The 128,465-nt window shown below is 44.9% G+C and overlaps 1 protein-coding gene across 1 annotated transcript; it reads left to right on the forward strand.

Moving 5' to 3' along the window:
* Nucleotides 1-633: 633 nt before the first annotated feature.
* Commd1 (copper metabolism domain containing 1) lies at nucleotides 634-69,100 on the forward strand. The gene is made up of 3 exons (XM_004660098.3): nucleotides 634-810; nucleotides 48,682-48,963; nucleotides 68,798-69,100. The coding sequence occupies exons 1-3, from the start codon at nucleotides 634-636 to the stop codon at nucleotides 68,903-68,905; spliced, it is 567 nt and encodes a 188-aa protein (XP_004660155.2). The 3' UTR covers nucleotides 68,906-69,100.
* The last annotated feature ends 59,365 nt before the right edge of the window (nucleotides 69,101-128,465 follow it).

A 128,465-nucleotide genomic window follows, 5' to 3' on the forward strand; every position in this document is an offset into this window, starting at 1 on the left:
GCCACCTTGTACGTCTGGTTTATGCGGGTCCTGGGGAATAGAATTTGGGTCCTTTGGTGTTGCAGGCAAGCGCCTTAACCGGTGTGTGCGTCGGGGCCTCTCGTTCCTACAGATGAATAGTAAATGCTTCAGCCACTTTTGGTGCCTAGTTTACATGGGAGGTTTGGGATGGAACCTCGGGCCACCAAGGCATTGCAAGCAAGGGACTTTATAACTGCAAAGCCATCTCCCCAGCCCCCCTGACGTCTATATATTAAAATATCTTGGGCTGGGGAGATGGCTGAGCGGTTAAGCGAAGCGCAAGGACTCAGGTTTGATCCCGCAGGACCCAGGTAAGCCAGATGCACGTGCATGGTGGCACATGCATCTGGGGTACGTTTGCAATGGGCTAGAGACGCTGGTGTGCCCATTCTCCCTCTCCTCTCTCAAATAAATAAATAAAGAAGTTCGTAAACATCTGCATTATATATTTTTGTTCAGGACTAGCCAGCACAAAGCTGAGCAAAACCGGGAGCGCTGGACACTGGGAACAGGGGTTCAGGCTCCTCCCCCTGAACCTTCCCGATAGGCGTTCGCCCGAGCTCTTCAGGCTCCTCGGGGCCACCGTCGCCGGGCGCGCGCGCAGGCGCAGCCATGGCGGCCGAGCTGGAGGGCGGCAAGGCGCTGGGCGGGCTGCTGAGCGGCCTGGCGCAGGACGCCTTCCACGGGCACGCGGGCATCACGGAGGAGCTGCTGCGCGTCCAGCTCTACCCCGACGTGCCCGCCGACGAGTTCCGCCCGTTCCTGGAGAAGATGAGGGCGATTCTTAAGGTACTTCCGCCCGCCCGCAGCCCCGCCGGTCCCCCAGCATCCGGGGCGGGGCGCGCGGCCTCCAGCTGCTCCGGGAAGGGACGGGTAGTTGGCAGCTTTTTCCATCCGCTGTCTGCGCCCCTGGAAGTCAGGCTGTGAACCTCTGGGCTGTCTCGCGAGAACACACGAGAGCGGGCCGGCCTGATCGGCTTGGCCGTTGAGGACCCAGGTTCGAGTCCCCTGGACCCGCGGTGCACAAGGTGGCGCACGCATCTGCAGTTCCTTTGCAGCAGCTGGAGGCCCTGCCGCGCCCGTTCTCTCTCTCTCTCAAATAAATAAATAAGTAAGTAAATAAGACAGAAACATAAAAAGTGAAGTTTTCTTTTTTATAAAAATTATTTATTTATTGGAGAGAAAGAAAGAGGCAATAGAGGGAGAGAGAGAATGGGCATGTCAGGACCTCCAGCATCTGGCCTACGTGGGTTCTGGGAAATCAAACCTAGATCCTTTGGCTTTGCAGGCAAAAGCCTTCACCACTAAGCCATCTCTCGAGCCCTAATTTTTGTTTTTGTTTTTGTTTTTGTTTTCGAGGTAAGGTCTCACTCTGGCCCAGGCTGACCTGGAATTCACTATGTCCTCTCAGGGTGGCCTCAAACTCCTCCTACCTTTGTTTCCCAGGGGCTGGGATTAAAGGCATGCGCTGCCACGCCCCGCTCCTAGTTTTGTTTTTTTGAGATAAGGCCCCATGTAGCCCATGCTGGCCCCAAATTCATTATTTTGCTGGGGATTATCTTGAATTCCTGATCCTTCTGCCACCACCTCCGAAGTGCTGGGACAAGTGCATGTGCCACCATGTTAGGCTACTATACATTTTTTAATATGCGTTATTGATTTAGTGTATTAAAAGTAATGTCACTGCATGTTTAGATCTCTATACAATGTATTAAGTGTATCAACTATACATTCTTATGTACTTGTAATATGTTTTATTTATTTATTGGAGAGAGAGAGAATTGGCATGGCAGGGTCTCCAGCTACTGCAAATGAACTCCAGATGCATGTGCCCCTTTGTGCATCTTGCTTATATGTGGGTCCTGGAGAGTCGAACTGGGATCCTTTGGCTTTGCAAGCAAACGCCTTAACTGCTAAGTCATCTCTCCAGCCCCATTCTTAGGTATTTTTTAAAAACTATATTTATTTATTTGACAGTGGCAGAGAGACAGAGAGAAAGGGGGAGGGAAAGAATGGGCATGCCAGGTCCTCCAGCCACTGCAAACAAACTCCAGACACATGTGCCACCTTGTGCATCTGGCTTAGGTGGGTCCTGGGGAATTGAATCTGGGTCTTTTGGCTTTGCAGGCAAGCACCTTAACCTTAAGCCATCCCTCCAGCCCTCATATGTATATTTTTAATTTTTTGTTTATTTATTTGTAAGCAGAGAGAGGCAAATACAAGAGGGAGTGGAGAATGGGCATGCCAGAACTGTAGACGCACGTGCCACTTTATGCATCTGGCTTTATGTGGGTACTAGGGAGTTGAATGTGGGCTGTCAGACTTTGTAAGCAAGAGCTTTTAACTGCTGAGCTATCTCCTCAGCCTCAGTTTTGTACATACACACACACACACACACACACACACATATTTATTTTTTAATTTTTCTTTTTTAACAAGGTCTTTAAAACTTGATGTGCATTTTACATTTAAAACACCAATTGGAATAGCCACGTCTCAGATGTTCAGTAGTTAACTTGTCGCTAATGACCACTAACCATATTCATTAAGTGCTGTCGACCCAGAATTAGTCATAGGAATGCATCTAGTACCAAAGTGCATGGAGAAAGATTGTAAAAATGTTTTCTTGTTGTTGTTGTTGTTGTTGTTGACATTCTCTGTGTTAGGAACTATATTGTACATTTCCGTGTTACTGCATTTGTTTCTTAGAAAATCATGGCCACTTGTCTTGAAGAGTAGATTTTAGAGAGTCTAAACAGCCTAAATGATAACTATTTAAAGTCACTGTTGAAATTTCATCTGTATTTGTTATTCTTTACCACTTGTTTACGCCCTTAAAACACAATTCTGCGTATGTTTTGTCCTTTGGTGTTGAAAATTGACCCTGGGCCTTCCATGTGCACCAGATCATTAAGCAGTGCGTGCAGCCTCCTGTGTTTATGGGACACTTTTGCTTGCAACATTCAAATACAAGAACAAAAAATGTACCTACTTTGCCAAAAGCGAATGGGTCATCTCATGGCAATATAGGGTACTGAATATCTCACTAGGTTGTGGTGGTAGACTACAATGGCACGTGTTTGTTACCCCAGCAGTAAGATCCCAGTTCAAGGCCAGCACGGGCTGCATGACAAGACACTATCCCAAAACACCAAGGGCCAAAGGATGTAGCAAATGCTGTGCTTGCCTGGCACATGCAAGGCTTTGGGCTTGAGCCCCAGCACCACCAAAATAAAGTCCATACAGTCTCAGATGTAATTGTAGACACGTAAGTAATATGAGTTGATATCATATGTTCTAATTGAATGCCTTCTATTCTTTCACATCTTTTTTTTTTTCAAAATATTTCATTCATTTATTTCATAGAGAAAGAGACTGATAGTGAAAGAGAGAAAGGGCACACCAGGGTCTCTAGTCACTACAAACTCACTCCAGATGAATGTGCCACCTTGTGCATCTGGCTTATGTGGGTTCTGGGGAATTGAACCTGAGTCCTTAAGGCTTCTCAAACAAGCGCCTTAACCACTAAGCCATCTCTCCAGCCCTTATTCTTTTTTGGGGAGTGGGAGAAGGAGAGAGGCAGAGAGAGAATAGGAGTGCCCTGGCCTTTAGCAGCTGAGAAACAACTCCAGATGCACGCGCCCCCTTGTGGTGCATGTGTGACATTGCATGCTGACATCACTGCATTTGGCTATGTGGGACCTGGAGATTTGAACATGAGTTCAATCAACCCTAATGATTTTTAAGCATTCCTATAGTCTAAGATATCTTAACTGAGCCATAATACAAAAAAAAAAAAAAAAAAATCCCTCCCCCAAAACCCATAATGGCACAGAACAAACACACAGTAAAAGATGATATTGGACATAGCAGAGAATTATTCAACAAATACAAGATTTAAACAGGGTAAACATCAAACTTGTAGCTCCAAGTCCAACAACTCTAGCTAGTGATAAGTCTCCAAGTCCAATCAGTATTTCTAACGAGCAACATGTCTCTGGAGTTCCAATTCTGCCTCTCCAGCTAGACTATTCACAGTCCTGGAAAACTTCATCTGCGGTCCGCAGCTCTCCTTAGCAGCCATCATGTGGTCCTGGCATCTCCACTGGGTCTCCACTGCAATCCACAGTCCATCCTCATGGCTCCATCATGTCTCTATGCAGGCATCCAGCAAACCTGCTTCACTTTGCCCATGGCCATTTCAAAAAAATAAGACCATGTTGCAAAGTCAATGACCCTCACTATTTTTGCATTTCTTACACTCCACAATACCAGGTGGGGTGCCAATTTGTTAATGGGGGGGGGTAAGGCAGACTTTGAAGAACAGGACACTCCTTCAGCATTCAGATCCCTTCCAAAGAGTCTGCATTCCTCCTCTTGTCCCAGTGCAGGTCAACTGGCCCAATCTTAATGGTTGTAATCTCTCATACAGTTGTAGCTGAATGATCAGCAGGTTTGGCTCCAAAATTTCATTTTTTCTGTGCTGTATTCTCTGCTCACACCTGTCCATTTCTACCCTGCACAAGTTCTCAAAACATGGGCATAACAGCAAGCCTCTCACACAAACTGCTTTTAGCCCAGTCCAGGCAAAGCTCTTTCTCACCCTCAAGAGCCAAACTTTAGTTATTATGATATTCAACTTTTCCAACTCTGACCAAAGTAGTCCATCAAGCTGTACTTACAGTACTGCAAGGCATCTCTTAGGCCAAGGTTTCAAATACTTCCACTCAAAAATCAGCTCCAAAAGGCCAAAGCCACGCAGTCAGGTGTCCAGCAGCAATGACATCACTCCTCAGGACTACTTACTGTCCTAGTCCAGTTCGCATTGCTGGCAGAGAACACCGACCAAGAGCCGCTGTGAGGAAAAAGGTTTATTTTGGGTTACAGACTTGAGGGGAAGCTCCATGATGGCAGGGGAAACGATGGCATGAGCAGAGGGTGGACATCATCAGGTGGACAACAGCCACAGGAGAGTGTGCCAAACACTGGCTAGGGAGAACTGGCTGTAACAGCCATAAGCCGCCCCCAACAACACACCGCCTCCAGGGGGCGCTAATTCCCAAATCTCCATCAGCTGGGGACCCAGCATTCAGAACACCTGAGTCTATGGGGGACGCCTGACTCAAACCCCACAGAAGTTAAAGGTGCTTACTTTGCAAGCCTGCTGGCCTCACTTTGATCTCCAAAAACCCATGTACAGCTGGACACAGGTGGTGTGTCTGTAATCTTAGCACACTGTAATGGTTGGCAGAGACCTTGTCTCAAGGACCTCCACACAGTTCCCATACACACACACATACGCGCGCACACACAAGACCATTGATGTTTCTGTATTCATGTGTGTAATTTATGTCTGAAAATTCTGCTCAGATTCAAAAAGATATAAATTTATACTAGTAGGCTAGAGAGATGGCCCAGTGGTTATAGGCATTTGCTTGCAAAGACTGAAGGCCTGGGTTCTGTTCCCCAGGACCCACGTACAGCCAGACGCACAGTCGTGCTTGTGTGTGGAGTTCATTTGCAGCGACTCTAGGCTTTGCTGTATCCATTCTCAGTCTCTGTCTCTTTGCTTGTAAATAGTTGGGTAAAATTATTACAAAAATTTATAGTAATAAACATTAGCATATATAGATATAAAATTTCATGTAATTCTGAAAATCATGAAAAGCATTATTAATATGTGAAAGCAAATTTAAGCTTTATGGAAAATAACTTGCCAGTAACATGATCTAAGAGATTGTAATAGTAAAGTACTGTACAAAATACCTGAATGCCTGATACTGTTTCTCCTATTAAAGCTATGAAATTTTGATTGAAAAGTTAATTGTGTTGCCATGACTTTCCTTGATAATCATTCTTTAATTTTATTTTTACTTTTGTTTATTTATTTATATTTATTTAATTTATTTGTTTTGTTTTGTTTTTTTGAGGTATAGTTTCACTCTACCCCAGGCTGATCAGAATCTGTAGTCTCAGGATGGCACTCACGGCGATCCTCCTGCCTCTGCCTCCCGGCTATGCACGCCTTATCCCAGCACTCGCCTGGGCTAGAGCAAGACCCTACCTTGAGGGGAAAAAAAAGGCATGCACCACCACGTCTAGCTTAATTCATTCATTTTTTAGAGAGAGAAAGGCAAATAGAGAATGGGCTAGCCGTTCCAGACATATGCACCACCTTGCATCTGGTTTACGTGGGTCCTGGGGAAGCGAACCTGCATCTTTAGGCTTTGCAGGCAAGCACCTTAACTGCTCAGCCATCTCTCCAGCCCCCAAGCATGCTTTTAATAAGAGAGGGCCTCGATGTGGGGAAGTTGGGTTTCCATTCGTGCCTATTGCCAAGTCTGCAAGTCCAGTCTTACTGGGGAACAGCCTGGCAGCTCTCTCCATTCTGAAACCCGCGGGCGGCTCTGGTTTCGCTGGCGTCACTAGTTTCAACTCACTTCCGGCGTGACCCCGATGCTCGCGCGGCTCTCGTCCCCCGCCGTGCTCGTGTGCGCCGCAGGTCTTTCCGGCCCTCCTTTAGCTCTCTCTCTCTTCTTTGCTTTCTCCCGGCTCTCCCGTTCTCTTTGCTGTGAACCCCGCCTGTGCTTGCTGCTCTCCCAGGGTCTTTTGGCCTCTTTTGCCAACGCCTTCCATAGTTGTTTGGTAAGCGCTCCTCCTGTGGAGCCCCTGCCTCTCAGGCCAGTGACTCCTTGCTGACCTGTTTGTCCTCCGGGGTGGCCATGCATTTTTTGTGGCTATTTCTCGGGAAGCATCATCTTGTTGGCACTATTTTGCACCTACCCCAAGATGGCATGGGGATCCCTTACTCGTCCCCCAACCCTAGGACTTGGGATTGAACGTCAGGCTTGGTACGTTTGCTTTACCACTGAGCCGCATCCCTAGTCCTCTCTAGTTTTTTGATTTTTAAATTTATTTTTATTTATCAGAGAGACAGACAGAGAGAGAGAGAATTGGTGTACCAGGGCCTGTAGCTACCACAAATAAACTCCAGACGCATGCGCCACCTTGTGCATCTGGTTTACAGGGGATCTAGAGAATCGAACCTGGGTCCTAAGGCTTCATGGGCATGGCACCTTAACTGTTAAGCCATCTCTCCAGCCCCTACTTTTTAATTTTTACTTAGTTTTTCATTTGAGGTAGGGTCTTACTCTGCTCCAGGCTGACTTGGAATTCACTATGTAATCTCAGGGTGGTTTCAAACTCATGGTGATCCTCTGACCTCTGTCTCCCAAGTGCTGGGATTAAAGGCATGCACCACCATGCCCGGTTTACTTTTTTATTCTTGAGACAAGGTCTCACCAAGTTGCCCAGCCTCCACAACAATGATTACAAGCTTGTGCCAACAAATTTATAAAAAGTCATCGAAGAATAGTGATAATAGCTTCTGTACTTAGATTTATATTATGCAGAACATTGATGCCTCATTCTTATGAAAAAGCCAGTTTTTTTAAAACATTGAACATAGTTTTCTCTTTTCAAGACGTTTTGCATTTTTTGTATAAAGTTGTATTTTCTGGATAGCATAATACATTGAGTATAAAAATGGACACAAAACATGTGCATTAATTAATTTGAGGCTGGATTTTACTTTTCAGCCCAGACTGGTGTGAAATCCATGATGTAGGGCGGGCAGTTCTCAAACTCGTTGTGATCATCCTGCTGCTGCCACCCAGGTGCCTTGCTTACACACTTTCAACATAATGCCCGGCTCAAAATGTGATTTTAAAATGCTGCCTAGGAATATAGACTCACTTTTAACTATCAGGTGTAGTTCTGTTTTATTACTGTAGATGGCAGTACAACATGCTTGCTGATGTACTGATAAAATGCTAGAAGCAACAGTGTTCTGTGTTTTTCTGGAATGTTCTGACTTGAAAAATTAAGAGCAGGCTACTCAACAATGAGAATTCTTATACACAAAGAAGTCTAAACATTTGGTGTGACATTTTGCAGTTAGAAACAACCCTTTTCTAGACATTTTAAAACATTCTGTAAACATTCTTTTGTTGCAAAAACAGGACCATTGCAAGTCTGAGCTTCCCTTGGGCCACACATTGAGCCCCAGGCCAGCCTGGGCTAGCGAGACCCTGTCACGAATAAAGAAGTAGCTTTCATATAACTGAGGTTGCTCGTTTCTTTGAGCATTTCTGACAATTTAAATAAGCATGAGCTACATCCCTAATCCCTGTAAACTCTGAAGGATTAGCAGTTGTTTGATGCTACTTTTAAAAACAATTGTATATTTATTTATTTGAGAAAGAGGCAGGAGGGAGGTGGGGAGAAAATGGGCACTCCAGGTCCTCCAGCTGCTGCAAATGAACTCCAGACGCATGTGCCACCTTGTGCATCTGGCTTATGTGGGTCCTGGGGAATTGAACCTGGGTCCTTTGGCTTTACAGGCAAGCACCTTAACAGCTGAGCCATCTCTCTAGCCCACAACTTAATTTTTTATAAGCATACAAAAAGTTCTTCTGTTTAAATTTTTTTCTTTTTATTTATTTATGAGAGAGAGAGAATGAATGAATGGGCGCACCAGGGCCTCTAGCCACTATATGCAGACTCCAGATGCATGCACCCCCTTGTGTGTTGGGCTTACATGGGTTCTAGGAAACCGAACCCAGGTTGTTAGGCTTTGTGGGCGAGCGCCTTAACCACAGAGCCATCTCTCAGTCCAGGAGTGCTCTTTACGTCGGGTTAGTGACTCTTATCAAAATGCTGGGGACCAGGAGAGTTTCAGAGTTTGGCTTTTTTTTTTTTAATATGTGTACCTGTTAATACTTTTTAATTTAATTTATTTGCAAGCAAAGAGAAAGAGATAAGAAAGAGGCAGACAGAGAGAGAATGGGCACGCCAGGGCCTCTAGCCACTGCAGACGAAGTCCAGATGCATCTGGCTTACATGGGTCCTGGAGAATTGAACCTGGGTCCTTTGGCTTCACAGACAAACACCTTAACCACTAAGCCATTTCTCCAGTCCATACCTGTTATGGTTTAGATCTTACCTGTCCCTCAAAAGCCATGTGCTAGAAGCTTGGTCCCCAGCCTAATGGGACTATGGATGTGATGGAGACTGCCATGTGGGTCTAGCTGGAAGAAGTGGGTGTCCAGGTTTCTATTTTGTCCTCACCCCTTGGTGCGCTCTCATTTTCCCTCCACACCTACTAGCTGTTAGGAGGTGAGCAGCCTTGCCCTGCCACATTCTTTCTGCCTCAGTCACCTTGTTGCTGAGACAAAATATCTGGCAAAAATTTCTTTAAGGGAAGAGGGTTTATTTCAGCTTCATTCCAGGTTACAGCCTTTTGCAGTCAGGTTTCCATTGCTGGAAAACAACACCTGAACAAGTGCAGCTTGTGGGAAAAAAGTTTATTTTGGCTTACAGACTCAAGAGGAAGCTCCATGCTGGCAGGGGAAAACAATAGTATGAGCAGAGGGTGGACATCTCCCCCTTAGCCAACATCAGGTGGACCACAACAGCAGGAGAGTGTGCCAAACACTGGCAAGGGTACACTGGCTATAGCACCCATAAGCCCCCCCCCCCAAACAATACACTTCCTCCAGGAGCGCTAATTCCCAAATCTCCATTCGCTGGGAACTTAGCATTTAGAACACCTGAGTTTATTGGGGACACCTGAATCAAACCACCACATTCTGCCCCTTGCCCCCATAAACTGATAACCATATATGATATAAAATAAAATACATTCAGTCCAACTTTAAGAGTCCTATAGTTTTATCAAGCCCAATGATGTTCAAACATCCCCATAATCCAAGATCTTTCAACTGAGCCATAATACCAAAAACAAAAACAAAAAAAAAACCAAAACCCATAATGGCACAGAAGAAAGTCACACTGCAAAAGATGACATTGGGCATAGCAAAGAAATATTTAACCAATACAAGATTAAAAACAGGGCAAACATCAAACTCTGTAGCTCCAAGTTTAACAACTCTATAGTCAGTGACAAATTTCCAAGCACAATAATTCTAACCAGTAAGAAGTCTCTGGAATTCCAATTCTGCCCCTCTAGCTAGGCTACTCACAGTGCTGGAAAGCTTCATCTGGGGCCAGCAGCTTTCCTTAGCAGTGGTCTTTTGGTCCCGGCATCTCCACTGGGTCGTCTCCACTGCAACTCATGGTCCATGCTCACAGCTTCATCAGGTCTCCATGCAGGCATCCAGCAAACTTGCTTCACACTGCCCATGTCTGTTTCTAAAACACAAGACTGTGGTGTAAATTCAGTGACCCTCTCTTTCCTGCATTTCTTATACTCCACAATACCAGGTAGGGTGCCAGTTTGTTAATCCAGGGGGGAATAAAGCAGACAACACGAGACTCCTGAGCACTCAGGCCCCTTCAAAAGAATCTACATTCTTCCTATTGTCCCAGTGCAGGCTAGATAGCCCAATCTCAACGGTTGTGATCTCTCATACAGTTGCAGCTGAATGGGCAGCAGTTTGGGCCCAAAGATTTAGTTTTTTCTGTGCCATATCCCTCTGCTCATACCAGTTCATTTCTATGCAAAGCAGCCCTGCACAAGTTCTCAGGACACAGGCATAACAGCAAGCCTCTCACACACAAGCTGCTTCTAGCCCAGTGCAGATGAAGTTCTTTCTCACCTGCATAAGCCAAACCTCACAGTCCTTAGTTCTTATTGCATTCAGGTTTTCAGCTCTGACCAGAATAGTCCATCAAGCTGTACTTACAGCACTGCAAGGCGTCTCTTAGGCCAAGATTTCAAATCCTTCCAGCATTCTTCTCAGAAATTGCTCCAAAAAGCCAAAAGCCACACAGTCTGGTGTCAGCAATGATACCACTCCTCAATACCAACTTCACTGCTGCATTCAGATTCGCATTGCTGGCAGAAAACACTGACCAAGAGCAGCTTGTGGGCAAAAGGGTTTATTTTGGCCTAAAGACTTGAGGGGAAGCTCCATGGTGGTAGAGGAAAATGAGGGCATGAGCAGAGGGTGGACATCAACAGCAGGAGAGTGTGCCAAACACTGGCAAGTGGACACTGGCTGTAACACCCATAAGCCCACCACCAACAATACACTCCCTCCAGGAGGCGTCAAGTCCCAAATCTCCATCAGCTGGCAGCCTAGCATTCAGAACACCAGAGTTCATGGGGGACACTTGAGTCAAAGCCCCACAGCTGGGAACCTAGCATTCAGAACACCTGAGTTCATGGGGGACACCTGAGTCAAAGCACCACAGCTGGGAACCTAGCATTCAGAACACCTGAGTTCATGGGGGACACCTGAGTCAAAGCACCACAGCTGGGAACCTAGCATTCAGAACACCTGAGTTCATGGGGGACACCTGAATCAAAGCACCACAGCTGGGAACCTAGCATTCAGAACACCTGAGTTCATGGGGGACACCTGAGTCAAAGCACCACAGCTGGGAACCTAGCATTCAGAACACCTGAGATCATGGGGGACACCTGAGTCAAAGCACCACAGCTGGGAACCTAGCATTCAGAACGCCTGAGTTCATGGGGGACACCTGAGTCAAAGCACCACAGCTGGGAACCTAGCATTCAGAACGCCTGAGTTCATGGGGGACACCTGAGTCAAAGCACCACAGCTGGGAACCTAGCATTCAGAACACCTGAGTTCATGGGGGACACCTGAGTCAAAGCACCACAGCTGGGAACCTAGCATTCAGAACGCCTGAGTTCATGGGGGACACCTGAGTCAAAGCACCACAGCTGGGAACCTAGCATTCAGAACGCCTGAGTTCATGGGGGACACCTGAATCAAAGCACCACAGCTGGGAACCTAGCATTCAGAACGCCTGAGTTCATGGGGGACACCTGAGTCAAAGCACCACAGCTGGGAACCTAGCATTCAGAACGCCTGAGTTCATGGGGGACACCTGAGTCAAAGCACCACAGCTGGGAACCTAGCATTCAGAACACCTGAGTTCATGGGGGACACCTGAGTCAAAGCACCACAGCTGGGAACCTAGCATTCAGAACACCTAAGTTCACACATACACACACACACACACACACACACACAGAGAGAGAGAGAGAGAGAGAGAGAGAGAGAGAGAGATAATGTGTGTATATAATATTTATTTGGAAGGATAGAGACAGGATGAGGAATGCTCCAGGGCCTCCTGCCATTGCAAACCAACTCCAGAAACTTGCGTAGTTTTGTGCATCTGGCTTTATGTGTGTGCTTGGGAATTGAGCCCAGGCTTGGCAGGATCTGCCAGGAAGTGCCCTTGGCCACAGAGCCATCTCCCCAGGCCATGTCTCTCCCTCTTCATACAGAACCCCAGCCTATGAAATGGTTCTACCCACAATTAAGGGGGGGTCTTCCCACTTTAATTCATTTAAAATAATCTCACACAGACTGCACACAGTGGCTAATCTAATCTATGTGATACCTCACATGTATCTAGATCCTGTCAAGTTCACAGTTGACATCACACTCCCAGAAATAATGTTCTATTTACCATAGCTCAGAAACAGTGGAGCCTAGAAACTGGAATGAAATCTTTGTGAGCCAAAATAAGAGGTAGGGTCTCAGTCTAGCCCAGGCTGCCTTTAGCACCAGCAGATGTAGGTGAGAGTGACGTAAACTTCTTGATTCTCCTGCCTCCACCTCCCCGACACTGGGTGGATTACAGACACGCAGTAACATCCCTGGCTCTCTTTTACTTGTTCTTTTTCTTTCTTTCTTTTTTTTTTTTTTTTTTGGTGTTTTGAGGTAGGGTCTCACTGTGGTCCAGGCTGACCTGGAATTCACTATGTAGTCTCAGGGTAGCCTCGAACTCATGGTGATCCTCCTACCTCTGCCTCCCAAGTGCTGGAATTAAAGGTGTGCGCCACCACACCCGGCTCTCTTTTACTTTTTAAGGTGATTTTCTTTGATATTTTGTCACAAGGTAGGAGAGTTGACTGTCTAAACACAGACTTTCATTTATGTTTCATATATATATTTAAATTCTGTCTAAAGGTAATTTTATAAAATATATTTGTTTATTTTACTTTTTGTTGTTGTTGTTTGTTTTTTCAAGGTAGGGTCTCGCTGTATCCCAGGCTGACCTGGAATGCACTATGTAGTCTCAGGCCGGCCTCAAACTCATGGCGATCCTCCTACCTCTGCCTCCCGAGTGCTAGGATTAAAGGCGTGTGCCGCTATTCCCGGCTTTATAAATATTTTTATTGTACATTTTTTGTTTGTTTGTTTGTTTTGTTTTTTGAGGTAGGGTCTCACTCTGGCCCAGGCTGACCTGGAATTCACTATGTAGTCTCAGGGTGGCCTCGAACTCATGGCAATCCTACTACCTCTCTCTGCCTCCCTTCCGAGTGCTGGGATTAAAGGTGTGCACCACCACCCCTGGCTTTTGTTGTTTTTGAGTTATGCCTTGAGTTTGAAGTCCTCCCTCAGCCTCCTGGTGAGCGCTGGAATTAGCAGATGTAAGCCACCATGCTCTGCCCTGAGCCTCGTTTTGACTGACTTGCCACATGAAGTCAGGGAGGGAACCTTCCACTTGTGATGTGACTGTACCCAAAATGCTATGCATTTGGGGCATTTTGGATTATAGATTTTCACATTAGAATGTTCAGACTAAACAAAGTTAACTTTTTTTTTTTTTTTTGGTTTTTCGAGGTAGGGTCTCACTCTGGCCCAGGCTGACCTGGAATTCACTGTGTAGTCTCAGGGTAGCCTCGAACTCATGGTGATCCTCCTACCTCTGCCTCCCGAGTGCTGGGATTAAAGGCGTGCACCACCATGCCTGGCTAAAGTTAACTTTTTAAAAAATATATTTTATTTATTTATTTGAGGGAGAGAAACAGAGGGAGAGAGAGAGAGAATGGGCATGCCAGGGCATCCAGCCACTGCAAATGAACTCCAGATGCATGCGCCCCCTTGTGCATCTGGTTTATGTGAGTCCTGGAGAATCGAACCGGAATCCTTTGGCTTTACAGACAAATGCCTTAACTGCTAAGCCATCTCTTCAGCCCACAAAGTTGACTTTTAACGTCTTTATATGCTCATATTGGATTATCCTTTTTGTTTGGTTTTGTTTTAAGAAAGGGTCCCACATAGCCCAGGCTATAGGCTTGCAACAGTGAGCCAAGCATGACTGAACTTCTGATCCTCTGGCCTTTACCTCAGTGCTAGAACTGGAGGCATGCATCACTATGCCTGGTTTATGTGGTGCGGGGGTTAAACCAGGGCCTTGTGCATGCTAGTCACCACTCTACCAATTTACTGGCAGTTCCCATCCCAAAAGATACTATGCAGGCTATTATTCCTTATCACACTGTAAAATAGTCACATAGCTCTCTTTTTCATTTTTCTATAGAACATGAACAGAGAACCTATCATTTATGAAATTTTAAATTTCCCTTATATTTATCCAGAGTGTATTTTTGCTTTTTTGTTTTCATTTCATTTATTATTATTATTTTATTTATTTATTTATTTGTTTGTTTTTTGGTTTTTTGAGGTAGGGTCTCACTCTAGCCGAGGCTAACCTGGAATTCACTATGTAGTCTCAGGCTGGCCTCGAACTCACGGTGGTCCTCCTACCTCTGCCTCCCAAGTGCTGGGATAAAAGGTGTGCCACACCACACACAGTAAGAAATGTTTTTCATAAATTGTTTAAAATAGTCATTAGGCCAGGCATTGTGGTGCATGCCTTTAATTCCACCACCTGAGAGGCTGAGGTAGGAGGATTGGTCATGAGTTTGAGGCCAGCCTGGGCTACAGTGTGAGTTCCAGGTTAGCCTGGGCTAAAGTAAGACCCTACCTTGCAAAACCAAAACAAAACAAAAAATATAATCGTTGTTGCAGTTACTTCCTTGTTGCGCGGACAAAACACCCAACTAGAAGCAGCGTGTGGGAGGAGGCGGCTTATCTGGCTCGGGGATTCTAGAGGAAGCCTCCTGTGGCAGGGGCGGCGTGGTGCTGGCCGGAAGCCGGCTCCGTCTGCTCCACAACAGCAGAGGGAGCCCCGAGAATGAAGCGACTGGCCCTGGAAGGGGGCTGGACCACAAAACCGTAAAACGCGCATCCCCAGTGACAGGCGCCTCCAGCAAGGCCCGCCCCCAAGGCTCTACCAGCTACACACGACTTGAGGCTGCGGGCCGCTTTACATTCAGACCACCACAGCAACTCACATCTAATGAACATTCGTTCCGAACTTGCTGCGGGCCGTGGAAATGCCACTGAGTCAAATAGACTGCCTCCCTGCCTCCTGAATGGGTCACTCAAGGAAGGGCCTAGGAGTAGCCTGTCAGTGCAGTGGTCAGTTATTCTTTCTGGATCCTTTTCTGTCCACTTGAAGAATAGAATGGACAGACAGTGAAGGGTGAACAAGTGGGAATTTACTTATATCGAAATATGACAACAGGGCTGGAGAGATGGCTTAGTGGTTAAGGCGCTTGCCTGCAAAGCCAGAGGACCCAGGTTCGATTCTCCAGGACCCATGTAAGCCAGATGCAGAAGGTGGCTAATGCATCTAGAGTTTGTTTGCAGTGGCTAAAGACCCTGGCATGCTCATTATCTCTCTCTTTCTCTTCCTGCTTGGAAATAAATTTAATTTAATTAAAAACAAAGAAATATGACCACAACCTGAATCAAACCTAGAATCCTGATGGCTATGACTCCACCAACCAGGAGGGCAGGGGTAGTTACAGGTAACTGTTGGCAGCAGTGGGCTTGCCAATTGAGAGCATAAAAGTGTAACTGCTACAACTCACGGTGCCCGGGGTTGCAGACCAAGGGGACAAGAAAGTGTCCTAGCTCTGAGTTCTCGCCGCGCTCCAGGATATCAGTGGAGGCTCTGTAGAGGAACTGGGTCCACAGGAACAATGGCAGGTGGTCCCACAGGATCAGGAGCAAGGGGCTGCCAAGGCAGCAGGTCCCGTTGGGTGTCTCCAAGGCAGGAGAGAGTCCAGACGTCATGGGCACAGGTGCTAACTAGAACCGAGAGCAGCTCTGGCCCTGAGTGGCAGGAGCAGGACGACTCCTGAGTTCAGCTAGCTCTGGGGCTTGGAGGCGGGAGCCGACGTAGGACCTGCCCCAGTGCAAGCAGGCCGGGGACTTTGGGTCCAGCAGCCCTTGGGGGTCGACCCAAGTGGCTAGCCCTCCCCCAGGCAGGTCTTCGTCCTTCAAGTCCTGTCTCTCGAGTCAGATGCATCTGTACAGTAAGGAGGTGACTGCAGGAGTTTGTATTGACACAGGCAAGCCCCGGTGGGTGCGTGCAAGTCAGGCAAAATCAGGGGGACCAGCCTCAAGACCCAGTGAGCCCTGCGCGAGCTTTCGGGAGCTCCTCCAGGCTGTGCTCCGTGGTCAGCACCGCTCCCAGCGGCATGGCTGAGGGTAGGAGCGGCGGCTCACCTCTGGCATGCCAACCACGTCAGGAGAGGGGTCTTGTGCTCCCACACTCTGCTGCCAGCCAGCAGTCGGGAAGTGGCACTCAGGTGTCAAAATGGGCACATGCAGACAGCCGTGCAGTTTGGGGTGTGCCCCCAACGTTTAATGTGTTTGCTCACAGCTGGCGGCATGTGTGTGAGTGTGTGTGTGTGTGTGTGTGTGTGTGTGTGTGTGTGTGTGTGTGCTTCCTTTCTCAACAGTGAGTGAGAACATGCACGTAAAGCAGTGAGGGGAGAACACATACCCTCTCTTCATACCCCTCTTCCCTCTACCTCCAACAACCTTTTCTTTGGTTTGTTTGTTTGGTTTTTTGTTTTATTTTGTTTGTTTTTGAGGTATGGTTTTACTCTAGTCTAGGCTGACAGGCTGACCTGGGATTCACTATGGAGTCTCAGGGTGGCCTCTAACTCATGGCGATCCTGCCACCTCTGCCTCCCGAGTGCTGGGATTAAAGGCCTGTGCCACCACACCCTGCTTCTAATAACCTTTTTAGATTATTTAAAATCAATGACAAACTTTTTTTTTTTAATTTTTATTTATTTATTTATTAGAGAGAGACAGACAGAAAGAGGCAGAGAGAAAGAGAGAGAATGGGCGCGCCAGGGCCTCCAGCCACTGCAAACGAACTCCAGACGCGTGCGCCCCCTTGTGCATCTGGCTAACGTGGGTCCTGGGGAATAGAGCCTCGAACCGGGGTCCTTAGGCTTCACAGGCCAAGCGCTTAACCGCTAAGCCATCTCTCCAGCCCCTTTTTTTTTAATGACAGCAGAGTCTTATGCTAGCTCAAGTTGACCTGGAACTTACCTGGTAGCCCAGACTGGCCTTGAACTCAGCCTCCGGAGTGCTGGGATGTGAGCACAATGCTCCACGTTGACAGGTTTTTTCTGCACGTGCGCACGTGCATGCATGCGTGCCTGTGCGGTGCCCCGTGGGCTGGCCCGTGGTGGATCACTGGGTGTCCCACTTTCTACCCGTCCTTGTTTGCGCTGGAGTCTTACTGACCCTGGAGCTGTGTTCTTGCCGGCCGTGGCAGTTCCTGGGCCTTTGCTGCACTGTGGGACTGGAGTTGTAGATGCGTGGGGCCATCCCCAGCTGGTGATGCGGTTCCGGGCATGAACTCAGGCCTCTTCAGGCCTCTTCCGGCCTTCTCGCTAGCGCAGGAATGCTCTTGACTGCTCAGCCCAGTGACAGACTGATCTGAGATCATCTTCCTTCATCGGTGTCTTTGACTGCCTTGTAAAAGAGATAGTAGATTTTATAATCAGAGTGATAATATGTTTAGTCAACATTTTAGTTTTATATTCATTTGATATTGAGAACACAATCTCACTTTTGCCACCCAGGTTTCCTTGTTTAAGGAGCACACAGTTCCCTTGTATGCACTTATGACGTGGCTTAATTTTTTTATTGAGAATTCTACATTCTGTGTCCTGCTCCCCCACACTTATATAGCACATTTACTTTTCCTTAGATTCTTCGTAATTATCTATTCCTAAAGTCAGTAGGTCATTATGACTTTTTTTTGTTTTTTGAGGTAGGGTCTCACATTAGCCCAGGCTGACCTGGAATTTCCTATGTAGTCTCAGGGTGGCCTTGAACTCACTGAAATCTTCCTACCTCTGCCTCCCAAGTGCTGGGATTAAAGGCATGCGCCACCATGCCTGGCTGACCTTTCTGTCTTTAGGTTCCTCTGCAGAGGACACTTTTTGTTTATTTTTATTTATTTATTTGACAGAGAAAGAGAGAGAGAATGGGCACTCCAGGGCTTCCAGCCACTGCAGACGAACTCCAGACATGCGCATCCCCTTGTGCATCTGGCTAATGTGGGTCTTGGAGAACCAAACCTGGGTCCTTTGGCTTTGCAGGCAAACGCCTTAACTACTAAGCCATCCCTGTAGCCCAGAGGACACTTTTAAACCTTGCTGTGGATGTGGCACACACACACACGTTGCACATGTGCAGCTTAATGAAGCTTCACAAACCAAGTGTGGACACTGACCATCACCCAGGACAAGAAAGCAGACCCACCACAGTGAGAACCTTCCTGACGGTTTTCCTGGTACTTGTGTCCCCCACCCCCACCTAACTAGTTTCTAACTTAAACACCTTATTTTCATTTGTCTATCAACTTCATCTTACTGTGATCACTCTACTTTTGTGTGATTTTCTTCACTCAGTATTATGTTTATGAGATCAGTATTATTATACATGTTTATAAGGTGAATATTATATATAATTAAAGATAATTATCATTGCTATGGAGCTAAGGTCCGCAAATTACAGCCAAAGGTTTTATTTTTGTCTATCCAGTGTGCTAAGAATTGCTCTTCTCTGTTTTTTTTTTTTCTGTTTTTAAAAAAAATTTATTTATTATTTTACAAAGAGGGAGAGAGAATGGACGTGCCAGGGCTTCCAGCTACTGCAAACAAACTCCAGATGCATGCACCCCCTTTTTATTATTATTATTTTTTGTTTATTTTTATTTATTTATTTGAGAGTGACAGACAGAGAGAAAGAGGCAGAGAGAGAGAATGGGTATGCCAGGACTTCCAGCCACTGCAAACAAACTCCATATGCATGTGTCCCCTTGTGCATCTGGCTAACGTGGGTCCTGGGGAATCGAACTTGGGTCCTTTGGCACCACTAAGCCATCTCTCCAGCCCTCTCTTCTCTGTTTTTAAGTTAAAAAGGAAATATTTTGTGTCACATTAAAATAATGTGAATTTTAAAAATTATTTATTTATTTATTTGAGAGACAGAAAGAATATGGATGTGCCCGGCCCTTCAGCTACTGCAAATCAACTCCAGATGTATGCATCATCTTGTGCATCTGGCTTTACATGGATACTGGGGAATTGAACCTGGGTCCTTAGGCTTCACAAGCAAACGCCTTAACTACTAAGCAATCTCCCCAGCCCAAAATAATGTGAATTTTATCCCAGCATTCAGGACTCAGAGCTAGGAGGATTGGAATGAGTTTGAGGTCACTGTGAGACTACATAGTGAATTCCAGGTCAGCCTGGACTAGAGTGAGAACCTACCTCATAAAACCAAAACAAATAAATTAATTTTAAAAATTTGAAATTAGAATGTCAGTGTCTTTAACAAAGTGTATATTTTTGCCCTCCAGGGGCAGAATGAACACACAGAGACTGGATACATGGCAAAGCTTAAAATACTCATTGTATGGCCCTTTAATAAAAAAAATGTTTTTCCAAGGCCTGCAGAGCATATTAATGTTTGAACATAATACCCCAATGTGCTTTTCCTTTATTCTGTTCATAGGTGTTTGGAAAAGTTCATGTTTTGCCTAGTACTATTAGAAGACTCCCCTTTTTGAGGAAGGAATTTGTGGTCCCAGGCTGACCTTCAACTAGCCTCAAACTCATGGGGTCAGCATCAGCCTCCTCAGGGCAGGGTTATAGCCATGTGCCACATGTGTGCCGTGGGACTACTTTTTATCCTAACAGTGTAGTCATTGCTTTCTCATTGTATCTCTTGTATTGAATAAAGAACCATTTTTGTTCTGCTCACAGGTTGATTTTAAATTTTTTTCTCCAGTTTAACTTGGCTATATTTTATTATTACAAACAGACCTGCACTTGGAGCTCTATTTCTTTTGGATCCTTTTATGACTGAGAAATATTTTTCTTAGAAACTGCATAACAGATAACTGAATGAGTTTATATGTTTCCCCAGTTGGTTTTATTATTTTTTTTGTAGTTGCTAATGTGTTTTTGTATTTCGTGATGCTAGGGGTCAAACACCAGCGCCTTGTGCATGCTGGGCAAACACTCTACTATGGAGCCCTGTCCAGGCTCTTTGTCCAGGCTTTATACTTTTACCATTCCTATAAAATATTTACATATTTTTGTGCTTTCAAAAAAAGTTTAAAGCCAGGCGTGGTGGCTCACGCTTTTAATCCCAGCACTCTGAAAGGCTGAAGCAGGAAGAGCGCATTGAGTTTAAAGCCGGCCTGAGCACAGAATGAATTCCACTCAGTCTGGGCCAGAGTGAGACCTGTCTTGAAGAACAACAACAAAAAATTCAAAAAAAAATTTTTGTTTGTTCGTTTTTTGGTTTTTCAAGGTAGGGTCTCACTCTAGCCCAGGCTGACCTGGAATTAACTCTGTAGTCTCAGGGTGGCCTTGAACTCACGGTGATCCTCGTACCTCTGCCTCCCGAGTGCTAGGATTAAAGGCTTGCACCACCATGCCCAGCTCAAATTTATATTTTATAAAATATTTTATTTAAATACTTTTGCAAGCAGAGACAGAAAGAATGGTGCACCAGAATTTTTGCTACTGCAAACAAACTCCAGATTCACTACTTTGTGCATGTGGCTGTATATGGGTACTGGGGAATTGGACCTGCCTGTCAGACTCTGCAAGGAGTGCCTTTAATCACTGAGCCATCTCTTCAGCTCTGGTTTTTAGTTTAAATATATGCATGTAGCTAGTGGTGTGTGTGTGTGTGTACCTCTACCCCCTTTATCAAATATTTCATAGTTTCTCTAGTAGTTTTTTGTTGTTGTAGTTGTTTTGAGACGTGGTTTCACTATGTAGGCTAAAATTGTTATCCTCCTTCCTCAGCCTTCTGAATGCTGGGATTATAGGCATAGGCCACCAGGCTCATCTCGTCTTCTAATAGTTCTTTAATGATCCTATTAACTAATAGAGCTAGTGTAATTTTTTGTCTTTTCTGTTATTCTCATTTTTCTTTATTAAATATTTTATATTCCCATAGACTCAGTATTTCTTTTCCTATTGCAAACCCGTGCGCTTTAGCTGATAGTAGGGCCGTGATAAGAGATGATCTCTAGGCAACTTTATTTATTGGCATAGTGATATGTATATATATTTAAGACAGGGTTTCGTGTAGCCCAAGCTGGACGTAAACTCACTGTGTAGCCAAGTGTGAAATAGAACGTCTCATCCCCGTACCTCTTCCCAGGCACCGGGGCTGCAGGCGCGCACCGCCAGGCTCAGTTTCAGCGGGGCTGGGGATGGAACCCAGGCCCTCGTGCATTGTAGGAGGCACTCTGCCGCCTAAGCTACGTGCTCAGCCCCAGAACAGTGATTGTTTTGTACACATAAATACTAACTTATGCACTGGAGTTGGATGCTACACAAATCAAGTACTTTCAAGAGAAGGCTCAGGCTGTCAACAAGACTGTGTAAATAATCTCAAAAATGAAGAAGGAAGGAAAGAATATTTTTTCTTTCTTTGTAATTATTTTTGGAGCATTTCCCATACTTAAATTTCTAAGCTGTTCGAAATGTTTTTTTTTAGAGCTAAACTTTTAGTGTACGTGCCTGCAGTATCATAAGACTTGGGGGTGGAGACAGTAGGATCCAGGAGTTGAAGGTCATCCTTGGCTTCATGGTGAGTTTGAAGTCAGCTTAGGATGCATGAGGCTCTGTCTTAAAAAAGAACAGCAACAAAAACCACCCTAGAGCTGAGCATGTCTGTAATCGCAGCCCTGGAGGATCAGGAGATTAGAGTTACCTTCCTCTGCATAGCTGCTTCAGGGCCAGTCTGAACTACATGAGACCCTGTCTCAAATAAATAAATAAACAACAAACAACAAAACAAATCTCAGAACTATCTGCTGCCCGTGAGGAGGAAAAGAACAAGAGGATAAACATCTGTTTGGAGGACAAAGATGAAGAATCAAATTCTGGGCTGGAGAGATGGCTCAGCTTAGGTTAGGTTTGCACTTGCTTGCAAAGCCTGATGGCTCTGGTTTGATTCCTCAGTACCCTGTAAAGCCACATGCCACAAAGTGGCACATGTATCTCTAGTTTGTTGGCATCAAGAGGTCCTGGTGTGCCCGTTCTCTATCTCTCCTGTCTCACCCTCTGTTTTTCTGTCTGTGCTTACAAATAAATAAATATTAAAAAAGAATCAAATTCATGGAATTACCATTGACTTTGTTTTGCATGATTTCTAGTTGAGCATGTGAATTACTTTCAGCATGACGAAAATTGTAGATCATTTTGTAATAATAATTACATGTTGAATAATAACATGTAATTTAATATAATCCTAAAATACAATATTCTGTAATTAGACTTGAGTAATGTGAAAGGCAGCAAATTGCCTTTAAGATATCTAGCCTCAAGGGATTTGCTGCAGCAGATATTAAGCTGATCTTTGAGATACTGAGGATATTAAGATTAGAAAGCTGGTTTGATTAGGGGACTGGAACACTGAAGGTCCCACTTATCTAATACCTGTCAACATTGTTTCCGTCATTAAATTCTAAGTTGTTTTAGTACTTTATTAGGGTAGGCATAGTTACAAATTCTCTTGTGTCTTCAGCTGGCAAACTGAATGATGGATGTTGCAGAACTAGAGTATTCTTTGAATCAAGTGATTACAAACAAGGACGGAGTATCGCAGTCTGTATACATTACGCTATGGGCAATGTATTGTGCTAAATGTGTCAGACCTCTGTCACTGGGACGAATTGTCTAAGAGAAACAATGTCAGAGCTCGTGGATCCAGTGCATGGCCCCTGGCTGCACCGCTTTCAGGAGAGTCGAGGCAGACATCGTGGTGATGGGATCCGCTCATCTCATGGTACACGGGAGGCAGAGTAGAAAGGGTTAGGGACAAGGTACACCCTTCAGAGATGTGACGTGGTCCAACTGACCTCCTTCCTCCAACTCTGCTCCGCCTCTTAAATAGCCCAGTTAGTTATGAACTCATTAATGGTTTTTTTGCTGAGATTAGTCCTTCTGATCTTAATACTGCCACCAGGTGGGAACCAAGCTTTCAACAAATGGGCCTTTGGGGGACACTTCATACCTGAACTGTAACAGTAAGTGTGAGAGTATATAAAGAATAAGACAGGGCTGGAGAGATGGCTTAGCAGTTAAGGCATTTGCCTACAAAGCCAAAGGATCCTAGTTTGATTCCCCAGGACCTACATAAGCCAGATGCACAAGGGGGCGCATGCATCTGGATTTCATTTGCAGTGGCTGGAGGCCCTGGTGCACCCTCTCTTAAAAAAGAATAAAAAAGCCAGGTGTGGTGGCACATGCATTTAATCCCAGCACTCGGGAGGCAGAGGTAGGAGCATTGCTGTGAGTTCGAGGCCACCCTGAGACTCCATAGTGAATTCCAGGTCAGCCTGGGCTGGAGTAAGACCCTACCTTGAAAAAACCAAAAAAAAAAAAAAAAAAGAGTAAGACACTGTGTCTTTTACAAAGACTTACAGTTTGCTATGGGAGATGAGCATGTAGTTTACTGATAAGAATTAAGACTCACTGGGCATGGTGGCGCATGCCTTTAATCCCAGCACTCAGGAGGCAGAGGTAGGAGGACTGCCGTGAGTTTGAGGCCCCCCTGAGACTACGTAGTGAATTCCAGGTCAGCCTGGACTAGAATGAGACCCTACCTTAAAAAAAAAAAAAAATCCTAATAAGTTGAGTTCCTTCCAGCTACTAGATTCCACTAACATTTAAGTCGGGCCTAGAAGATAAGGCCTTTTTTTTTCTTTTTAATTTTTTTTATTAACAACTTCCATGATTATAAAAAAATACCCCATGGTAATACCCTCCCTCCCCCCACTTTCCCCTTTGAAACTCCATTCTCCATCATACCCCTTCCCCATCCCAATCAGTCTCTCTTTTACTTTTGATGTCATGATCTTTTCTTCCTCTTATGATGGTTTTATGCAGGTGGTGTCAGGCACAGTGAGGCCATGGATATCCAGGCCATTTTGTGTCTGGAGGGAGCATGTTGTATGAAGTCCTGCCCTTCCTTTGGCTCTTACATATTTTCTGCCACTTCTTCCGCATTAGACCCTGAGCCTTGGAAGCTGTGATTAAGATATTGCAGTACTGAGCACTGTGGTCATTTCTTTCCATCACCATATCTGAGTTGTCCCAAGGTCACTGCCATCTGAAAAGAGAAGATTCTCTACCAAAAGTGAGAGTAGCATTAATATAAGGGTGTGAACATTAACAGAAGTGCTTACTGGGCAGTTTGATACGCATAGTATAAACATTTAGCCAGACAGCAGCAGACGTTATACCCCTAGGGCTCATGACTACCCCTGTTTTAAGTTTTCAGTATCAGGGATGTATTCCCTCTCATGGAGTGGGCCTCCAATCCAATTAGAGGGCAGTTGGTTTCCCCCATAACAGACATGTCACTATTGTACCCATTGACTCATTTGGTCAAATATAAGGCTTGCAATGTACACTGTTGAGTATCTTCACTGGTGATTTCTCTCTCTCCCATTGAACTGCATGCAGAATGGCTTCTTCAAGCTTTCTGTCAGCTGGTCTACATGGAGGAGGTTATCAGAACAGATCCAGCAGGATTTCTCAGTGGCCTTGCAGCCCAAGTATATGATGGAGTCTTCAGCAATAGGGTCTTACCAGAAGATAAGGTCTTGACACACAGAATAAGAAGTTCTTTCTTAACAGCATTAAGATAACTAACTATGGAAATATTGTATGAGTCCAGGGTTACCAACAACATATTGAAACATGTGAGATGCCAGTTTATAACTGAGACCTGATTATTGAGGTTGTTCTACTAATAGATTTGGACTTTATTTTATTTATTCATTTGTTTTTTTAAAAATTTTTTATTTATTTGAGAGTGACAGACACAGAGAGAAAGACAGATAGAGGGAGAGAGAGAGAGAATGGGCGCGCCAGGGCCTCCAGCCTCTGCAAACGAACTCTAGACGGGTGCGCCCCCTTGTGCATCTGGCTAATGTAGGACCTGGGGAACTGAGCCTCGAACCGGGGTCCTTAGGCTTCACAGGCAAGTGCTTAACCTCTAAGCCATCTCTCCAGCCCCTTCATTTGGTTTTTTGAGGTAGGGTCTCACTCTAGCTTGGGCTGACCTGGAATTCAATATGTAGTCTCAGGGTGGCCTTGAACTCACAGGGATCCTACCTCTGCCTCCCGAGTGCTGGGATTGAAGGCGTGCGCCACCACGCCCGGCTTGGCGGGTGTGTTTTAAGTCGGCTTAAGGGTTGATCTCTCAGCAGCATCTGGGTTTCTGCCTTGATACGTTTTGAGCATCCTCAGTGTCTGGCATGAGTTATTTTGAATGTGTTTCCCAAACCCCGTAGCTCCACAGTATTTAGACCACATTGATCTATTTACCCTTTCCACCGAGCGGTGAGGTTTAGTTTCTGGCATGCCTAGCCAGTGCATAAGATGTCTCTCTCAGGAGGACGGTGATGAGATGCAGCTACATTCCAGCTTGGCCTCTTTGGTCTCCACCGTTTCTCTGCCTGCAAAGGTTGACTTCTGCTCTGTCGTCTCCCTCGAACCTCCAGGATGTGTCATGTCTGCTTAGGTGAAGAGACCAGACTCCAGATCGCTTCACTGGCTCCCAGTCTCCCCCTTTCTTGTACCTCTCTGCCGTCCCTTCCTCCTTTCCCCCACTCTTTCATTTTCTTTGGTTTTTAAACTCAGAGGAAATCTTGAAATCACGATCATAGTTGTGATTGCAGCTTACACTGTAATGACCTTTTTGTTTATCAGAGTTGCTTAGAGGTATCAAAATTAGAATTTTACCTGAAATTTACTTCCTAAAGATATATTATCTTTTACATTTTTCCTTATCTTGCTATGAATTTATATCTTTTGATAGCAAGTTTACTTAAAAATTAATAGGCCTGACTCTGTTAAGTCACAGGCCTGGTGGGTCAGGGATGAGATCAGTTCTGATCTAGGTGAGCCGCAGCAGTCGCGGGGATGAGATCAGTCCTGATCTAGGTGAGCCGCAGCAGTGGCCTTTAGTTCCACTGGGGCTGGGACTGGGGCTGAGGCTGCTCATGCTGGCAAGCACTGATATCTTTATTGCCTTCCTGGTTTTTCCTTCCCTAGCTTGTCACACAGTGGGAAGCACACAGAAGTGACTTTTCAGATTGGCTCCTGTCACTTAAGGTACCTTTGTGGCTTTTTATGACCTGAATAGCCCATTGGTTTATAGCACCAGATAATACTCCATTTCCTGAGGGCTAAGGGTATAGCGCGGTAGTAAAGTGCTTGGACCTGATCCGCAGTACTGCAGATAACAAGAGAACACATTCTGTTGACTGGAAGTACAGTAGTTTATCCATTCATCTTACTAAAGGACATCTTAGGCTCCTCCCAAATTTTGGCAACTGTGAATAAAGTTACTGTAAACATTCGTGTGCACGTTTCTGTGTAGACACAAGTCTCCACTCATTGTGTGAGTGCCAAGGAAAGCACTGGATGGAACATGTGCTAAGAATGTTCAGATTTGGCCGGGCATGGTGGCGCACGCCTTTAATCCCAGCACTCGGGAGGCAGAGGCAAGAGGACCGCCACAAGCCCGAGGCCACCCTCTAGTGAATTCCAGGTCAGCTTGAGCTAGAGTGAAAAAAAAGAGCGTTTAGATTTTTAAGAAACTACCAATCTTCAAGGTGGTTGTACCCACTCTAGCATCCCTATCCACAATGAATGAGTTACTGTTCTCCACATCCTCCTCAGCATTTGGTCTACCTTTGCCCTGAAATTTGGCCACTCTTAGAATGTGAATTGGTGTTAATTTTTGGTTTGGTTACTTTTCTTTTTCTTTTTAAATTTTTTTTCTTGTTTTCCTTGTTTTTCGGGGCAGGGTTTTGCTCTAGCTCAGGCTGACGTGGAATTCACTATGTAGTCTCAGGGTGGCCTCGAATCACTGCGATCCTCCTACCTCTGCTTCTCAAGTGCTGGGATTAAAGGCGTGCGCCGCCACACCTGGCTTGTTTTTCTTAAAGTCCTAGAGAGTACTTGATTGTGTGCAACTATTATGTTTTTTGTTTGTTTGTTTGTTTGAGGTAGGGTCTTACTCTAACTCAGGATGACCTGGAACTCATTATGTAGTCCCAGGGTGGTCTTGAACTCAGGGTGCTCCTCCTACCTCTGCTGGGATTAAAGGTGTGCGCCACCACACCCGGTTTATTGTATTTTAATATGTGTTAATGACATAATTATTTTTATTATTTATAAGTTACTATTTGATTTTAATTTTTAAAACATTATTCCTATTTTTTTATTAACAACTTACATGATTATAAACAATACACCATGGTAGTGCCCCCCCCCCCCACGTTCCCCTTTGCCACTCCACTCTCCATCATACCCCTCCCCCTTTCCATCAGTCTCTCTCTTATTTTGATGTCATGATCTTTTCCTCCTCTTATGATGGTCTTGTGTAGGTAATGTCAGGCACTGCGAGGTCATGGATGTCCAGGCCATTTTATGTCTGGGGGGAGCATGTTGTAAGGAGTCCTGCCCTTCCTTTGGCTCTTACATTCTTTCTGCCACCTCTTCCGCAATGAACCCTGAGCCTTGGAAGGTGTGATAGAGATATTGCAGTGCTGAGCACTCCTCTGTCACTTCTTCCCAGCACCATGATGCCTTCTGAGTCATCCCAAGGTCACTGCCATCAGAAAAGAGAAAGTTCTCTACCAAAAGTGAGAGTAGCATTAATATATAGGTATAAACATTAAGAGAAGTGCTTACTGGGCAGTTTGGTAAGCAGAGTATATACATTTAGCCAGACAGCAGCAGACGTTACACCCCTAGGGCTCATGACTACCTCTGTTTTAAGTTTTCAGTATCAGGGATGTATTCCCTCCCATGGAGTGGGCTACCAGTCCAATTAGAGGGCAGCTTGGTTTCTAGCATGACAGATGTGCCACGATTGCACCCATTGGCTCATTTGGCCTGTCTGGCAAAACTTAAGACTTGCAGTGTCCACTGTTGAGTATCTTCACTGGTGATTTCTCTCCCATTGAACTCATGCAGAATGGCTTCTTCCAGCTTTCTATCAGCTGGTCTACATGGAGGAGGTTATCAGCTCAGTTCTAGCAGGATTTTTCAGTGGTCTTACAGCCCAAGTATGTGGAGTCTTCAGCAATAGGGTCTTACCGTCTATTTCTGGTGGGAAACCAAGGGCCTTGGCAATGGCATGTAATGTTTTGGGGGCATCAGGGACCTCCCTGGCCAACAACTCACTGGAAGTTATCCCATCCTCGGCACTGAAAATTTTCTAGCAACAATCTATGGCTCCTGAGTGTTCCATTGTCCAAAAAAGTAGGTTTCCATGTGATTTATTTATATCCTCATAGATTTTGATTAGCCCTCCCTCTACCTTTCCTTTATTCAATCTCTTCCCCTGACCTCACTTGGGCCTTTTTACCCCCATTAATCTATTCTTCTACTTACATATATACAATACCATCCTATTAAGTATCCCCCTCTCTTCCTTTCTATTCACTCTATATCTCTTTTCTAGCTTACTGGTCTTTGCTCTTGAGTTTTCTTCCAACTCACACAGAAGTCCAATCATCTGTAGCTAGGATCCACATATGAGAGAGAACATGTGACGTTTGGCTTTCTGGGCCTGGGTTACCTCACTTAGTATAATCCTTTCCAGATCCATACATTTTCCTGCAAATTTCATAACTTCATTTTTCTTTACCACTGAGTAAAACTCCATCATATTAGTGTGCCATATCTTCATTATCTACTCATCAGTTGAGGGACATCTAGGCTGGTTCCATTTCCCAGCTGTTGTGAATTGAGTATCAGTAAACATGGTTGAGCATGTATCTCTAAGGTAATGAGATGAGTCCTTAGGATATATGCCTAGGAGTGCTATAGCTGGGTCATATGATATCTATTTTTAGCAGTCTTAGGAACCTTCACACTGATTTCCACAATGGCTGGGCCAGTTTGCATTCCCACCAGCAGTGTAGAGGGTTCCTCTTTTCCCACATCCTCGCCAGCATTTATGGTCATTTGTTTTCATGATGGTAGCCAATCTGACAGGAGTGAGATGGAATCTCAACGTAGTTTTAATCTGCAGTTCCCTGATGTCTAGGGATGTAGAATATTTTTTAAATGCTTACATGCCATCTGTATTTTTAAATTTATGTATTATATATGTATTTGAGAGATAGATACATATAGAGAATGGGCATGCCAGGACCTTCAGCCACTGCAAATGAACTCCAGACACATGCGCCACTTTGTGCATCGGGCTTTACCTGGTGCTGGGGAATTGAACTTGGGTCCTTTGACTTTCTAGGCAAACGCCTTAACCGCTAAGCTGGACACAGACAATAGTTCTTTAGAGTAGGATCTAATTGCAAGTGCTGAATAGTTTTGTATGCATGTGTTAACTGTTTATGTAGCTTTAAAGTGTATCTATACTATGGCTGTGACAATGATCACAAATGATATGTGCATATAGACAGGAACTAGAGGGGCACACATTTATTTTCATCAGAGTCATCACATTTGTGGTAAAGAACACCTGCATAGGTCTTAGGATCTGCTTGGAATATTATTATTATTATTATTTTTTGTTTTGGTTTTTTGAGGTAGGGTCTCACTCTGGCCCAGACTGACCTGGAATTCACTATGTAATCTCAAGGTGGCCTGGAACTCATAGTAATTCTCCTACCTATGACTCCCAAGTGCTGGGATTAAAGGCATGTGACACCACGCCTGGCTAAAAAAATTTATTTATGCATGTATTTATTTGAGAGAGGGAAGGGGGAAGGGAAAAAGAGAGGGAGTATGGGCCAGGTCCTTTTGCCACTGCAAACATACTCCAGACTTAATGCCATTTGGTATATCTGGCTTTATGTGGGTACCAGAGAATCAAATCTGGGTGAGCAGACTTTGCAAGCGAACACCTTTAACTATTGAACCGTCCCTCCCCCACTTGTTTTGAAGCAGGGTCTCACTCTAGCCTCAGGTGACTTGGAACGTATTCTGTAGCCTAGACTTGAACTCACAGTGATCCTCCTACCTTAACCTCCCAGCGCTAGAATTAAACACATGAGCCACCATGCCCAACTTCTTTTTTAGACAATTTGAAACCATATCTTTTAGCCAGAGGTGACGGCACACACCTGCCATCCCAGCACTTAGGAGGCTGAGGCAGAAGGATCTCAAGTTTGAGGCCAGTCTGGACTATAAAGCAAGATCATGTCTCAAAATAAATAGATAAGTAAGTGAAATAAAAATAAATATTTTACATGTTATATCAGCAGTGTAGTCATGTCACAATAGAAATATATCCCAGATTCAGAATTTAAAAATAAAGCTTTTGGTTTTTAAGAACTGCACTGCAGGAAGAAAGGAGGGGGAGTCCTCAGTTAGAGGAGGATTGCCACTCCCTTTCTGCAGTATAGCAGATAGGTTAAGTGTTTCTAAAGCCATGAGGTGTGGCGCAGACCTGTAATCCAGCTGTAACCTCAGCATGTGGGGGGCAGAGGCAGCAAGATCGGTAGTTCAAGGCTTTCCTTAGCTAGCTGTGCTACCTGAGACCCTGCCTGCAAACAAAGTTTTGTTCCCCCCCACTTCTTTTTTTCTTTATTTTTTTCCTGAAATGGGTGGGATCTGTCTGTGAGCTCTGCTAGAACTGATTCTTACCCAGGGATTGGCAACGAATCAACCATTCCTAGGCAGCTGGGCAACCACAAAGCTGGCGGGGAGAGGAATGCATGCGACAAGCTTTATTGAATGGGAATCGGAATTCCAGCAAAGACTGAAATAGTGAGCTGAACTTCAAGCAGAAAAGTACCCCTCAGGGTGGGGGTCCCAAAATCCAGAAAAGGTAATGGAGGGCTGAATTTGGAGGAGTGCTTAAATATTTTGGGGGTGTGTCTACCTGTAATTTGGAGGTGTCCTAAACTGATTATGTGTCTGAGAATTCTAAAGCAGTAACCCAAAATCCTTTGTGTTGGGGGAACAGGGAACAGGTCAGGCAGGCTGATTGTAGTAGCAGCCATTCAGAAAGTTTTCCCTCCTTCGTCCTTCTTCCTCCCTCCTCCCTCTCTCCTGCCTGCTTTCTTTGATAATGTCAACTTTAATCTGCCAAACATAGAAGTGAATTTGTGAAGCATATGTTGCCTGGGTGATGTACAGTATCCAGAACTTTGTTGAAATGATCAATGGTTGGGGCTAAAAGTGGACACTAGTCCTGGCCAGATATGTGGGAATGGACAGTTTATGTCTCCTTTTATTTATTTTAATTTTTAAATTTATTTTATATATTTGCCAGCAGAGCAAGACAGAGACAGAGCGACGATGGGCACCAGGGCCTCTAGCTGCTCCAAAGGAACACCAGATACATGTACCACTCACTTTGTGCATCTGGCTTTACGTGGGTACTGGGGAATCAAACTCAGGTCCTTAGGTTTTGCAGGCAAGACCCTTAAACGCCGAGCCATCTCTCCAACCCTCTTTTTTTTTTTTTTTTTTTTTTTTTGAGGTAGCATCTCACTCTAGCCCAGGCTGTCCTGGAACTCACTATGTAGTCTCAGGGTGGCCTTGAACTCATGGCAATCCACCTACCTTTGCCTCCCAAGTGCTGGGATTAAAGGCATGTGCCACCATGTCTGTCTCCCTCCTTTTATTTATTTATTTATTTTTGGTTTTTCAAGGTAGGGTCTCACTCTGACTCAGGCTGACCTGGAATTCACTATGTATTCTCAGGGTGGCCTTGAACTCACGGCGATCCTCCTACCTCTGCCTCCCGAGTGCTGGGATTAAAGGCGTGCGCCACCATGCCTGGCATCCCTCCTTTTATTTTTGAGGCAGGGTCTCAAGGTGGCTGTGAACTCATGGTGATCCTCCATCAGTCCCCTGAGTGCTGGGATTAAGGTGGGCGGCCACCACACAGCTTTCTTTTGCTCAGGAGACCTTTTGTGTGGGTAGTTCAGGGGCAGGGTGGGTTGTCTCATCAGCAAGGAGTGTTCTGTGACTGTGGAGTAGGACCTTTTGTGTCTCAGCTCGAGGACAGGACACTCAGCTCTGGAGAAGGGGGAAAGGTGGAGTCAGCAATCTTACACCAGCCAGCTCCAACAAGAATTTGTTAGGAATTGATGGTCAATCTCTGGTTGTCAAGTTGACAGAATTTAAAATCACCGTGGAAACACAGAGTCTGGGCATGTCTAGGAGAGGTGTTTGAGATGACGTTAATTGCAGTGGAAGGACCCCCTAGGTTTGGAAAGCGCCACCCCGTGGCGGGCCCTAGAGTCTGCCAGAAGGGAAAGAAGCTAGGCGGCAGCGCCTGCCTCCGCCTCCTCTCCTGCGAGGCCCTGCCGCCCCTGCCGCAGCGCGCTGAGACCTTGCACGTACCAGACCGCTCTTTCCTGCGGGCGCCTCTTGCCAGGTATTTGATCACAGCAATGTGAAGCTGACGGGTACAGGCGTACTCACAGCAGACATCTGAGGAGGAACACTGTGTGTCCCAGCAAATCGTTACAGATTCATTATTTTCTTTTCCTCTAAATGCTGAAATATTGCCTCATTGTTAAGGGCTTTGTTCCTTCACCTCTTTCTTCCTCCTTCCTTGCCTCCCTCCCTCCTGTCCTCCTTCATTCTCTCTCTCTCTCTCTCTCTGCTTCTCATATAGCCCTTGCTGGCCTTGATCTTGACTATGTGATTGAGGATTTTATACTCTAAACGCATGGTCCTCTTGCCTCTGCCTCCCGAATACTGGAATTACAGGTTTGTGTCACCATGCCTGTTCTATGGACCTAAATTTCTCTATGTAAATTAGGATTGCAGGTGTGTGCTACCATGCCTGTCCTAATTTCTTTATGTAAATGAGAGCACCTCGAAGATCCACAGAATCAGTCCCTCAAGTTAATATTATTGTCTTCTTTTTCTTTGAGACAGAGAGGGAGAAGGAGAAAGAATGGGTGTGTCAGGAGCTGTAGCCACCGCAAACAAACTCTGCAGATGCCTGTGTCACCTTGTGCATCTGGCTTATGTGTGGGACCTGAAGAATCGAACCTGGGTTCTTAGGCTTCATAGGCAGACACCTTAACCACTAGCCACCTCTCCAGCCCAATTTAATATTTTTGGAGGAAAAAAAAATTTAGGTAATATTGAATACTGTATTCTTTTCTTGGAGATGGACTTTGACACATTAAAGGCTTGAATAAACTTCTCAGTGAAGAAACCTGTGTACTTTTCTTTGACTCAGAATTTCTCAGTTCTTTTCTATCTATAACCCCTTTCCCCCAGTACCACCCATAACAGTTTTGAAATGGGTCTCCTGGAGAACAGTAGAGCCTTATCTCAGGTGTCAGGTGCCCTAAACTCAGGAACTAGGCTAGGGAGCCAGGCTCTGAATGGTCACCAAAGAGCCACTGAATCAGTGGCTTTATCCAGCTTCTTTGTTTCACAAATTCAGGAATGAATGTCATAGACAAGAAGGTTAAGTTTTAAAAGAGAAACTTTATTACAGAGAGAAAGCAAGTTTAGAGAAAAAAAGGCCTCGTGTAGAAGGAAGCAAACTTATTATATAGAAAACAACAGAGAAGAGTTCTCATATGGGGAAATTCTTTGTGAGAGGCGACTCAAAGGGAGGTTGCCCAGTGAAAGAAGGAAAAGTAAAGCTATCTGCCACAGACTAGGGTACGGGATACTGAGTTGCCAGTGAGTTTCTTTGTCTAGAGGCTTATGAAGGCTTTCTGGCTAGAGAAATGACATGGAGAAGCGAAGTTTTGGCCCAGTCATCACCAGTCTTCAGGAAGTGTCCATGTGTTTCCTTTCCACTTAGGGAGCTGGTTGTGGTCTTTCTTGTCTTGGTGACCGGACCAGTGTGGGGTTGAGCGCCCATTTCCAAGCCTTGCGATGAAGAACGGAACAGAATGATGAAAAATAAGGGGGGCAGGCTTCACGGGGGCCCAGCTGGAGTCTGTCAAGACTGGGCTTATTGTTTTTTTCAGAGCTCTGCCCTTCCCTTATCTCGTCAGCATGGCTCTCTCAGACCCACTGAAAGCCCTCTTGTTCTTTTGGCCCTCCCAGTGTTCTGACTTTGTCTTAACTCTAACATTTACTGTAACTATTACATTCCCAAGAAAAGGACAAAAGCCCAAACTGCTCATTTTCCAGGTCCTTCTCCAACTACCTAACAAGTCTCTTCTTAGTCTGCATTAGGTTTTAAGGAACAAGTGGTCTGCACTAGTTATTTATTACTTATTCATTTATTTACAAGGAAAGACAGAGAGCGAAAGCGAGAGAGAGGGAGAGAGGAAGTAAGAGAGAGGGAGAGTACGGGCACTCCAGGGTCTCTAGCCACTGCAAACGGACTCCAGATGCATGCACCACTTTGTGCACCTGGCTTCCTTGGGTACTTGGGAATCGAACCCCGATTATTGGGCTTTGCAAGCAAGCACCTTTAACTGCTGAGCCATCTCCCCAGCCCAAGGTCTGTACTAGTTCGAACTGTATGCCAGACACTATTTAATACTTTATATATGTTAATTTATTTATTATTTTTGGTAAGTGTATTAGTAACTTGTTGCTGTGATAAATACCTATAAAAAAGCAACTTAAGGAAGGAAAGGCTTATTTTGGCTTCCAGTTGAAGGGCACAGTCTATAATGGTGGTGAAGCGGCCAAAGAGCCTGAGGCACTGGTTGTGTCTGCAGACTGGAAGGGACAAGAGTGGAGAGAGAGGGGAGAGGGGTGGGGGGTGGGCAGAGATGATAGAGACTGGTGCTCAACTTCCTTTCTCCTTTTATTTATTTTTATTTTTTGATTTTTGAGGTAGAGTCTTGCTCGAGCCCAGAATGACCTGGAATTAGTCTCACGGTGGCCTTGAACTCACAGTGACCCTCCTATCTCTGCCTCCCGTGTGGTGGGATTAAAGCCACCACACCCACTCGCTTTCTCCTTTTATATTCGGTTTGAGACCCCAGCCATTGTCCACTGTATAGTTTCTCTCAGGTGGTAGGTTTTTTGCCTCAGTTGAACTAGTATAGAAACTCCCTCAGAGAAGACCTGCCCAGAGACTTATCTCCAAGGTGTTTCTAGATCCAATAAAGTTGACAGTTGAGATTAACTATCACAGAGGGTTTGTTTTGGCTTACAGTTTGAGGGTTCGGCCCATTATGTCGGGGAAAGGGGCAGAGAGATGGGTGCTACTCAGCTTGCTTTCTCCTATTTATGTGGTCCCGAGCCGCAGTCAGAGAATGCTTCCACCGCGTTTAGGGTGGATGGTTCCACCTCATTTAACCCATGCAGAAACTCCCTCTTAAATATGCCTAAGGGCCTGTTCTGGGTCCTGTCAGGTTGACAATACTAACATCACATTGAGCCTCCCATCTATCCTTTCCCTTCCCCCAAGTCTGTCAGTGCACAGACTGTGAGCCATGGAAGAAGAGGCAGCGTGGAGTAAGCTGGAGCTCAGAATGGAGATGCTGCAGGATTAGAATCCAAACTGGGCCTCTTAACAGCAAGTGATTGTGAGCAGCAAGTCACATGATTTTTCTCTATGCTTTAAATTTCTAAAAATAGAAACTTCTTTAGTTATAATACTTAGATATATAACTAAAGCAGAGATGATATAACTCTCACCCCAGTTTAAAAAGGTTACTATTTATTTTTGTATTTTTCTTTCTTTTTCTTTTTCTTTTTTGAGGTTGGGTCTCAATCTAGCCCAATCTGACCTGGAATATATATAGTCGTCTCAGGCTAACCCTGAACTCAGCGATCTCCTACCTCTGCCTCTTGAGTATTGGGATTAAAGGCGTGCACCACTACACCCTGCGATATTTCACTTTTAGTGGTCATTTAAAAAAACTTTTTATTGGCAACTTTCATAAACATAGACAATTTTACCATGATCATAGTCCCCTCCCTTTTCCCCCTCCCAAATCCCCCCTCTACTGAATCCCTTGTTTCCAATTAGTCTCTCTTCTCTTTTTCTTCTTTTTTCAAAAACATTTATTATTTGTTTATTTATTTATTTATGATAGAGGAAGAAGAAGAGGCAGATAGAGAGAATGGGCATGCCAGGGCCTCCAGCAACTGCAGACATTCTCCAGATACATATGCCATCTTGTGCATCTGGCTTACATAGGTCCTGGGGAATCAAACCGGGGTCCTTTGGCTTTGCAGGTAAGTGCCATAACTGCTAAGCCATCTCTCCAGCCCTCTTTTCTCTTAATGTCATCACTTTTTTTCCTCCTATCATGCAGGTCTTGTGTAGGTATTGTTAGCCACTAGTGGCTATTTCTAAGTCACATGACCACCAAGCGATTATATAAGTAACAAAATTGATTTCCCCCCCCCCCTTTGGTTTTTTTTTTTTTTTTGGTTTTTTGAGGTAGGGTCTCATTCTAGCCCAAGCTGACCTGGAATTCACTATGTAGTCTCAGGGTGGCCTTGAACTCACGGCGATCCTCCTCCCTCTACCTCCCGAGTGCTGGGATTAAAGGCGTGCGCCACCACACCCGGCTGCTTTGTTTGTTTTTCGAGACAGGGTCTCATGGAGCACCAGGCTGGCCTACAACTTCATTTGTAGCTGAGGTTGACCTTGAGTTTCTGATCCTCCTGTTTCTGCCATTTAAGTGCTAGGATTATCAGTTTGTGACACCACACCTGTTTGTTTTCTGTTCTGTTTTCTCTTTCCTTCTAAATGAGTTCTGGGGATGGAACTCAGGGCTGCGCATGCTAGGCACACACTGTGCCACTGAGCCGCTCTCCAGTCCTCGAGTAACCATATTCAAACAGCTATTTATGCCGTTCTATGAGAGAGAGAGGGAGGGAGAGAATTGGCACGCCAGGGCCTCCAGCCACTGCAGATGAACTCCAGACACATGCGCCACCTTGTACATCTGGCTTACGTGGGTACAGGGGGAATCGAACCTGGGTTCTTTGTGAGCAAGCGCCTTAACCACTAAGCCATCTCTCCAGCCCTCAAGTAACAAAATTTATAATAGTTGTGTAATTAGAATTCCTCTAATCATACCTAGTGTCATTTATTGCTGGTTTGGCCAAACCAGGATCTGCATAAAGACAACACATTGCGTTTGTTCGTTGTATCTGGAAGGAAATTTACAAGTAAAAATGAGTTTGAAAATGTAGAAAAGGCTAGAGAGATGGCTCAGTAGTTCAAAGTGCTTGCTTGCAATGTTCAGTTCTCCAGTACTTACATAAAGGCAGATGTACAAATGGTCAGTGTGTCTGGAGTTTATTTGCAGTGGCAAAAAACTCTTATACACCCATATTCACTGCCTCTCTCTCTCTCTCAAGTAAATTAAAATGATTATAAGAAAGTATAAAAAATATGAAAACCTTGGATGTGGGCTGGAGCGATGGCTTAGCGGTTAAGGTACTTAAAGCCTGAGGAGCCAGGTTTGATTTCCCAGGGCCCACATAAGCCAAATACACATGATGGTGCATGTGTCTGGGATTTGTTTGCAGTGGCTAGAGGCCCTGGAACACCCATTCTCTCTCTCTCTCTCTCTCTCTCTCTCTCTCTCTCATAAATAATAAATAAATAAAGTAGCTTAAAAATAACTCAGGTGATTGATCTGAACATTATTATCCACGAGTGTTAGAGACCAGTACTATAGCATTTGACTTTTGCAAAAAGACAAGACTATTGGCAGTCAGCCGGCAGGGAGGTCAGGGGTAGAGGCTTAAATCTGCCTTCCCGGTTTGTTGATAGGGCAGGATTTATAGGATTAGAGAAGGGGAAAGCTGCTTTGTTGGGTGGATAATCAGATGTTCCGTTTTGAAGAGAAATTCTGTGTGGGGAATTTGGGGCTTGTGACATCACTGACCAGATGACATTCTTGAAAACCTGGTTCAAAACCTTCAGCAGCATTTAGTGAAAGGCTGGAAGACAACTTAGGTTAAGAAATTTGTGTTCCTAAATGTCCATGTCCTTCCTGACAGACCCCCAGGGAAGGAGTCGTTCTCAGAGAGGTGACTTTGAAAAGCGGCTTATGTTTGTGTTCAGCAAAGAATGGTGCGCTTTTCGTGCAGTGATAGGTAGAGGAAAATGATTTTGTGTTCCCCGAGGCAGCAGCTTACAGGAAGGCAGCACGTAGGAAGACCTGCTGCTCCTGGACTTGTCATTAGTGGTCAGCCTTTGCTCCTCCTCGTAGAAAGGTGGAGCAGGACAGCTTTCATATTTGTGAGTTTGTACTTTCATCTTAAACAAATACAGGTAGAGAACTTTCTACTCAGCTAAATAATCCTTATGCTAAAAAGACAACTTGGGGTGACATGCTCCCCACATTTTAGCATCTACAAACTAGTGAGGCTGAGTGCATCTCACATTTCTCTCCTGTTTGCTGTAAATTAAAAAAACAAATAACGCCCCCAAACCAAGAACCAGGTTAATTACTTGGAAGAGAGTATTAATATTAGAAGTGTGAAGTCTGAGATCAGCACAGGGAAAGAAAACCAGATCAGACGAGGACACAGCAGCACCCGGAGCACCCTGTGAGATTGTCAACCCAGTGTCTACTCCAGAGGGCAGCCAGCTGAGACTTCCAGGTGTTGGCTTTAAAGATTATTTATATGTCACATATTTATGTGTCACAGTTATTCCTGGGTTCAATTCGGCCTAATCATTTACATAGTGCCTTAAGAATGGTAACCGGCCCCACAGACCCTTTTTTTTTTTTTTTGGTTTTGGTTTTTCGAGGTACGGTCTCGCTCTAGCCCAGGCTGACCTGGAATTCACTGCGTAGTCTCAGGGTGGCCTTGAACTCACGGTGATCTCCTACCTCTGCCTCCCAAGTGCTGGGATCAATCAAAGGCATGCGCCACCATTCCTGGCTCCCACATAGACCTTTTAAAGTTTGCTTTGTTGAAATATACGAACAATCTCAGACCAGACTTTAAATTTTTTTTTTGTTTATTTATTTATTTGAGAGAGACAGAGAGAAGGAGGCAGAGAGAGAGAGAGAGAGAATGGGCGCTCCAGAGCTTCTAGCCTCTATAAACGAACTCCAGATGCTTGTGCCCCCTTGTGCATCTGGCTAACGTGGGTCCTGGGGAATTGAGCCTCGAACTGGGGTCCTTAAGCTTCACAGGCAAGCGCTTAACTGCTAAGCCATCTCTCCAGTCTGAGATCAGACTTTTTAAAACTGAGCATCATTACCTTCATTGTACTTTTTTTGGGGGGCGGGGGCTGTTTTTGAGGTAGGGTCTCACACTAGCCCAGGCCAACCTGGAACTCATTCTGTGATTTAGGCTGGCCTTGAACTCACACCATCTACCTACCTCTGCTTTCCAAGTGCTGGTATTAAAGGGGTGTGCCACCATACCTGGCTTCATTGGGCTGTGTGTGTGTGTGTGTGTGTGTGTTTGATGTTGAGTGTCTTCCTCTATCATTTCCCACCTTATTTTCTTGAGACAAGGTCTCCTGCTGAACACTGGGCTCACTGATTTGACTAGACAAGCTAGCCAGCAAGCCTTAGGAATTTCCCTGTCCCCACCTTCCTGGTACTGGGATCACAGGTGTGTGTTCGGTACCCTGCTGCTGCTGCTGCTGCTTCTCCTTTCTTCTTCTTCTTCTCTTCCTTCCTCTTCCTCCTCCTCCCCCCCCCCTTCTTCGTGTGTGTACTGGGGATCTAAATTCATGTCCAAACTCCATGTCTCTATCAGATTGGACTTTCATAGTTTCTTGAGGCTAGGAAGCTAAGCCTGACCGACTTCATCTGTAATGCAGTAGATGTGGTTGAATCCTGTTTTCTTGCTGCAGGCTCTAGGCGTATAAGAAGATGACCTTGTCGACTTACCTAGGTGGCTGGAAATCCCGTGAAACTGGTTTTCCTAAGAGAGCTTCATGAGCATTGGCTCTGTTTGGTCATCCTTCTGTTCCTTAAGACCTCTGCTCATGCCTGATTCTGTGCATTTTTCTCAAATGTCACATTCTAGTAAGACTTTCAGAATTTTGGAGGGTTCCTCTCAGAAAAACTTGTTTCAGTTTTATTTACAAAGATGTAGATTACTGTTATGTGTGGTAGATAAGTTAGTTTAAGAGAAGGTTGACCAGAAAATAGATTTTAAAAGCTAGAAATATTCCAAACAACAATAAGAACAACAGAAGCCAAGAAAGTTAGGGTTTTTCATTGGTTCATTTAGGCCACATTCTTGTTCTAGTTGATCTTGGGGTATCAGTTTTCTGGACCTACTAGCGTCACTGCTCGTGTTCTGAAAATCCTACTCACTTCAGAACAGCGATTCCAAAGTTCTTCAAGAAAGGCCATTAAAAACCAGTGTGCCCCACAGCGCCTGTCATAGGCCTCCAAGACTAGAGACCTTTCCTTAGGTCTAAAACAAGTGCCTCAAGTCGAAGGTTTCTGCTTATTAGCTCGCTCCAAGAGCTTGAGCTGAGACGTCAAGTACGGTGCTGGGCTGCAGTGGTAAGAGAACACCCTGGTCTTCTTCCTGACCTTAATGGGAAGGCTTCAAGCTTTCCCCCACTTGGTGTGACACTGGCTTTACGTCTGTTGTATGTAGTCCTTTCAGCATTGAGATACGAAGCCTCCATTCCCAGTCTCTCCAGTGTTTTAGTCATGAAGGCATGCTGTCTTTTGTTGAAGGCTTTTTCTCTATGTATTGAAACGTTCATATGATTGTTTACCTTAAGTCTGTTTAAGTGATGTATTACAATTATCAGTTCCCATATATTGAACCATCCCTGCTTCCCTGACTTGATCAAGGCAGACGATACTTTTACAGTGTCCCCGGATTTGATTTGCAAGAATGTTATTGAGAATTTTTATCTGAGTTCATCTGGGATATTGGTGTATAATTTTCTTGTGTCTCTGTCTGGCTTTGGTATTTCATTGGTGTCTGTTGTAACATCTCTTTTTCACCTCTAATCTTATTGATTGGAATCCTCTTTTTCTGATCACTTTGGCCACGAATTTTACAATCTTGTTTATTTGTTTCAAAGAGCCTGGTTTTTATTTTCATCAGTTTTTAAATTATTTTCTTCATTTGCACTTAATTGATTTTTCCCCCTAATCTTGATTACTTCTTTTGATCTGGTATTTCGGGGTTTGTATTGTTACTGCTTTTCCAAAGTCTTCAGACTGTAACTTACTTGTGATCTCACTGTTTTTGTAACGTAGGCATTTCGTCCCATTAACTTCCCTGTGAGGACTGCCTTTATTCTGTCCCATATGCTGGATTTTCATTATCATTCAATTCTAGGAATTTTTTATTTTCTTCTTCTTCAGTGACCCATTTATTGTTCAGTAGATGTGTTGTTCAGTCTTTCAGAGTTGATGTATTTTCTCTTGTTTCTCTTTTTTATTTCTTTTTCTTTTTCTTTATTTTTTTGGTTTTTCAAGGTAGGGTTTCTCTCTAGCCCAGGCTGACCTGGAATTAACTCTGTCATCTCAGGGTGGCCTTGAACTCATGGCGATCCTCCTACCTGTGCCTCCGGAGTGCTGGGATTAAAGGCGTGCGCTACCACGCCCGGCTTTCTTGTTTATCTTGTTGATACCTAGCTTAATGGCATTGTGGTCAGATATAACACTAGCAGTTTTCCTCAGTTTGTGTAGACTTGTTTTATGTCATAATATATGATCTGTTTTAGAGAAGGTTCTATGAGCTGCTGAGAAGAATGTGTATTCTTTGGAGTCTTGTGTTGTTCCCTTGATGAGTTTAAAGTGACTTTTGATGGCTTTGGTTTGAAGTCTGTTTTGTCAGATATTTGTACGGCCACACATGCTTGTTTCCTATTTCCACTGGAATATATTTTTCCATCCTTATACCTTAAGTTGCTATCTATCTTTAATGATAAGGTGGGTTTCTTGAAGACAGCAAATGGATGGATCCAGTTTTTCATAATTTAAAAAATATTTTATTCATTTGAGAGAAAGAATGAATGAATATGGGCACACCATTGCTTCCTGCCTCTGCAAATAAATTTCAGACTCATGCACCATTTTATGCATCTGTCTTTACATGGGTACTGGGGTATGGAACCTGAGCCTGAAGGCTTTATAAGCAAGTGCCTTTAACTGCTGAGCCATCTCTCCAGCCCTTGGATCCAGTTTTGTGATCCAGCCTATTAACCTGTGTCTTTTGATTGGAAAATTGAGCTCCCTAATGTTCAGTTATAACTTAGAGGTGTGAATTAATCTCTGTCAAAATGAAGATTTTATAGAGCTTTGTGTTGTCTTGATCTTCAACTTTTCTGGTTTTGGTTATTGTTTTTTCTCTCCTAAAGCCTCTTAAGTATGTTTATTCTTCTCTTCAGTGAGAAATATTCCACTAGTATTCTTTATTTTTATTTTTATTTATTTGGGAGCAACAGAGAGAGAGAGAGAGAGAGAGAGAGAGAGAGAGAGAGGCAGAGAGCCAGAGAGAATGGGCGCGCCAGGGCCTCCAGCCACTGCAAACGAACTCCAGATGCGTGCGCCCCCTTGTGCATCTGGATAACATGAGTCCTGGGGAATTGAGCCTTGAACCGGGGTCCTTAGGCTTCACAGGCAAGTGCTTAACCGCTAAGCCATCTCTCCAGCCCTCCACTAGTATTCTTTACAGGGCTGGCTTAGTGTTCATGTAGTCATAAAGCTGACTTTTATCATGGAAAGTTTTTTCTTTCACCTTGTATTATGAGGGGTAGTAATTTGGATTGGCAGCTGTGGTCTTTCACATTTTGAAATACTCCATTCCAAGACCTTTGGCTTTTAGAGTTTCCATTGAAAAAGTGGATGTAATTTTGATAAGCTTACCTTTGGAAGTGATGAGCTGTTTTGCTCTTACAGCTTTTAGAATTCTGTCTTTGTGTTCTCTGTGTTTGGTGTTTGAAATACATATTTTTTTGGCTTTTCGAGGTAGGGTTATAATGTGACATGGGGAATATCTTCACCAGTCCTGTCATATATACCTGGGTTGGCCTCTCCTGTAAGATTCAGAATTTTTTCTTTTGTAATTTTATTGTATTCCCCACCCACTGTGATAAATTTTCTTCAAAACTATTTGAGAAAATATGGACTCTTTCCTTCCTTAGATTGCACTGGGCCAAGTATTTTGTTCCATCAATGAAGAAGTAACCCATACAGATGAATGTCTGGTTGCTGTTGTAGGCTACCGAAAGGTCATGCTTTGAACGGTTTTTGTGTGTCGTGGGAACCATTCAGATGTTTATTTACTTATTTATTTATTTATTTTCCCTGTGGTAGAGTCTTGCTCTAGCCCAGGCTGACCTGGAATTCACTATATAGTCTCAGGCTGCCCTTGAACTCATGATGATCCTCCTACCTTTGCCTCTCGAATGCTGGAATTCAAGGGTGTAACACCACACCTAACTGATTTTTTAAAATTAAGTATAAATTGATGTCTTTGAACTCAAACCAAAGTAAATTCCTCATTTAATTTCTTTTTTTTTCCTTTTTTTTGTTTTTGAGATAGGGCCTCACTAGCCCAGGCTAACCTAGAACTCACTTTGTAGTCTCAGGCTGGCCTCTAGCTCATAGTGATCCTCATACCTCTGTCTTTTGAGTGCCCAGCCTCATTTAATTTCTAATTGTGTTACCTTTGGATCAGTTGACCTTATTTCAAGATACTGATTAGACCCAACCAGAATAACACCACAGGTTCACTTACATGCTGTGTGCAAGTATGTGTGTGCATGTGTGTGTTGTATGTGTGTGCGTGTGCGTGTGTACATACTCGTGTGTGTCTGTTTTTTTTTTGTGTGTGTGTGTGTGACAGTGTCTCATGTAGTCCAAGCTGTCCTCAAACTTACCAGGTAGCTGAGGAAGACCTTAAAGTCCTGATCCTCCCAAGCTGGCCCTGCGCCACCATGAACTGTCACTGTCTTCATCCAGTCCTCATTGCTGTACCCTCTGATGGTTTTCCACTTTCCCACAGCGACTTACTGTTCTCAGTTTCAGCTTCAAAAAGAACATTCGGCTCTGCCTCCTGATGACCCGGTTACCTAGCTTTTGTGGCTCCTTATTACCTGCGTACAACAAATCTCAAGTTGGGTTTTGGCTCACTGTCATTTGACTCCACTCTCCCTTCTCAATTTTCCCTCAGGTTTCCTGTTTACTGTTAAACCAAACTAGCTGGCCCTTAAATTCTGATAGCACATTCTTTGCTAAAACAGCCAAACCTTAAAAAAAAGCTGATGGTGACAATCTTCATTTTATTGTTCAGTGCTTTAGACTCTCTGAAGTTTATAAATGAAGTGTTTTATAGCTAATCCCTAGGTAGTGGCATTTTTGTTCCATTGTTGGAAGAATATACTGGTTTAAATTGTTTTATTGATAATAATGCAGAGTCTGTTTTTGTAATCAGAGAAACTCAGGCAATCAGATTATTTTGGTTCTCTGAACTTTTTAGAAAATCAGTTGTCTTCTCCATGCTTCAGTTTCTATTTCTATAAATTGAGAATAAAAAGAACTAATAGGGCTGGAGAAATGGCTTCACAGATAAGGCACTTGCCTGCAAAGCCTAAGGACTCACGTTCAACTCTCCAGGTCCTACGAAAGCCAGATGCACAGTGATGCAACGCGCAAGGCTGCACATGTGCACAAGGGCTCGTAAGTCTCGAGTTCAACTGCAGTGGCTGGAGGCCAGGTGTGTCAATTCTCTCTCTCTCACTCTCCCATAAAAAGTAAACAAGAAAAGGCAGTCTCTTGGGCTTGCCTCAAAAGAAAAAAGACTAATAGTACTTTTGTCTATCATATTATTTTCGAAAATAGGTTATGGGTCTTAACTGAAGTAACAGATGTGAAAATTCTCTGCAAGATGAAAGAGTACTTTGCAGGGCCAGAGAGATGGCTCAGTGGCTAAAGGCAGTTGCTTGCGAAGTTTGAAGGCCTGGGTTCAGTTCCCCAGTACCCAGGTAAAAGTCCGACGCACAAAGTGGCGCATGTGTCTGGAGGTCATTTGAATTGACACTAGGCCTGGTGCACCCATTCTCATTCTCTCTCTCTACTTGCAAATAAATAAATACTGTTGTTGTTTTTTTTTTTAATGTATTTTTTAATTTATTTATTTATTTATTTGAGAGCAGCAGACACAGAGAGAAAGACAGAGGGAGAGAGAGGGAATGGGCGCGCCAGGGCTTCCAGCCTCTGCAAACAAACTCCAGATGCGTGCGCCCCTTTGTGCATCTGGCTAACGTGGGACCTGGGGAACCGAGCCTCGAACCGGGGTCCTTAGGCTTCACAGGCAAGCGCTTAACCACTAAGCCATCTCTCTAGCCCAATACTGTTGTTTTAAGAGTACTGTGCAAGCTTACGACATTTATTATACTCGAGCATGTATTTAGTTCCTGTGCTTTGTTTATCTGTTTAAAGTGCGGGGGCATGCGTGTGTCGTGGCCTGCGTGTGGCGGTCGGAGGACAGCATCCAGGTGTGCTCCTCTTCCACCTTCTCTGAGACGGGGGCTCTTTCTGTCGTTGCAAAGGCCAGTCTAGCTTCGGATTCTCCTGGCTCTACCTCCCATTGTCGTAGGGACATTGGGATCACAGATACATGCACCGTTTTGCCTCTGGCTTTACATGGATGCTAGGGAATCAATCTCAGGATGGCACACTTTGCAGGAAAGCAACATTAACTGCTAAGCCTTCTCCTCAGCTCCCAGTTACTGTATTTTCTTGAATGCTGGAATGAACAATCCAGTTGCAATGGAAATTGAGTTTTGAAAATGCAAGGAAAAGTGTAATGAAGTGTTTGTCAGAGAAGTGATTGAGCTGCTTGACTGAAGATAGACTGCAAAGCTAAAGGAATGTGTTCATTTAACAAAACTTATTTATTGTTTTTAATAAACAAGACATGATACAATTGTGTGTCAAACCAGGCCTATCAATAAGGCACTGTGAAATTATGTAAGAGTTCATCAGAGAGCAAATATATTTTCATTTCATTATTTAAAAATTTTATTTCATATTTCCGCTATAAAACTGGCAAAATACATACACACATACATACATACATACATACACACACACACACACACACACACACACACACACACATATTTTATGTTGGGGTGTGTGTGTGTGTGTGGTGAGAGAGAGACACTCTTATTGCTGCAAACAAACACCAGACTCATGCACCACTTTGCATCTGGCTTTACTTGGGTGTTGGGGAATTGAACCATGGCCTGCAGGCTTTGCAAGTAAGCGCCTTTAGCCTCTGAGCTATCACGCCAGCCCTAAGCTGGTTATTTATAAGTCAGATCCTAAGGGTTGGAGGTGCCTCAGTGGGCAAAGGGCTTACTGCACAAGTGTAAGGTCCTGAGTTCAATTCCCATTAATCTTGTTTATCTTTTCAAACAACCAACTCTTTGTTTCATTGATTCTTTGTATTTTTTTTCTCTTTCACTAATTTCTGCCTTGATCTTTATTATTTCTTTCTATCTACTGATTTTTGGTTTGGTTTGTTCTTTTTTGCCTAAGGCCTTAAGATATAACATTAACTTATTTATTTATGACCTAATTTTTTTCTTTCTTCTTCTTCTTCCTCTTTTTTTTTTTTTTTTTTTTTTGTTTTTCGAGGTAGGGTCTCACTCTGGCCCAGGCTGACCTGGAATTCACTTTGTAGTCTCAGTGTGGCCTTGAACTCATGGCAGTCCTCCTACCTCTGCCTCCCGAGTGCTGCAATTAAAGGCATGTGCCACCACACCCAGCTCTAATTTCTTAATATAGGCACTGAAAGATATGAATTTTCCTGTGGGAAGATTTTGGTAGGCTATGTTTTCATTATCATTTAATTCTAGAATTTTTTTGATTTTCTTCTTGATTTCTTCAATGTCCTATTCTTTATTCAGTGGCATATTGTTTAATGTCCATACGTTTGTGTGTGTTCTACAGTCTTTCTTGTTGTTGATTTGTAGTTTTACCCCGTTGTGATCAGATAGAGTACAAGGAATTATTTCAGTCTTGCTATATTTGTTAAGACATACTTGTTCCTATAATTCTTAAGATTTGCTTTGTATCCTAATATATGTTATATTTTAGAGAAGGTTCCATGTGCTGCTGAAAAGAATATTTGTTCTGCAGCATTTGCAGCTCGGTAGATGTCTGTTAGGTCCATTGGTTCTATGATATAATTTAATCCAGGTGCTTTTCTCTTTAGTCCTTGGTGAGAGTAGGGTATTGAAGTCATCCACTACTATTGCGTCTGGGGTTATCTCTGACATCTACATCCAGTAGTGTTGGTTTAATTAAATTGGGTGTCCCCATGCTTGATGTGTATATATTTAGAATTATAATGTCCTCTTGTCGGGTTATTCCTTTAATCAATATAAAGTGACCTTCTTTATCTTTTCTGGTGTTGGTTTGAAGTCTGTCCTGTCAGATGTTAGAAGAGCAATCCCTGCTTGTTTCCTAGGCCCATTTGTTTGAAACACCATTTTTCATCCTAAGATGGTACCTGTCTTTTAATGGAGAGTTGAGTTTCTTGGAGGCAAAAACAGAAGGGTCCTGCCTTTTAGTCTAGTCTGTCAATCTGTGTCTTTTGGTTGGGGCATTGAGGCTGTTGATGTTAAGAGTTACTAGTGAAAGGTGTGTATTTATTCCTGTCGATCTTGATTTTGTAGTGGTTGCTGTTTTTCTATCCCCTCCTGCATGAACCATTGTTCAGCCACGGTCTCCTCTTTCCTGTGTGCGCTCTTCCTTCTCTTCAGTCCCAGGGATCCCTCAGGTGTTTTCTGTACAGCTGTGTGGTCATGCATGCCTTTAGCCTGCTTTTGTTATGTAAAGTTCTTCCCCTTCCAGTTCTGATGTTTTTGTTGGATATAGTACTGTGGGCTGGCCATTACGGTCTTTTTACAGTTGGTGTTGAGTGTCTGTTGTTCTCCTCTTGGGCTTGCCTTTATAGGTAACCAGGTGCTTCTCTCTTACTGCTTTCAATTTTCAAATTTCTGGGGGGCCTCTGTGTTGAGTACTTTAATTATAATATGGTTAGGAGAGGTTCTTTTCTGGTCTTGTCTGTTTGGTGTTCTAAAAGCCTCGTCTGCCTGTATTGGCATCTCATTCCTTATTTGGGGGAGCTTTTCTTCTATGATTTTATTGACAATACTTAATATGCCCTTAGACTGAAATTCTTCTCTTTCTATATCCTGATTTTATTTTCCTTTTTGCTGTTTTTTTGAGGTAGGGTCTCACTCTAGCCTAGGCTGACCTAGAACTCACTCTGTAGACCCAGGCTGACTTCATACTCAGAGTCCTCCTCCCTCTGCCTCCTGAGTGCTGGGATTAAAGGAGTGTGCCACCACACCTGGCCTGACTTCTTAAGTGTTGCTCCCACTAGCATGCCCACAAGCTTCAGGGTTCTCCTGACCCTGCCTCTGTCGCTGTGCTTGTATTGGGGTCACAGACGTTGTGTTGCTTCTGTCCAGCTGTACATGGCCGCTGGGGATTCAGAGTCTGGTCATCAGGTCGTACAGCAAGCACTTTTAACCACTGAGCCATTTCCCCCACCCCAGCTTTATTGGATTTTTGTTATCTTTATAGTCTATTGCGTCTGCTGACATGGATTTCAACCAGCTGGAGGCATTCTTGACTGCTCAAACTAAAAAGCAAGGTGGGATCACATCTGAACAAGCTGCTGTCATTTCCAAGTTTTGGAAGAGCCACAAGACCAAAATTCGTGAGAGCCTCATGAACCAGAGCCGTTGGGACAAGGGACTTCGGGGCTTGAGTTGGAGAATTGATGGCAAGTCGCAATCAAGACACTCTGCTCAAATACACACCCCTGTTGCCATAGTGGAGCTGGAATTTGGGGAAAATGGGCAGGTGAGTTTACCTTCAGTCAGTTTTCCTTTGTGAACTGTGTTTTCAGTTACATTCCAGTCCATACATTCTGATTGCTCTGAGCAGTCTGTGCAGAGATAGTAAGAGCTATAAAGAAAGTACCTAGAATCCTTGGTAGAAATAGAACCGTCTGACCATTTGATATTAGAGCCATCTGACATTTTGATATTAGAACCATCTGACATTTTGATATTCCCAATTATGGACTGTCTTAAAAATCAGCCACAGGATTGGTCAGTAAGGTGATTTCATGTTCTCACAATCTCAAAGGCAATGACACTGATATTGAATAAAGGACAAAAATTCAGGTTAATGGGCTGGAGAAGATGGCTTAGTGGTTAAGGTGTTTGCCTGCAAAGCCAAAGGACCCTGGTTCAATTCCCCAGGACCCACGTAAGCCAGATCCATAAGGAGGCACATGCATCTACAGTTCGTTTGCAGTGGCTGGAGGCCCTGGCACAGCCTCTCTTTCTCTCTCTCTCAAATAAGTAAATAAATAAATAAATAAAAACATAGTTTACAAAATCAGGTTAGCAACACAGAACAAAACTATCTTGTTATTATAATTATCTGTATAGTCAGTCAGGTATGGAAAGCAGTGTATCTTAATTCACATTCATGTATTATTTCTAAAGACCCAGGACCTTGATCTCAAGTAGGTCTCAGTTTTATCTAGCTGATGCTACTTGTCTGTGCTGTTTCCAGTCATTGTAAGAGGTTTTGGAACAGGTCATGTTAGTGTGTCCGTATGGTTTTTCTGGAAGCCATCCAGTTTGTGTTGTAGTGCTTACCATACTGGACTTTTAATGACCTGGTTATGTGTCTTGAGTAGGAGAGAGGGCAAAGAATCTGGTAATTAGAAAGAGAATACCAGGATCATGAAGTTGGCTAATCATCTTTTCAGGTAAGTAATCACATAAGTGCCTCTGTTACATGCTTTAATAGAAATTTGTTTCTTTTCTTCTTAACCAGTATTTTTTAGCTGACAGATTTACTCACATATTCTCTTCTTTAGTTTCTTTTCAGTGTAATTCCATACTGACTTTTGGTTAAAAGACCATTTATTAAGAATTCTTTTTAAATATAAATCTGGGGAGTCCTTTACTTGGTCAATGTTAAATAGTGCTAATGGCAGTAAAAGGCCTTTGGCTTTTCTGATCCCAGAGTCAATTCTATTAGGCAGTATGCCATCTAGCACATTATGTTTACATGCCCATGTGTGTTATGTTTTTCCTAAACTAAACAACTGATAAAATTGAAAGGTACAGTAACTACTTGTGGATATTTAAGCTTCACTGGCATTGGTATAGGCTGTCCACTTTTATCCTGACAGTAGTGATTATAGTTATTTTAATAGTACCAGGACATGCTTACACTTTGCACAGATATTGAAATCTTTGTTTGCCCAAGTTCCTCAGATAAAATTGAGTACTATTTGCAAATAAATTAAATATATATAAATATTTTTAAAAATATTTTTTGGTTTGTTTTATCTTTATTTATTTATTTGAAAGTGAGAGCGGGAGAGAGAAAGAGAGGAAGAGAGAAAGAATGGAAAAAAAAAAAAAAAAGGATGGGCACGCCAGGGCTTCCAGCCACTGCAAACCAACTCCAGATGCGTGTGCCCCCTTGTGCATCTGGCTAACATGGGTCCTGGGAAATTGAGCCTTGAACCAGGGTCCGTAGGCTTCACAGGCAAGTGCTTAACTGCTAAGCCATCTCTCCAGCCCAATTAAATATATTTTTTAAGGGGCTGGGGAAATGGCTTAGCGGTTAAGGCATTTGCCTGCAAAGCCTAACGACCCAGGTTCCATTCCCCAGGACCCACTTAAGCCAGCTGCACAAGGGAGCACATGCGTCTGGAGTTTGTTTGCAGTGGCAATGTATTAGGGAGTAATGACAAAATAAAGTCTGTACGTGTTGAATACAGATGTAATTCTTCTCTCAATATGTTTTTTCTTGGTGTAAATTTGAATATATACCTATTACAGATTGGTCATACTCCCATCAGGTTATGCTCTTCTATTGCCTTTTCCCCGCTCCCAGTCCACTGGGGGCCCTCTTCCGTGGGGTAATCAGAATTATGGCACACTGGTCAGTCTCTGGGGCGGGGGCAGTGCCTCGGAGCACGGCTTCCCACCCTGTGACTCTGACATTCCTCCTGCCCCTCTTCTGCACTGTAATTTGCTTCAGACATAGCTAAATGAAGTGAGAACCAAAATGCTGAGCACCAGTCTGACTTCTGAAAACCACTGGCATCAACCTTTAGGAAGCTTTTCACCGTTTCCTGTGCTGGGAAAAGGGGATTATATAATACGGTCATCAAAACAACTGATAGAAACCAGTTGAATGTTCCCCATCTGAAATCTGTGCTCACAAAATTGTTTCAGAGTGTTTTGGATTTGCGGATGCTTGCATAGACTGCCTTTAGAACATTCTTAATATGAAAATCTAGAACTCAAAATGCTTTGAAATACAAAACTTATTGAGCGTCATGCCAGTTTTCTGTTAGTGTTCAAAAACTCTTAGATTTTGGAATATTGTGTTGTTTTGGACTTTCAGATTAAGGTTGCTCCTTAGCAATAAAAAGTAAAGAACTTTTGATACACAAAACCAAATGGTTGAATCTGAAATTGCCTTCTGTGTTAAATAAGGAAAACAAAATGGTTGAATCTGAAATAATATATGCTTCTGTTCACATAGAATTCCAGAAAATGCAAACAATATATGGTAATAGATGCAAGTCAGTGCTTTAGGTATAAAGGTAGAGAGAAGAGATAAATAAGATTACTGAAGGATGCTGACAAAATCTAAAGGACAACAAAATACTTATTAATTATGGTGATAAGTTTGTAGGTGTATACATATACCAAAACTTTTGTCTGGGTGTGATGACTTACTCGTGTGATTCCAGCACTTGGGGGCTAAGAGGCATGAAGAGCCATGTGCCTCCACAACCAGCCTTTTTTTTTTTTTTTTTTTTTAATCGCTGATGTTATTACCTCTTACAGACTAAATTCTGATATAACAAAATATCCCTATAATTTGGGGTTGGGATTTTAAGGAGACCTAAAAAAGAAGATGGATTTTTATCTTTAAAAAAAACTATTTTATTTATTTATTTATTTATTTTAGCCGGGGGAGGGGAGAAAGAGGCAGAGAGAGAGGGAGAGAGTGGGTGTGCTAGGGTCTCCAGCCACTGCAAAGGAACTCCAGACACATGCGCCCCCTTGTGCATCTGACTAATGTGGGTTCTGAATCGAACCTGGATCCTTTGGCTTTGCAGGCAAACGCCTTAACTGCTAAGCCATCCCTCCAGCCCATACTTTCTAAATCTTTTAAGTTCAGAATTTGAAATTCAAATAGTTATAACTAAGTTTGAGAATTGTAGAAATTTGCCTAGATTCTAACATGCTTTATGTTGTATAATCCTTGTTTATCCCTGTTTGTATAATCATTGTTTAACCCTAAAACCCTAAATAATGATTTAGGACTCACTCATAATATTATATATTTTACTTTTTTCTTACTCTTCTCCAGAAATTTTTTTAATTTATGGCATTTTAAAATGCAATTTGTTTCCATTCCCCTCCTCTTTCTCCCCATTCCCCCTTACAGTTTTCTTCTTGCTGTTTAAATGTCACAAGTATCTTTTGCCCATTCCTCCCTTTCTTCCAGCTCATCTCTTTATATATTCATGTTTGGTTACAGCTCTGTCTTTATAGGCTTTGTCCACATTTGCCGTGTGTGTGTGTGTGTGTGTGTGTGTGTGTGTGTGTACGCACGCGCACATGTGCATAGTCATAGATATTACAAGCTCAAACCTGCATATCAGAGAGCATACAGTTTTGGTCTGAGTTTGAGTCACTTCACTTATTATGATTCTTTCCAGATCATGCATTTTTTTGAAGATTTCATTTTTCCATATTGCTGAGTCAAATTCTATTGTGTATGAAATGTATCATTTTCATTATCCATTCATCTATCACTGGGCATCTAGGCTGTTTCCAATTCTTAGCTACTGTAAACCGAGCTTCAGTAAACGTGCATGTACAAGTATCTCTGTGGTAGCGTAGAGTCCTTAGGGTGTACGCCCCGGAGGGGTATGACTGGGTCATGCGGGAGGTCTATTTCTAAATTTTGAGAAACCTCATACTGATTTTCATGATGGCTACACGCTTTTGCATTGCCATAAACAGTGACTGAGAGTTCCCTTTCCCTGCATCCTCCCAACATTTATTGTGTTTTATTTTAAAATAATCTTATTAATTATGTACTGCATGCAAAAAGAGAGAGAGAGAAAGAATGGGGACACCAGGACATCCTGCCACCACAAACAAACCCCAGATGCATGTGCAGCTTTTGCATATCTCAGTTTACATGGGTACTGGGCAATCAAACCTGGGCCATCGGGTTTTGCAAGCAAGTGTCTTTAGCCATTGAGCCTTTTTGTCAGCCCCTGTTATCTGTTTTCTTACTAGCCATTCTGGCTGGGGTAAGATGGTATCTCAATGTTGATTTGATTGTCATTTCCCTGATGGCTGGGGAGGTTGAACATTTTCTTAAATGGTCAGTTGTGTTTCTTTTGTGAACTGTTTGTTCAGATCATTAGCTCATTTGCTGATTGACAAATTAATTTTTTGGGTGTTTAACGTTTTCACCTTTTTGTAGGCTGTAGTTATTAGCTTCCTGTCTGAAATATAGGTGACAAAGATTTTTCTCCCATTTTGTAGACTGACTGTTCACTTTGGTGATAGTTTCTTTTGCTGTGCAGAAACATTTTAATTTCATGTAGTCCTATTTGTTGATTCTTAGGGCCAACTTCTACGTTATTAAGAGTCCTATTCAGAAAGTTCTTGCCTATGCCCATATTCTTAAACCTATTTCCTCCCCCCCTTTCTTTTCCCCTCTAGGACTTTCTTTGTTTCTGGTTTAAGATTGGGGTTCTTGATCCAGTTTGACTTGACATTCGCACAGGAAGAGAAGTATGGATCTAATGTCGTTCTTCTGCAGGTGTTTATCCAGTTTTGCCAGCACCATTGTTGATTAAGCTGTCTTTTTCCCACTGAATATTTTTGGCCTCCTTGTCACGGATTAGGTGGCTTTACTTCTCGATCTTCTTTCCTGTTCAGTGGGTCTGTAGGTCAGTACCATGCAGCCTTTATTACTGTTGCCCTGTGGTATAATTTGAGATCAGTTATGATCCCTCCTGCTGTGTTCTTTTCCTTAGCGCTGCTTTTGTTGTTCGTGGTTTTTTGTGGTTCCATACAAATTCCTGGATTATTTTAAGTTCTGTGAGGAGCATCATTGGAATTTTGATGGGAATTGTGTTGAATCTGTAGATTATTTTGGGCAGGATGGTCATTTTCACCATGTTTATTTAGGAGTGGCTCTTATTTTGGATAGATTTCTAGCTTGCTTGTTTGTGGTACTGGATGGAACCCAGAACTGTACTATTGAGCTACATCCGCAGCCCCTCATTAATGGACTTTTAAGTCTCCTGCAATTACAGTTAGTTTCATTTGGGCTTCTTGAGTAAAAGCCACACTGTAGCTTCTTCCCTGATCGCCACATGTGCACCAGGGCGTGTGTGTAATCTAACTCACACACACACGAACGTGCACACTCAAAAATATAATTCTCGGGCTGGAGAGATGGCTTAGAGGCTAAGCGCTTGCCTGTGAAGCCTAAGGACCTCAGTTTCGAGGCTCAGTTTCCCAGGACCCACGTGAGCCAGATGCACAAGGGGGCGCATGCATCTAGAGTGGAGGCCCTGAAGCACCTATTCTCTCTCTCTTCTTTCTGCCCCTTTCTCTCTCTGTCTGTCGCTGTCAAATAAATTAATTAAAATAAACCAAAATTCTCAGTATCTTGTATAGTGTTTTACATTTGTTTTTGTTTTTGAGGTATGGTCTTGCTCTAGCCTAGGCTGACATTGGATTTACAGCACCTCTCCTGCCTCTGCCTCCTGAGTGCTGGATTAAAGGTGTGCACCACTACTTCCTGCTCTTGTATAACTTTAGTTTACTTTTTGGTGAGATTTTTCAAGGTAGGGTCTCGCTGTAGCCTAGGCTTACCTAGAATTCACTATGCAGTCTTAGGCTGGCCTCAAGCTCACAGCAGTCCTCTTACCTTGGCCTTCTGGGTGCTGGGATTAAAGGCCTGCGCCACCACTCCTTCCTGCTCTTGTGTAATTTTAATGTCCTTCTCACCCCTTTAGAAAGGGGAGGGTTCCTTGGTTGAGGATACCTACCTCAACTCCTGAATGCACCTGGGAATTAAATTGTTAGTCATTAAATGAGAGGAACATAAATGTAGGCTGAAAATGACAGTGTGATTTAAAAGGTTTAATCTTAGCACTTGAAAGCTGAGGTAAGAGGATTTCTGTGAGTCTGAGACCAGCCTGAACTAAAGAGTGAGTTCCTGGTTAGCTTGCACTAGAGTAGTTTCAAAACAGAAAAAAAAAAAAAGGAAGCGATTCCTTGATAATCAAGATGTTTAGGGTAGGATAATAGAAACAGAATATGGAACTCTGAGATACTGCAATAGTTTAAAAGCAAAGAAGCCGGACGTGGTGGCACATGCCTTTAATCCCAGCATTTGGGAGGTAGGAGGATTGCCATGAGTTTGAGGCCACCCTGAAAATAGAGTGAATTCCAGGTCAGCCTGGGCTAGAGTGAGGCACTCTACCTCGAAAAACTGAAAAAAAAAAAAAAGAAAAAAAAAGAAGACCAGCTAATGAGCAAGGACATGGGCATTTATTTCTTAATACATATGCACATACATACCACCTTTTAATTATTAGGATTTGTGCAATAAAAATGGAATGATGCTCACTTTCCCAGTGGATGAGAGAAAAAGATATTCTTAACTTTTAATGATTGGCATTGCAGTTTTGAAGCAAATGAGCTGAGTGAGTCTTAAGGTTTGGGGTATGAGAAAAAGTGGGAAGGGCCAACTCCTTTCTCTCAGTTGTCCAAGTGCGCTCTCTGAGTTACTACAGAGTCGTCTGACCGCAGCAGCTGGGTTTCAAGAATGACTGAAGTGGTTGGACTGGTCATAATGTATTTCAGCAGGACATCTGAGAACATACTGGATCAAATTCCAGAAACAGTGAGTGTGCTCATAGAGCTCACACCGACAACACCCCTTTACTCCACAGGGCTGGCTTGCATATAAATGTTATGGTTGGCTATAATTCCTAGGTTAATTTAAGTTTCTTTCCATGTTGTATATGTGAGTACACGTGTTGGGGGCAGGACAGCCAGAGGACAGTCTTAGGTGTTACCCTCAGGAACACGGTGCATTTTTAAAAAGTTTTGTTGAGTGAGGGTCCCACTCTAGCCCGGGCTGACTTGGAACTCTTGGAGCTCCTCCTTCCTCAGCATCCCTAGTAATGGAATTACAGGCATGAGCCGCCATGCCCAGCTCATCCACCTTCTTAGGAGGTCATAAGGTCTCAGAGAAGGTGGCCTAGAGCTCACAGGTAGGCCACGCTGGCTAACCAGTGAGCTCCAGCAGCCCTTCTGCCTCCTCCTGTCCAGCACTGGGATTACGGGTGCCCTCTGCCATGCCCAGCATTTTCATGTGGGCATGAGAATGGAACCCAGGTCCTAATACTTGTGAGGCAAGCACACTTTATCCACTGAACGATCTCCTTAGCTCTAATTGAAGGTTTTTAATTTTTTTTTTTTTTTTTTTGGTTTTTCAAGGTAAGGTCCTGCTCTAGCCCAGGCTGACCTGGAATTTACTATGTAGTCTCAGGGTGGCCTCGACTCACATTGATCCTCCTCCCTCTGCCTCCCTAGGGCTAGGATTAAAGGCATGCGCCACCATGTCTGGCTCTAATTTAAGTTTTTTTTTGTTTTGTTTTTTGTTTTTAAGACAGAGAGTAAGAGAGAAAGAGAATTGGCGTGCCAGGGACTCAGCCACTGCAGTCGAACTTCAGACACTTGTGCCACCTCGTGCACCTGTGACCTTGCGCTTGCCTCACCTTTGTGTGTGTGGCTTATGTGGGATCTAGAGATCTAACATGGGTCCTTAGGCTTCACATGCAAGCACTTAACCACTAAGCCACCTCTAGCCCCAATTTTTTATTTGCAATTAAAACTCTAGAAATAATGGTCTTATTCATTTATACTTGTAAGTTTTGGCCATATCTTTTTTTATTGTTTTATTTTTGAGGTAGGGTCTCACTGTAGTTCAGGCTGACCTGGAATTCACTATGGAGTCTCAGGGTGGCCTCAAGCTAACAGTGATCCTCCTACCTCTGCCTCCCAAGTGCTGGGATTAAAGGCGTGCGCCTCCACACCCAGCTTTTTTTTTGGCCATATCTTTATACAGCTTTGCATAGGTATTTAAAAAAAATGTTAGAAGCAAAAATGTTAGCTGTTAATTAAGTGACATTAATTACTGTTAGATGTTCATTAATTTTGACTTGTTTTTGTCTGTTTTGTGGTGCTCGGACTGTGCTCTGCCGCTGAGCTGCTCCCCTGCTCCAATGTCAATACAGAAACATACTTTTGAGTCACTAAAAGCTCAGTTATGAAAACAGAAAAAAGCTCAGTGAAAGATAAAAAGTGATACTTAGTGGGGGGTAGAGACTGCACTCGAAAGGAAGAGTAAGGCTGTATTGTAGGTACTCACCTTCTCACCTTGCCAAAATGTGTACACGTGCATACATCTAGACAATCGCATCTGTAAGATCTGCTTCTGTATGATAAAGCCAGTTTTTAACCCTGAGTTACTTGATTTTTCACAAGCAGCAGGGAAGAGAAAACGCTGTAGTTTGTTTTAGACTGGGGCCTTTGGAGCCTGTGGAGTTTTGAGACTGTTGGGTTGTGGGCACTGCTCCGGCCAGGCGCTCGTGGCAGCACATCTCTGCCCATGCTGTTCTCGTCACTGCTCCTCATAAAGCATCGCTCACCAGTGGCACCCAGTTTACAAGAGAGCAGCAAGCTGAAAGGGCACACCTGTGTGACCAGCTGTTGTTGAGTCATAACCCATAAACATGTCACACCTGGACCATCCCTTGACAATAAACTCCTAATTAACATCTGCTCCTGAGTTGTTTTTCCAGTAACAGGCATGTATTTGTGTAGATCTCTAGATATTTTTATTACTGATGATAGAAGTTTATAAGGACATACCTATGGAAATTTATCTGTCAATGCTGATATTTAACATGTTCTTTTAAAAGATAATTTTACATAGATCAACATGTATAGGACAAATCATCTGAATTTGTTTTGTTTTTCTTTTCTAAAATACCACTTGGGGGCTGGAGAGATTGCACAGTGGTTTAAGCACTTGCTTACAAAGCCTAAAGGCCCAGGTTCAATTCCCAATATCCATGTCAAGCTAGATGCACAGATTGGAGCATGCAGTGGAGGGAGGTTCTGGCACATTCTCTCACTCTCCTTGCAAGTAATAAAAATATTTTTAAAAATATTATTTGGCCAATTCCTTATATTTCTACAGCATAATTACAGCCTACTTACACCTTTTTTATACTACCCTCGTAATTTCTATGCAAAGAATGTCACCATTTAGCAGACTGAAACAAAGCTTATTAGCTGCATAAATATTATGATTCCCATTTATTCCTTTTTCTAAAACTAATAAAGTTTCATATTATTAGCATACAAAACAACACGTTTGTAGTCTCATCAGATTATCAAGTTCAGAGCACAGAACTATGTTACTTCAAACAATGTTACAGAGTAATTAACCACATTAATTTAGTTATCAAATTTTTACTTTTAGAAATTCTGTTTGGGTCAGGCATGGTAGTGCACACCTTTAATCCCAGTACTTGGAGGCAGAGGTAGAAGGATTGTCATGAGTTTGAGGCCAGCCTGGGACTACAGAGTGAGTTCTAGGACAACCTGGGCCAGAATGAGAACCCACCTTGAAAAAATTTATATATATTGTTTATTTTCAGACTCTTTATTTAAAATAATGTATTATTGTTCACTGTCGGACTACTGTGAATAATTTTGTGAAATTCTTGAATATCTAAATTCTGCTGTTATTTGTGGCCACTCATAATCACTTTTTTCTGTCTGTGTCTTATGATTTTGGATTGAGTGCTCATGTGATCTTTGTTACCTCTTGTGGTAAATGACTTTTTAAAACTTATTTACTATTTTACTAAGGAGGAAGCTCTTTAGAAGCTGCAGCTTTGTACAGACATCTCCCCCCTCTCCCTCCCTTCTGCCTGCCCCCCTCACAGGCTTTGTTTTCCCCCTTGTGTGATCAGTAACTGATTTTTCACCTCTGGTTAGTCTTGGTCCCTTTCGCTTTACTCTTTGGGCTTAGCCATGTGTGTTTTATTTATCCAATAGGTCTAAGGGACATTTTTAAAGACAGTCTTGTTAACTCTTTCATCAGAAATTGGTGACTCAAGCTATTTTAACTAAGACAGCATTATAAAAGCTATTCTGTCTAGATAGATGCAAGCATGTATGACAGAGGAACACAGTCAGCTTTTTTATATAAGTGTTAATCATTATAAAAATATGTGCTGTTTTTACCTGGCAAGTGTGTGATGAAGCTTGAATTACTAGTAGGATGCAGAGATTCAAGATATGAACCAACACTAATTGTAACTGTAGTCCACCATGACCTAAAAAAATACAGTTAATGATTTAAAATTTTTTTGTTTATTTATATTTATTTGAGAGTGACAGACAGACAAGAAAGAGAAAGAGAGAGAGAATGGGTGCGACAGAGCCTCCAGCCACTGCAAACAAACTCCAGATGCGTGTGTCACCTTGTGCATCTGGCTTACGTGGGTCCTGGGGAATCGAGCCTTGAACCGGTGTCCTTAGGTGCTTAACCGCTAAGCCAGCTCTCCAGCCCTATTTTTTATATACACTAATTTTAGATTGTGTGTGTGTGCCTGCACACACACGTATGCACAGAGGCCTCTTGCCACTGCAGAAGAGCCCTTGCACCACCACTTTCTGCATCTAGCTTGTATGGGGGCTTGGGAGTTGAACCGGGACAATAGCCTTTGCAACCAGTGCCTTTCACTACTGAACCATCTTTCCTGCCCCCATATGTGCTGATTTTAAAGGGAACTTGGAATTTGTTACTTTAAAAAATATTCCTTTTGTTAAGTCATAAAGTGACATCAAAATTAAAAGCAGGCCAGGTATGGTGGCGCACGCCTTTAATCCCAGCACTCGGGAGGCAGAGGTAGGAGAATCACCATAAGTTTGAGGCCTCCCTGAGACTACATAGTGAAGTCCAGGTCAGCCTGGGCTAGCGTGAGACCCTACCTCGAAAAAACAAACAAATGAACGAATGAAAGGAAGGAAGGAAGGAGGGGTAATTTGTCTAAAGGCCACTACGTCCTTAAGAGTCCTCCTCATAGTGCTGTGTGTCCTCCTCTCCTTCCTCGGCCTCCTTGTCATCATCCTTGATCAATTCCGGCTGGCTGCCCCCCCCCCTCCGGTCTTCATCATCATCCTCGACTTGCCTTCCTCAGCGGATCAGCCGCATCTGCCTTGGACGCCATCTTCACACTCGTCCCGTCTTTCTGCACAGAGGCGCTGCTCTGTCCTCTTCAGACTCCTCTGTCCCCGATCACTCTGCTTATTGGGATCAGCTCCTTCCTGCAGGCTTGCAGGCCATCTCCTCTTACCTTTCCGGACGTGGAAGAAGAGCCCACGCGCTCTCAGCAGTAAAGCCACTGTGCCCTGCGGGAGGTGTTTCCTGATCCGTGCTGGTGTCCCAGGGCACTGCTGGCCACTGCGCAGCCCGCCACCGGCGGCATGGACGCCACAGTCCCAGTCAGAGCAGGCGCCCCCATCTCTGCAGCGCATTGCTTCACACCGCCGCCCTTGTCCTCCGTCACTTCTGGCTCTGCAGCCAGATTCCTACCTACCTGAGGCCTGGCCAGCAGTCATTCTGCTATGGTCTCCTGCCATAGCCACCTGGGCATTTCCTTCCTTAACCCACTGGACAGAGACAGAGGCCTTATGGACAGAGCAATTCACATCAGACTTTGTGACCACAGTAGTGTTGAGAGTCCCAATGGATCCTGGGAATTCACAGACCAAGGAGCAGTCTTGTTGGTAACATTGTAACCATTGTCTTTGGAAAGGTTCCTCACAAACTGAAAAATGTAGCTGAAGATGAAAACGAAGAGATTTGGTTCTGAGCCTCCTACTCCTGGGTCAGGCGTGAGGCCCACTGGGCAGAAGGTGGCAAAGCTCACAGCACCCATCTAGTCTTCACCCCCCTCAGTCTATTACTTTGTTTCGACTATTCTTTAAGGGACAGTATCATTTAGATGACATTTATTGCAGTTGTAAATTTGGGTTTTGGTGGATTTTTTTGGTTTGTTGTTGTTGTTTGTTTTGGGGCAGAGTCTCACTGTAGCCCAAGCTGACCTGGATGGAACTCTCTGTAGCCCTGGCGGACCTTGAACTGCAGGTGACCCTTCTACTTGAGTCTTCCAAGTGTTCCAAGTACTATGACTAAAGACCTGAGCCGCCATGCCTGGTTTGGTTCATTTTGTCTTTTAATGTGTTTATTGGCAGGGTCCATAAATATAAACAATATACCATGATCATTATCTCCCCCACCACTTTCCCTTTCCCCTTCTAAGTCTCCCTTCCACTTAATGCCTTCTTTCTTCCAACTAGTCTCTTTTATCATTTTCCCTCCTATTTTTCAGGTCTTATGTAGGTAGCATTAGCCGCTGTGAGGGCATAAATATCTAGACCACCTGGTGTCTGGAAGACAGTATTGTAAGCACTCCCCCGTTTTGGCTCTTACATTCTTTCTGCCATCTCCTTTGCAATGGTCCCTGAACCTTGGAAGAAGTAATGGAGATGTCTGTGCTGAGCACTCCACATTCACTTCTCAGCACTCTGGCTTTGAGTCACCCCAGTGGTCACGACCATCAGAAAAGGGAAGCTTCTCCAGCCAAAAATGAGAGTAGCATTAGTATATGGGCATAAACATAAGTCTTATTTGAGGGAAGTTTGGTGAGCATAATATATCCTCTTTTTTTTTTTTTTTTTGGTTTTTTTCAAGGTAGGGTCTCAGTCTAGCCCAAGCTGACCTGGAATTCACAATATAGTCTCAAGGTGGCCTCGAACTCACAGTGATCTTCGTACCTCTGCCTTCCGAGTGCTGGGATTAAAGGCGTGCACCACCACACCTGGCACCTCATTTGTTTTTTTTTAAACAAAACTCTTCTGGGCTGGAGAGATGGCTTAGCGGTTAAGCGCTTGCCTATGAAGCCTATGGACCCCGGTTCGAGGCTCAGTTCCCCAGGTCCCACGTTAGCCAGATGCACAAGGGGGCGCACACGTCTGGAGTTTGTTTGCAGTGGCTGGAAGCCCTGGCGCGCCCATTCTCTCTCTCCCTCTATCTGTCTTTTTCTCTGTGTCTGTTGCTCTCAAATAAATAAATAAATAATGAACAACAACAAAAAAAACTTTTCTGGGTGAAGGTTTGGATAGGTTATATGTGAAGGTAAAAACGAACCTAATATTTCTATCTAATTCAGAAGGAGAATAGCCATGTAATTCAAAAGCTCATGGTGAGGATTTGGATTCTGCTACTCACTTGAGTTATTAAGGTAGCATTTTAAAAGCTGTAGAAGAAAATAAGAGGATGTGGCTAGCCACAGTATAAGGAGTGTTGGTAAAGCCAGGCGTAGTGGCTGAGTCTTCCCATTTACTACCCACCATATACCTACACTAGAATTTCTCATGCAGTGTGAAATTGGCATTTCTCAGGCGTCATTTGAATTGACTAAGAGCACTTGTCCTTGTTTTATTCTGAAAGATAAAACTGAAGGATAAACCGACTCTTGAATTACTTACCATTTTTTTGTTCATTTTTATTAATTTGAGAGTGACACAGAGAGAGAATGGGCGTGCCAGGTCCACCCACTGCAAACGAACTCCAGATGCATGCACCCCCTGTGCATCTGGCTAACGTGGGTCCTGGGGAACCGAGCCTCAAACCGGGGTCCGTAGGCTTCACAGGCGAGCGCTTAACTGCTAAGCCATCTCTCCAGCCCTTACTTACCGTTTTAATCTCTGTTATTTCCTAAAACATGGGACAGGAAGTCTTCCTGTTCCATGCACCGCCCATTTTCCTCACTGTCTTCTAGTGCATGTCTGATGGACTTTGTTTAGCATTCAAATAACTACGTGGCAGGTTGAGGAAGGAGGAGAGGTCAAAATAGTTACATGAGAGTGATTATGAAAATGTCTGAACTCCCAGGGGACGGGATGGGGAATTTTGACTACAGCTGCCTTACTTATAAAATGACGATGAGGGATGCAAATAAAGATCAAATCTACACAGATTTGATGAGCCATTTGTTATTGCTGAAGTCCTAGGTTCAAGTTTCAATATCAGATTTTTTAAAAAATGGAATTTAGTCTTTATAAATACTCAAAGTTAGTCTTCTAGACAGGGAGTTCTTCTGTTACTCCCATGCCCACTGCTCTCTTTGAGGGGTAATAGGCAAGCTTGCTTTTCTTTCTAATCTCCCAGAAGTAAAAAATTGTTTAAAAGTAAGCCTCCTGCATGAAAATATCATAATAATCTTCAATTTACATCGCTCATGCAAGGCATTCACCTATCTTTCTTTCTGCCATTTGACCTTTAGCAGCTCTGATTAACTTCTATTCTCCCAGAGCCCTTGGAAATGATAGGATTTTGAGTTTTATGGGGGAAAAAGCAGTATCTTTGCCTTACCCTAATAATCTTCATGGCTAGCCCTCCTTTAAAACAAAAGGCAAACTAACAGGAGAAAACATGCATATTTAATACAGGTCTTACACATTGTGGGAACCTTCACAAAGAAAGACATGAAGACTCACAGAAAACCATATGCTTAGGATTGACGAAGAAAGGAGAGTCACGCAGATGTTTGAGTCAAAAAAATTAAAACTTCTAATCTCCAGATTGTTAAGGTTCTTAAAGAAAAGCCAAAGATGAAGAGAACAAATATGGTAAATTACTTGTATTTACAATATGTAAGGAATTTTCAAAATTTAGTAATAACAACCAAACAGAGAAATGAGTAGCGATCAAGAGAAGCATTTCACCCGGTGTCTGAGTGATGATAGAACACTCAACGTCATTAGTCATTACAGAAATGGAAATTGAAACGATGGTAATGAAGCAGCACCATCTGCGTGGCTGAAAATCTTTGTGCGTGTGTGTGTGTAGAGTCTGTATGTGTGGTATTTTGATGATGTGTATGTGACATGTGCGTGTGTGTGCAGATGCATGTGCCCTGAGCTCACATGTGGAGGCCAGAGGACATGACTTGTTTTCTTGAGATAGCGTCTCCCTCACCCGAGGCCTGATAGTTCTCCAGTGTCCACCCCACCGCCTCAACAGCTGGCCACGCCCAGCTTGTTATTGGGGTGCTAGGGAACTGAACTTGGAAAGTCTTGGGCCCTCTCTGGTCCTTGTGCTTAAGCAGCAAGCAGTCCTGCCTGCCGAGTCATCTCCTTAGTCCCAGCATGGCTGGCATCTTCAAGTTGGTCATAAATACCAAGTGCTGATGACAAGGCAGAGCGACTGGGGCTCCCGCGCATTTCTGCTAGAACCGCAAAATGGGACAAAAGTAGTGAGAAAAATAACATGGCCACCTACGCTTTTGCATTTGATACACTGCAGTACTGCCTGTGATCACAGAGTGTGTTCCTGATGATGGTGTGGTGTTTGCTCTTCTGTGATCACAAGGTGTGTGTTCTTGATGATGATGTGGTGTTTGTTTTTCTGTGATCACAGTGTGTGTTCCTGATGATGGTGTGCTTGTTTACTCTTGTGTGATCACAGTGTGTGTTCCTGATAATGGTGTGCTTGTTTACTCTTCTGTGATCACAGTGTGTGTTCCTGATAATGGTGTGCTTGTTTACTCTTGTGTGATCACAGTGTGTGTTCTTGATGATGGTGTGCTTGTTTACTCTTCTGTGATCACAGTGTGTGTTCTTGATAATGGTGTGGTGTTTACTCTTGTGTGATCACAGTGTGTGTTCCTGATAATGGTGTGCTTGTTTACTCTTGTGTGATCACAGTGTGTGTTCTTGATGATGGTGTGCTTGTTTACTCTTCTGTGATCACAGTGTGTGTTCCTGATAATGGTGTGCTTGTTTACTCTTCTGTGATCACAGTGTGTGTTCTTGATCATGGTGTGGTGTTTGCTCTTCTGTGATCACAGAGTGTGTGTACTTGATGAAGGTGTGCTTGTTTACATTCTGTGATCACAATATGTGTTCTTGATGATGGTGTGGTGTTTGCTCTTCTGTGATCACAGGTTGTGTGTTCTTGATAATGGTGTGCTTGTTTACTCTTCTGTAATCACAGTGTGTTTTCTTGATAATGGTGTGGTGTTTGCTCTTCTGTGATCACAGAGTGTGTGTACTTGATGATGGTGTGCTTGTTTACATTCTGTGATCACAATATGTGTTCTTGATGATGGTGTGGTGTTTGCTCTTCTGTGATCACAGGTTGTGTGTTCTTGATAATGGTGTGGTGTTTACTCTTCTGTGATCACAGGTTGTGTGTTCTTGATAATGGTGTGCTTGTGTACTCTTCTGTGATCACAGTGTGTGTTCCTGATAATGGTGTGGTGTTTGCTCTTCTGTGATCAGAGTGTGTGTACTTGATGATAGTGTGGTGTTTACTCTTCTGTGATCACAGTGTGTGTTCCTGATAATGGTGTGGTGTTTACTCTTCTGTGATCACAGTGTGTGTTCCTGATAATGGTGTGCTTGTTTACTCTTGTGTGATCACAGTGTGTGTTCCTGATAATGGTGTGCTTGTTTACTCTTCTGTGATCACAGTGTGTGTTCCTGATGATGGTGTGCTTGTTTACTCTTCTGTGATTACAGTGTGTGTTCCTGATGATGGTGTGCTTGTTTACTCTTCTGTGATCACAATGTGTGTTCTTGATGATGGTGTGGTGTTTACTCTTCTGTGATCACACAGTATGTGTTCTTGATGATGTTGTACTTGTTTACTCCTCTGTGACCACAGAGTGTGTTCTTGATGATGGTATGCTTGTTTGCTCTTCTGTGATCACAGAGTGTGTTCTCGATGATGGTGTGGTGTTTTTTCTTCTGTGATCACACTGTGTGTGTTCTTGATGATGTGGTGTTTACTGTGATCACAGGTTGTGTGTTCTTGATAATGGTGTGCTTATTTGCTCTTCTGTGATCACAGGGCCTGTGTTCTTGATAATGGTGTGGTTTTTGCTCTTCTGCCCAGAGCTTCTGGCAGATCCCATGCTGCATCTTTTTCTCTGAAGAAACGTGGTCATATGGTACACCCTTTACAACCTGAGGCAGGAGGATCACAAGTTTAAATCTATCCTGGTGCTTGTAGGTAGACCCTGTCTGTAGAGAACTTTAAAAATGGAAAGGGAAAAGGGGTCCAAATTTTTGGCTCATATACTTTACAGAAATTTTAGGATTGTCATCTCTCATTTTTACCAAATGTAGGCAGATAAAGAAACTTGAATTTAAAAAGAAAAACAAGGGTGGAGAGATGGCTTAGCGGTTAAGGTATATGCCTGAAAAGCCTAAGGACCCTGGTTCAATTCCTCCGGTCCCATGTAAGCCAGATGCACAAGGTGGCACATGTGTCTGGAGTTTGTTTGTAGTGGCTAGAGGCCCTGGTGTGCCCATTCTCACTCTTTCTCTAATAAAGAAAGAAAGAAATAAAAACAATGCTTTAACTTTCCTTCTTGTTTTTTTCCATCCAGCATGATACGTATCTCCTGTACTTCTAAGTAGATTTTCAGCTGTATTAAATGTGCTTTTTATAGGGCACCCTCCTGAAATGAAAAATGAGAAGGAAATCGTATATGTTAAGCACCAGTTTAAAAGCTCTTGAATTGTTTAAAAAATATGCTGATAGTATGACTAGATGAAGCTAGAGCCCAATGAAACAGATTTACGTGCATGCTCTCTTTGTGTTACATGTGGTCATATGTGTCTCTCAAAGACAGTGTGCATTGTTTCCCATGGGAAGAATAGTAAAGATTGACAGGGGAAGGAAAACGTATCTGTTTAACTTTGTCTTTTCTAGCTGCTCTTTCAGAATTAGCCTCCCTTAAAAATAAACTGAGTTGCCAGGTATGGTGGCGCACACCTTTAATCCCAGCACTCGGGAGGCAGAGGTGGGAGGATCACCATGAGTTCAAGGCCACCCTGAGACTACATAGTGAATTCCAGGTTAGCCTGAGCTACAGTGAGTCCTTACCTCGAAAAACCAAAAAAACTAAGAAAATAAAAATAAATAAATAAATAAATAAACTGAGTCACATGGTAGAGTGTCATCTCTCCCTCTGAAGGTACATGTTAGCATTCCTCTACCTGCCTTTTGGGGGTTAGGGTTGGGAAGTGTCATAGTATCTTAGAAACAAAACTCTTCCACTTTCATAGGTTCTTTGTTCAACCCCTGTGAATTAAACCAAGAGAAAAATAATAGGAGAAAAATTACAAGTTTTACTCATGTTGGTATTTTAATTTAGAAAGCCTTTACAGAAAGAAAAGAAAAGAAAAATTCAAGAAAGCAGTTAGAGTTGAAATTCTGTGCACCATTTAAACAAAGGATGATAAATTATGAAGTAACTAGGGGCAACAGATGACAAGAAGATAAATATGTGGGAAAACAATGATATATATGGGCTGTTTTCATAAGTTTGTGTAGACTTGTCTTCACATCAACTTTCCATCTTTTCCATCAGCATAAATCTCCCCAGGGAAAGAATTTATGTCAGTCCTCATTTCTGAGAAGCTTCTGCCTTTAATCAGATAATGGTGCATTCATGTTGATTCTCAGTTGTCTTCAATTCAAAATATTCCTTATGTCAGTAGATACTTTGGGCTAGTATATTTTGATCCCTGTTCAACATTTAGAGAGGAAAATGTAGAGAAAAGCAATAACCTTGTGACTCTGTCCTTGACAGAAGGGCATTATATATGTCACTTGACATAATCTAGAGATAATTTAATTTTCTAGAAAACAAGGCAGTTGGATAATGAGACCTAACGATTTATACTGGTCTAAAATTCTTTGAAAATGGTGTTTCAGGTGGACGTCTTACTGCTGAGTTGCCACAAGGTGACTGCCACCACACTGCAAAGACCTTATTCTGTCCAACTTAAGATTGTTTTCCAATCACAGCACTTATTGAAATGGCTGCTTTTGAGGGGCCCTTGAAGGAGGTTGTGCATGTGGGGGGGGGGCTGAGGAATATCTGTTGCTATCTTAAGATCCTGTTAACTTTTCAAATATCTAGCTATGGTTTCCTAAGAAATTTCTCACAGTTTCTGGATTAATTGCAAAGCCTGAATTGGTCTTGCTCCCAAGCTAACCCAGATCCAACCAGTCTTCCTGTCACTGATATACCACTGAGTGCTGTGGCGGTGCTGTGGGCGTTAAAGTCAGCTAGAGCTGGATCTCACAATCTCACTGTGCTGCTGCTTTTGAGATACGGGTTAACTTCTCTGTGCCTCAGAATTCTCATCTATAAATTAACAATTCTTAAACACTTACCTTGAAATTTGTGATAGGATCAAGGGAGATAGAAGTACTTCTCATGAGAACACTGGCATCTGTATTCATCTTAGCTTTTCATGAAACACTGTCGTAAAAGCACTTTCATTTAGGATGTTTAGGATTTTGTGGAGTTGACTTGCATGGAGAAACATCAGTTATAAAGGTATAAGTTGGACTTGCTGGACTAGGATCCTGGACCTCTTGAACTTGATCATGCCAGGTGGACAATCCTTGTAAAACGCCCTTTCATATTTTACAGGAATCTGAATTTCTGTGTCTGGAATTTGATGAGGTTAAGGTCAACCAAATCCTGAAGAACCTTTCAGAGGTAGAAGAGAGCATCAGCACCCTGATGCAGCCAGCATAACCGAAGATGTAGGAAGAGTTGTTGACGCACAGGTGACCGTGGCCCTAGCCACCGACCTCTTCCAAGCCTTGCTTCAGGGCTGGAGTGGTGGCTCAGCAGTCAGAGGTGCAGCCGGCAAAGCCTGATGGCCCGGGTTCAACTCCCCAGTCCTACATAAAGCCAAATGTACAAAGTGTTGGAATTCATCTGCAGTGGCAGGAGGCCTTGACACACCCATTCTCTCTCTCTCTTCCTCTCTCTCTGTGTGTCTCAAATAAATAAAAATATTTAAAAAAATAACAATCTTGTTTCCCTATTGATTTTCTCAAATTCAAACCTTGCCTCTCTTCTCATTGCTGGGACAAATCACCTGGCCAGAAGCAGCTTGTGGGAGGAAAGGGGTTGTTTCAAGCTTATTGTTTCAAAGGGAAGTTTCATCAGGAGAGAGGAAGGTGACTCATACTCTACCATACATCTGCAGCAGAGAGAGAAAGAGAGAACAGCAAAAGCAAGCCAGCTCTCAGCATCCAGGAGTCTAGACTAATGAACACACCTCCTCTTTCCAAGGCCCCACCCTCCATAGGTCCCACCAGCTGGGGATTAACTAGGAAAAGCTCAACTGCAGCACTTGAGGCCATGGAGGACGCTTTACCTTCAAGCCACCATGCAGTCCTTGCTAGGTTCTTTCACTCTTCCTTTTGTTTTCTTTTGCATTATTCCAATGCAGAGGGTCTCCTATTTAAGCATGCATAAAGACTATAAAGGGGTACTTGTAAAACTTAATTAAAAATACATTAGGTATGATGGAGAATGGAATTTCAAAGGGGAAAGTTGGTGGGGGGGGAGTGAGGGTATTACAATGGGATGTTTTTTTAATCAGGGAAAATGTTAATAAAAATTGAGGAAAAAAAATAAATTAGGGCTGAAGAGATGGTTCAGCAGTTAAAGGTGCTTGCTTGCAACGCCTGCTGACCCAGGTTAAATTGCCCAGTAATAAATAAATAAATAAATACATAAAGCCAGTTGCACAAAGGGGGCACATGCATCTGGAGTTTGTCTGCAGTGGCAGGAGGCCCGCATGTCCCGCCTCTCCCTCCCTCTCTCTGTCAACCCTGTCCTCACCAGTAAGGGTGTACAGCCCCACAGCAAAGCACTCACCTCCCATCACTGAGGCCCGGGCTCCGTCGTGGGCGGGAGGGAAGGTGGGCTTGTGCGGCCGCGTCATCGGGGACGTGGGCTCCGCCTCGCGCTGCACCAGCAGTGAAGAAGGAGCCCTTGTTCCCTCACCTCCCCTGCCTTTTGTTGTCGTTCTGATGACAGTCATTCCGACTGCAGCGACACGGAACCTCAGGAGTCTAATGCACATTTTCCTGATGGTGAATATTTGTAAAAATGGTATTGGTTATTGTATTTCTTCCTTTGAGAACCCTATAGTTTAATGGCTCATTTTTTTCATTGGGTTTTTTTCATCGCATAGTTTCGTGTTCTTTATATATTGTAAATATTAATCCTCCATTAGTCTGCAAAAAATTTTTCCCCGTCTGTAGGTTGTCTTTCTCTTTTATTTTATTTTTTTTGTTTTGTTTTTTTGATGTAGGATCTCACTCTAACCCAGGCTGACCTGGAATTCACTATATTCTCAGATGGCCTTGAACTCACTGCAGTCCTCCTACCTCTGCTTCCTGAGTGCTGGGATTAAAGGCGTGCGCTACCACGCCCGCTGTAGGTTCCCTCTTGACTCAGTTCATAGTCTCCTTAGCTGTTAATAGCTTTTAATTTCATGAGGTCTCACATGTTTATTTTTGCCTTGTTTGCTGGGGTAACAGGGTCCTATTCAGAAAGTCCTACTTGACACTTCTCCCTCAGGTCTTACACCGAGGTCCTGGATCCATTTGCAGTTGACTGTTTTGTGTGCAGTTAAAAGAGGTTGTACTCTCCACGTGGTTATCCAGTTTCCCCAGCACCATTTGTTTAAAAATGCTGTCTTTCAGCTGGGCGTGGTGGCGCACGCCTTTAATCCCAGCACTCAGGAGGCAGAGGTAGGAGGATCACGATGAGTTTGAGGCCACCCTGAGACGACATAGTGAATTCCAGGTCAGTCTGGCCTAGAGTGAGACCCTACCTCAAAAAACCAAACAAAACAAAACCAAAAAAATGCTGTCTTTTTTTTTCCAGCATGTTTTTGTCCTCTTGCTCATAAATCAACTAACTGGCTGTCGCGACTTACGCCTTGATCTTCTATTCCATCGATACCACATCTGCTTTGTGCCAGGAACATGCTGTTTCTATCACTGTGACTCCAGTGTGACTTGGAGTCAGGTGTCATGATACCACTAACACTATGTTTTTTGCCTAGGTTATTTTTGGCTATCTGAGGTCTTTTTCTCTTGCATATAACTTTTTAAAAATAGCTATCAGGCCAGGTGTGGTGGCGCACACCTTTAGTCCCAACACTCAGGAGGCAGAGGTAGGAGGATCGCCGTGAGTCCAAGGCCACCCTGAGAACACAGAGTGACTTCCAGGTCAGCCTGAGCCAGAGTGAGACTCTACCTTAAAAAAAAAAAAAAGGCTATCAGGAGTGGTACTGGAATTTTGATTAGGATTGCATTGTAACTGTATTCCTTAGATAGGATGGCCATTTGAACAATATTCTTCCAACCTGTGAGCATGGAAGATCTTCATAGAGTTTTTTTTTTTTTAAATTTTTTATTGATTAGTTTTGTATTCAGCAAATATAGTCAGTTTGGTACCATTATTAGGCTCATCTGTGACCTACCCCGTCCCCCAGGCCCCTTCTTGTTGAGGTATATGGGTCGTGCATTGTGGAGTTAGCCCACAGTTATTGGTAAGATAAATGTCTCTGCATATCATGACCCAACATGTGGCTCTGACATTCTTTCCGCCCCCTCTTCCGCAAAGTTTCCCTGAGCCACATTGGGTTCATTTTTGGTCTGCTTCAGTGCTGAGGTGTTGGGGGCCTCTGGGGCTCTGGCTCTCTGCTTTGGTAGGAATTGATTTTTCTCTGTGTTGGTCTCCTTCCCCCTTGTGCTGGTATCCAGTTCACCAGGAAAACAGCACCCTTGCTTGTTTCGCCCATTTTGCTTAGTTTCAGCCGGGGCCCTTTTGAGGTGTGATGGGGCGGCTCTCTTTATAGAGTCTGTATCTGTCTGTTGTCTCTGTGCTGCTGCTAGCGTGGCCCCGACTTCGTAGAAGCTGGAGCTTTCCCTCTTTTTCTCTTTTCTGGCACAGTTTGAGAAGTACTGCTCTCAGTTCCACAGGGAGCTGACAGAAGTCTGCAGTGAGGTTTTCTTAATTAGGAGATTTTTAATTACTGCTTCAATCTCATTGCTTGGTATATAGATCTGTTTAAAATATTTTAAAATATATTTTATTCAGTTATTTGAGAGAGAGAGAGAGAGAGAATGAGAGTCAGAGAATGGGCACGCCAGGACCTCCAGCCACTGCAGACGAACTCCAGACGTGTGCGCCCCCTTGTGCACCTGGCTAACTTGGGTCCTGGGGAATCAAACCAGGGTCCTTAGGCTTCACAGGCAAATGCCTTAACCGCCAAGCCATCTATCTCTCCAGCCCCCTGTTTAAAAATTTTAATCTCCTCTTGATTTAACTTTGGTAGGCCATATGCACTGAGAAATTCAGGTTTTTTTTTTTAGTTTTTCCAGTTTGGTGGAAGGTTTTTGAAGTGTGTCCTCATGACTCTCTTGATTTCATTTGTGTTGTTAAGATGTTTCCTTTTTGTCTCTAGTCTCACTCACTGGGGTCTTCTCCCTCTTTGGGTTAATTTGGCAAAGACTTTGTCCATTTTGCTTACTATTTCAAATATCCAGCTCTCTCATGGATAAGTGCATTGAAGCCATGATACTTACTGCATAGTTGGTCATCTGATGCTGGCATTTAGGAACCCCATTTGCCTTTGGGCTGCAGTGTGTGTGTGTGTGTGTGTGCGCGCGCGCGCGCGCGCGCGCGCACATTGTGTTTTAATGTCATCTCTTAGCCTGTGGCTATTATTGTGGCTTATGATTATAGAACATGTCAGTTCTGATGAGTTGATTCCAGGTCAGAAATAAGTCTTCTGTTAAGTATTTTCTCCTAAACCAGTTTGGAGACATTTTAGGAGTTTTTCCAACACCCAAATAGAAAATATTGGCTTCTTCCTTTATTGAAACCATCCCAGTACTTAGGAAACAATGACCAGAAGAGTTCAAATGTAGCCCCTGAGAAAACGTTTTGAATAGTTGATTGGTTGATCTAGAAAAGGTGTGTGGTTTGACAAAAAAAGCTATTAAAACTTCTTTGTATTCCCAAGGTTATACTATGTGGTCCAGGAGAATTTAGATAATGTGCCTTGTGAAGTTTTTGAAAAGAATATTTTATCAGATAATGGGATTCAAGAAAGCCTTGGAGGAAAGAACTATTGCTACCACATTAGTATTGACTCACGGCCCATGAAAGTCTGGACGCGAGAAAACCTGTCTCTGACCCACTCACTGCTTTGGCTTGAGGCTCTGTTTGAGTTATCCCATGAAAGTGATAGCCACAAAAGAAGGCATGGGTATTTTTATTCTCCAAACTCTGGGTCACTAAAAGAAACTACTATTAATGTATACTGAATTTTTTAAAGTTTTTTAAAATTTTTATTAACATTTTCCATGATTATAAAATATATCCCATGGTAATTCTCTCCCTCCCACCCCCACACTTTCCCATTTGAAATTCCATTCTCCATCATATTACCTCCCCATTACAATCTATACTGAATTTTTAAAAAACAGTAATTTAAAAAGAAAACAACTATTTTCTGAATATAGTCCCCACATTTCATAAAACTTTTGAATAAAAATTGTATTTTATATTTACTGATTTAAATGTTTTCTTACACATTAGAAGAAATAGTTTGTTTATGAGAGCCTATTATAAACATACGAAAGCATGCTAAAAGGATCTATACCATCAGTGTAACAGACAGAGGTAGCAGGAAGCACTGGAGAGAAAGTTGGCTGTTTCCTGACCAGCACCTGCCGTCCTGCCGCAGGGACAAAGCACCACCCAGAAACCGCACGTGGACGGACAGGGATCCTTGCAGCTTGTCGTCTTGAGGAGACGTTTTGTCATGGCATGGCAGAGCAGAAGCTGAGCATCACATCTTGCCATAGTAGGTTAGAGGTAGCTGCCAGCGTGAGTGCACTGGCACCAGTAAGCTGGGTACTAGACCTCAAGCCTGCCCTCAGTGACACACCTCCTCCGACAGGGCTCCACCAGCTGGCGCGAAGTTACCACAGGCTGGCACTTGAGGCTGTGGGGGACACTCCACGTTCAAACCACCACCACATCCCACCTCTGCTCCCCGCAGACTCTGATCCGTCTCATCATGCAACATGCATTCAGTCCAGTGTTAAAAGTCCCCCTGGTCTTTATCCTAACACCATTGGAAAAAGCCAAAGTCTCAATTGAGACACAAGACAGTGTCTTTAAGTGTGAACCCTGGAAAGTCCAAAACACAAATTATATGCTCTCAGCCCATAAGGGCCCAGGATAAAATGGCTATTTCACAAAGGAAGAATTGGACATGGCAAGGAAATACTGCACCAATGCCAGATAGAAAATAATCAGGGCAAACATCAAATCCTGCAGCTCCATGTCCAGAATCTGGGACCTGTGACAAAATCCCCAGACTCCAAACTCTACTTCTCCAGCCTTGTATGCCAGATGCACCTTAACCAGCGCCAGCAGCTTTCCTTGGCAGCCATCCCATAGTTCTAGCACCTCCAAAGTGCTGGGGTCCCCACTGCAACCAGTGGTTCATCATCATGGCTCCAAGCCTCTGCCTCTAGGTAGCGTGGATGGCCATGCTCCATATTGCCGAGGGACTGTCTACCCAAAAAAAGCATACTAAAATCCAATTACACCGGGCATGGGGGCACACGCCTTTAATCCCAGCACTTGGGGGACAGAGGTAGGAGGATCACCATGAGTTTGAGGCCACCCTGAGAATACAGAGTGAATTCCAGGTCAGCCTGAGCTAGAGTGAAACCCTACCTCAAAAAAAAAAAAAAAAAAAAAAAAAAAAAAAGTTTGAGAAGGATAGGTTGAGGCAAAAAAAAAAAAAATAAACAAACAAGAAAACAAATGGAGGTGTCAGCGATGTGTCTCTGCAGGTGAGAAGCGAGCAAACCTCTGGAAGTGAGCAGGCGCACGTCTCTTCCGTCAGGGGCCTCTTTTCCCTGATGGGTATTTGCAGACCCTTGGTATGTGTCCTTCATCTGACCTTCATGTTGTTGTGAATGGAGAACTGAGGGAAAAAAAACATTGTGTTTCCACGGAAGACAAACAAAGCCAAACACAACTGGGTAAGAACCTGAGGCTGCTACCAGGTGTCGCGCTGGGCACCCGAACAGAGCGCAGGGTGCGCCTGTCCCTGGGGACTGAGGCCTGAAGCAGGTCTGTAACAGTGCTGCGTGGCCTTGCTGGCTGCTTGCAGAAGGGAGGTGATGGCTGTTGTTTTCTCAGGTTCTCTTACTGCGTCCTGAGGAGAATTGCCAGGACCTAGTTGTAGAGAAAGAAGGGAAGCCAAAGGGATCATAAAGAAGAATTTGGAAAAGGATCCATTGTCTTGTTGGCTCTTGGGATTCACGTTCCTATCTTCTAATCTCCTAAGCAGATTGCTGGAAGGAATGAGAATTAATTTAGATAGATAGATAGATATAGATATAGGTATAGATATAGGTATAGATATAGATATAGATATAGATATAGATATAGATATAGATATAGATATAGATATAGATATAGATATAGGTATAGGTATAGGTATAGGTATAGATAGAGATAGAGATAGAGATAGAGACAGAGACAGAGACAGATACAGATACAGATACAGATATAGATATAGATATAGATATAGATATAGATAGATAACCTGCAGCCTGGAATACATGGAACTTTGCCTCCATTTTTTTTTTCCCCTGAGGTAGGGTCTCACTCTAGCCCAGGCTGACCTGGAATTCACTATGGAGTCTCAGGGTGGCCTCGAACTCACAGCGATCTTCCTACCTCTGCCTCCCAAGTGCTGGGATTAAAGGGGTGTGCCTCCACACCCAGCTTGTCTCCAAACTTTGTCGTTGCTTTTCAAGGTAGGTCTTGCTCTAGCTCAGGCTGACCTGACATTAGTCTCAACTGATCTCAAACTCACAGCAATCTTCTTACCTCAGCACCACCGTGCCCGACAAAAAAAAAAAAAAATTAAATTAAATTAAAACGAACAAACAAAAACACTTCCTTTCTAACCTTACCCTCAGAGTAGAATTAAAAGAAGTGAAGATTGCTACTCTGCAAAACTGAATTTTGCCAATGTCTAATATTCACCTAATTGTGGTGGTTTAAGTCAGATGTCCCCACAAAACTCATGTGTTCTGTGTGCTCAGTTCCAGCTGATGGTAACATAAGACGTGGAGCCTTGCTGGAGGTGGCGTGTCGTTGAGGTTGGGCTTGGGAGTGTCACAGCCAGGACCCTTGGCCATTCCCCTGCTGCTGTCGTCCACCTGCTGTGGTACAAGTGATGTCCAGTCTGTGTTCATGTCATGCTTTTCTCTGCCATCATGAAGCTTCTCTTTGAGACTGTCAGCCAAAATAACGACTTTGCTCCTATCAGCTGCATTTGGTCAGCTGCTTTATCTCAGCAATGAGATGGTTAGTACAGCAGAAAACTGATACCAGAGGAGTCGGGTTGTTCATGTTAGAAACCTGACTGTGCGGCTTTGGGACTTTAGGGAGTAAGTTTTGGGAGGAATGTGGAACTATTTGAAACCTTGGGCCTAAGAGATGCCTTGTCATGCTGTAAGCAGAGCCTGGTGGACCATTCTGCTAAGAGTTGAAAGACCTAAGTGCAGAAGGAACTGTGGACTGTTTCCGGCTTGGCTTAAGGGGTTAAGAAAGAGCCTTGTCTGGTCTGGGTTGCAGGCAGTTTGTGTGAGAGGCTAGCTGTGTTCTGCCTATGACTTGAGAATTTGTACAAGGCTGAGTTTAGGAGAAATGTGCTGGTATTAGCAGAAGGATATGGCACAGAGAGAAATGAAAGTTGTGAGCTGGAGGCAGGAGCCTGTTTCAGCTGCAGTTGTTTGAGAGATTGCCACCATTGCCACTGGGCCAGTTCTGCATTGGGATAGCTGAAGGAATGCCAAAGCTCTCAAAAGCGGGGGGCCTGGCCTGGAGAGGTGGCTTAGCGGTTAAGGCACTTGCCTGCAAAGCCTAAGGAGCCAGGTTCAACTCCCCAGAACCCATGTAAGCCAGACACACAAGATGGCGCACGTGTCTAGAGTTCGATTACAGTGGCTAGAGGGCCCGGTTTGCTAATTATCCTCTCTGTGTCATAAAACGAAAATAAAAAGTAGGGGTCTGAGGAAAGAATGCGGAAGGACTTTTTCTATACTTTAAAGTTGGCTCATGCCATGATTTTCCCTGCCATCATGAAGCTTGCCCTTAGGACTGTAAAGCAAAGTGAAGCTTGGCTCCTATTGGCTGCTTTGGGTCAGCTGTTCTATCCCGGGCACAGGAAGGAAAGCACAATCCGGTCGATAAGGCAAGAAGGCAGGCAGCAGGCTGCTGTGGCTGGCCATGTAGGGAGGGCCAGACGTGAGTGCCGACGGCCCGCACTGACCAAGCAAGGACCTCTCAAGGTGAGAAATTTAGCTCAGGAGCTCTGGCTTGAATCCCAACACTTTGTGATGGCAGTCGCCTTCCTCAAATTCCCTTCTGCTTCTATAGTTACCTCACAGACTAGTGTTCGACCCATTTAAATGATAGATACAGTTATTTAGTTTCTGGATATTGTACCACCCCCTGAGATGAAATCTAGCTTAAATTTTTTTTTTTGGAGGAGGGAAATCCTCCACTATCAGGAAGTCTTTTTTTTTTTTTTTTTTTAATCTAAATTAGGAGCTGTGAATATATAGTGGGAGAGTTGTTGTCAGGAGCACCCAATACTGGCCTTTCTCTTCATCGATGCTTATGGATGTGATTTCAAGAAACCAGGTGATGCAATGCAGGTCTTAACAAAGAGCGCCCTCCCTGCGGTAGTTTGAATCAGATGCCCCCCCCGGCCCCCCCCCCCCCCGCGCCACCCATAAACATTGTGTCGCGCATGCTTGGTCCCCCAGCTGACAGCAGCTTGGGAAGTGGAGCCTTGATGGCAGAGGAGTGTCACTGGGGGTGGACCTTGAGGTGTCTTCACCTCTGGTTTGTGTTAGTTCTGCTCACTCTGTTGCTGTTGTCCACCCGCTGGGGCGGAGGTGATGTCCCCGCCTCTGCTCACGCCATGTGTCTCCTGCCATTGTGAAGTTTCCCCTCGAGACGGTAAGCCAGAATGAAAACTTTGGGGCTGGAGAGATGGCTCAGCAGTTAAGGCGCTGGCCTGCAAGACCTAATGACCTGAGTTCAATTCCCTGGTTCCCACATAAAGCCAGATGCACAAAGTGACGCATGCATCTGGAGTTCATTTGCAGCAGCTGGAGGCCCTGATGGGCCCATATTCTCTCTCTCTCTCTCTCTCTCTCTCTGTCTCTCTCCAAATTAGTAAAAGAGGTGCTTTGTCCTAGCACTGTTAAGGTCAGTGCAGCAACAGAAAACTGGTACAGATGGCTTGCATTGCTATAAGTAGAGTTTGATGGGCCATTCTGGTCACAGTTGAATGATCTAAATTCAGTGAGAACTATGGACTATTGAGGCTGGGCGTACGAAGGGAAGAGAGAGTTTGTCTGGACTGGGCTAGAAGCAGCTTGTTTGAGCGGCTGCCTGTGCTCGTCCTACAAACTTCTGTATTTTGAACAAATCTTTTTTTTTTTTTGTAGTTTATTTTATTTATTTGAGAGTGACAGACACAGAGAGAAGCAGATAGATAAAGAATGGCTGAGCCAGGGCCTCCAGCCACTGCAAACGAGCTTACGTGGGTCCTGGAGAATCAAGCCTTGAACCCGAGGTCCTTAGGCTTCATAGGCAAGCGCTTAACCGCTAAACCATCTCTCCAGCCCCAAACTTCTGTATTTTGAATATTTAGTCCTCAGCGGATGGCAACTGGGGAGGTGGAGCCTTGATGGAAAAAGGTGTGTCACTGGGGGAGGGGGACCTTGCGGTTCATTTGCCCCTAGCTTGCCAGTGTTCCTTCAGCTCACTGATCTGCTGCTGTCGTCCATCCGCTGTGGCAGAGGCGATGTCCAGGTTCTGCTCCTGTCGTGCTGTCCCCTGCCAACATGACGCTTCCCCTTGAGACTAAGCCAAAACAACAACCCTGCTCCCACCAGCTGTTCTTTTCCTCTTTTTTTTTTTTTAAGTTAATATTTTTATTAGAGACAAAGAGGCAGAGAGAGAATGAGAATGGGCGTGCCAGGGCCTCTAGCCACTGCAAACGAATTCCGGACGCATGTGCCACCCTGTGCATCTGGCTTACATGGGACCTAGAGAATCGAACCTGGGTCCTCAGGCTTTGCAGACATGCACCTTAACCAGTAAGCCATCTCTCCAGCCCCACCAGCTGCTTTTGACTGCGTGCTTTATGCCAGCATTGAAGAGGTAACTGCAACACTTCCCCTGCATGGAAAGCTAAGGGAATTTGGTTCTGAAGGTCCCTAAAGAGTTGGAGAAATCCACTTACCTGTGCACTAAACCCCAGGAAAATCAACTTTCAACCCCTTTGGGCAATCAGCGCAGGAAGCATTGCTGGAGGGGCAAGACCCAGCACGTCTCTGTTGCCTTGCGTGAGCCATCAGAGAGAAGTGGTTACCATGCTAATGCAGCCTGTGCCATTGTTTGTAGCTCAGATGCTACCCTGTTTTATTTTGCACCTAGAAGTTTAGCCAATTAACTGCACATGTTTCTTAAAGTACTGGCTTGTGGAGGCGAGTGGTGATTAATTCTTTCCTTCCATTCCTCTTGTTCTCTTTGGGGAATGACTGAAAATATGTGGGGCTGTTTCTTAACCTTATACATTCAGGAGCTCAAGTATGCAGGAAGTCAGAATTAGCACATAACTTCTAACTAGGTCGAACGTTTTTAAAGAATTTAAAACTTTCAAGGGAAGCCAGGCATGGTGGCGCATATCTTTAATCCCAGCACTCAGGAAGCAGAGGTAGGTGGATCGTCAAGAGTTTGAGGCCAGCCTGAAATTACATAGTGAATTCCAGGTCAGCCTGGGCTGGAGCAAGACCCTGCCTCAAAAATACAAAATACAAAACAAAAAAAGAAAATTTCAAGGCAACTGGGAATATGGCTCAGTAGTTAAAGGCCTTTGCTTACAATGCCTATCAGCTTGGGCTCAATTCCATAGCACCCACATAAAGCTGGATCCAAGAAATGGTGCATGTGTCCAGTGTTCATTTGAACAGTGGCAAGTGCACCCTCACACACATATGCAAATAAATAATTTTTTTAAAAATTTAGGAGCTGGGAAGATGGTTGAGCTGAAAAAGGCACTTGCTTGCAAAGCCTAATGGCCTAAATTTGATTCTCCAATAGTCACAGATGCACAGTGGTACATGCATCTGGAGTTCATTTGCAGTGGTGGGTGGCCCTGATGCAACCAATCTTCCTCTCTCTCTCTCAAATAAATAATAAAGTATTTTTAAAAATTCAAGTATTAGGGCTGGAGAGATGGTTTAGCAGTTAAGTGCTTGCCTGTGAAGCCTAAGGACCCCAGTTCGAGGATCGATTCCCCAGGACCCACGTAAGCCAGATGCACAAGGTGGAACATGCATCTGGAGTTCATTTGCAGTGGCTAGAGGCCCTGGTGTGCCCATTCTCTCTCTCTCTCTCTCTCTCTCTCTCTCTCTGCCTCTTTCTCTGTCTGTGGCTCTCAAATTAAAAAAAAAAAAAATAAGTATCAGCCGGGTGTGGTGGTGGCATACACCTCTAATCCCAACACTCAGAAAGCTGAGGTAGGAGGAACACCATGAGTTCATCGCCAGCCTGGGGCTACAGAGTGAGTTTCATATCAGCATGGACTAGAGTTAAGACCCTGCCTGGAAAAACCGAAATATAAAGTAAAAATAAAAAATTTAAATAGCAAAAGCATGGAACACAATAATTATAGGAAAAATAAGAATTTTGAAGTGTTACTTACTTTGAATTACAAACATGGAAGAAGGAAAAGACTCAATCTTTTTAGTAACATTCTGGGTTTTGTGGAAATCCAGAAAGTCTCCAAGTGTCATGGGGGAGAAGTGCCCAGCTGCCCAAGAGCCCCAGGGCACTAACGAGGGAGGGAGTCTTATTACAGGAGGAAAGGGTCTCCCCTTCCTAGAGCTCAGCATGCTAGCTGCTTGCTTGGCCTTCTGGGTGAAAGTTTAGGGGGGCCTGTCTCAAAGGGCAGGTGATGTGCCATGAGCTATACCTCTAGCTCTCTTCACCGAGGTTGTAAGTGATTTCTTTAACGTTTCATTGTTGGTCCTGATCTGAGAAGATAGAATGGTTTTTCAATCCAGGCTGTTTCTTCCTGAACATGACTGGCTGCTGAACCTACTTGCAACCATTCAGAATGAGTTACGGGAGCAGTTTCCTGTGGTATGAACTGTTCCCAGAATTCCTCACATGCAGGATGCAGAAGATGGTCATATGCAGGCAGAGGTATGTGGGAGGAAACATGTGTCATCTTAGATGGGGTAATTATCCACAAAATGTAATTTTGACTGCTACTAATTTTCTACTCAGAGATTCCATCCTTAAATTAAATGTCAAAAATTTTAAGTTGAAAAGATATTGAAATAACATTAGGTAATAATACCAAAGTTAGGGAGGACAACTTTCAAATTCATCAGTTCCCTACCTAACATTCGTGTGTGTGTGTGTGTGTGTGTGTGTGTGTGTGTGTGTGTGTGTTTGGGGTAGGGTCTCACTCTAGCCCAGTCTGACCTGGAATTCACTCTGTAGTCTCAGGGTGACCTCGAACTCATGGCAATTCTAAAATTTAACTAAACAATGTACATATTCAATGAAAAGCAGCACAGAGTATTTATGCAAGAGTTGGTATTATGACAACCAGATGCTCTAACAATGTCACTGTCCCTTAGGGTATGTGGTGCCCCACACCCTTAATCCTGACAACAAGGAGGTTAAAATTTCTGATCTGTTGAGGGTTCCAAGTCAGCTTGTGACCACGTGAGACCCTTCCCTTTTGGGATGATTTTGGTCTCAGTTATTCTGCACTCCTGCTTGGGTCCCTCTTTGGTGCATTGCGGGTTCAGGTAGGCTGGCTGCGTTGTTGGATGGCTGCTCTGGTCACCGGTGCTGGGTGCTGTGAGCTCCCTTCTCCTGGTCTCTGCTGCTTGCTGGCTCTCACACTGGCAGTGAGGGAGAGGAGGCTGTGGATGGTGGCCCTAGTTCTCCCACTGGTCCATGTGATCCTCTACCTTGTGATCTGCTCCTCCATTGTTAGCTATGGTTCTCTTGAGTTTGTGAAGAGCTCCGGTGTGAGTGGAAAATCCCTCACCTAGCTTTTCCTGCAGCCCAAGCCGAACCTTGCTGCTGTGGCCCTGCAGGTCCTGGAGCCGCTGCTGCTGGAGCCGCTTCTGCCCGCCTGTGTGGACTCTGGATCTCTCCTACTTCTCTGTTGCCATTGGTGATTTCTTATACACCTCACTTTTTAGTAGAAGAGTGTATTTTGGAGGGTTTTTTTTTTTTCTCCCCTAGACTGCTTTGGTATGGTTTCTATGCTGCCATCTTAACCAGAAGCCCTCAGATATTATATTCTGACAAACCCAGAGTGCATGGAAGGACAGAACTTTTAACAGACTCTCTGTTCGGCTCTGTGCAAGGCACCTGGGAGGCCACGACTATAGGGCCAACGTCTGGTCAGCAAACCTCCCCACATAGAACTTCTCCTTCCTTTCGCTTCTCGTAGTCCTCTTCCTCTGTTTCTCATTTGTACCCCATTGTGCCTGCCCCTAAAGGTCCCCAATGCTTTCATTTCTTACCTCAAACCATCACTTTCTGTTCCTAGAAGATAAGACAATGGAGCTAGAACATTCTGACCACAAGAGTCTCCTTTAAGCATCTAAAAATAACCAGACCGTTCATATTGGGCCAATTAACCTCCTGCTGACATCACTCCAGTGCCTTGTGATCCTGAAAGCGGGTCTATTCTTCTTTTGCGTTCACGTGGCAAAAAGCCTTGTTCCTACCTCTGTCCTCTAAAGGGAAGGCTAGAGGGAGCAGTGCTATGTGACACGTGCTTTGGTGTCAGTAACCTTGAACTGACTCCGTCTCCAATGGTTTGGGGAAAAATTGTTTTCTATTATTGATAATTACTACTGGAAGCAACAATAAATAGTAAGGCTGTTTATTCTAGTAGAGAAGCGGTTGGAGCCCCTCAGTATGACCTGAATATTCAGGTAAGTGGAAAAGAGTAAAAGGTTTTAAAAGGCTGTCTTTTCTCCCAGGATCCACGGTTCTTTCAGCTGACAGCGTACACTGCTGGTTTCGCTTGGCTATAATTCTGAAGGAGTTTTCCGTTCTGGTTAGGTCTCTACACATCATGCTTTGGTCCTGTGCATGTTAGGCAAGGGCTCTCTGTCACTAAGCCGCATCCTCAGCCCATGGTGAAGACGTTTTTGTCTGCCTGGTGTTTTAAAATATTTATTTATTTATTGAGGAGGGGAGAGAGAAAGAGAGCACACCAGGGCCTCTTGCTAACTCCAGATGCGTGTATTACTTTGTGCTTCCCGTGGGTGCTAGAATTGAACCCAGTTTGGCAGGCTTTATGAGCAAGTGCCTTTAACTACTGACCCAATCTCCCCAGCTCCTGTGGTGTTTTTTTAAAAAAATTACCCATTTTAAGACAGCAAGTGAGGGGCAGAGGCAGAGAGAGAGAGAGAATGGGGGCACCAGGGCCTCCAGCCACTGCAACTGAACTCCAGACACATGCACCCCCTTGTGCATATGGCTTAAATGGGTCTTGGAGAATTGAACCAGGATCCTTTGGCTTTGCAGGCAAACACCTTAACTGCTAAGCCAACTCTCCAGCACCCCCCCTTTTTTTAATCCAAGTCAATGTGATTTAGAATTTTTCTATCCTTGGGCCAGAGAGATGGCTTAGTGGTTAAGTCGTTTGCCTGCAAGGCCAAAGGATCCCAGTTTGATTCTCCAGGATCCATGTAAGCCAGATGCGTAAGGGAGCACATGCATCTGGAGTTTGTTTACAGAGGCTGGAGGCCCTGGCATGCCCATTCTCTCTCTCTTCCTACTCCTCTCCCTCCCTTTTTCTCAAATAAATAAATAAAATATATTAAATTTGTTTTCTATCCTCAATACATAAGAAGTTAATATGTATAGGACTAAAATTAATTTTTGGTCAGAATATTTCATTGTTTTCTTTTTTTAAATTATTTATTTATTTGAGAGTGACAGACACAGAGAGAAAGACAGATAGAGGGAGAGAGAGAATGGGTGCGCCAGGGCTTCCAGCCTCTGCAAACGAACTCCAGATGCATGCACCCCCTTGTGCATCTGGCTAACGTGGGACCTGGGGAACCGAGCCTCGAACCGGGGTCCTTAGGCTTCACAGGCAAGTGCTTAATCGCTAAGCCATCTCTCCAGCCCTCATTGTTTTCTTGAACATAATCCTTATCCCCGTCTAATTCTGACAATCCGCTCATTATATATGGGTCTCCCCAGCTTCCCCGTGTTCTCCCCTGCTTGGAGTGGCCTTTCAGTGTGGCCAGAGTTCTCAGGTTCCAGCTCATAGTCTGCTGGGGCCCACGCGACTTCATCCCTGGGACTTTTGCCCACCAGTGAACTTGCTGTAACCCGACTCCGGCTGCTCCATCTCCCAGGGCTCTTCTCCTCCTGCCACATGCTGCCTGTCGCCTCCGTGATGCCTGCCCACTCTTCACTTCTCAACTCAGATGACACCTGCTCCAGGTCACGCTTCTATCTCGCACTTAGTCATACCTTCTGTGCTCTTGGTTTTTAACAGCATCTTCCACAAACTGTCTCTGGATTCTCTCTTTACTGAATATCTGTCTTGCACAGGACCCCATAAACTTCTTGGAGGCAAAGGTGTGTGCCTTAATGGGCTACTTACAGCAGGTATTAACTGTTTAATGGACGACAAAGGGTGCCGCCACTTCATTCATTCATACTCTCTGGGACAGAAAGTGCCTCGTTAATGTTTGTGGCGTCAGGATCTAGCTGATACACCAAAGTTTCCTTGAAATTGTTTGCACCGATATGGAAGTCCTTTATGGAATGAGAAAAAAGAAAGCAAGAAAATGGTCTATAGAGAGTCTAACAAGAAAAAAACAAACAAACAGTGGGGCGGAGGGAACAAAGATGTCTCTAATACCCGTGAACGATTCTGTTTGAAAATATTTAACCTGAAGCTAACAAAGCCTTTAGCCCTAACTACTATATTATAGGAAATCCAGGGATCTAGGAATGTTAGAAGAACGTATTTGATAATGCTGCAAAGACGCATTCAGAGTGTCAGAGGTTCTCTTTAAAAAAAAAAAATGTATTGGAGCCGGGCGTGGTGGCGCCCACCTTTAATCCCAACACTCGGGAGGCAGAGGTAGGAGGATCGCCGTGAGTTCGAGGCCACCCTGAGACTCCATAGAGAATTCCAGGTCAGCCTGAGCTAAAGTGAGACCCTACCTGAAAAAAACCAAAAAAATAAAAACAAACTAACAAAAAAAGATGTCTTGGGAACTTTACTAGAGGAGCATCCTGCAAATCGGGTATATTCCAATCAAGTTACCGTCCTTTGTTCCCCTCACCCGCTTGGCCCCCACTCTACTGAGGGTCCTCCGTGGGGTTACCCGTCATCGCCCTGAGGCTATGCGCTATGCGCACCAGTCAGTCCCTGCATTGAGAAAGCAACTGCTGCCACTTAGCACTTTTTGTTTGTTTGTTTGATTTTTTACGAGGTAGGGTCTCACAGACATGCCCAGATATTTCTTTCCATGACTCTAGATTCCATCAAGTTGACAATTTAGATTAACTAGCACAGACCCTATAGACAGAACCACAGTGGGCAGCTTCTCAGCGGAAGAGAGCTGCCAACCCCTCAAGAGGAGTCTGGAGTCCTTTTCACAGCAGTTAGGAGAATGATCTGGCATTGTCTCCTGAGCTTTCATTTTTTTTTTTTTTCCTTGAGGTAGGGTCTCGCTCTAGCCCAGGCTGACCTGGAATTCACTCTGTAGTCTCAGAGTGGCCTCAAACTCATGGCGATCCTCCTACCTCTGCCTTCCGAGTGCTGGGATTAAAGGTGTGTGCCACCACGCCTGGCTCTTGTGCCATTTGACCGAGCTTGTATTTGAACAGGGTTGAAGGAGGCAGTAAGGCAGTAAATCTCATGACCGGCCGTTTTAGGTGCGGCACCAGCACCATTAGGACTTAGGCTCTAATTGTTCGGCTAGAGCACCACAAATCAACGGGTCAGGCTCCAAGCTACCCGGGTGCCTCTGCTAGAGAGCGGTGGACTTGCATTTTATTTCTGGTCCCTTTTCCTTCTGTACATTTCACCCAACTGATCAGCAAGATCAAATCATTGACAAAAAGGGTAAAGATCCCTTGTCTTCTGAAACTGCTCCCGAACTGGGCAAGGACATCAGGGCGCCCTGGTGGGCATTGCTGGTGGATGATGGGGTTGTGGGCTGTACGGCATAAAGGGCTTGATGCACGTCAGACGGGGAAATGACCGTGTTGCAGCTCAGTCAGCGAGGACACAGGTGCTAAGAAGGGGCCCAGCTTGACCACAGGCTCTGTGTGTACCACGTTTCATAGAAGGAATAATGGGGTGAAAGCTTTACCACAGGCTCTGTGTGTACCGCGTTTCATAGAAGGAATAATGGGGCGAAAGAGCTGGCGTCACCTGCTTTGTCCTAGCAATAAGCAGGCAGCTGCAACGCAGCTCCTCAAAGGGCTGTTGGGGACTGGGGACCCTGTCATTGTGGTACGCAGTAAGAGGTGAGCCTCGTTTTCAGCCTTCATGGTCGTCGGTGCCCACGGGGACATGTCCCATAGGAATGAGCCAAGTACCAGGGCTGCTGGCCAAGCAGAGAAGGCCCTTCTCCAGCCCCAGCCCCAGCCCGAGAAGTATTTGTTTTAATTATATTTTTTCAATTTGTGTTCCTTCCTTCCTCCCTCCCTCCCTTTCTTCCTTCCTCCCTTCCTCCATTCCTTCCTGTCTCCCTCCCTTCTTTCCTTCCTCCCTTCTTTTCTCCCTCTGTCCTTCCTCCCGTATCTCTTCCTCCCTCTTTCTTTCCTTTTTTTTTTTTTTCCCGGAAAGTATAGCAGCGACCTTGAAATTTCTGGGACCAAATACCCAACTAGGAGCAGCTCATAGGCAGGAAGGGTTTATTTCAGACTTCACTACTTCGAGGGGCCGTTCCGTCATGGTGGAGAAAGCATGGCAGAGCCAGTTACTGCCTCGCATATTCATACTTCAGCTTAGGGAGAGAAGTGTCTGGCTGAGCTAGCTCTGAACAGCAGTTCAGATACCTAGAAACTGAATCTCAAGGGCCAGCCCCAACGATGTGCCTCCGTCAGCAAGCCTTGGCCTTCCAAAGGCTCCATGAGCTGGGACAAAGCAACCACAAACACTTGAAGCTGTGGTGGGCATTTTATACTCACATCACCAAGAGAGCCCTGCTCTGCAAGCAAGTTCAAGGCTGCATCGGGACATTGCTTGGAAGCGTAGAGGTTCGGTGGTGGGACACAGGTCTTGATGTAAATGGTGGTGGCTAATATCCTTGAGAGATTATCACTGGGGTTTAAAGCCAATAATCTGGAAGATACCAATCATATCAGAGGGTTAAGTAAGCAGAAACCAAAAACACAGAGCAGAACTGAAATCCATAAGGAAGGGGCTGTCGGAGCTCAGAGAGGTCACAGCCCCCTTGCGGAGCTGCAGAGCCATCCCAGCCAGGACGTCTGTAAACGTCAGGGAGGGCTGACAGGAGACAACATATTAGGAGTCCTGCTATTTGAAAGGAATAAGGCTGGAGGGATGGCTTAACAGTTAAGGCCCTTGCCTGCAAAGCCAAAGGACCTAGGTTTGATTCTCCCGGACCCACATAAGCCAGATGCACAAGGGGTCGCATGCATCTCGAGTTTGTTTGCAGTGACTGAAGGCCCTGGCATGCCCATACTCTCTCTCTCTCTCTGTCTGCCTGTTTCTCTCTCTTATAAAAACAACAAAACAACAAAACAGAAAGAGAGGAATAATCTTGAGGTGAGATTGTGAGGGTCTTAGATGCAGCAAGGCCAAAGGCATCGTCTTCCTGGGGGTGAGGTTGCCTCCTCAAGACCGAGGCATATGAGTGCCAAAGACAGTAAGTGGCACCCCAATACATCCCTGCCCCCACACATGGCTTTCTGTATAGAAGCAGAAACTGGAGTTATCACTCACGCTAAGTGTGAACATCAGGCCAAGGACAGTCTAAGGGAGTAAGAGATCTCCCTGAGGAAACAGTTCTAAGATGAATTCTCCAAACTGAGTTGACTCCTGAAGGACATCAAGAGAATAAGAGGAGAGAGCTTGTCAAACCATGCCATAGAACTCAGTGAGGTGAGAGAGAGGGAGAGTTGGCTGCTTGCCGGGGTATGAAGGTGTCTGTGGGTGGGATTTCCCTGGGTCTTGCCAGAAGAGATGAAGCTCTCTAAGGGGCTCACAGAAGCAGGTTGTTTGATTTCTAGGATGAAGCAATCTTGACTCTAGACAGATGAATCTACGGTGACAGACCTTGAAGCTTGACTGCAGCTGGAGGTAGGAAGATGTAACAAGGGCCTGGTCCAGTCAAGCTTGAGTGATCTTTTATGTTGTAAGAGAGTTTTAAGATAAATCCAGGGCTGGAGAGATGGCTTAGTGATTAAGGCGTTTGCCTGCGAAGCCTAAGGACCCAGGTTCGATTCTCCAGGTCCCATGTAAGCCAGATGCACATGGTGGCACATGTGTCTAGAGGCTCTGACATGCCCATTCTCTCTCTTTCCATCTCTAATAAATAAGTAAATAAAAATAAATCTTTTTTTAAAAAAAGACCCAGTCTCTCCACTTGATACTCTGTGGTGGCCTTGATTGTTCCAGTGATATCACAAATTGAGACAGGAAATGAGTTTCTGGATCTGATAAGATCTCTGCCTGGAGAAAGAGCCAGGCCTATCACGAAGGACTCCAAAGGCACTGAGATTAAAGGACAGTGGTTTTACTCTGAGACCCTTTTTATGTTAGAGAGAATGCTTCTCTGCGTTTGTTAAAGTATCCACTAGAACTATTAAATAACTGAGTCCCTAGCATGGGGCATGCGCGTGAAATCTATTCGCCGATTTTCCTCTGGCATATTTCCGCTACAGTGGACGAGCTGTAAAAGGAGAGAGAGCCCGGGGGTTCCTCTAAGAACTGGCCTGACTACAGATGGAGCGGGGTTTTGGAAATGGACCACAAGGTCGAAAGAATTCCTGTAAAAAGAAGCTACATTAGAATTTGGAGGGCTTTGAGGCCAAAGGTGTGGCCTGATGAAACCGTTAAGAGTTTTCCACGGGGAGCAGAAGTGTATTTTCTGAGCTCCGTGAACGTCCACCGGGAGCTAAGGCAGCTTGCAGAGGGCTCCGCAATGCTTGCGAGGCCTTTTCGGCGGCTCAGTCGTTGCCGGAGGACTGTCAGGGTCATCCTTCCGGAGGGCCTCACGGCGCACGAAGGCTGCCTGAACTGGAAGTCAGATGGCTTCTAGCAGGACTGTCTGGGTATTGTGGGCAGCAAGGAGGCCACTTTCTTTCCAGGTGGCCACACACACTGGCATGGATCACATGAAAAGAGCCGCCGAAACCCATGTCAATATTAAATCTCCCTCCAGCCTGCAGCTGGAGAGCTACAGTGAGAACAACTGCTTTTGCTCTTCGGGCTGGTTGAAAACTACCCAGAAGGGACCCATGCTCTACGAGGTCTTTGAGGTTACTGCCATGTGCTCCAAAAGCCTGTGTCCTGCCTCCGAAAAGGTACTCCCATGTGGCAAGCAGGCGATCTAGGTGGCCCAAGTGGCAGATCTTGTAGATCTGCCCTAGTGCTGTAGGGAAGACCAACTGCCTCTATGTAAGGACGCTTTAGTGTGGCTTCTGGGTTTCCATCTAGCAGCTAGGTTGTGGGATTCAGAGTCTGGCAAGCTTATGCTGTCAGCTCTGAGGTTTGTAAGAGAAGAGTCTGATAGTGTTGATTCTGGTATTTGAGATCCAGCGGGAGGCCTTTGAAAGCTTCCAAAGACCTTGTGAGGTATGTGAGCTGTCACAGTCTGTCCCAAAATTAATTTAGATGCCTCTAGATGGCTAGAGAGCCACTGCCACTGATGCCTTGAGGTAAGGGGACCACCACCAGTTCCAATGACCTAGAGGGATAAGTGAATGGACCCAGGGGGGCCCTCGAGTTCGGGTTAAGACTGCCAGTGCCGCCCCCTTGTGTGCGCAGACGTACAGAGAAAAGGGTTTGTGAAAAGCAGAGAGAGCTCATGGGGCGGAGGTGAGCTCCTATTTTAGGAGATCTAAGGCCCATGGCCTTTCAAGAGCCCAGTCTAATGGCTGTTCCTCTGACTCCTGTAGGGTCTTATAAAGAAGCTTAGCTATCAGGTGAAATGAGGAATCCAAATTCGGCAAAACCCCGCCATGCGCAAGAAAGTCCTTGTTGCTTTGTAGCAGGGGTCCCCATGGTTAAAGTGAGAACTTTATAGTGACTAGAAAGGCTCCTTGTGCTCAAGATTAGCACAAATCCCAGCAACTGGACCTTTTCTTGGAAGGTTGGGCCTTTAAGGGAGAAAGAAATCCTACATCTCTATGAGGCTTACCTTTTGTGGTGGCTTGAATCACGTGTCCTCCATAAGCTCATGTGTTTTGAATGCTTGGTTCCCTGCTGATGCTAGAGATGTGTTGCTGGGGTGGACCTTGAGGTTTTTTAGTCCTAGCTTGCTCTTGTTGTCAGGTTCACATTGCTGGCAGAAAACACCCAACCAAGAGCAGCTTGTGGGGGAAAAAAAAGGGTTTATTTCGGCTTACACACTCGAGGGGAAGTTCCATGATGGCAGGGGAAACGATGGCATGAGCAGAGGGTGGACATCACCCCCTGACCAACATCAGATGGACAAGAGCAACAGAAGAATATGCCAAACACTGGCAAGGGGAAGCTGGCTACAATACCCAGACGCCTGCCCCTAGCAATACACTGCCTCCAGGAGGCTTCGATTCCCAAATTGCATTGAGAACACAGGTTTATGGGGGACACCCAAGTCAAACTGCCACCATCGCCCATGTTCGCCTGGCTCACTCTCTTGCTGCTGTTTGGCACCTCTTGTGGCAGAGATGACGTCCAGCCTCTGCTCATGCCAGGCTGTTACCGGCCATCATGAAGCTTCCCCTCAAGACTGTAAGCACAAGTTAAAAACAAAAACTTTCCTCCCATTGCCTGATTTTGGTCACGTGCTTAACCCCAGCAATCGGAAGGGAACTGCAGCACCTTGGATGAGTTGGCACTGCATTGGCATCTGAGGTGGCTATGTCTGAGCTTCAGGCCAAGAAGTCACCTACTACTGAGGGATGCTACAACCAGGGGGAAATGTAAGGGACGACAGGTCTTTGGCTACGGCCTGTCCAAAGAGGTGGGAGCTATCTCAAAACCTGACCTAAGCTGGGCTCGGTGGCTCACGCTTTTAATCCCAACACTCGGTGGCAGAGGTAGAAGGGTCACTGTGAGTTCAAGACCAGCCAGAGACTACATAGTGAATTCCAGGCCAGTCTACCTTGAAAAACAAAACAAAACAAACAAAAAGACCCATCATAAAACAGTCCAGGTGAACTGCTGAGAAACCTGGATGGGGGGTGGGGTCCTACAATTCTAAGGCAAAAAGGAACTGAGAGTTGAGATGGATGAGAATACAAAAAAATTGAAAAGGCATCCTTAAGATCTAGCACTATGAACTAGGAGGTGTTAGAGGGTACCTATCTCAAAAGAGTTCAGAACTGCGGATTGGATTGGGAATGCAGCCTTGTTTATGACACTCGGGTCCTCATTCTATAGGATTTATAGGCTTCATCTGACTTCTTTATTGTCAGGCTAGGGGTGATACATAGAGAATGACTCAGACACAGTAGCCCAGCAGCCAGACATTTATCTAAGAGAGGCTGTCTTTTCATGCCTCAGGCTTCAAAGATACTGGGGCCTTTGAGGAAAGTTGTTAGGGTCCTTAAGAGTAACTGTGGCAGGAGTGACTGCTAATAGGCAGCCAGAATGGAGGTATCCCGTAACTCGGGGGAAACCTGGATGATGGGAAAGTCCATACTAGAGACTATATAGAGGTCCTTTGATGCCCCAATGGCCCTGGGTTATGATGGGATTGGGAATTTCATGTTAGGAGTACAAAAAGAGCCTCTGTGCTGGCCAGACATGGTGCTGCACGCCTTTAGTCCCAGAGTTTGAGAGGCTGTGGTGGGATGATCACTGTGAGTTCAAGGCCAGCCTGGGACCACAGAGTGAGTATGAGGTCAGCCTGAGCTAGAGTGGAACCCTACCTCAAAATCACAGCCAGGCACGGTGGCACGCGCCTTTAATCCCAGCATTTGGGAGGCAGAGGTAAAAGGATTGCTGAGAGTTTGAGGCCACCCTGAGACTTTGTAGTGAATTCCAGGTCAGCCTGGACTAGAGTGAGACCCTACCTCGAAAAACCAATTAAAAAAAAAAAGAAAACAAACAAACAAACAAAAAATGATGCGCTTCTGCAGTCTGAAAGAGACTTAAATAGGTCCTAAATTTATACCTGCTATCTTTATTTTTTTTATTTAATTATTTATTTATTTGAGAGCAACAGACACAGAGAGAAAGACAGGTAGAAGGAGAGAGAGAGAATGGGCGCGCCAGGGCTTCCAGCCTCTGCAAACGAACTCCAGACGCGTGCGCCCCCTTGTGCATCCGGCTAACGTGGGACCTGGGGAACCGAGCCTCGAACCGGGGTCCTTAGGCTTCACAGGCAAGCGCTTAACCACTAAGCCATCTCTCCAGCCCAATACCTGCTATCTTTAAAGGGCAATGGGACAGCTAGGAAGGACCAGAATGAGTGAAAAGACATTTGTCTATCATATAGGTTTCTTCTTAAAAAAAAAGGTGTGGGGCTGGAGATATGGCTTAGTGGTTAAGGCACTTGCTTGCAAAGCCTAAGGACCCAGGTTCACTTCCCCAACACCCACATAAGCCAAATGCACAGGTAGTATATGTGTCTGCAGTGGCTAGAGGCCCTGGAGCACCCGTTCTCTATGTGCCTCTTTCTCTCTCAAATAAATAAAATACTTTTTAAGAGGTGTGCACTGAGCTAGGGGGGGCTTACCGGCAATACCAGTGAGGAGGACTGGGATCCAGAAAGTCAAACCAGAGAAGGTGGTCGGGGCTGAAAGCCGAGCCTCAGGGTCTAACAGGAATGTAATTTGATGCCCTGTCACCTCTGGGATTCCCAGAGGCTTACCCATAGAGATGGAGAACGCAGCTTGCATAGGCCGAGTTCTGCCAGTCCTCAAAGGGTGAGGGACACGCTTTTTCACTGGGCTCCTTAGAGTGCCCGGACAGGCACGATTGTCAGGGGCAGTTGTTCTTTTTCAGGTTTGACCTGAGCCTGAGGTCCTTGGATGGAGGCTGGCCCTCCCTCATGAAGGCAAGAGGAACATTCTTTTTTTTTTTTTTTTTTTTTAATCTATCCAGGCCAGGTATGGTGGCGCATGATTTTATTATTATTTGTTCATTTTTATTTATTTATTTGAGAGTGACAGAGAGAGAAAGAGGCAGATAGAGAGAGAGAGAATGGGCGCGTCAGGGCCTCCAGCCACTGCAAATGAACTCCAGACACGTGCGCCCCCTTGTGCATCTGGCTAACGTGGGTCCTGGGGAATCGAGCCTCCAGCCGCGGTCCTTAGGCTTCACAGGCAAGTGCCTAACCGCCAAGCCATCTCTCCAGCCAAGAGGAACATTCTTACTGCTAGTGGCCCCTACTTTACAGACAGGGCTTGATCCCAGAGGAAGTCTATAGCCCAGTAGCCTTGGGCCCTTGCAGCTGAAATATCCTGTTTGGCAACAATAAAAGCAGGAAAGAGTGCTTTCACCCAAAGTTGTTCTAGTTCCCTTAGGCTGTACCACGTGGACCTCTAACACTCCCTGACGTGGGCGGGGAGGAGGCGACTGCCACGGTGTGCTTGTCTCTTGTCTTCCTCCAGGTTGTCCCTTCCAGCTCCTCCAGTCTCCTCCTGGTTGTTGAACACCTCAGAGGCCATGTCTAATAAAGTAGAGAAGGTAGTCTGGGGTGCCTGGGCTAGTTTTACTTTTTTATGCATATTAAACATTTATGGATAATAAATCAGAGAAATTGTTTTAAAACAATACTTTGGTATACACAGAATTTTAATATTATTAAATGAAGCAGTTTTGCATACTAATAAAGTAAATGTGATTGTTTTTCATAAAGAAGTAAATCTCTTGGTTTTCGAAGCATTTGTGTACTATACAAACGGGCTTATAAAATGTCAGCCAAAGCCAGACTTGGTGGTGCACACCTTTAAACCCAGCACTTGGGAGGTAGAGGTAGGAGGATTGCCATTAGTTAGAGGTCACCCTGAGACTGCATAGTGAATTCCAGGTCAGCCTGAGCTAAAGTGAGACCCTACCTCGAAAAAAGAAAAGAAAAAGAAAGAAAGAAAAAACAGAAAAGTCAGCCAGAATGGCTTGCTTAGCTAGCCTAGATTGGAAGAATCCAGGATTTTCACACACCTTCTACACTTTCTACAGTTAATGGACTCGATGACTGCCGTTTTCGTTCCCGCTGATAGACAAGTTAGGATACGGTCTTGGCGAGCCCTTTTCATTCTGGACGTCAGCAGCCCCAGAGAGGCCGTGTGTCAGGCGTGGTCATGAAACCTGACCACCAAGCTCTATTTGGGTCCCAAGCATGCACCTCGTCTGCCTAGGGACATACTAAAGACCTGACACGAGATTTTCCCTGGGGCCTGTAGCAGGTGTTCAGTGAGCCCTTGCGATTCTCTAATAAAGGTGGAGGCATCCTAGCTAAATGGCCCTAGTTTGAATCATGTTTGAGACAGGTTAGACATGGGGAAGCAAACGTATATTCTAAGAGTGCCAAGTTCCCCATTAGTCATCTCTCTCTCTCTCTTTTTTTTTTTTTTTTGGTTTCGTTTTTCGAGGTAGAGTCTCACTCTAGCTCAAGCTGACCTGGAATTCACTATGTAATCTCAGAGTGGCCTCGAACTCACAGCGATCCTCCTACCTCTGCTTCCCACCTCCTGAGTGCTGGGATTAAAGGTGTGCGCCACCACGCCTGGCTTGTTTTGTTTTTTTCATAGAGTCGCACTGTAGCCCAGGCTGACCTGGAACTCACTCTGTAACCCCAGACTGGCCCCTTAGTCATCTCTTAAAGAGGAAGAATGTTGTCAGAGAAGGAGGGGAAAGCTTTTCATTGCTCACTGAGCTCTCGAAGGAAGTTACTCAGTGAGTGTGTGAAGGAGAAAGCGGATCTGGGTAGGGAGAGGAGAAGCAGTTGGAGAAAGCGCCTTAGATGGAGAGAAGGGAGGGAGGGAGGGCGAGGAGAAAAAGGAGGAGGAGAGGCTGGGGAGGGAAAGCACGGAGAGTATTTTGATGGAGTGCCGGGCGCGGGGGCGCACACCTTTAATCCCAGCACTCAGAAGGCAGAGGTAGGAACAGCACCATAAGTTCGAAGTCACTCTGAGTCTATATAGTGGATTCCAGGTCAGCCTGGGCTAGACTGAAACCCTACCTAGAAAAAAAAAAAAAACAAACTCATTTCAAGGGCTAAAATGGAGTGCAGCTGAGGGCTGTGGAGAAGCTGAGGTTGAACAGGACTTAAGTGTGCACCAAGAACAGACCACGAGTGCGTCCTCAGGAGCTAAGCTTAGGGGAGGAGGAGGAGTGTAAGAGAATTTAGTGAGGCCCATTCACCGTTCCTCCCATAGCCAAGGGTCCTGTGACAGAGGCATTAAGGCTTATATATAAGGAATCAATCTCAAAGTTCCTTCTTGTAACAGGCGTGGTGGCGCACGCCTTTAACCCCAGCACTGGGGAGGCAGAGGTAGGAGGATCGCTGTGAGTTTGAGGTTCACCTGGGACTACAGTGAATTTCCAGTCAGCCTGGGCTAACATGAGACCTTATCTCAAACAAACAACAAAAACAGTTCCTGAATTGTAGGATACAGTTATAGCTTTATGTGCCATTAGGTGGCCAGTGTTCTTGATCTGGGAATGGGTATAAAGGCTGTGGTGGTTTGATTCAGGTGTCCCCCATACACTCAGGTGTTCTGACGGCTAGGTTCCCAGCTGATGGAGATTTGGGAATTAACGCCTCCAGGAGGCAGTGTATTGTTAGGGGCGGTCTTACAGGTGTTATAGCCAGTGTCTCCTTGCCAGTATTTGGCACACTCTCCTGTTGCTATTGTCCACCTGATGTTGGCCAAGAGGTGACGTCCACCCTCTGCTCATGCCATCATTTTCCCCTGCCATTGTGGAGCATCCCCTTGAGTCTGTAAGCCAAAATAACCCCCACCTTTTTTCCCAAAATCTGCTGTTGGTCAGGTGATTTCTGCCAGCAATATGAACCTGACTGTAAGTAAGGCTAATATTTGTTACAAAGGGAAGTAAGTTTTCTTCTTTATAAGAGCCTAAAGATCAGCCTTGGACCAGTTTTTCAGAACACATCCCGGGGTAAGTCAGAGGGAACAGAGGACGAGACCCTCATGAGTCCTGCCGAAAGTCCAGTAATTACCCCGACAGTGTTCTTTTAGGACACTGGGCCCCTAGATGTATCTAGGATGAGACCCCGTCTTACCGCACTGACTTGCCCAATGCGTGCTCTAAGATAGGATGTCCCCAAGAAAAAAAAAAGACCTCCCAACTCATAGAGATGAACTAGCCTGTTGGGTTAGTCAGGCCATGCCAGCCTCAAGGGGTACAAATCAGCTGTGAGGGAAAAGTGAATTCACCATCCTGGAGAAAATGAAGACCAGGCTGCCGGTACGTCTCGGGATCAGGAAGTTTGGTTGAGTGGGAGCCGTGGGTGCAAAGAAGCGTCCCGAGCACCCTACATTCTGCAGCCCTCCCCAAGAGCTGTGACAGTGAGCGCCTGGCCAGGAAAGCAGTGAGGATAAGAAGTCCTCGCAATATGTGGGAATGCTAGGGGAGCTCCCTAAGGGAAGAATAGATCCTTAACCTTTATAGAGGCTCCAAGAGGAACTCCTTAGCCTTCCAGGGCCTGGAGGCAAGGACGGCGGCGTCACCTTGGCAGGAATGACCCAAGGCACAGGGGTCAAAGACTTTATAGACTAGAACTGATTAAAAAAAAAAGTTTTCTGAAATGGATGGGCTTCTGTGTGAGAATGAAAATACTTAGTAGCAGAGGCCAGTAAGTTGAAAAGGAGACATAAAGGGTGGAGAAAGGAAGGGAGGAGGATACTTAATAGGTTGATATTGTATATATGTAATTACAATGATTGTAATGGGGAGGTAATATGATGGAGAATGGAATTTCAAATGGGAAAGTGTGGGGGTGGGGAGGGAGGGAATTACCATGGGATATATTTTATAATCATGGAAAATGTTAATAAAAATTTAAAAAAAATAAAAATAAAAAAATAGGAAAAAAAATAAAAACACTTGAGCTGCATCAAAAAAAAAAAAAAAGTTTTCTGGTGTTAAGGTGTTTGTCTGCGAAGCCTAAGGGTCCATGTGCGAGTCTCCAGATCCTACGTAAGCCAGATGCACAGAGGTGGCACAAGCACAAGGGGGCGCACGCGTCTGGAGTTCTATCGCAGTGGCTGGAGGCCCTGGCGCACCAATTCTCTCTCCTCTCTCTCTTTCTCATTAAAAATAAAGGCCAGTCTATTGGGCTTGCCTCATAAGAGGGGCAGCTGGGGTTGGAGAGATGGCTTAGCGGTTAAACGCTTGCCTGTGAAGCCTAAGGACCCCAGTTCGAGGTTCGATTCCCCAGGACCCACGTTAGTCAGATGCACAAGGGGGCGCATGCGTCTGGAGTTCGCTTGCAGTGGCTGGAGGCCCTGGCATGCCCATTCTCTCTCTCTCTCTCTCTCTCTCTGCCTCTTTCTGTCCCTGTCACTCTGAAATAAAAGAAAAAATGAACAACAACAACAAAAAAAAAAAAATTAAGAGGGGCAGCTGGAGAGATGGCTTAGTGATTAAGGCACTTGCCTGTAAAGCCCGAAGACCTAGGTTCAATTTCCCAGGACCCATGTAGTAAGCCAGATACACAAGATGGCACACGCATCTGGAGTTCATTTGCTTGGCTAGAGGCCTTGGAGCACCCATTCTCTCTCTCCCTCTCTCTCTCTCTCTTTCTCTTTCCTCTCTCTTTGCCTTGTTCCAATAAATAAAATTAAAATTAAAAAAGAAAACACGTTTCCCGGGGCGATGGCCTCCCTAGGAAGCATGCTTCTCAGCAAGGCTCCCCTTCACCTCTGATGAAGGGAGGAGAACACACAAGGAGCACCTGGCCGGCACGGAGCCCGGTTCCTGCAGCAGGGACACGAAGTGCCCAGCAGGCCGTGACGTCGCCGCGGCCTGCAGCCGTTCACAAACCGCAGAGATGCCCGCTGCCCTCTGCCAGCCTGCGGGAGGAAAGTGAGGCTTCCAGAAGCACGCGCCTTCAGGAGGAAGCAGCACTGCAGCCTGAGTCAAGATGGGTGGGAAATGATCCCAATAAACACATTTTGGGTTTAAAAAAAAAAAAAAAGGTAGAAAGGCTGGAGAGATGGCTTAGCAGTTAAGGCTCTTGCCTGCGAAGCCCAAGGACCCACATTTGACTCTCCAGGTCCCACATGAGCCAGACACACAAAGTGTGATACCACCGTACAAGTTCGCACATGGGCACGGGGGCACACGTGGCTGGAGTTCCACTGAATGGCTGGGGCCCTGGTGCATCAATTCTTTCTCCCTCCCCCGCCCCCCTTGCTCTTTCACATTAAATGAAAAGGTCAGTCTGTTGAGCTTGCTTCAAAATATATATATATCTCCCATGGACAGAAACAGCAGACAAATTCTAAAAGAAAGTGAATCCCCACAGGAGACTAGGGTCCTTTTTATTTATTTATTTATTTACTTACTTACTTATTTATTTATTTATTTATTTATTTATTATAGCAGTTGAGAGAAGTTCTCTGACCTCAGCTCCTAGGCCATTTGAGCAGGGTTGTTTCTGAATAGAGTTGAAGGCAGCTCTCTGTCTTGAGACAGTAAATCCATGATGCCCCGAGAGTGGTTATCTGAGGCGAGGCAGAGGCACCAGGACCATTAGGAGTTAGGCTCTAATTGTTTCGATAAAGTGTCATAAATTGGGTCAGGCTCCAAGCCATTAGCGCCTGTCTATTGGAGAGTGGAAGATTTTGCTTTGTATTCTTGACCTTTTTGTATCTACACACATGTTTATATACTTTTACTTGTGAAGGCTCAAAACCAGAAATAACCTAAGTGTCCTTCAACGGGTGAGCGGTTGGATAAACTGCTCCAGCCCATGACGGCATACTATTTAGCAATAAAACAAAAACAAAACAAAATCTATCGTTGCGTAGCGATCTGGATGACTCCTCAGAGAATGATGCTGAGTGATTTGAAAAAAAAAAAATCTCCAAAGGTTTCATACGCTATTATTACATTTGAAATCATTTATATTACTTGAAGTGAAAGAGTTAATGGAAATGAAGAGTGAACAAGAGGTTACTAGGGTAAGGAGTGAGGTGCAGAAGTGAAGTTGATGTAACCCTACAAACAGCCTGCAGGGTCCTTGTGATAAGAGAAGTGTCCCAGGCTTTGTATCAACATCAGGTGGTTTTTTTTTTGTTTTTGTTTTTTTTTAAACAGGATCTCATGTAACCTAAGCGGACCTTGAACTCACTTTCATCCTTGTACTCCTGATCATCCTGTTGCCACCTCCCAAGTGCTGAGATTACAGATGTCTACCACTGTGTCTGTCTTGTTTTAATGTATGCATTTGTGATCAGAGAGAGAATGGGTGCACCAGGGCCCTTTGCCACTGCAAATGAACTCCAGATGCTTGCACCTCCTTCTGCATCTGGCTTATGTGGGTCCTGGGGAATTGAACCTGGGTCCTTAGGCCTCATAGGCCAATGCCTTAACTGCTAAGCCATCTCTTCAGCCCTGTAGTTTGGAGTTTTCAATGTGCCTTAAAGGCCAATGTACTGGAGGCTTGGTTCTCCGGGAGGACACAGTAGGAGCTTGCAGAGACTGTAAGGTTGTAGAGCCTGCTGCAGGCATTTCTAGCCTCCTCTCACTCATGGATGGTTGGTCCTTCTTCAACTCCTTTGCTTCCCAGCCTTGAGGTAGTAAATTCCCTCTGCTTCATGATTCCGCCATGGTGTGCTACCACTGAACCCCCCAAAAAAACAGGACCGACAGGTTCTGGACTGACTTCTCTAAAACTGAATGAAAAAAAAAAAAAGAAAGAAAACCTTGCTCTTTCTCAATTGATTTAGTATTTTCACACTCGTGGCATTTGCCTTACTGTTTGAAACATTGTTGTGCATAGTTATTTAAACAAAAAACAAACTAACATGTTTCAATTGCTTTTAAGATACACATATCTTTTCAAAATAAAGTGTGCACAGATGCGTGAGGAGGCCGGAACAAAATTAGTGATGACACCAAATGCTGGTGAGGAGGAAGAAAAACTGTCACTCTGATGTAAACTGGCTATTCTGAAAAGCAGGTTTGAAATTTCTTACTAACCTAAACAAGCGCTAACCATGTGACCCAGCAACTGAGAAAGAAAAGGACTGGGCTGGAGAGATAGCTTAGTGGTTAAGGCACTTGCCTGAAAAACCAAAGGACCCAGGTTCCATTCCCCAGGACCCATGTAAGCCACAATGTGGTACATGCACCTAGAGTTCATTTGGAGCAGCTGGAGGTCCTGACGCGCCCACCTTCTGTCTGCCTCTTTCTCTGTCTCTCTCTCAAATAAATAAAATAATAGTTTAAAAAAGTCCTATTTTTCCACAAAAACCTGCATATGCATTTTATCACAGTTTTTTTTTTTTTATAGTTGCTAAAATGTGGAAACCATCCAGAATTACAAGAGGTAAATGGATAAGCAAATTTTGGTTCTTATATGATAGAATGAATGTCATTCATCAAGAAAAAGGAATAAACTGTATATAGAGGTTACTTGGCTAGATCTCAAGGAAATTATGTTGTATAAGGTCAGGGGAGAGTAAGAAAAGTAAGAGAACTTGAGAGGTAGCTTAGTAGTTAAGGCGCTTGCCTGCAAAGCCTAAGGACCGGAGTTTGATTCCCCAGTACCCACATAAAGCCAGAGGCACAAGGGGACACATGTGCCTGGAAGTTTGTTTGCAGTGACTAGAGGGCCTGGTGTGTCCATTTTCTCTATCTATCTATCTATCTATCTATCTATCTATCTATCTATCTATCTATGTATCTATCTATCTATGTATCTATCTATCTATTATCTATCTATCATCTATCTATCTATCTATCTATCTATCTATCTATCTATCTATCTGCCTCTTTCTCAGTTTCTCTCAAATAAGTAAATAGATAAGTATTTTTATAAAAGAAAAGAAACTAAAAGGAAATGAAAACAAGAAGCAGAACTAGTCAAGGATATGTTGTGCCCTTAAGATACTTTACTACCTTGAGTCCGCTGTCCTCAGAAGCCCATTGGTACCTAGTGTCCAGTGCACATGCCTTGCAAGCCACAGCCACGGGTCTGCCTTCCAATGCCAGCGCACACGGTGAGTGGCTCGGCAGCTGATGTTGCTGCTGCGTCAGCGTACTTGTGATCTGGCTCACAAAAAGCGCGATAGCGCAGACCGCGACAATAACCCTGTTAACAACCTTCACACCCAGGCTTTTGACACGGAGGACTTGTCAGATGAAGCCGTGGGCTGCCATTGCAGACTCTTCTCTCTCGTGAAATGAGGAAGAGACTAGCGGCAGCATGGGGCTTCGAACCATCGAGAAGAACGAAGAGGGCTGGAGAGACGGCTTAGCGGTTAAGCGCTCGCCTGTGAAGCCTAAGGACCCCGGTTCGAGGCTCGCTTCCCCAGGTCCCACGTTAGCCAGATGCACAAGGGGGCGCACGCGTCTGGAGTTCGTTTGCAGAGGCTGGAAGCCCTGGCGCGCCCATTCTCCCTCTCTCCCTCTATCTGTCTTTCTCTCTGTGTCTGTCGCTCTCAAATAAATAAATAAATAATTAAAAAAAAAAAAGAATGAAGAAACTCGGTGGACATTTTGATGCTGTAAGCCGACTTGTCAGGAGGACCATTGCTTTTGCCCTATTCATGTCCCCCGTGTTCCGGATGTGGTAGATCACATGTTTCAGTGCCCACCCTCATGGCATGGGCCTTACTTGTGGAAATATCAGGAAAAAAGGATAAACTCAATTATTGGGGCTGTAGAGATGGCTTAGTGGTTAAGGAACTTGCCTGAAATGCCAAAAAACCTAGGTTCGATGCCCTAGGACCCACATAAGCCAGATGCACAAAGTGGCGCATGCGTCTGGAGTTTGCAGTGGCCAAAGAAGGTGCACCCGTTCTCTCCCCCACGCCACCTCTTTCTCTCTTTCATAAATAAAAAAGAATAAAAAAGAAAAAGTATGCCCTTTTTGTATTACTTAGTTAACTGAGAAAGTAAGTACAGTATGACTAAACTACATGGATTTCTTTCTAAGGTCTAGGAAAAACCTGTGATGACCTTGATATTTTTCCTTCTTTTCTTAAATTAAAAAAGTATTTATTTATTTATTTGTCAACTTCATACATGTATGTAATATATTTTGGTGAACCCCACCCCATTATCTTCTTCTTGATTTTCTTGACAGTGGTAATATGCTTAAGAAAATATGGCTTCTGTGTTTTCAATTACAATTAGCTATGAACGATATTTTCCTTAATTACAGGTTAGCCAGGTCAATAATAAAGGTGTGGCACCTTCCTTCGTGTTCCGCTTCATGAATAGTTAATCAATCCATTAAAGAAACTCAGAGAGGAAATGTTAAAAAAAAAAAAAACTGTTCTAAATGTGGGTGATTTTTAAATGCATATAGCTAAGTTTTCCGTCAGTCTGAAAATAAAGCAAGATTCTATGAGTTCAGTTATATAAATCCTGAAGAAGGAAAAACTATAGAGATGGTAAATACATTAGTATTCGTCAGAGTTTGGGGTGGAGGAGGCTTGAACATGTAAAACAGGGATGTTTTTAGGGCAGTGAAGCTATTCTATATGATAGTATAATAATGAAAACAAGATATTAAACAGTTTTTCAAAGCCTATAGAACTTTATATCACAATATACGTGTGTGTGTGTGTGTATCTTATATTACATATAATTCTTTTTAGATAAAAGCTTTTTTTTTTTTTTTTTTTTTTTTTTGGTTTTTCAAGGTAGGGTCTCACTCTAGCCCAGGCTGACCTAGAATTCACTTTGTAGTCTCAGGGTGGTCTCGAACTCATGGTGATCCTCCTACCTCTGCCTCCCGAGTGCTGGGATTAAAGGCGTGCGCTACCATGCCCGTCTCCAGTGCTTATTTTTTAAATGATTTCTACTAGGTAATACTGACTTCAAAAAAATGTGTGTGTGTGTGTGTGTGTGTGTGTGTGTGTGTTATGGTACATATGTGGACATCAGAGACTAACTTTGAGGTATTTCTTTGAGAAAAGTTTTTTTTTTTTTTCTTTTCTCTTTCTCTCTATTTTTGGTAGGGTCTAGCCCAGGCTGGCTTTGAACTTATGGCAATCCTCCTACTTCAGCCTCTTGAGTGCTAGTATTAAAAGTGTGCTTCAAGCCAGGTGTGGTGGTGCACACCTTTAATCCCAGTACTTAGGAGGTAGAGGTAAGAGGATCACCGTGAGTTCAAGGCAACCCTAAGACTACGTAATGGATTCCAGGTCAGCCTGAGCTAGAATGAGACCCTGCCTCGAAAAACCAACCAAACAAACAAAACAAAGTGTGCCTCACTTCTCCTGGTTATAAAGTCACAATCTCTTACCTCTGCAAATGAAGTGCCAGGCTGTGGATGAAGGAAGGAAGGAATGTTAGACTAGTGAGCCAGACAGTTCTAAATTCTCTCACCTCTGCCTCCTGTTGCCTAAGGCATCTTGGAATCACAGATAGATGCGTTGCTTTACATCCAGCTTTATGTGTAACGCTTTTAAAAATTAGTTTATGAAGAAATACAGTATAAAGAGATCAGGTTAAAAGTGTTGTTCTAGGGGGCTGGAGAGATGGCTTAGTGTTGAAGGCGCTTGCCTGTGAAGCCAAAGGGCCTAGGTTCAATTCCCCAGGACCCATGTAAGCCAGATGCACAAGGGGTTGCATACGCGCATCTGGAGTTTGTAGAGGCTGGAGGCCCTGACATGCCCATTCTCTCTCTCTCTCTCTCTCTCTCCCTATTTCTCTCTCTCAAATAAAGAAAGAAAAAAAAGTGTTGTCCTAGTCTCTGCCCTTTATACATCACTCTCATCCCTCACAGTCACAGGTGGGCTCCTGGGCCTTTTAAAATTTTTTATTTATTTATTTACAATGAGGGAGGAAGTGAAGGGCCAGAGAGAGAGAGAGAGAGAGAGAGAGAGAGAGAGAGGGAGGGAGGGAGAGAATGGGCACACCAAGGGCTCTAGATGCTGCAAATGAACACCAGATTCATGTGCCATTTTGTGCATCCGGCTTTACATGGGAATCAAACCTGAGTTGTTAGGCTTTGCAGGCAAGTGCCTTAACCACTGAGCCATCTCTCCATCCCCTCCACCTGTGTTTTACTTTATTCACATACAAACGAAAGGTTTTCCTAACCGCCCCCCACCCTGCACACAAAAGCTAGCATCTGTGTGTACTGTCCTGAACCTTGCATTTATTGTTTACTAATAAGGCTTTGAAATGTTCCTAAATCAGAATGTAGCAATGCTTTTTTTAAAAAAAAATTTAATTTTACCCCATCTCAGCCCCACTGCTCAGACATCTCAGGCTCTGTTCCTTTACTGTCTAACCTGAATTGCATACATTCCAAGCTATCTGAGCCTAGCTCGTTTTCTGCACTGACATGTGCAGGACTTGCTTAGACCACAGCCAGTATGAATGAAACGAGCTGGACTATCAGGACCACAAGGACATATTCAAAAGCAACAGCGGGGGGCGAGAAGGATGGTTTAGCAGTTAAGGTGTTTGCCTGCAAAGCCAAAGGACCCAGGTTCGATTCCCCAGGACCCAGGTTAGCCAGATGCACAGGGGGGTGTGCATGTGTCTGGAGTTCCTTTGCAGTGGCTAGAGGCCCTGGCGTGCCCATTCTCTCTCTCTCTCTCTCTCTCTCTCTCTCTCTCTCTCTCTCTCTCTCTCTCTCTCTCTGTCAAATAAATAAATAAAAATAAAACTTATTAAAAAAGCAACAACAGGGCTGGAGAGATGCCTTAGCGGTTAAGGCGCTTGCCTACGAAGCGTAAGGGCACATGTTCGACTCTCCGGGTCCCACGTAAGCCAGGCGCACAGTGAGCGGGCACATGAGGTTGCTCATGCACATAGGGTGCACGTGTCTGGAGTTTGATTACAGTAGCTGGAGGCTCTGGTGTGCCAACTCTCTCCCTCACATTTTATAAAAAAAGCACTCTGTTGGGTTTGCCTCAAAAAAACTAAAAACAAAAGCAACAGCAATAGAGTGCCAATTACCCCAGCATAAGTGATACCCCAAAGAGATCGCTCCAGGCCAACAAGAGATGGTCTGGAACAAGGCCTTGTTGCCAAGCAACCCCAGAGGGATGAAATTAATGCAGTCTGTTTTCATGTAACTGCATCACAAATGAAAGCTGAAGCTACAGTTGATCTCATGCAAAATTAATAATCGCTCTGTGATTCTTTCTTTTAAATGGCGGTTGCCAAGAGCCAGAACTAAAGAAACAAATATAGCCTTTATTTAAAAGTTATGAGGAAGGAGGATAAAAGAGAACAAGTGAATTCAGACCCTGTGTTTTCCACTTGCATTCTAGGTGGAAATCTGACATTTCTATCATAGACTGCTATTGACTCTGTCTGGCAGACTCCTAGGCAGACAAGATAATATGCACCAAAGAGCTGGGCGGGGGGGGGGGATTTTAAGAGGTAAGCTTAGGATCACTGGAGGTTATTTAATGTCATTTTTTAAAGGCTCTAAAATGAACCAGGCGTGGTGGCGCACGCCTTTAATCCCAGCACTTGGTGGCAGAGGTGGGAGGATCGCCGTGAGTTCGAGGCTACCCTGAGACTCCATAGTGAATCCCAGGTCAGCCTGGGCCAGAGTGAGACCTTACCTCAAAAAACAACAACAAACTAAAAAAAAAAAAAAGCATGGTGTGAGCAATTCCCTGGGCATGGCCTCTGCCAGAGCAGGGGAAAAGGACCGAAGAGAGTAAGCCAAGCTCTGGCAAGGGGCAACTGGCTACCATAGCCTTAAACCTGGCCCCAGGAACACACCTCTTCCAGCAAGCCTCCACCTCCCAAACGGCCACCAGCTTGGTACCAAGCATTGAAAGTACATGAGTTTATGGGGGACATCTGATTCAAACCACCACACAGAGCGATTTGCTGCAAAAAAAAAAAAATAATAATCCAATTGTTTTCACTTTTAAAATATATTTTATTTACTTACTTGAGAGAAAGGGAGAGCATGGGCACGCCAGGGCCTCCAGCGACTGCAGACGAACTCCAGATGCATGCGCCCCCTTGTGCATCTGGCTAACATGGGTCCTGGAGAGTTGAACCGGGATCCTTTGCCTTTGCAGGCAAATGCCTTAACTGCTAAGCCATCTCTCCCAGCCCTGTTTTCAGTTTTGTTTTGTTTTTTTAAGGGTTAGAGAGATTTTATTAGATTGAGAGAAGGAAAGAGAAGGAAGTACAGAGAGCTCCCACCTTGAGGCAGGTGAGAAGAGGGGCTTTACCCGCCCCATGACCCAGTTGGAATCATTTGTGGATTCTGAATGCCGGCTCAGCGAACCAGCCACGATGCCAAGTGTCGGAACTGAGCTTAACCAACCACAATGTCGGTCAGGATCAGATCTAAACCTTCCTGGAGTGCTTAGGGGCTTAGGTTGTTTATGGACAAACAGGTCTTTAGGCTAGGAGAGGCTCACTTATCGCTGATCCCCAGCCAAATGTTTTCACTTACTCCTTAACCACCTCTGGAGGCCACGAGAGCACAGCCTAGGTGCCCCGTGGTCCCTGTGTTTGAGAGCTCCTCAGTATCCCAAGACAAAATAGGGCAGGAAAGAAGACATCCTTAGAAGGGCGTGGGGGCGCACGCCTTTTAAAATACTTTTTTTGTTCATTTTTTATTTATTTATTTGAGAGCGACAGACACAGAGAGAAAGACAGATAGAGGGAGAGAGAGAGAATGGGTGTGCCAGGGCTTCCAGCCTCTGCAAACGAACTCCAGACGCGTGCGCCCCCTTGTGCATCTGGCTAACGTGGGACCTGGGGAACCTAGCCTCGAACCGGGGTCCTTAGGCTTCACAGGCAAGCGCTTAACTGCTAAGCCATCTCTCCAGCCCACGCCTTTAATCCCAGCACTCGGGAAGGCAGAGGTGGGAGGATCGCCGTGAGTTCAAGGCCACGCTGAGACTCCATGGTGAATTCCAGGTCAGCCTCGGTTAGATTGAGACCCTACCTTGGAAGACCAGAAAAAAAAAAAAAAAAAAGGACATCTTTATCCTACTTTCCTGCATTCAGTTAAGTAAATTGCAGCTGACTAGAGCAAAGAGATGACTCTTCTTACCAGGAGAAACTGTTTTTTATCATGATTTTGTGACTTGCCACAAACCATAATTCAAAACAAAGCAGTTTTGGGGCAAAACATAATAATTTTATTCAAGAAGGAAAACTTTCTTGCTTAGGAGTTTGTACCCATGCATCATTCCGAGGAAGGGTAGCCTCCAAGTTAAGCGTCTTCTCACTTATCTCATATCTATAAGATTCTTTACAGAGTTTGTATTTCACGGGAGAGGAACATGGAGCTAAACGGCCCAGGCTGGCTTTGAACTTGCACTTTTGCTAAGTGCTGGGATTCTAGGTGCGTACCCCCACATTGGCTTGGTGTGTTGGCTTTGAAGGGGTGACTCCCCTTCCCCTGTCCTGACACTATCACGCTTGATTCCTGCTGGGCCGACTGGAGCAAGTGGCCCCTAACCAGCCTGCCTCGGAAGTCACGAATATTTGCTCATATCGTCGAGGACAAAATCAGATGGTCAAAAGTATATAGGTCAGTGTCAAGTTAATGGGATATTGGGTATGGCAGAGCTCATACCTGTTATGGTCCAGACTTCATAATATTTGTTGATACTCTCCAATCTGGTTTTATACTGTATTTTAATTAATTTTTTTTTTTTTAGATTTTATGCCAGCCAGTCAGTCAATAATTACTGAATTATATGAAATAACCCTTAAGCTATAATTACATATCTTAGCACATCTTTTACAAGGATCTTTTAAAACACAGAGACATTTGACATTTGTTGATGATGTTGTTGTTGATCTGTAGATAGAGGAACCGACCTCTGTCGGGGTTGATGAGACAGGCTGGCCAGGTGTGTGTCCTGTTGGGAACAATGGTGCCCTTCTTTCCCAAAACTCCTCTGCACGAGCTGCTTTTCTCGTTGCTGTGACGGAATGCCTGAGGAAAGCAATTGAAGGAAGGAAGGGTTTGTTTGGGCTCTCAGTCTGAGGATACCAGCCTAATTATACCGGGGCGGCCTGGCAACAGAAGCATTAAGCAGCTGGTCACACTGAGTCCGCAGTGGGGAACCAGAGAGAGATGAATGCGGTGCTCAGCTCACGTTTTCTATTCAGCCCCAGACCCCAGCCTTTGGGGAGGGTGCCACCCACATCTAGGGTGGGTTCCCCCACCTCAATTAGCCTGCTCTAGCCCCCTTACAGGCATAACCAAAGATTTCTTTTTTTCTTGGTCTTTTAAGGTAGGGTCTCACTCTAGCCCAGGCTGACCTGGAATTCACTATGGAGTCTCAGGGTGGCCTCGAACTCACAATGATCCTCTGACCTCTGCCTCCTGAGTGCTGCCATTACTAGCTACCCAGTTATCCAATCCAGCAAGCCGGGACCCTCTCTTTTCCATATTCTTCCTCTCCCTATGCTCAGTATACAGACTTCATAAATATCTTGAAATATCTGCTTCTCCCCAGCCACATTGCTCTCTATTAGTCCAAACTCACATCATCTCTTTTTTTTAGTCTTTTAATTTTTATTAACATTTTCCATGATTATAAAAAAATATCCCATGGTAATTCCCTCCCTCCCCCCCACACTTTCCCCTTTGAAATTCCATTCTCCATCCTATTACCTCCCCATCTCAATCATTGTACTTACATATATACAATATCAACCTATTAAGTACCCTCCTCCCTTCCTTTCTCTTCCCTTTATCACATCATCTCTTATCCGTGCATTTCTCCCAGCCTTCTCACTGGTCTCTCTGTCTAACCTTGATTCTCCTCAATTCGTTGATGCAAGGTATTTTTCTTTTTAAGAGTTCAATGGAGTAGACATATGTATAGCACATGGACATTCCAAAACTAAAAATAGAGAAGAGACTAGGAATATCTATATCTATATCTATATCTATATCTATATCTATATCTATATCTATATCTATATCTGTACATATATGTATGTGTGTGTATGTATATGTAATTTTCAACAAAGGCTCATTTGGGTACATAAAGCTTGCCTATAAATCAGCAAGAAAATGGTAGCCCAATTTAAATTGCATAAGACTCGCATGTAATGATTGCAGGAGAATCTCAAGTTCAAGGCTGGCCTGGGAAACCCTATATCAAATTAAAAAAAAGTTTTTTTTAAATGGAAATGTCAGAGAATTTGAGCAGCACTTTGCAACAGAAGGTTTCTGAACAACCAACATGCATATGAAAAGGTATTTCCTGTCATTATCAGGGAAGTGCAACTTAAACTATGATGAGGGGCTGGAGGGATGGCTTCACAGTTAAGGTACTTGCCTGCAAAGTCAAAGGACCCGGGTTCGGTTCCCCAGGACCTACGTAAGCCAGACGCACATGGTGGCAGATGCATCTAGAGTTGGTTTGCAGCAGCTGAAGGCCCTGGCAGTCCCATTCTCTCTCTCTGTGCCTCCTTCTCTCTTTCTCTCTCTGTCAAATAAAACATATAAATAAAAGTTTTTTAAAATTTGTATTTATTTATTTGATAGTGACAGAGAGAGAGAGAAAGAGAGAGAATGGGTGCACCAGGGCCTCCAGCCACTGTAAATGAACTCCAGATGTGTACGCCCCTTTGTGCATCTGGCTAACATGGGTCCTGGGGAATTGAGCCTTGAACCTGGGTCCTTAGGCTTCACGGGAAAGTGCTTAACTGCGAAGCCAACTCTCCAGCCCATAAGTTTTTTTAAAAAAAAAACTATGATGAGGCACTATTTGGTATCTCCACATAGACAACCAAAAACTTTAAAAACCTAACCATAATAGCCAAGTTTTAGTGACAATTTGGGTCAATACAACCCTCATACTGACAACATACATGCAACAATGTTGGAAACCTGTTTGTCTATGTGCTAGTTGGATTTGGGGGTCCCTCATAAACTTAAGTGTTCTGGATGCTAGGTTCCCAGCTGATGGCAACTGGGAATTAACGCCTCCTGGAGGCAGTGTATTCTTGGGGGTAGGCTTATGGGTGTTATAGCCAGCTTCCCCTTGCCAGTGTTTGGCACACTCTCCTGCTCCTGTTGTCCACCTTATGTTGGCCAGGGGGTGATGTCCACCCTCTCTGCTCATGCCATCATTTCTCCCTGCCATCATGGAGCTTCCCCTCGAGTCTGTAAGCCAAAATAAACCTTCTTCCCCACAAGCTGCTCTTGGTTGGGTGATTTCTGCCAGCAATGTGAACCTGACTGCGACAGCCTACGACTATTAAAATAACATATGTATGCCAACAATATCTGGAATATGAATATAGATGGATAGAAATGGATGCTTCTATCCACCAAAATGCACAACACTTTGAATAGCTTGCCGCGGCTCCCCATCAGGCATTCACTGTGCCTCAGTCTGGCAGCACACAATGCCTGTTTCCTCCCTGCCAGCATGGGTTCTGTAACTAAACCTTGAGCTAGTCCAGGTGACTAACTATTCCGGGTCATCTCCTTCCATCAAGTTCTAATGCAGCTGCACAATCTTTATTCGGGAATTTCCTCCATTCTAGACCATAGAGCACACATAACGCCTACTCTCTATGATTCTCAGGTTTACAAAACTGGTTGTTCAGTTCCTTTTTTTTTTTCCTGGACCAACATATGTCCTCTGTGCTATCATCTAGCGCCAACAGAGCCTCCCAGAGGTTTTCTTCTAAGGAGATCTGATGTCTGTATGGCTGGACTGAGGAGTGAAACTTACAGATTCTCTTTCTTTCTTTTTGCCATTTTGTCTGCAAAGCCAAAGGACCCAGGTTTGATTCTCCAGGTCCATGTAAGCCAGATGCACAAGGTGACATATGCGTCTGGAGTTCATTTGCAGTGCCTGTTGGCCCTGGCACACTCATTTCTCTCTCTCTGTCTCTCTCTCTCTCTCCCTCCTCCTTCTAAAAACCAAGGATAAGGGAGTTGGGTGTGGTGGCACACACCTTTCCTCCCACCGGGGAACCTGAGGTAGGATTGCCAAGAGTTTGAAGTCTGTGTGGGCTACAGAATAGGTTCCAGGTTGGCCAAGGGTCGAGTGAGACTCTGCCTAAAAATCAATAACTAAACAACAACACAGCTGAAACCATTAGGGGCTGAGAGTGTAGCTCAGTGGTAGACTATTTTTTAAAAAATTTTTTATTTATTTATTTGAGAGCGACAGACACAGAGAGAAAGACAGATAGAGGGAGAGAGAGAGAATGGGCGCGCCAGGGCTTCCAGCCTCTGCAAACGAACTCCAGACGCGTGCGCCCCCTTGTGCATCTGGCTAACGTGGGACCTGGGGAACCGAGCCTCGAACCGGGGTTCTTAGGCTTCACAGGCAAGCGCTTAACCGCTAAGCCATCTCTCCAGCCCAGTGGTAGACTATTTACACAAGGGCCTGGGTTCTACCTCTCAACCTAAATGGAGGAGAGACAGGAAAGAGGAGAGGGGAGGACAGAGAAGAGGGGAGAGGGAGACGTAGGACAGTCTTGAACATCTGGCTCCACAGCAGCTGGCAGTATTGGATTCCAGCTCCTCGAGCAACCTCTTCACTTAACTGAACGCTCGAAGGGAAAAGGGAAAAAAAGCAATCCGAAAACAAACAAAAAGAAACTCACGAAGTTGCAATGACATGAGACCTCTTCACTTCCCGCACGCACGCACACTCATGTGTGCGCCTTTCCTTCTCACGTATTCAGCTAAATATAGCATAACGCACAAAGTCATTTCCCCAGGCGCTTGTCAATGGCCACCACGTCCATGCCCCAGCATGACACTTGCTTTGAGCTGGCCTCGCGGCCAGAATAGCAATAGAGCTCTGGAATATTCACGACTTGGAGGGTGAGGAGTAGAAAATGGGGAACGGGGGGGGGGGGCGTCAGGGCAGCATGGAGAGAGTGGATGACATGGTATTTTTAAATCTTCAGTGAGACAGGAAAAATCCATGTGAACATCTTCCCTCTCTTTTTCCCTTTGCATTCTGCAAACTCTCCTTGTCCGAGCTGTTTTGGATCCGGTCCTTGTTGGCCATGTCAGTATAAACTCTAGATAAAGGGCTTATTTACTTGACCTGCCTATCTGTAATTGCTCTAACTGCTCATTTTCATTTTCCTATTGTGTCAACTATTTTGGAAGGCTTGGCAGGAAACACACTGTGGAAGCAAGGAGCTGAGCAATCTAATGTGTGCCATGGGGGAGAGCAGCTGATGCCAGGGCTCAGTGGGCTCTTTTTTTTTTTTTTTTTTTTTTAAATTTATTTATTTGAGAGCGACAGACACAGAGAGAAAGACAGATAGAGGGGGAGAGAGAGAATGGGCGCGCCAGGGCTTCCAGCCTCTGCAAACAAACTCCAGACGCGTGCACCCCCTTGTGCATCTGGCTAACGTGGGACCTGGGGAACCGAGCCTCGAACTGGGGTCCGTAGGCTTCACAGGCAAGCTCTTAACCGCAAGAGCCCCTTAGTGGGCTCTTGGCTTGCTCAAGACAGTCTCGTGAAGATGGTGCCCCCAAAGGCTGAGGGTGTGACCTCCTTTCCAAAGTCAGTTTACATAGCTACGTCTCCTGTCTTCTTTTTGGTTTTTCGAGGTAGGGTCTCACTCTGGCCCAGGCTGACCTGGAATTCACACTGTAGTCTCAGGGTGGCCTCAAACTCATGGTGATCCTCCTACCTCTGCCTCCCGAGTGCTGGGATTAAAGGCGTGTGCCTCCACACCCGGCTTTCTCCTGTCTTCTTAAAGACCAGAATAGTAGCTGACATTTGGAGGCCCTCCTGCCCCTGTGATCTCTCCCTAAGGAAACGGAGGGGTAAGAAGAAAATGGGAAAGATTAAATAATTTTCTTTCTTTTTTTAATGCATTTTTTCTTTTTTATTTATTTATTTACTTGTTTTAGGTTTGTTTTTTGTTTTTTTTTTTTTTTTTCTGAGGTAGGGTCTCACTCTAGCCCAGGCTGACCTGGAATCCACTATGGAGTCTCAGGATGGCCTTGAACTCACGGCGATCCTCCTACCTCTGCCTCTCGAGTGCTGGGATTAAAGGCGTGCGCCACCACACCCGGCAGGACTGAAACCTTTAAAAATATTATTTATTATTTATTTATTTACAAGGAGAGAGAGAGAGACAGAGAAGACAGACGGATAGAATGGGCACACCAGGGCCTCCAGGTGCAAACAAACTCCAGAAGCATGCGCCACCATGTGCATCTGGCTTTATCTGGTGCTGGGAAATTGAACTTAGGTTGTTGGGTTTTGTGAGCAAGCGTGTTAACCGCTAAGCCATCCCTCCAGCCCTGGAACTCTTTATGATGTTTGATGATCATTAGTGTGTCTTCAGTAACTCCATGAAGCCTTTCTTTTAGTGTGTGTGTGTGTGTGTGTGTGTGTGTGTGTGTGTGTGTGATTTTTACAAGGAGTTTGTAGAGCCTATGCTAGGCACAGGGCTGCTGGTGAAATCCATTTCCCAGGATGAGGATGACCTCAGATGAGAAAGGAAGGAAAGGGCGAGGAAAGGGTTTCAACGGCTCGCTGACGGCATCAAAGCCCTCTCTGCCTCGGGCCTGGGCTCTCGCCCCACACTGCGGTCAGCTTCGGGAGCCAGGTATGCTGTCTAGGAGACAGGCTATACTAGGAGCCCCGGGCACAGGGTGAGGTGGTCGCCTTTGACTACCAGTCCAAAATGCTGGCTTGAAAATGTCCCTCTCCCAGTGGCAAGCCCACTCATGCTGTCACCTTGCTCATAAACTGCCGGTATGTGTCAGAAGTGGAAATAACTGGTGACAGAACAGATCCCCCTGCCTTAGCTTCCCTCTGTGGTCCTACGCTGGCTGAGCCGGGCCTCGATAATCAGAGAAGGTCTCTCCCCTGAGGGCCGGCAGCAGTCTGTAAATAACAAGATTTAATAAAAAACAACAACAGGCGTGGTGGCTCACGCCTTTAAGCCCAGCACTCTCGGGGAGGCAGAGGTAGGAGGATCGCCATGAGTTCGAGGCCACCCTGAGACTCCATAGTGAATTCCAGGTCAGCCTGGGCTAGAGTGAGACCTTACCTTGGAAAAAAAAAAAAAAAAAAAAAAACCACATCATAGCCATGGAAGAAGTTGTTATTACACCCCCAGAGCAAGTAGAAAATTGTAACGGTGAAGAGGGGAGCGACAGAGCAATGTTGGAACACATTTTAGAGCTGTGGAGCGTCCACCAGTCCCATAAGCACAGGAGGAGGTGGCCCCATGCTCCTGAGTCCACACACACACACACACACCTCTTCCAGCATCCAGTCACAGAGGTGGCATAGGGTGGCTTCAGCAGAGGCAGACCTGGGAAGGACTGAAGGGTCAGCATTTTCAAAACCTAGACTTGAAATCCAGCCCAAAGAACAAGAGAACAATGTAAAAGTCGAACCATTACTTGACTAACGGACTTCAGTCTACCATGTGCTCTCCACAGGCCCCTTCTGGAAAAGACATCCTGTTAGTTTTATGTCTGAAAACTCCTTGCCCAGTCTGGCCTTTACCTCTGACTTTCTTACTCCCTTCCTGCCATTCTGTTTTTATAAGTACACGCACTTAGCTTCTGTGATTGAAAGAAATTTCTACATCTTTTCTTCCAAACTACAAGTAACAAGCTGCCTGTGATTTTTTTTTTTTTTTCCTTTTGTTTTTTGGTTTGTTTTTTGAGGTAGAGTCTCACTCTAGCCCAGGCTGACCTGGAATTCACTATGTAGTCTCAGGCTGGCCTCGAACTCACGGCGATCCTTTTACCTCGGCCTCATGTGTGCGTCACCACACATGGCTGAGTGATTCTTAAGTTAAGAGCAGAGCAGCAGACAGAGGTCTCACTTGAAATTTTTTCCTTTAATTTTTTTCTTCTTTTGGAGAGGGCACGGCTTGAATTAGTTTTAAAGTAAACATGCAGAAATATATATTAAAATGTTCTCTGAGTATTTTGTTTCTTGCAGGTGTCTTTTTAACTAGGCCACGGCCACTTGTATCTCCTTCCTCTGAAAACATGAGTAGTCCATGGCTGTCCTGAGGCAGTGTGCAGAGCCAGTGTGCACAGATGGGCTTTAATCCTGTTGGCTTTCCAGGTCTAATATATATATAACTTATTTATTTGCAAGGAGATAGAGGAGAGAGAGAGACAGAATGGGTGGGCCAGGGCCTCTTACTGCCACAAACAACTCCAGACACATGTGTCACTTTGTGCATCTATCTGGCTTTACATGGGTACTGGAGAATTGAACCCAATGCCCATCACTTTGCATGCAAGTGCCTTTAACCACTGAACCATCTCTCCAACCCACTTTCTAGATTTAAAAAAAAAAAATATTTTATTTATTTGCAAACACAGAGAGAGAATGGGTGCACCAGGGTCTCCAGCCACTGCGAACAACCTGAGATGTATGCAGCACTTTGTGTATCTGGCTTTACATAGGCACTGGGGAATCGAACCCAAGGCACGTCAGACTTTGCAGGTAAGTGCCTTTAACCACTGAGCCACCTTTCCAACCTGCCTTCTAGATTTTAACTGTATGTAGCTGTCTGGCAATCGGTCCCAACCTCAGGGCTTCCTCGGCTTTTGTCTTCAAGGTTCTAGAAGGACTTCTCCCCACTCTGCCTGGGAGTCGGCCCCCTCCCCACCCCCCCCCCCATCATGTCTCTGCAGGAAGAACTCGCTTGCGTGGGACATCTCCGCTCTTCACTCTCCGGGCTGATTTTCTCTTCTAGGAAGTCTGGGGCCCATCTGCCCCGGGCCTTGCTTTCAGTCTCCATCCAGAGCCTCCCAGCCCAGGAAAAAGCTCGAATGATCTCCGGTGTCTCTTCTTTTTCCATCCTCCTGCTGCCCTCCTGCCCCCGTCTGTGACGTGTTTGCATGCGCTTAGCCAGTGGGCAGAGAGCCTGGAAGAAGTTTGGGACCTAACCCACCAGTTTATCTAGTTTATTAACCTGAAACTGGACTCACGCCTGTGCCCTTACAATGCTCTCATGTGGCACAGTGTGCCACACCTGAATACCAGGCACTGAGTGGGACATGATGATCACCAGAGCTTTGGAGGGGGGTGGGGTTAACATCTTTGGTCTTTGGGCCATAATCTCCTCTCCTCTCCTCTTCTCTCTCTCTCTCTCTCTCTCTCTCGGTTTTTCGATGTAGGGTCTCACTTTAGCTCAGGCTCACCTGGAATTCACTCTGTAGTCCCAGGGTATCCTCGAACTCTTGGCGATCCCCCTACCTCTGCCTCCCAAGTGCTGGGATTAAAGACATGCGCCACCACGCCTGGCTATTTTTAAATGAATAAATGGATTAGTGGAGAGATGGCTCAACAGTTAAAGGCACGGGCTTGCAAAGCCCGGCAGCTCCAGTTCAATTCCCTAGTATTCACATAAAGCCAGATGCACAAAGTAGCATATGTGTCAGGGGTTCCTTTGCAGTGACAGAAGACCCTGGTACACCCATTTAAAAAATTAAAAAAAAAAAAAAAGGCTGGGGATAGAGAGAGGGCTTAGTGATTAACGTGCTTGCCTGAAAAGCCAAAGGACCCAGGTTCGACTCCCCAGGACTCACGTAAACCAGATGCACAAGGAAACTCTTTGAGATACATGTTATTATTCTCATGAGAAACACACTCAATTTCTTTCCAAGGAAGGGATTTAAACCTGGAGTTGTGATTTTTCACTAGCAGTAGCCAGGACCTGCCCACTGTGTGCATCGATCAGAGCTGACTCCTGCCTGTCTGACGGCGGTGGCCAAACTGCACAGCCACATCCTCAGCTGGACTGTTGTTACTGGTTGGGGGTTCAGTTTGTTTTTTTCTCCACCCAGTAGAGAATGTAAAAGCGGGGAAAAGGTTTAAAAGGTGAAGCAGAGCAAAGTTTACTCAGTAGCAAAAGAAACGAAGAGATAGAAAAAGAATCCCCATTTGAGGAGGAGATCAGAAACGATTTCACTGCCCCAGTGGGAGCCGGCATTTTTTTTCAATATATATATATATATTTATTTAAATTTTTATTTATTTATTTGACAGAGAAAGGGGGAGAGAGGGAGAAAGAAAGAGAGAGAATCTAATTGCTAGTTTCTCTGGATAGGTACACTGTCTCTGGATCTCTATGTAGGTTGTAAGGAGATATATATATATATCACATCCTTGTACTACCTAGTGAACCACATCTTTGAGGCTTTATCCTATAAACATTTCCCCTGCCCTTTGGCTAAAATGAGAGGATTTTCTTTACCCAAATGATATGGCTTGTAAAGAGACTTTAAAATTTTCCATTGTGGTCTGGAGAGATGGCTTAACTGTTAAGGCACTTGCCTATGAAGCCTAAGGACCCAGGTTGAATTTCCCAGGACCCATGTAAGCCAGATGCATAAGATGACACATATGTCTGGAATTCATTTGCAGTGGCTGGAGGCCCTGGTGCATCCATTCTCTCTCTATGTATAAGCATATTTCTCCCTCTCTCTGTCTTAACTAACTAAATAGTCAATGGAAATTCCCTAAAATTTTTTTCCCATTAAAGTGACTTTGGTAATAGTGGTTGTTCAGAGGCGGAGTCACCCCCCCCCCTTGATGACTGTGGTGGTTTGATTCAGGTGCCCCCCGTAAACTTGTGTGTTCTGAACACTGGGTCCTGAATGCTGGTGGCAGTTTGGGAATTGGAGCCTTCTGGAGGTCAAGCAATTGTTGGGGGCAGGCTTATGGGTATTCTAGCCAGCTTCTCCTTGCACCCCCCACCCTGCTGATGTTGTCCACCTGATGTTGGCCAGAAGATGATGTACCCTTGAGTCTATAAGCCAAAATAAACCCTTTCCTCCCACAAGCTGCTTTTGGTCAGTTGCTTTTTGCCAGCAACATGAATCTGATTGCAACAGTAAACTTGGTGCTGAGCGTGGGGTTGTTACTGTTAGAAACCAGACTGTGTGGCTTTTGGGCTTTTGGAGCTAATTTGCAAGAAGAATGTGGAAGGATTTGAAAGATTGGAAACCTTGGCTTAAGAGATGACTTGCAATCCGGTAAGTACAGCTTCCTTGACCATTCTGGTCAGTTGAAAGACCTGAATGCAGTAGGGACTACGGACCATGGAGTTTAGTCTGTGAGAGGAAGAAAGAACTTTGTTCAGACTGCTAAAGGCAGTTTGTGTGAGAGGCTTCCTGTTAGGCCGTGTCCTGAGAGCGTGTGCAGGGCTGCATTGCGTAGAAACAGACTGGTGTGAGCAGAGGGATATGGCACAGAGGAAATGGAATCTTTGGGACCAAACTGCTGCCCTTTTAACAGCAATTATTTGAGAAATTGGGCCAGCTGGTCTGCATTGGGGCAACAGGAAGAATGCAAAGTCTCTTTTGAAGGGAACTGAATGCTGAAGGAGTGTCCCGTTCTTCAAAGTCTGCTTTATTTCTCCCTGGATTACCAAACTGGTAGCCCACCTGATTCTATGAAGTATAATAAATAAATGCAGGAAAGAGAGGGTCACTGGATTTGCAACACGGTTTTGTTTTCTGAGAGTGGCCATGGGCAGTGTGAAGCAGACTTCTTTCCTCGTGGAGACCTGATGGAGCTTTGCAGTTAAGCCGTGGCTGCAGTGGAGATGCCAGGACTGTGGGATGGCCGCCAGGGAGAGCTGCCGGCACCAGATGAAGTTTTCCAGGACTGTGAGTAGCCTCGCTGGGGGGGCAAAACTGCAACTCCAGCGACTCGCCACTGGTTAGAATTATGGGACTTGGAGACTTATCACTGGTTAGAGTTGTCAGACTTGGAGCTACAGAGTTTGGTGTTTGCCCTGGTTGTTTTAAATCTTGTATTGGTTGAATGCTTCTTTTCTAGACCCGATGCCATCTTTTGCAGTGCGAATGTTTATTCTCTGGCATTAAAGCTTTTTTGGGGGGGGTGATGTTTGAATATCATTGGGATTGATTAAAAACTATAGGGACTTTTCAAGTTGGACTGAATGCATTGCACTTTACATCATGGATGGTTATGAGCTTATGGGGTTCAGGTACAGAATGTGGTGGCTTGATTCAGGTGTCCCCCATAAACTTACGTGTTCCAAATGCTAGGTGCCCAGCTGGTGGCAATTTGGGAATTGGAGCCTCCTGGAGGTGATACAGTGTTGGGGGCAGGCTTATGGGTGTTATAGCCAGCTTCCCCTTGCTAGTGTTTGGCACAACTGGGTAGGGAGGCGCAACCACCTCATTAATAGATCTGAAGTCTTGAGCCAGCCTCCACTGCCTAGACTCCTTCCAGACTCCCAAACAGGAGCATTATAGAGACTAGTATATTCAGTCAAGAGACCTTGTTCTCTGAGCCTACATTTTAGAGTTCTTTTTATTTTTTGACTGATTTTTTTTTTCAAGGTAGGGTCCTACTCTAGCCCAGAATTGATCTGGAATTCACTATGTAGTCTCAGGATGGCCTTGAACTTGTGGCGCTCCTCCTACCTCTGCCTCCCCAGTGCTGAGATGAAAGGCGTGAGCCACTGTAATCCCACCCCACCTTTAGCCTTCACACCCTGGGATTAGCCCTTCTCTAACTTCTGTCCTCAAGGGACATTGTTTTTGGCAGGAGAACTGGGGTGGAGCTTGAAGTGGTATAGTGATCTGGACAGCTATATGGGTTTGACCCATGGTCTTACCATCAGTCCAGAGTTCAGGGTATACGCTGACCTCTGCCAAAGGCAAGCACCAAAAGTTTCCAGGGTTTGGCAAAAGTTGGCCCTTTAGATAGGACAGTACATCTCTGCCCAGCAGAGGGACTAGCCTTTCAGGGACTACCAAAAAGGATTGCCAGAAGTGGAGATCTCCATCTCCCCATGTGCAGACAAGAGGCTGGGTGAAATAATGCTCTAGGGCCTTGTCCAATGTGTCCTGAGCAGTTGCCTTATTTGGGGATCTCGGGCCAGGGGAGAAGGGTAGAGTGAAAAACTAGGCTTCTGTATTGAGAAGGCAGTTAACTCACCAACCTCCCATAGCACTTATTACCTGGTGCCCTGTCCACAAGGTTGAGACGAAAATGTCCCTTGGTTCTGGAGTCACCTGGCCTTCTATTGTGTGTGTGCGTGTTGCAAATAAAATTGGACCCCTATGGGAGGCTCATGCTTGGGGGGACATTCCCACTTATCATGGGCTTCCTGCAGGCAGCGGAAACAAGTTCCAGAAGCCAGGTCCTTGAGGAGTTGCTCGCACAGCCACCAGGGAAATCCTGGTGGAAGTCCCTGCGTCTCCGGCCCTTCGTCGACTCGTTCTCTATGTCCTTTCGTGCGCTCTCTGGATTCTGGTCGTAATAGACCGCCAGAGCAGCTTAGATCAACTGCTCCAAGGATTTCCCTAGTTTTAGCTGCCACTTTTTCCTATGAGTAGCCAGAGGCCATTTAGTAGTAAGTTTATCTTTAAGGACCCCTTGACACTATTGCTGTGTGTCCTGATACGGTGTCCCTTAAATGCTGTAGGATTGCTACGGGAGCTTCTCTCCGAAGAGCTCAGTCCAGTGGCTTCACCTGAGCTCGCCTCAAGCCCTCCCAGATGTACGCGAAGTGATTTCTTTTCCATCCACCCCTCAGCTCAACTCCTTCCAGGCTGGACCACGTGCCGGGACTTCCCGACTCCCCAACGGAGCATCCTGTTTTGTCCTTGGGGTTCGGGCCTGAGGTTGATGGTACTAATTGTCTGCAACTTCAATTGCTTTGGATAATGATCCTCCATCTTTCTAAAGAGGTCAGGGTCTGGTTCAAAAATCAATGGTATGTCTTTACAAAGGCGGATCACACAACTCAGTGAGATGTTGGAAGGCTTGGGTAGATTGATCTGGAAGTTATCTCTGGAGCTCCTTACATTCTGGGAAGGAGAAAGGAACATGGACTCATTTGGGCCCAAGTTCTCCCCCTGGGACCAGCTGGATGGGGAACATACCCTGCGCTGTCTGTTCCTTCTCTTATTGGAATCTGGACAAGGAGGGCAGGGACTGAGGGTGGTCACCTGAAGAGACCTCTTGTGGGAGAGCCAAACCCTCCAAATCAGGGTACAGGCTGGAGGAATCATGGAGTTGGGGGTTCAATGGAGGCTCAAACTGGGAGGGGCGCCTGTCTTCCTTTGGATCTGACTGATCTTGGGAGCCCTTTAGGTCCCCTAGCAGACCAGCGTCAAAATCTGGATGTCTATATTTTAGTCTTCAGCCCAATCAGAACATTTCTCCAGGAAGAAGAGTTGTGTATAAGGCTCTTCAGTCCGTTACCCCTCTGGTTCACAGGAGATCTAATTGCAGAACCGTGTTATTATGGTTGAGGGTGCCACCCTCAGGCCATTTCTTTCTGCTCCCCAGGGGATATTTTGGCCATGCTTCATTGCAATAGAAAATTAGCTCTTTCTTCGGCTGGAGAGATGGCTCAGCAGTTAAGGCACTTGTCTGCAAAGCCTAACAATCTGGGTTCGATTCCCTAGTACCCATGTAAAGGCAGATGTCCACAGTGGCGCATGAATCTGGAGTTTGCAGCAGCTGGATGCCCTGACGTGTCCATTCTCTCTCTTTCTCTCTCACGCTCTCTGCTTGCAAATAAATAGAATTTCAAAAGAAAAAGAAAAAGAAAGAAAGAAAATTAGCCCTTTCTTTTGTAAACTCTGGGGATCCAACTATTCCCAGACAGGTTGAGGGGAGGTTCCTCGCTGAGCCTTGCAGGACATTGCGCCCATCTGTAGGGTGAGAGAGAAACGCAGGCTTTAGCGGCCCTTGCCAGATGTCTCTGGAGGGACCTCAGCTCCTCCTGCCCCTGATCCTGTCGTCACAGAACAGGGCCTCAAAGGTCTGTCTGGGATGGGGCCACCATGCCAGAGTTGCCTTGCTGTGTGTGTCCTCTACTCTCTGCTCTTCTGTTATTTTTATCTTTCCTTCCATCTCTGATACTCTCACTTGCTCAAAGCTTAAAACCAGCTGGGCTCAGACCTGGTAGGCTGAGGAGAGGGACTTATTTTGCCCGGGATGGGGCCTTCTCCTTACGTATGTGAAGCAAGTGCTAGCTGAAGTTAGACAACGTAAATCCCTGCTTCATCCAAAAGGAGCAATAGCAATAAATAAATAAATGAAACACAGGACAAAAACATCATTCAAAACTTGCAACAGGTGATAAAGGCTACCTGAGAAACTGATTCTTGACCTGGGCATGGTGGCACACTCCCAGCACTTGAGAGGCAGAGGTAGGAGGATCACTGTGAGTTCAAGACCACCCTGGGACTACATAGTAAATTCCAGGCCAGCCTGGGCTAGAGTGAGGCCTTACCTCAAAAATAAATAAATAAATACATAAATAAGAAAAGCAACCAATTTTCTAAATATTTTTATTTATTTATTTATAACAGTGAGGGAGTGGATGAGCCAGGGCCTCTAGCCACTGCAAAAGAACTCCAGATGTATGCACCACTTTGTGCATCTGGCTTTACGTGGGGACTGGAGAATCAAGCCCAGCTTGTTAGGTTTTGCAAGCAAGCATCTTAACCACTGAGCCATCTCTTTAGCCCAAGAAACTGATTGTTGACTCCCAACTATGAGATTACTGATGTACTGTATAGGTACGGGAGCTGTAATGAGGGAATGAGAGGAAGCCTTGACATGGTGATGGGGGTGCTTGGCTTTATTTATTTATTTTATTTGAGACAGAGAGAGAGAGAGGGGTGGGGGCAGAAGAGAGAGCATGGGCATGCCTGGCCTCCAGCCAGTGCAAATGAACTCCAGATACATGTGCCCCCTTGTGCATCTGGCTTATGTGAGTCCTGGGGAAATCAAACCTGGGTCCTTTGGCTTGGCAGGCAAGTGCCTTAACCACTAAGTCATCTCTCCAGCCCTGTTACTTTATTTTTTATTTTGAGGGAGAAAGAAGCAGAGAAACAAAGGGGGGGGAGGGAGGGAGGGAGGGAGGGAGAGGGAGAACGGGACTGGAACCTTCAGCCTGTTGTGAACACACTCCAGATGTGCGCACCCTTGTGGTGCACATGTGACATTGCATGCTTGCATCGCTTTGTGTCTAGCTTATGTGGGACCTGGAGATTCAAACATGAGTTCTTAGGCTTCACAGGCAAGCGCCCTAAGTACTAAGCCTTCTCTCCAGCCCTAAACAAATAACTTAAATATTCTTTTTTTTTTTTTTTTTTTTTTGAGAGAGAGAGAGGAAAAAAAAAAAGGCACGCCAGGACCTCTAGCCACTGCAAACAAACTACAGACTCATGCACCACCATGTGCAGCTAGCTTATGTGAGGACTGGGAAATCAAACCCAGGTCCTTTGGCTTTGCTGGCAAGTGCCTTAACCCCTAAGCCATCTCTCCAGCCCCTGAGAGGTTTTTGTTTTTAATTTATATTTTTGAGGCAGGTTCCAGGCTAACCAGGAACTCACTCTGTAGCTCCAGGCTGGCCTTGAACTTACAGCAGTCCTCCTATCTCAGCCTCCCAAATGCTGGCATTAAAGGCATGTGCCACCACCATGCCCTCTTAAAACATTTTGATGGGATGGGGAGATGGCTTAGCAGTTAAGGCACTTTGTCTGTTAAGCCTAAGGACCCAGGTTTGATTCTCCAGGACCCACATAAGCCAGATGCACAAAGTGGCACATGTGTCTGGAGTTCATTTGCAGTGGCTGGAGGCCCTAGCATGCACATTCTCTGTCTGTCTATCTATACCTACATTTCTGTCTTCCAATAAATAAATAAAATATTTTGCCAGGTGTGGTGGCACACGCCTTTAATCCCAGCACTTGGGAGGCAGAGGTAGGAGGATTTCTTTGAGTCTGAGACCAGTCTGGGACTACAGAGTGAATTCCAGGTCAGTCTGGGTTAGAGTGAAACCCCACCTTTAAAAGAAAAAAAGAATCTTGAAAAAAGGCTCAAAAAATTAATGAGGAGGAAATCAGCAAAATATGTACAAATTGCATGGAATGGTGGCACACATCTATAATCCCAGCATTTGGGAGGCTGAGGCAGGAGGATCACCATGAGTTCAAGGCCAGCCTGAGACTACATAGTAAATTCCAAGTCAGCTTGGGCTAGAGTGAGACCCTACCTCGAAAAACCAAAATAAATAAAACATAAAAAAAAATCTTGGCTCTTAAAACATTCTTTAATCTAGATGGAATGTAAGCATCGTAGCACTCAGGGTGAATTCTCCATTTTAAATCTGTTGAGCTGCCCAAGTTAGGAAAACCATAGTATAATTTACAATATATAATATAGAGAATAAGACTATTTGCAACATCCTAGCCCTTCTGAAACAAAGAAAAGGGGGGGAGGGGGGCAAACATAAAATACCAAACAGGAAGAAGTCACTAGCAAGCGTCTCTAACCACTTAGAAATTCTCAGCCCCTAACTGGTGGGTTTTAGGACCAAGTGAATGAGCCCGTTCATCGAGACTTAGCCCAGCTACGACCTTGTTCCTGTCTGTGCCTGGCCCTGGCCACCTAGTTGTTGGCCGACCACTGTCTTTGCCTGCAGGGTTTGACTGATAGGTGGGACTCTCTTTGCTGCCACCCTACTGCTGATTGCTACCTAGCATGGGCTGCAGCTCTGTGGAATCTGGGTGCCCCTCCTGATGCACAGAGTTCTGCCAATGTGAGCCCCAACGTGCCCATCGCCGGCATCTACGTCCTAGAGCCTTGCACCAAGGGCCTTATTTCTCTTGGCACTGGCAGCCCACATTCTGTTTGTAGACCTCTGAGGAACGCTGCCCATTTCTGCTGGGCACAGTGAAGCCTGTCGCTCATACCCTGGGAGGAAGGGGCCTTGAAGAAAGAGGGAAGAAAGGGCTGGCTAAGGCGCTTGCCTACGAAGCTTAAGGACCCAGGTTCGATTCCCCAGTATCCATGTAAGCCAGATGCACAGGTGGCACATGTGTCTAGAGTTCGCTTGCAGTGGCTGAAGGCCCTGGAGTGCCCATGCCCTGTCTATCTGCACCCCCCTCAAATAAATAACCAAAAAGAATAAAAAAAAAGGTGGGGGGAGAAAACCAGCTTGGGAATTCAGCCATGCGAGTTGTGGCTGGAAGCTCCCCCAGCTGTGAAAACAAGGAAGGTACCAGAGGTCAGTGGCCAGTTTCCCTTTTCCTTCCCGGTTTAGCTTGGTTCACACTGTCCTTAGGATAAGCCTGACATGGTTGTCTTCAGTAATCAAATCCTGGATGAAGTCCCCAAAAAGTTGTTATAGCCTAGGGATTTTTTTTTCCCTCAGTCCACTGAAGAATTAAAAGGCAAGGGGAAAAAAAAGAGTTTAAAAGGTAAAGCAGGAAAAAAAACTTATTCAGAAATAAAAGTAGGACTGGAGAGATGGCTTAGCAGTTAAGGTGCCTGCTTGCAAAGCCTGAGGACCCAGATTTGACTCCCCAGAAACCACGTGAGCCAGATGCTCAAGGTGGCGCATGTGTCTGGCCCTGGTGTGCCCTTCCTCTCTCTGTTTAATAAAAAATAAATAAAAATAAGAAAAGAAATAAAAGTAAACAGGCAGACAGAAACTGACGCCCTGTTCGAGGTGGGCGATTCAGAAAGGAATCCGTGCTTCCAGTGGGAGCCCAGCTTTTGGCAGAGTCTGTGATTGGTCAGCTTCCACAAAGACTAAGGCCTTGGTTGGTTCACAGTGCACCCAGATTGCACTGGTCCAGAAAGCCCCACCCAGGAGCCGATGTGTGGGAGAATTCATTTGGCACTGGTAATCACTAGGAAGTGAACCACCTTCTCTGCGATCTTAGGTCCCATCTTGGAGGACTCCAGAAAATGAATGTAGCCTCCCACCAAGGGCCTCTGTCCCTGCGTGTCTGCCAAGGAAATGATGGAGCTCCTGTGGCGGTTACTGCCCCACAGCTCCCTGAGACGTGAATGTAACACCTCCTGAAAGAATTGTTGAGGGCTGGAGAGATGGCTTAGTGGTTAAGCGCTTGCCTGTGAAGCCTAAGGACCCCGGTTCGAGGCTCGGTTCCCCAGGACCCACGTTAGCCAGATGCACAAGGGGGCATATGCGTTCTGGAGTTCATTTGCAGAGGCTGGGAGCCCTGGCACGCCCATTCTCTCTCCCTCTATCTGTCTTTCTCTCTGTGTCTGTCCCTCTCAAATAAATAAATAAACAAAAAATATTAAAAAAAAAAGAATTGTTGACCAGTCTTCAATTTCCAGAAATGATCTTTCTTCTTGGTCGGGCAGATTTAGCCTTTTTTTTTTTTTCTATCCTCCCGGGAAATGGCTGTTTTGTAACAGTTGTGTTTACAATTGTGATCATTTCTGGACCCTGGGAAGCTTTACCAAGGATGATGCCAGCCAAGAGCCCGTAAGCTCCCTCCTAGGATTGCGCTCTGGAGATCATGTTGACCGCAGTGTTCCGTTCCTGCTAATATTTCGGGACTCTTCTCTTGAATGTAATTTTGCAGTTTGATGATCATTAAAGAGTATGCTCTTGCACATCTCCTGAGAGTGCCATTTCTAGAACAGACAGCTCGCTGCTCCTGCCCTTTCCAGTGGCTGACCTGTCCACTAGTGTTACGTACAAACTGGACTTCACCAACCTGGGCAATCTGAGTTTTGCAAGCATCAGAACTGTGGGGTACAGATTCCCCTGGAAATCATGACATTTGTTTCTAGCATTTGCACCTGATAATAAGGCTTCATTGCTAATTATTTTTTCTTTCTGCTGTCGCAAGTTAAGAGTAACCTTGGGAACACAACATCCGCTTTAGAAGTAGGTGATTTTTTTTTTTTTTTTAACCCGTGACTTAGCAGTCCGACATTCAAGATATTATCTCCAGTATCTGGTTATTTGGCCTCTGGAAAGTCACTTTCAATGGCCTCTTTTTATTTTTCTCACTCGCCAGTTCAGAGGGATTTAAACTAGAATTCCCTAAATTGCAGTGGCAAGATTCTATACTTCCCGTCAATGATTAGTATTTCATCTGTTGACAGAGGTGGTGGTTGTTCTCATGGTGCTGCCTGGGCCTGATTAGCAGCATGGCAAGGCACCTCCGTCCTTAGCGCTTGTGACTTCGGGGACTCTTGCTGGTGTGCCCGAGGTGCAAGGAGGAGGAAGGCACAGGGCTGAGGCTCTTCTGTCGGGCTCGCCACGAAGCACCAGACCTTCCTTCTGGACCACGTGCAGAGGAGCTGTTGGCAATGGGAGCCGAGGAGGTGGGAGAACTGCCCCGGGCCGGCAGGTGCTTGAGCGGGGAGTGGTGTGTTCTCAGGTGCTCCTGGCTAGTGTGGCCGAGTCAGTCAAGTACAAAAGAGGCCTGCGTGCCCCGGGGCCTTGGCCTTGTAGGAGGCATGCAGGTGCCCTAGGCTGGCCAGGAGCGCTGAGGTACGTCAGACTGCTGGAGCATGGAGGAAGGACACCCAGGTCTGTTTTCTCAAAAGCCTGCAGTGTGGTGAAGGCAAAAATACCCAGTGGGGGTTAGCACCAAAGGGCCACAGCAAACATGAGCACCATCATTTCTGGTCTCTTCACCAGGGAAGCGGGTCACATAAAACCAAATGCGAGATGCACAGGGGGGAAGGGGGGGAAAACGTGCTCATGAAGCCGGGCACGGTGGCGCACGCCTTTAATCCCAGCACTCAGGAGGCAGAGAGAAAGGAAGATCGCCGTGAGTTCGAGACCACCCTGATACTCCAGAGTGAATTCCAGGTCAGCCTAGGCTAGAGTGAGACCCTACCTCGAAAAACCAAAATAAAATAAAATAAAATAAAAAAGTGCTCCCATGGCTGGACTGTGTAGCCGGTTCCTGGAGGACAGCAGGGGTCCAAGGGCCCCTCGCACTGGGCTGAGCGACAGGGTTCTGGAGAAATAAATCGATGACCTGCCTCAGACCTCGTGGTAGACCCATGTTGCGCTGTTAGATAGACAAATGTTCTCTTC

This window comes from Jaculus jaculus, chromosome 18 (genome assembly GCF_020740685.1).
Source record: "Jaculus jaculus isolate mJacJac1 chromosome 18, mJacJac1.mat.Y.cur, whole genome shotgun sequence".
Lineage (NCBI taxonomy): Eukaryota > Metazoa > Chordata > Mammalia > Rodentia > Dipodidae > Jaculus > Jaculus jaculus.

Bases quoted from the DNA above. Each gene is read 5' to 3' on its own strand.
- Commd1 (XM_004660098.3), top strand. From the start codon at position 634: ATGGCGGCCGAGCTGGAGGGCGGCAAGGCGCTGGGCGGGCTGCTGAGC. The intron at 811-48,681 runs GTACTTCCGCCC...TTATCTTTATAG, and splicing joins AGATGAGGGCGATTCTTAAG to TCTATTGCGTCTGCTGACAT. The intron at 48,964-68,797 runs GTGAGTTTACCT...CATATTTTACAG, and splicing joins AATTTGGGGAAAATGGGCAG to GAATCTGAATTTCTGTGTCT.